General features: G+C 39.7%; 4 protein-coding genes across 5 annotated transcripts; 3 read left to right on the top strand and 1 right to left on the bottom strand.

The window, feature by feature from the left end:
- Positions 1 to 375: 375 nt before the first annotated feature.
- Positions 376 to 29,610, top strand: LOC127424012 (interleukin-17 receptor E-like). The gene is made up of 17 exons (XM_051668772.1): positions 376 to 547; positions 9,241 to 9,256; positions 11,374 to 11,460; positions 11,951 to 12,042; positions 12,661 to 12,750; positions 12,835 to 12,952; positions 13,050 to 13,201; positions 14,667 to 14,735; positions 14,850 to 14,916; positions 17,810 to 17,988; positions 22,406 to 22,453; positions 22,548 to 22,593; positions 22,678 to 22,832; positions 23,045 to 23,113; positions 25,219 to 25,270; positions 25,359 to 25,466; positions 27,882 to 29,610. The coding sequence occupies exons 1-17, from the start codon at positions 443 to 445 to the stop codon at positions 28,769 to 28,771; spliced, it is 2,343 nt and encodes a 780-aa protein (XP_051524732.1). The 5' UTR covers positions 376 to 442; the 3' UTR covers positions 28,772 to 29,610.
- Positions 29,611 to 57,759: 28,149 nt separating this feature from the next.
- Positions 57,760 to 80,784, top strand: LOC127424015 (interleukin-17 receptor C-like). 2 transcript variants are annotated; one of them, XM_051668776.1, is made up of 16 exons: positions 57,760 to 57,817; positions 59,109 to 59,346; positions 62,947 to 62,974; positions 63,110 to 63,241; positions 63,967 to 64,190; positions 67,068 to 67,182; positions 67,301 to 67,333; positions 68,903 to 69,045; positions 69,144 to 69,206; positions 69,504 to 69,555; positions 69,942 to 70,177; positions 72,877 to 72,930; positions 73,023 to 73,074; positions 73,223 to 73,318; positions 77,562 to 77,600; positions 77,732 to 80,784. In XM_051668776.1, exons 2-16 carry the CDS (start codon positions 59,239 to 59,241, stop codon positions 78,433 to 78,435), a joined length of 2,079 nt encoding a protein of 692 aa, XP_051524736.1. In that variant the 5' UTR covers positions 57,760 to 57,817; positions 59,109 to 59,238; the 3' UTR covers positions 78,436 to 80,784. The 2 variants fall into 2 exon arrangements, with proteins under 2 accessions (XP_051524736.1, XP_051524737.1); XM_051668777.1 differs by lacking the exons at positions 57,760 to 57,817; positions 59,109 to 59,346; positions 62,947 to 62,974 and having other exon boundaries at positions 63,108 to 63,222.
- Positions 80,785 to 86,745: 5,961 nt separating this feature from the next.
- Positions 86,746 to 116,285, top strand: LOC127424023 (protein disulfide isomerase Creld1-like). The gene is made up of 11 exons (XM_051668794.1): positions 86,746 to 86,897; positions 91,576 to 91,698; positions 92,407 to 92,489; positions 92,627 to 92,737; positions 98,739 to 98,830; positions 99,144 to 99,323; positions 99,522 to 99,617; positions 100,074 to 100,157; positions 101,774 to 101,869; positions 108,776 to 108,916; positions 111,612 to 116,285. The coding sequence occupies exons 2-11, from the start codon at positions 91,579 to 91,581 to the stop codon at positions 111,830 to 111,832; spliced, it is 1,224 nt and encodes a 407-aa protein (XP_051524754.1). The 5' UTR covers positions 86,746 to 86,897; positions 91,576 to 91,578; the 3' UTR covers positions 111,833 to 116,285.
- A 20,905-nt stretch (positions 116,286 to 137,190) lies between these two features.
- Positions 137,191 to 140,444, bottom strand: LOC127424031 (pro-thyrotropin-releasing hormone-like). The gene is made up of 3 exons (XM_051668814.1): positions 140,308 to 140,444; positions 139,857 to 140,042; positions 137,191 to 138,160 (listed from the first exon to the last, which is right to left on the bottom strand). Exons 2-3 carry the CDS (start codon positions 140,026 to 140,028, stop codon positions 137,637 to 137,639), a joined length of 696 nt encoding a protein of 231 aa, XP_051524774.1. The 5' UTR covers positions 140,029 to 140,042; positions 140,308 to 140,444; the 3' UTR covers positions 137,191 to 137,636.
- Between the last annotated feature and the right edge of the window lie 3,735 nt (positions 140,445 to 144,179).

Here is a 144,179-nt window from a genome sequence, read left to right on the forward strand (position 1 = left end):
TGTAAAATCTATTTTCTTTTCTCTTTACATCATTATAACTCTCCTAAAATGTACCTCATACATTAACTTCCAAAGGGACTTTGTTCCCTTCTCACTTGAAGCACTCATGCTTGTTTAAGAGTGGTGTGCTGTCATAGCAACCATGTTACCTTCCATTCCGTTCAGCTGTCTCGTTTAAATGAGACTTGTTTAAAGGAGGATGCTCGGTATACTGCAGCTTTCAAAGGACGCGTCCTACCAAGCATGCAGCCTTCCAAACCAAACACAGCCATTGAGTGACACGTTCAATGAGACAAGCGCGTGCTACAAAGTCATAATTTTGACCCCAAAGGAACGCCACTCAAAGAATCCTCCCGCCCCCATTGGACAGCGTCTGTGTCGGGTTGATCGTCTTCACCGGATGATGTATCGCTCAAGTATTGTTTGATGTTATTTTGCGGCCATGCACAGATTGTCTTTTGTCGTTTATGTAGTTTTGTCTTTTGTTTTGTTGGAATTGTCGTTTTGCGTAGAGATCTACCGACGGGACATTCTCAAAGCCAGAGAGGTGAGCGTGATTTTACCTTCTTTATGAGCTTATAACAATACACCTATTACGACTTCAAAACACATTTAGATGATCAGTGTTTAATTGTCAGATCTGAGTGCTGGTTATTGAGTAATTTTGCGGTTAGTCTGCATGTGTTAACAGGTAAATCTCACACTGTGATGTTGCTTTCCATCTGCTTAAACTACATAAACATTTGAACTTTAATGGGTTTCAGTTAATGTTACTGTATTATTTACCTGTACCAATATCTGTATGACTATACAGTGCTGTGAAAAAGTCTTTTTCTTCGTGATTTCTTCTATTTTTGTGTATTTTTAATACTAAATTGTTTTAGATCTTCAAGCGAGATATAACATAAATCAAAGGCAACCTGAGTAAACACAAAATACAGTTTTCAAATATATATATATTTATTATTGAAGCAAAATAGTTTTGCAACACCTATATCACCCATGTTAAAAACGAACTGCCCCCTTAAACTTAATAGCTGGTTGTGCCACCATTAGCAGCAACAATCAGTCTTTCACAATGCTGTGGTGGAATTTTGGCCCACTCTTCTTTGTAGAACTGCTTTAGTTCAGCCACATTGGAGGGTTTTCGAGCATGAACCGCCCATTTAAGGTCCTGCCACAACATCTCAATTGGGTTCAAGTCAGGATTTTGACTAGGCCACTCCAAAACTTTAATTTTGCTTCTTTTGAGCCATTCAGAGGTGGACTTACTCCTATGCTTTGGATCATTGTCATGCTGCATAATCTAGTTGCATTTGAGCTTCAACTCACGGACTGATGACCGGACGCTCTCCTTTAGGATTTTCTGGTAGAGAGCAGAATTAATGTTTCCCTCAATTATTGCAAGTTGCCCTGAAACAGCAAAACATCTCCACACCATCACACTACCACCTCCATGCCTGACCATAAGTATGATGTTCTTTTTGTGGAATTCTGTGTTTGATTTACACCAGATGTAACAGGACCTCTGACTTCCAAACAGTTCCACTTTCGACTCATCAGTCCACAGAACATTCTCACAAAAGCTTTGAGGATCTTCAAGGTGTGTTTTGGCAAAATTCAGATGAGCCTTAATGTTCTTCTGGGTTAGCAGTGGTTTTCGCCTTGCCACTCTTCCATGGGTGGCATTTTTGTCTAATGTCTTTCTGATAGTGGAGTCATGAACAGTGACCTTTATTGATGTGAGAGAGGCCTGTGGTTCTTTGGATGTTGTCCTTGGCTTTTTTGTGACTTCCTGGACGAGTCATCGCTGTGCTCTTGGAGGAATTTCAGGTCGGCCACTTTTGGGAAGGTTCACTACTGTGCCAAGTTTTCTCCATTTGGAGATAATGGCTCTCACTGTGGTTCTTTGCAGTCCCAGAGCCGTTGAAATAGCTTTGTACCCCTTCCCAGACTGATATAGTTCAATCACCTTTTTCCTCATCCATCAACAACTTTGGGGGCATGTTGAAGCGGGTTTTGCCCAGGGCACCATACAAGCTAGAACCGCCACTGGGTCTGGGTGTGTCTAGTCCAGCTGAACCCCATTATGAATGCAGTTTCATAGATTTGGGGATTTAGTAACTAAGGGGGCACATACTTTTTCCACAGACCCAGTTGGTATTGGATAATTTTTTTGCTTCAACAAATAACATTATCATTTAAAAGCTGTATTTTGTGTTTATTCAAATTGCCTTTGTTTTATGTTAGATTTAGTTTGAATTTTTGAAACAAGTTAGCATGAAAAACACAAAACACAGAAGAAATCAGGATGGGGACAAATTCATTATGTCTATATACTGTATATACTGCTACCTATATCTAAATAAATACCTTTAGGCCTATATCACATACTGGATCTATACTTCTACTTACGTATGTATATACTGGATCAAACCTATATATCTACACACCTGCATATGTTATACAGATTTTTAAATGAGCTTCAGTAGGTCCAGTACAAGAAGCTTAAATATGTTAGTCTTAGGTCTAAAACACTAAACTTATTGTCTGAACTATATGAATATCACTTACAATTTTATTTCAAAACTGTGTTACTAGTCACTCAAATAAACATGCATTCAGAAAGAACAGAGTAACTCAGAGAGGAAAATGAAGAGGAGGTTTTGGTCTTCTTCAAATTTCCCCTCCCCTACTTTCTTTTGACTTTGTAGAGAACAGATCTATGAAGTGGATCTAGAAAGTTTTCACTCCTTTCACAAATTTCCTGTTGTTGCTATTTTATTTGCACAGTGTAACCAATAACATCTCAGTTACAGAAAGTGCTTCCATTTTTAAAACAAAAGTAAAAAAAAAAACAAAAAACATCCAGTGCCTTGCTGCATGCGTCCACAATACTCTGATTAGTAGTTCATCAAACTACTGTTGCAGTCATGATAACTATATCAATATTTCAGGTCCAGCTTGCTAAAGGTGCACAGTTTATATATATATATATATATATATATATATATATAAAATGGATTATCCATGAATCTCTCATTTTAGGAGAACATACACTGATGGCCAAAAGTTTGGAATAATGTACAGATTTTGCTCTTATGGAAAGAAATTGGTACTTTTATTCATCAAAGTGGCATTCAACTGATCACAATGTATAGTCAGGACATTACAAACATGAAAAATTACTAGTACAATTTGAAAAAAAGAACTCAAAGAGTTCTCATCAAAAAATCCTCCACGTGCAGCAATGACAGTGTAACACTTCTCAGTGGAAGGAGGAGGTGAAAAGCAAGATTTCCTGGTTCAGGTAGGCGTTTAATTATGCACCCTGTCGCTTACAGTTCCACACACTCAACAGTTTCACAAGCAAATAGTTACTTAAAGAGTCCCACTTCATTACGTCATCAGCATAACCATATATAACACCGTGGCCTTCCTTGCACCAATCTCTCTCCCCGACTGCTGGCGGTGTGGCTCTTTTAAGCCGCTCTCTCGTGCTCACTGAAATTAGAGACAGGTGTTAGATGTAATTTTGCTCAGGTGTAAGCGTCCTTACCGCTTTCTCTCTCTCCGGAGAGATGCTTGAACACGCCCCCCATCTGGCCCGCCTACCACTCCCCCCCCATTCCTGGAGAGGAAATCGGCGACAGCCATCTGCGCCCCCAGTCTGTGGACCACCTTGAACTTAAACGGTTGAAGAGCCAGATACCAATGGGTGATCCGCGCGTTGGTATCTTTCATGCAGTGGAGCAACTGGAGCGGGGCAGGATTGGAACAGAGGGTGAAGGTCCGCCCCAACAGGTAGTATCGGAGAGTGAGGACCGCCCACTTGATGGCGAGACACTCCTTTTCCACGGTGCTGTACTTAGTTTCCCTCAACGAGAGCTTACGGCTAATGTACAGCACCGGGCGCTCCTCCCCCTCACCACCTACGAGAGTACGGCCCCCAGCCCTCTGTCTGAAGCATCTGTCTGTAAAACAAAAGGGAGAGAGAAATCAGGTGAATGTAAAAGCGGCCCCCTGCAAAGTGCGACTTTAACTTGCGTGAATGCCCGCTGACACTGCTCCATCCACTGGACCGGGTCTGAAGCTCCCTTTTTAGTGAGATCTGTCAGCGGGCTGGTGATGTCCGAATAATAGGCACAAACCTTCTATAATAGCCAGCCAGCCCCAGGAACTGTCTCAACCCCTTTATGGTCTTGGGCCTCGGGCAGGTCGCAATCGCTGCTGTCTTGTCAATTTGGGGACAAACCTGCCCATGGCCCAAGTGGAACCCCAGATACCGTACTTCCACCCGCCCAATCGCGCACTTCTTGGGGTTTGCTGTAAGTCCCGCTCGGCGCAGCGATCTCAGAACCGCCCTCAGATGTTGCATGTGCCGCTGCCAATCATTGCTGTAAAAGATGATGTCATCTAAATAGGCAGTAGCATAAGCTGAATGCGGTCTGAGGATTCGGTCCATGAGACGCTGAAATGTAGCCGGGTTTCCAAACAAACCAAACGGAAGTGTCACAAACTGGTGTAATCCAAACAGTATGGAGAAGGCGGTTTTTTCATGGGAAATTGGTGTCAAGGGGATCTGCCAATAACTCTTTGTCAAATCCAATGTCGAATAAAATCGAGCAGTGCCCAACCGATTGAGCAACTCATCAATGTGAGGCATTGGATACGCATCAAATTTAGACACCGCCTTGACTTTCCTATAATCCATACAGAACCGTACAGACCCGTCGCTCTTAGGCACTAGAACAACTGGGCTGGACCAATCGCTGTGGGATTCTTCTGTTACCCCCATATCGAGCATTGCATCCAATTCTTCCCAAACTATTTTCTTCTTGTGTTCGGGTAATCGGTAGGGGCGGCTACGTACCACGACCCCTGGCTCGGTCTCGATGTGGTGGTGAATGAGGTTCGTACGACCTGGTAGAGGGGAGAACACATCCGCAAAATCCTGTTGCAACCTGGCAACCTCCGTGAGTTGACTTGGTGAGAGGTGGTCTCCGCAAGTGACCGGGATGAACTGTTTGTACTCGCCTCCGGTCCGAGCTCTGCCTTCTCTGGAAATACCATAGCCAACGTCACAGGGACCACCTCCCTCCACAATTTCAGGAGGTTGAGGTGGTATATTTGACGTGTGCCCCCTCTATCGGTTCGTTTAACTTCATAATCGAGATCTCCCACTCGTCGTGTGACCTCAAAGGGTCCTTGCCACTTGGCGAGTAATTTAGAGCTCGATGTGGGAAGTAATACAAGCACTTTATCTCCCGGTGCAAATTCCCTTAGCTGAGTTCCCCTGTCATACAGTCGGCGCTGTCGTTCTTGAGCTTGGAGCAAATTCTCCTGTGCTAGTTGTCCCAAAGTGTGGAGTTTTGCTCTAAGATCAAGAACGTATTGAATTTCATTCTTACTATTTGAATGTCCCTCCTCCCAGGCCTCTCGCAATACATCAGGCATAATTTTGCTCAGGTGTAAGCGCCCTTACCGCTTTCTCTCTCTCCGGAGAGAAGCTTGACCACACCCCCGCTGCCACAGACAGCTTTGCAGATCCTTGGCATTCTAGCTGTCAGTTTGTCCAGATACTCAGGTGACATTTCACCCCACGCTTCCTTAAGCACTTACCATAGATGTGGCTGTCTTGTCAGGCACTTCTCACGCACCTTACAGTCTAGCTGATCCCACAAAAGCTCAATGGGGTTAAGATCCATAACACTCTTTTCCAATTATCTTTTGTCCAATGTCTGTGTTTCTTTGCCCACTCTAACCTTTTCTTTTTGTTTTTCTGTTTCAAAAGTGGCTTTTTCTTTGCTATTCTTCCCATAAGGCCTGCACCCCTGAGTCTTCTCTTTACTGTTGTACATGAAACTGGTGTTGAGCGGGTAGAATTCAATGAAGCTGTCAGCTGAGGACACGTGAGGCGTCTATTTCTCAAACTAGAGACTCTGATGTACTTATCCTCTTGTTTAGTTGTACAACTGGCCTTCCACATCTCATTCTGTCCTTGTTAGAGCCAGTTGTCCTTTGTCTTTGAAGACTGTAGTGTTTCACCTTTGTATGAAATCTTCAGTTTTTTGGCAATTTCAAGCATTGTATAGCCTTCATTCCTCAAAACAATGATTGACTGATGAGTTTCTAGAGTTTCTTTTTTGCCATTTTTGACCTAATATTGACCTTAAGACATGCCAGTATATTGCATACTGTGACAACTCAAAAACAAAGACAATGTTAAGCTTCATTTAACGAACCAAATATCTTTCAACTGTGTTTGATATAATGGCAAGTGATTTTCTAGTACCAAATGATCAATTTAGCATGATTACTCAAGGATAAGGTGTTGGAGTGATGGCTGCTGTCTAGATTTGATAAAAAAAAATAAAATAGTGATGGTGCTGTTTTTGACATCAGTAATGTCCTGACTATACATTGTGATCAGTTGAATGCCACTTTGGTGAATTGAAGTACCAATTTCCTTCTGAAACAGCAAAATCTGTACATTATTCCAAACTTTTGGCTGCCATTGTATATAAAGAGAGATTCCAGGATTGCAACATCCACATTTTTTACATCTTTATAATATAAGTGTTTTCTGAAACTGCAGCTTTAGGTTTTAATTCTGTGGTCAATGTTAATTCATATGTTGAGTACACTTGTATGTTCGTTTGAGCATGGTTACACAAGTATGACTTCCGTATTCATTCCTGTAGGGGAAATAATTCTCTGACCTGAGGGAATATTCTTTGCTTTCTGCTTTATCTGGAAAAACACACAATTGTTGCATCCCTTGCCAAAGTCTCTGCAGCTCTTTCAAGATTGAATTTGAGCTCAACTGCTTCATAAACAGACATATGGCCTGGGCTGTTGTACCATCAAAATGAATCATGTGATATGTGATGCTTCAGTGCACTCAATTAGAAAAGTTTTTAAATGGAATATATTCACTTTATAGTTTAGCTCTGGTATTAATAAGCATCACTCCAAATCACTCATGTCATCCATGTGTTACTGCTAAAATTATTCATAAATATACAGTATTACAAATGCATTTCACATAAAACAATTATTTGAATACACCTCTTCTATGATGAACATGTTTTCAGTTACTGAGTTCAAAGTCATCATGATATTTTTTCTGGGGCTTAGGCTAAAGTAAAAAATGTCATGTGGGGTAACCATCCAGAGACAGTAAATAATAATAATACATTTCTTGAAAAAAGAAATGTTGCACAGGTATTACAGAATAATCTTTTATTATTATTTCTTTAAAACAAAATTTTTTGTCATGTGGTGCATTTAACATGCATGCAGCCATTATGTTGTCATGTGACAAAATACAGAGAGGAGCCCTTTAGACTGTTTGTAAAGTTTTTTTCTTTTTTATATCATTAAATATCAATATTTTATTTATGTATTTTTTTTTTATATTTCATATCATTAAATATAAATTACTAAATATTTTTAATATGTATAATATTAAATCACTTTTTGATTATTTAATATTTAATATTTATATATTTAAATATTTAATTATTGGTGTAACCCTGAGATGATTTCTTGATATTCTTGACTAAAAAATTCATGATATTTAAAAACAATAAAGGCTTGAAAACATTTAGGAAATTAATGATTTAGGTGGGTAAACTCTCATGTATTCAAGGTGCATGGAAAGTACTTTAATACCTTTAACTTTTATTTATTTATGAAACCAACATGGACCCCAGCCAGGGTTGTGCAAAATTCAGAATTTCAGAATTAACTCCCTTTCAATTCATAGTTAGTAGACATGTAATAAGCAGGATCATGTACAGCCTGTTATCACAAAAGAAATCCCTTCGGTGTGATACAAGAGTCTTTTGCTTCGTGTCGGGGTCCTGATCACCCCAACCGGCTGACTGTACATTATCCCTTACATAACCTTAAAAGCAGTCATATGAATTTTAAATCAAATTTGAATTCTGGTAATAAATTAATTTGATTTGTGCGCTTCACATGATCTGTGTCATTGTATGTTGATGTTAGAACTTTTTGAAGTTTTATGCATGTAGATGTATGTACTTTTCCCAATATTTCTATAGGACGTTTATTTTTTTAAGGTTGCACGTAACTGGTAAAGTATAAAACTCTTGTTTATTAGAGGTTGATTGACAGGTGAGAAGACAGTCCTTCACTGTTGTGTGTGTGTGTGAGTGTGTGTGTGAGTGTGTGTCACATGACAAATGCAATGTGGTCACATGTATTTGACATGCATGTGCAAATGCAATGTGGTCACATGTATTTGACATGCATGTGGTTTGAGAGATCAGATCACAAAACATTTTGAACCATGTTTACACCTGTATTTTTTATTTTTTTTTTGGATTATCCAAGATGGCTGTTAAAGGTGTAAACTGAGTCCTAAGTCCACTGTCAGAGAATATGATATTTAAAGTGTGAATTTAAGTAAAAGTGAGCTGACAAAAGTGGCCCAATTTATCAGAATTCACCCTATTTGTATTTATGTGCATGTATTATGTTTACTGTCTTTTGGCTTAAGGAAAGACTGAAAATCAGTCAGTCTAAAAATAAAATGGTAAACGGTGAACAGTTTGAATCTAGAAATTTAGCTATAATGGGACCAGTGAAAAGTAAAATCAGTTTTGTTTGTATTGCCCCTGTCACAATGCAGATTTTTATATATGGCAGCCAGCTACAGTATAATATCTCAGTAATATGTCACAGTAATATGCATGATTGTATGAAAATCCACCTTCTGAGATTTTATCTGTCCGCTTCCTTGTGGAGCAAGATCTGTTTCACCTCAAAAGTGTCTAAAAACTATTTATTTTAACATATAGAGCCTTATCGCCATGCTCATATATACAATATGTATGGTGTAACACCATACATTATATTGCTTATTTCATGAACAACATTATATTTAAGCAGAGTTCAATCTTTTCTTATGCACAGAGTCTATTCATTAATAGACCTGTGAAAACCACATGCTTTATATTTTTTAAACTCAAATATCAGCTGCTTTATTTTAATTTTTTACTTAAATTAAAAGGAGAAACATGCCTTCCATATGAAACAGTCACTGCAGTATATGAACATTTTCATGTTCAGGTCTGAATTATAGATGCACTGATTGTAATTACATTCTATAAGTAATCAAATAAATAAATTACAATCTTGTAAAGGAATGCTCAAGTATCAGATCTATTTTAACATCTCTCTTTTTCTTTTTCTTTGTTGTATCTTAAGGAACGCTGTGGTGCTGGTAAGTAATTATACAATACACTAGTTCATCAAAATGTAATAGGGTTATTCCATGTCAAACAAATTTCTGAAACTTCTGCTCAATTTTTTGATTTGTTAATACTTTGTCTGAAGTTAAACATACTTGATCGAGATTTTGACGTTATTGTTTTAACGTGAATAAACAAAGCTACATTTCAAGCTTCACATTATTTGTACATCAGATCTTTGTTGTGTTGGACAAGAAAAACTAGCTTCATACCATGTGACCCACATTTGGTTTTCAACCATTGAAAATGGGTGAAAAAACAATTTATTTTTGGGATGGAACCACATTGAGAGCCCCATATCTCTGGGATTTAACCATATGTGGCTTTAAAAATGAAGATTCAGAAAAGAAAGTTTATTCTGAACCAGAATCTAAAATTATATTAAGATATCTTTAATACTTCTGGAGTTATAGGCACTCCAACTTTAGAAAAACTCTTAGTTAAACTTTTAGACTCCCGTCATTGGCAAATAGTGGAACAAGAGGTGCTGAAGTCAACTGATATTAGTAATATATCTACCTGTCTCTGTGTAAAAAATACAATAATCACACACACATTTCTAAGGTTATTTTCTAACATGTAGTTTTGCTCCATCGTGGCGAAAATGGTCATTTTGACCCTCCGCTACAAAATAATGGATTACTCACTAAATATTGATCCATGGCATTTCATATTTTGACTTTCATCATCAACATAATCATTTATGTATTTCTTTCACTAGAAAGAATGTATCGAAAACAACATTTTGCGCCAGGGACCTGTTTAATAGCTCTGTGTCTGAAATGACTTTCCGCTGATGTCACCAAAAGAGCCAAATAGCTCCATAGTTTTTGGCTATAACATTTTGGTAAATGTTCTGGTGTGAAATAGGGCTGTTCGATAGGGCAATGTCATCGGATATCGACGCTATATGACAAATATCCTGATCATAATCAACACTCATTGGCAGACAATGTTCAACAATATCAGGAAATGACAAAACCATGGAACTGGGAAGTCGCCATAAATATTAAATAGTAGCTGAATAAAATTAGCACCTGCTGCGAGTTGCTACCCACCAAATGCGGGTTGTCTATTTCATGCGCAGCGGCGTGTAATTTTGCTCATCTATCTGCCACTGTGGCGGGCAACCTGCAAGACGTCTCGGAGTGACACATGACAAGAAATGCTGTTAGACACAAAGACACGTGCTTGAAGAAACACACTTTATTATATTTTCAAGAACAGATGACGATGTCTGTGTCTGATTTTGATGTTTGTTCAGAGGTGTGAAGAGTTCTCACTCTTTCTTCTCTATTTCAGTCATATGAAAACAGTTGCAAGTATACTGTCATCTGTGAGAATGCTACAAATAAAAAAAAGACATTCTGAGGAGGTGCTCGGGGTTAAGTTCGCTTTATTTCCACAGACCAGTTTAAGTTTAACATGCACTGTTAACACAACTCTGCAGGTTCACAAATCGTAAAATAATACAAAAACTAAATTTATAAATAATAAAAAATAAAATAAAAATGATCGTGAACATATTTCGGTTACACTTTTAAAATGTCCTTGTTACAGTGTAATTACACAAGTAATTACTGATTATTACTAATTAACAAATGTACTTACTATAGGTTTAGGGTTAGGTTAAGGGTTTGGTTTAGGGTTAGTTGCTTTTAATTACATATAATTGACTGTTATTACTATAGTAAGTACATGTAATATGTGTAACAAGGACACATTAAAATAAAGTGTTATCCATATTTCTCAAATATCGCCCATCCCTAGTATGAAACGCTCACTTTTCACCAGTCAATTCCTGATGAATTTAACCAAGTCCTGTTCTCCATTTTTTATCTTAATGAATATCCTGTTTCACATTATTACATTACAGAAGTCAAATGGGTTGTAAACGTTTTCATATTAACTTTAAATTTGGATTTCTCTTTCATCGCTATTTCATATAATTCCATAAATTTCATTTACACTGAAATTCAGCAGAGCAGACTACAATTCAATCAAACATATGCTCATCGCAGATCATTTTCATTGTCTGAAATCTTTTCTTTTTCTTCATTTGTATGTTTCTTGTATGTTGTCATGAAAGTGGACCGCCTGCCTCAGCTGAAACTCTACACAGCTCTACATGGACAGGATGTGTGCGTCCGTGTGCGGCTTTATGTGGAACCTCTGCGTATGTACAAGATCATAATGAACCATATCACAATCATGACTTAAGTTCAAGGAATAGTTCCCAAAAATGAATGTTCTCTCATGCTTTACAGAACCTGTATGACTTTCTTTCTTCCGTGGGGCACATAAAGACACATTTTGAACAAAGTCCTGCTCAGAGTTTCCATTCAATTACTTTAAACGGGGAGCTGAGTGCCAAAAAGCACCATAAAAGTAGTCTGTGTGACTCTTGTGCTATAAGTCTTCTGAAGCCACGTGATAGCTTTGGGTGAGAAACAGACCAAAATGTACATTGGCTGTATAATCAAGAACGACTCTGACAGGATAATTGAGTGAGTCAAAATCCAACAAAATTTTGTGATGTAGAACAACTGTTTCATTGAAAAGATCTGACTCTTGTGTTACACGGAAGCAAACAAGTCATATGGGTGAGTAAATGATGACAAAATTGTCATTTTTGGGCAATAAATCATTTGGTTTTGTGTTTGTAGTGGCAAATGAAGCTTTGAAGATAGACTTCAGTGACTCAGAAACGGGTGCCTCCCACACACTCTTCATCTGGAACAGAAACAGCACTCTCTTGGTAGTCTGCTGACCTTTGGAAGTTTAATATGTGTTGTGATAGAGAGAGAGAACTACAGTGAATATCAAAATGAATATACAGTGGCCTCAAATGTGTTTGGATGCTTCAGTCATACTTCAAAATGTGTGAATGTCATTGCATTAGATAACCTGCAAACAAATGATGCTAAAGTTTATTTCAGAACTAACTAACCCAATTTTGCAATGACTTTTAAGCAACTAGCATCAAGGCAGTAAGGATTTTTCAGTAAGGAAAGACAGAATTGTTCAATAAAGAGTTCAATGCATTAATATTAATAATCAAAATAAACAATTTCTGTAGGCTGTTAACAGTTGCCAAGACTCATAGCTTGTCACATTAATGGAGAATGTACAATCACAGTTGTGTGTTTATTGATATCTGACAGCAGCTTTGAATGCTGCTCATCTGATCAGAATTCAGCTCAGGACTACCTGATTTTGGCTATAACATTTTGGTAAATGTTCTGGTATGAAATAGGGCTGTTCGATAGGGCAGTGTCATCGGATATCGACACTATTTGACAAATATCCTGATATTATATGGGTATTATCCAAATACCCATCACTATAATAATGATGATATTTTCTTCCTCTCCAGTGGAACAGCACTAACGGGGAGCAGTTGTTTCAGCCTCATAAAGCTAAAGTTCAGACACGCAAGACGACCACGACACCCCATCGGACGTATGTGAGTTGAACGCTTGTGTACCGCTGCATGTGTTCAGCTGTACTGCACGTGCCGTCTTCTCATTGTCACACTGTCTCCCTCTAGTGGATCCTGCGGTATGACTGTTTCCCGGCTCAGTCTGGCTCTGAGGTCAGCATGTCTGTTTACAGCCACAGTGATATGCTGATCAGTGCATCTTATATCGTTGAGCACGTCAAAACAGGTGTCTGTTTCTTTCACTCGCTCCACAAATGTCCAGAGTTTGCATTAAATGACTAAAGTTGCTGATTCATGCGTGTTTTGACTATGTCTTGAACCAGACTATGAAGACTCAATGCCTGAAGCCAGTGTCACCGTGGATAACCGTGCTAAACAATTCATTGTTAAGTTGCAAACAGATCAAATTGTGAGGATCAGCCTGTGTTACAAGCATTCATATGCAGAGTGTAATGAATTAACCTATTTTGGTCAGGTGGGTGAATATGTGCAAGTGTGTGTTTTTTGTGTGTAAGTGTGTGTTTATACCTAAATATTCAAGAATGCAGTGAATTTGTCTGTACTGTCTGCTGTGTGTACGAACACGTACAGGTCATATTTCACCCCAAAATCAGGAGAAAGAAATATAAAATGTTTTAGTAGTTACTTGTGCAGTCAATTGATAAAATTGTTTTTTTTTAAAGCTAATTAATTACATGAAGTGCTGTTTAATTAATCATGTATAGTGATATTTGTTGAGGAAGGCCCCCAAATAAACAAATATAATACATTATAATTCAAATCTACATATAATAGAATAGTTCAGATTAAAATATATTTCATTGTGTCAGACGAGTACAGCATTGATTAGACAGTACAAAAAGTGGCTTCAGAAGTCAATATGTTTTTTGTTTTGTTCTCATATCATTGAACATAAACCTACAGTCGACAGCAATACATTTTACAATTGAGTTTGCAAATCTGATGTTCTTACAGGATGTGTTCCTATGCTATTTTTATTGTCATCTATGTATATAAGAGTCAGATGGATGCTTTTGCAGCATCTCACTGGTTTTCAGCATATGACCGTATAGTGAGACAAATGATGTATTAATTTGTAAAGTATTTATACATCATGTTCATATTTGTTGTACTACCTTTATGTTGGTTTAGATAATAGCTGTGTCCCAAACGACACACTATGCAATTACAAAATATACTATGCACTAAGTCTTGTAGTGAATGAATTTTCAAAGCGTAGTATCGTCTCAAATGGATCACTTAACATTTTTTTTTTTATTACACTGAAGCGTTTGCTGTTTAACAGCTGTATGTAAGTGACGTTTCAAGCACATGTGATATGTTGCTGCTAGCTTTAGCGTGCTAGCCTACCTCAGTTCAACACTTATGGGGTGATGGTAAAGCATTCAACTCACATTTGTAAGGTGCTGTCTTCACTGAAGCTTTGCTACATTCTTCATTATTTACAATTGTTTTGTCAGACCAGCAGTGCTGCCAAGTAACTCTGCCCCTTCTGCTACGTACGGCAAACCGTGTTCACAGAATGCATTTAGTGCCCAACATTCCACACTCTGGTTGAAGAAGTGTATTAGCCGGGTACTTAAAGTACACTTCTTTTTGCTGCATTTTCAGTGTTAACATACTACTTGCACTACAAAATCGTGAGTAAAATCGTGCAGAAGTGTGCGGTTGGGATGCACCTAATGTCTGTAAAAATGACTGTATTACTGTCATTAGAATCACAGTTGAAAGATGAGTTACAATAACGTAAAATGTCCGGATGCATTGTAATTCATTTTTTTTCTTTGATTTTGTGGTAAAATATTTTTAATGACATTTACCTATGTACAGTTTCACTCTAGATGCACAGGGTTTGCATAGATAAATATATGATTTATCAAATGATCATGCTGAATGTGAAGTCAGTGTTTGTGTTTCAGATTGACCCAAAAGTGAATCCGACAGTTAATCTGAGCTTCTCTTACCTGGTGCCATGTCTCTGTGTACAGGTGTGCACCTCATCCAAACTCTTTATCAAGTACATCCATAACTACATAATCTGAATGCACTATGAGCTCGTCATAAACTAGTAATGCATAACACAGATTATTGTGTGTTCACAGATGTGGTATACAGGAATTGACACAAGAAGAAACATAAAGTGTCCCTTAAAAGAGAGCGTACTGCCACGTGAGTTATTCATATTTTATGTATATAAATGGTTTTATTTCCAGATATTCCAGAGTCGTTGCTGCTTTTGTTTCTATCACGACCTGCAGCTGAATTGTGACAGTAGTGGGGTTTCCCTCTTACATAAAACTCTGGGATTCCCCCAATGTACAAGCGCATATATGCGGACGTGAGGGACAGTCGATATTTTACATTGGTGTATAAATGGGTGTAGTTTATAGTAGCTGTGATTTTCCCACTGTACTCCCAGAAATGTTGAATTCTTTCCGCCGTGTTGACATGTTGTTGGGCTCCATCCTATGACGTTTGTTATCCGGTCTGTTCCACGCACGTGCATTTTTCAAACACCATGACCATTTTCACATTCAATTTTGAAACAAAACTATAGGTTAAAAAAGAAACTTGGCGGTATCATTATTTTATTTGTACACAAAGATATGTAGTTCTATTACAAAAATGGGGGACATTTAACTGAAATTTACAGATGGAGCCACATGGAAATAAACTTATTTGATCGAGATTTTGACATTATTGTTTTAATGTGAATAAACAAAGTTACATTTCAAGCTTCACATTATTTGTGCATCAGACCTTTGTTTTTGTTTGATACGAAAAACTAGCTCCATACCATGTGACCCACATTTGGTTTTCAACCATTGAAAATTGATCAAATTTAACCATTTTTTTTGGATGGAACCACACTGAGAGCCCCATATCTCTGGGATTTAACCATATAGAGTCTTAAAAATGAAGATATGAAGAGAAATGTTTTGAACAAGAATCTTAAAGGACATTAAGATATCTTTAATACTTCTGGAGTTATAGGCACTCCAGCTTCGGAAAAACAACACAAAAAAAGTGTTTTTTCCCCACTTTTAGAATCCCATCATTGGCATATTGTAACGTATGCTGGAACTGCTGACAATGATGGCAATGACGAAGACGTGAAGATGAAGAACCCAAGTGCAGTTTATTTACAACCGTGAACCAAAAAACCCTAACTAGAAATGTTAAACATAAAACATAAACATGAACTTGACTAAATTAGACTAGACTTGACTTGACTTGACTTGACTATGGCTTGACTTGACTACAGCGTACCAAACACATTCATCACATTCAATACTAGACAACTACACAATGGAAAACATGAGGCTGAAATACATGGACATGGGGGAACATAAACCAATGAACAAACAGAACTGATAACAAGATAATTAAACAATAAACCAATGAAAACATGACACATGAACATGGAGGGAAAACGGGAATCACATGACAAGGGAAACAAGAACTAAACATTTCAAAATAAAAGACATGAATCAACAAAATACACCTGACACATATACAGTAATACAACAAGAGGTGTTGAAGTCAACTGATTTTTGTAACAGATGTACCCATCTCTGTGTACAAAATAAAAAAAATCACACTGACACCTTTCTAAGGTTATTTCTTTTTTATCTGTTGTTTTGCTTAAAGGTGCAGTATGTAACAAATTTTTTTTTTTTGCCAATGTGTGAACGGCTTGTAATGCAACTTAAAAAATGAGCCCTTCCCAGACTTCCTAGGTTGCCTATTAAAGCCTGTAGACTAATTTTCATGTGAAGGTAGCAGGTCGCTTTTGCCGGGAAAATCCAAAGGACATGACGTTTATGTGCGCTCCCGAGAGCCTTGCCTCAGTGCTTCTCTTCCGCTATTCAACAGCGACAACAAACTGCAACACTAGGTAACGTTATCTTAGAGATGGAATCCAGCAAACGTCCGGCTCCCAGCACAACACCGACTCCTACACAAACTCAGAGTAAGCCAAAAAAAAAAAAAAAACATTTATCTATCTATCAGGAACGTGATTGTGGTCGAGCGAAAACTAGAGTGAACATCAGCAGGGCATTTGATTCCTGGAGGGACCTTTGTTTGGTTTTGGGGATTATAACCGACCCTGAATTGGCGTTCTTCTTATTGGACAGGTAAGCTTACATAACTGCAAAGCATGTGAAATATAGTGCCATAAGGATTGATCTGTGTCATTTTTGCCTGCTAACGCTGACGAATTGCAAGCTACCTTTCTTTGTAACTTTCAAATAATTCCAATGATCTTCTCTTTATACTAAAAGTCAGGTGTACAGGATAAATTTAAGTGAATACGCTGGTTTCTTGATCGTAGTACAGCATATGACATAAAAAACATACAATAGTGCAACATAAATGTCTGGTATAGTTCGGTAGTATGTACTGTAGCTGTATGTGTGTATCAGTATGCTATGTTAGCTGATAAGTAGTTTTAGTTTAGTCTCAAAGTTTGCAGTAAATCAATCATAACTGTGTAAATTTAATTATGCTATCTCATCTGTCAGCATGATGCCGGTGAATCACATTCAGTCTCTTTGTATGTTACGTCATTGTTTTGGCCGATGCTCGCTCGCTCAAGTCCCTATGGAGTGTGTGCATGAGCGCAAGCATGAGCAACAGGTAGCTGGCTGCAGTTCACTTAACGGCCACAGGTGTCATTAATAACAAGGGTTTCTGAATCTTGCATACTGCATCTTTAAAATCACAGGTGAAAAATGGTCACTTTGAACCTCCACTGCAAAATAATGCATTGCTCAGTGAATATAAATTAAAAATTTTGGCTTTTTTGTCAGTATTTATGAGTATTTTTCACCAGAAAAAAAATAAATAAATAATAATAATTAAAAATAAAAATTGTTATCCTGGGACCTCTGGTTGAGTTGACAGAGTGACCCAACTTTGCAAATGATGGTTCCTCTTTAAGCCACTGTCCCAGTGTGGAACCCCTGAAGTGCCTTTGTCGGTGTTGGTGTAGCCCTATTGTGTATTTATTTGAATTGTGTGCTTGATCTGCACTGTAATTTCTGTCCTGCTCTTGCAGAGGGAGGTGATATCTTGTCTTCGAGTTCAGCTAGAGTTCTCGGCTCTGTTCTGCATTGGGAGCCTGTCTGCCCCTCTGACCAATCAAATCCCTCTGTCTCTCTGTGCTGGCTTATTCATGGGCGGAGCTTTTACTGTGTCCCTGCCCCCAACTCCACCCTGTACAGCACACAGCACCTGGTAGGTGATCATAAGAGCAGTGATGAACAGAGACGACATATTGGCAATGTGAGGATGAAATGGTAGCTCACCACACACACTGCACACTGTGCAGAATATACTGTCTACTGCCTACTGTTTTTAAAAAATTGTATGTGAAACAGTACGCAACATTGTTAATATGACAAGAAAAAAATAATACTGTAAAGATATTAGCAATGCACTAACACTTTTTATTTATTTATTTATTTGTTTGTTTAATTTTATTCAAAAACAAATCTAAAAGAATTGAAATAATCCAGTATGCATTTCCCCGCTGAACAGCTGGACAATGAACTTTACTAACGGGCTAATTACCTCACTCAAACACATCTTATATACAGCTCTGAAAAAATTTAGAGACCACTGCAAAATTACCAGTTTCTCTGGATTTACTATTTATAGGTATATGTTTGAGTAAAATTTACATTTTTGTTTTATTCTATAAAGTACTGACAACATTCCTCCCAAATTTCAAATAAAAATATTGTCATTTAGAGCATTTATTTGCAGAAAATGACAAAACTGGTCAAAATAACAAAAAAGATGCTGTGTTATCAGACCTCAAATAATGCCAAGAAAATAAGTTAATATTCATTTTTTAACACAATATTAATGTTTTAACTTAGGAAGAGTTCAGAAATCAATATTTGGTGGAATAACCCTAATTTTCAATCACAGCTTTCATACATCTCTACCAGTCTTTCATATTGCTGTTGGGTGACTTTATGCCACTCCTGGTGCAAAAATTCAAGCAGCTCGGCTTTGTTTGATGGCTTGTGGCCATCCATCTTCCTCTTGATCACATTCCAGAGGTTTTCAATGGGGTTCAGGTCTAGAGATTGGGCTGGCTATGACAGGGTCTTGATCCGGTGGTCCTCCATCCACACCTTGATTGACCTGTCTGTGGGGCATGGAGCATTGTTCTGCTGGGAAAAACCAATACTCAGAGTTGAGGAACATTGTCAGAACAGAAGGAAGCAAGATTTCTTCTAGGATAACCTTGTATGTGGCTTGATTCATGCATCCTTCACAAAGACACATCTGCCCAGCCTTGCTGAAGCACTTGTGAAGCACATCACTGATCCTTCACCAAATTTCACAGTGGGTGCAAGACACTGTGGCTTGAAGGCATCTCCAGGTCTAGTCTAACCATTAGACGACCAGGTGGAGGATCAGTGACGATCTGGGGGTGTTTCCAGAAGACTGGAATCGGGCAGATTAATCTTTGTGAAGGATGCATGAATCAAGCCACTTATAATGGGGTGAAGACTACCCTCTCTCACCTTTCTGTTCACTTCAATCCATCTTTAACTCACAAATAACAAACTCTCTCTTGTCAATACGCAGCTTTATTAATAATTTTCTTCACGATAAGAAATGCACAGAGACACATATAATATGATTCAATAAGTCACGAGTCATCATGTTATAATCTAGCTGCATTAAGCGTGTGCGCTCGAGGGATGAGCGTCCCGTGACAGAGTGTGCATCACCCAGTGCAGTTTCAGTCTCTCCCCCTCAGATCGGGACATTCACACAACTCATAGAGGAGGCACTGACAGCACAGAGAAATGACCGTTTCGGAGTTTGTAGTTATTTACATGATCTGCTTCCGTATTATTTTATCTTTAATAAAGCTATAACACATTAAATATAACTGCATTAAAGATGTAACGCCAGGGTGTTTCCTTTAAAGAGCTCCAGCTCCACTTATTCCACGACGAGAGTGCTTCTGTATTTACTTATTTTGTATTTTTATATAATTCCCTCATACTTTGTGACATCACCTGAAACTGTTTGGAAAGTTTAGAGTGCATCTGGACTGTGATCTGTGTAATTCTTCCTCTCCTCAGTCAGGTGAGAGCTGCAGTGTTACGCTCACGCATCGTCATTAGAGTTTAATGTGATCTCATGTTACGTTAAATGACATCAAATGACTATTCGACGTCCTATAATATGTCACTACATTTCTCTGTCCGAGATCAAATCTACAATGAATAAATGTGCCATTTTACAGTGTCAGTCAGTCCTTATCTAGAACATCCAAACCTCCAGACAGTTCAGGAGGACTCGTTCTGTTTATGACTAACATGGTGACTATGCCACTGTTCAAAAATCAGGTGGGTTGCCTATGTAGGCAGTATTTTAAGGCATCATAGGCACACTCAGTTAAAAACATAAGATGCCAGATGTCAGTTATGAATATACTTGCCATTCAATACCAAAAAAAACTTAAAGTATTGTGTTACATAAAGCGTGTTTTTCGTTTAATTTAGTTCAAGTTCGCCTGATCATTGTCTTCACTGTCTGTTCAGATGACAGTTGTAATATGTCACATACAGCTCTGGAAAAAATTAAGAGACCACTGCAAAATTATCAGTTTCTAAAGATTTACTATTTATAGGTATGTACTAGGGATGTGCGGAACAACTAATTTCACTGACGTTTAAATGAAACTGGGAGTCGACTACGAAACCAACCTTCAGAAAACAGTCAAAAATTGTGTTTATGCGACCCATTTCAAATACTTATTCAATTCCAAATCTGACGCTAAATTCCGTGGAAAAGGGGCATTTATCTGCGATGTTCTCGCCTGCATTATGATCATTGTACATCAAATATAGAACATGACACTCATTCACTGAATCAACGTTAGAGAATACGGGCATATTTTTTGAAAACAATTGAATGAATAGTGCAGGACCAATAGAGCAACCCTAATAGCCTGTTCTGAACGGAATTCACCAAGTAAAGTTACTTAACATATTAAAACAGTCAGGACATTGTTGAAAATAATTAACAGGTAAGCCAAATCTATGAGAAAAAAAAATGCGCTGAAAAGTTGCGCATATTTCATGATGTGCAGTCGTGCATTAGCCATTGATCTAATATGACAGCTGTTCTGTAAAGAGTGTCAAATAACAGTTACGATGAAAAAAATAAATATAAAATCTATAGGATAGAACAAATAGGCCTGTGATGTAGCTACAATAAACCTAATGTATTCTAAACATGATGTGCACACAGATGAAAACCCGTTAAGCAGTCGGGACCTCGTTGAAAATAAACAGTCATTTTCTAGGCTACTTACTCAAAAGCATACATTTTTTGATGAGCAAAATTGACACGTCAACATGGTCAGGTGAAAGACGGGACTTGACTCACCTGAGGCGATTATCCTGCGCTTGAAAAAATAATTTACAAGCACGCACAGATTTAAAGAAAACTCAAATGTGAAAACATCCATACAACTTGTAACCCAACCTTTACGGAAATCTGAGTCCCGCACCACCACCGAAGTGATTTCTATAGCTACTTTGCTGAGTTTTCTTGCAAGATGATATTTATAATTTTTTTTTGTTGATTTTGGAATGCCCAATTCCCAATGCGCTTTTAAGTCCTTATGGTGGCGTAGTGACCCGCCTCAATCCGGGTGGAGGAGGATGAATCCCAGTTGCTTGTTGAGTGCATTTTCACGGAGACATAGCGCATGTGGAGGCTTCACACCATCCACCGTGGCATCCGCGCTCAACTCACCACGCGCCCCACCGAGAACGAACCACATTATAGCGATCACGAGGAGGTTACTCCATGTGACTCTAACCTCCCTAGCAACCAGGCCAATTTGGTTGCTCAGGAGACCTGGCTGGAGTCACTCAGCACACCCTGGGATTCGAACTAGCGAACTCCAGGGGTGGTAGCCAGCGTCTTTTACCACTGAGCTACCCAGGCCCCGATATTTGTGTTATTAATTCTATTTAAAATGTGTAACATTAATATGACAGTAATTTGTGCAACCTCTATAAAAATATAAATATAAAAGCCATTCAAACATATTAAACATTTTCATATTCATCTTTAACACGTCTGATACATGTTTAAATAATTATAAGTAATTTATACTATTTCAATATTTGATGAAAGTTTGGTCTGTTACAGTTTGACACGTTTTTTGTCATTTTGCACGTTATCATCAACTAAAATGTTATTTTGTCTGCCAAAATTATATGCCATTTCATTTCAAATTGACAAATTAATGAATATGACATGATGAAATATTGACTAAATTTAAAGGACATTTTTTGTCAACAGTATGAATAAAATAAAATAAACTGTGCAAATGAACACTAGAATGCAATATGCAACAATCAGCGTTTCAAACAGTAGCATGTGAAATTGATGTCACATGATCTCACTACATTACAGGTTTGATTTCAGTTATCTTCTAAAAAATAACCCTTACAAAAAAAGTACTATTTTAGTAATGGTAGCAGACATAAATGTGCATACTGCGCATAGTATACACACTTAATACTGCAGAAATAGTTTGAGTAGTATGACAGTATGCTATTCCAAAGATAGCCATTGAAAGCATTTTCCTCTGCTTTTTCACCAGAAATATAATGTGTCTGCCGTCGATAAACACCCTCATATGTGTGTAAAGGTAATACACACCCGAACACACATCAATAGACCATGAAAATTGTCTTCTGCCGTTTGCAGCTGCATTTAACGTGTATTTGTTTGTTTCATTGCAGTTTTCTCTAAATGGCAGTCATCAAGTCTTCTGCCCCTTTGTGTCAGGTAAGAGTATATACAGACAGCATTGTCACTGAGCAACGTACTGCTGTCCTGCTCTCTGCCTGTTATTTGATGTGCTTTTCTCAGAGGGGAAGTCTGAATGGAGTGTGACCGTTGTTCCTGGATCTCTGCACCTGCATGTGCGACTCACATCTACCACAGCAGCTTCTTTTGCTGCTCAGCTGTGTGTCAGAGACGGAGCACAGTGTGCGTCTGATGGACCTGTCATCTCACGCCATGTGGTTAGTAACGGAGCTTCTGTCCCGAGTCTTTTCATTGAAGCATGTCATAAGGTGCTTCATCCTAAAACACTGTGTCCATGTGCAAACATATGTGCAGGACACCTGTTGTTTACTGCTTTCCCTTCATTATTCAGTCTGTATCATATCAAGTTTTGTTTTGTTAAGATATTCAATCTCAGGCACAACTTATATGTTTATACCACTCTCCTCAGGACGGGGGCACCACAGAGTCTGAGTTTAGTGTGCCGTTTCCCTTCCTCTCATCAGAACTGTGTGTACAGGTAACAAGACAGATGCATATGTTACCTGTTTCATGTCTTTCTATGTCTAACTGTTAATCACTATCTGTAATATGTTCAGAATAGCATTCTAGCTTCCTGTTCTAACCATTTCTTACTGTTTTTAGTATATGGATGTTTCTTAAACTTTGGGTACTTTCAGCACTGTGGACTTCTAGAAAGTGAAGTTAAATCATGTTTCACACTCGCACTAGTTGATTTAAATTGTCTACTAACAATGTCCAACAGTGTGTGTTTCTGTATCACAGGAGATTTATGTCATTCATTTCCAGCTCATCTCAAATTCTGTATTGTGTTTAATAGAATTCTGTGCTGGAAATGATGCTGATGGAAATGACATTTTTAACACTTTTCAAATAAAACGATCGACTTCTTTGTCTTGCTGAGACTAATTTAATAGCTAACATTTGATGTATCCTAAATACACACAATTTAATCATATTTTCACACTCAATTTGGTAAAATGAAAACTTGACTAGAAATGACAGCAAATAAAAAGTGATATTTCCCTTGATTTTTCTTTGCTTTATTCAAACATAACTTGTCTCATATTCTGAATTCTGTATCCCACAATGCAACACTCTTGACTTGACCTTCTATTTCCAGTGTGATGAATGAACTGGAATTAACATCAACTGTGATTTTTAACAACCACAATCTCTTTCTCATTATTTAGTCCGATTGCCAAGATTTAAAGGAATAGTTCACCCAAAAATGAGAAATCATTTACTCGCCCTCATGCCATCCCAGATATGTATGACTTTCTTTCTTCTGCAGAACACAAATGAAAATTTTGAGAAGAATATTTCAGCTCTGTAGGTCCATTCAATGCAAGTGAATGGTGACCAGAACATTGTAGCTCCAAAAGCACATAAAATCAGCATAAAAGTAATCCAGTGGATAAATCAATGTCTTCAGAAGTGATATGATAAGTGTGGGTGAGAAACAGATAATAATGTACGTATTTTTTACTATAAATCTCCACTTTCATTTTTTGGCGTTTTGCATTCTTCATGCATATCGCCACCTACTGGTTGGAGCTGGTCAAATGTGGTGAGTGATAGTAAAAAAAGGACTTAAATATTCATTTCATTCATTCATTTCTCACCCATCATATCACTTCAAAAGATGTTGATTTAATCACTGGAGTCTTATGGATTACTTTTATGCTGCCTTTATGTCCGTTTTGGAGCTATAAAGTTCTGGTCACCATTAACTTGCATTGTATGGACCTACAGAGCTGAAATATTCTTCTAAAAATCTTCATTTGTGTTCAGCAGAAGAAAGAAAATTACACATCTGTGATGGCAGGAGGGTGAGTAAATGATGAGAGAATTTTCATTTTTGGGTGAACTATCCCTAACTAAAAAAAAAAATTTTAAAAAAAATGTACCTTGGTATTACCATCTTTTTTAAGAATTTGCCTTGGAGTAACAGGTGGCCTTAACTACTAAGTACTAACATTAAATACATACAAGACTATGTATTTACTGTGTAATCACATTTGTTGTTACTGAGGTTGAGGTACGGGTAGGGTAAGGATTAGGATTAGGGGTTAGAGTTAGGTTTTGGGGTAAGGGTTGGGTTGGGGGTAAAGTTAACAGTGTAACTACAAATGTAATTAAATGCAAGTACTTTAAATGTAATTACAATGCAACAACATGTATGTACATAATAAATACATTGTATTAAATGGTTAAGTACATATTAGTTAAGGCTACCTAATATAAAGTTGGTCCGAGTAACATACTTTGGTACATGAATATGGTATTCATTCAGTATGTATCGTAGTATATATCAAAATATCATGGTATTATCATCCGTTACCATCACTGTACAATAGTACATGGTATATAATATTTTTGTAAGGGTTATTTCTGAGACTATAATAGAAATGATCATGAAATGTAGTGAGGTCATGTGACACTGTAGCATTGAAATGCTTATCATTGCACAATGCAAACTGTTACACATCCTATTTTTGTAATAGTAGGCAGTAGACTGCACAGTAAGCAGCACACTAGTTTTCCATTCTCAATACAGCCCATGAATGTGTCCGTCAGCTGATGTTGACTATCTGTCTGTAGGTGTGGTGCTTGGATCCATTTCTCCTTGGCAGACGAATCATTTGTCCTGAGTGTAAGTGGAAAGCTGCATAATCATTAGAGTATGCTGATAGATTAACATAAATACACACACACTCACTGTGAACTCCTAACTTTCACAGACACTCACAGGAGATGGGGGCTCATCATTGGTGCTGCATTTACCCTCATGGTTACAGTGACAGTGCTGGTCTGCATCACATGCTACTTTCTCAAAAGAAGCACATCAGGTCAGTGCAGAAACATCTCTTTTTGGAATTTTGGCCTGAAGCACACTCTACACAAGCATGCATTCCCATCCCAGTGTACATGCTTAACAGACACAGGGGGGTGATAATTACCTTCAAATATTTTGAACTTGCTCAGCAAAACAAATACCCAAATTAAATAGATTAATTGAAGTAAATGCCCAATTGTGGCTGGGATTTATTTAATCAATCAACATCAAATACAAAAGACTTTTGTGACTTTTTTAAAAGGTGCATTTAAAAGTGACTTATTAATGTGTTTTTTTATTGTTTCATTTGCATTTTAAACAAGAATTAAATACATGATTTATTAATGCACTATTTTATTGTTAAATATAATGACATTTTTAAACATGAATTAAATATTCGTATTTAAATGTGTCTATGTATTTGCCCATTTATAAATTGGTTTATCCACATTTTTATTTTCAAATTAACAGATTGATCATTTATTTCTTAATTCTTTTTTAATCGGCACTCCTGGGCTTCCATATTAGATGGTCACTGTACTAAAGAAACAACCTGATCTCATGAGAAGCCATAATAATACTACAAGAAGGCAAAATCATAAGAAATTGTTGGCTCATATAAAAACTTGCCTCTTTTGCTCCCATAGAGAAAATTAAATTAACCTACGAACAATGTTATGATTTTTCCCAAGTGTAACCCCAAACCCAAATCTTAACCTGACCAGGATTTTAATAGAAAAGTAACGTGTGTACCACAAAAAATGAAAACATCAGGGTTTGGAATTAGATGAGGGAAGTGTATTACAGGTTATTGACATATACATCATTCATTTGTATTGCGTTAATAAACATGAAATCAGTAATAATAATACAAATGAAATAAAGAGCTTGATTGGAGGCAAGCTCAAATTTGATGCCTGTACTGTATCGATTTGAAATTGTTTGTTGATTGGTTGGTCTCTATGCGAATAAAAACTTGACCTTTTCATATGAGCCAAGTCAAACGATATCTTACGACTTCGCCGTTTGTGCAAATTATTATGTGTTATCCTGAGACTGTGTTAAAAAGAAATGATTAAAATACTGTCAAATATTATCTCACAATATCTTTTTGTTTAAACACTGGCCCTTAACACTTACTTAGTTTACTAATTATAAACCATGACTTGCACTATACATACGTAATATTGGCATTATATTCATGATGTTAGTCAGAGGGGAACTGGCCCCCACAGTGAGTCTGGTTTCTCAAAATGTTATTTTTCTCCATTAATCAACATCTGATGGAGTTTTGTGTTCCCTGCCACAGTCACCTTCAGCTTGCTCGTTGGGGTTCTAAATATAAATATAATTATTTTCTATTATTTATTTTAAGGCACAATTTACAATCATCTTTTTTTTTCTTTTTCTTTTTTTAACAGCATTATTATGACTCGAAGACATTACTATGTTACAGGATTTTGTGCTGAATCATAATTTACTGTAAAGCTGCAAATAAAAATGACTTGACTAAAAAAAAAAATGTAATTTACAATGTATGTTTTTTTGTATATTATTTTCACAATTAGAGTAATATTAAATGTATAAACCAGAATTTGTTTTAAATTAAATTTAAATTCGTTTTTTTTTTTTTTTTTTTTTAGAAGAAATGTTTATTTTCAAAGCACCAAAAAGAGAAAATATTGCCTTATAACCTCCAGTGAGCAAGTTAAAGGTGGCAGCTAAAGGTTCTAGAATGTTTTTCTATATGCCAGTTTGTTTTACTTTCTTTCTGTTAAAAACTATGGCTGTCAAAAGAATAAAATAATAGTGATTAATCTCATGATTCCCGACCAGTCTTTAAAAAGCAGAAATAAACTGTAATAATAGCAAAATCTGTAATTTGAAACTTATTTTTACATAATTTATACTTGTTTACTTATACATTTTCTGCTTACTCCCTAGAACCCCCTTGTGGTCCTATGGTGATTCCCACAAATGTTATATATATATATATATATATATATATATATATATATAAGAAACACAAAAATAATCCAACCTGGTTTTATAGAATCACGTTACTATTCCTACATACTATCAAAATAATTTTACATGGCTCGTTGTACGTATCGTGGCAGTTTCCTGGTGAAATGAACACTGGAGGTGCTACAACAACAATGACTTTTATTCACAAATCACGAGTAAATTGTTAGATTATCAGTTTATAAACACTTTTCGCCCTGTTTCTCACACAGTGATATCTAAACACTTTTACTATAGTGCATGACTCATTTTAACGTTTGCATTACATATTCAACAACATTTACAAGCTTGTTTGAGTGTGATCAAATTGTGTGGAAGCTCAACTGATAGAGCCGATAGTGTGTTGCACTTGTGATGTAAAGCCCTGGGATCTAGAAAATTGAATGTCTTTGTTTTTCTACAGTGTGGCGTTCTGCTGAAAGGAGACCCTTGCTGCTCGTGTGCTCGTCTGACAATACAGCCCACGTTACTGCCGTGTGTTCTTTGGCATCTGGCCTGCAGGGGGAGCTGTTCATGGACGTGAGGCTGGCGCAGTGGGCGCAGTGTCGCTCTCAGTCCTCTCTGGCTCAGCTGGGACCCGTGCCGTGGCTGTTCGGTCAGTGTCACGCCGTGCAGAAGGCAGGCGGTGTCGTCCTGATCGCCTGGAGCCCTGACGCCCATCAGGCCTATCTGAGATGGCAGAAGAGCAATTCAGTAGCGAAGAGAAAAGGTGCGTCTGGGATGTATGGGTGTGCCGAAGATTGTTGTAAAGACAAGGAGAAGATGTGCAATGATGAAGAATGGATGGAGCAATGGCAGCAGTCCTCTTCGATCACCGCTCCTGTGTTTAACTCCGCCCTCGCCTGTCTGTGGGCGAGTATACACAGCGACAGCAAAGGCCAGGGATTCGGATTGGTTTGTTTCCAGGGTATTGACGGCAGCAGTGACATCCCGAAACATCTCAGATGTGTGCGAAGATACTGTCTCCCAACAGATCTGCCCTCTTTAATAGACAACCTGGGCAGCTCGATGGATGGAATGGGAAAAACCGAAGGAAGTCGCCGATGCTGGTCACGACTTGTGTCGAAAGCGCTGTCGTTCTTTGCATCACACCAGCTGGCGCCGAGACTAAAGGCAGGACTGCCCGTGTCAGACAGGTGCAGCTCCAAGATCATTCCGAAGTTCTCGCGGAAATTAAAGAGCGGCACAAAATGGAAGATGTTGAAACGTAAGAAACGGCAAAGTAAAGTCACGTCATCGTGTTTGTCTAGAAAGAAATCAAGTGAGGCGGAACTACTAGGAGCACAAGTATGAGATGAACCTGCTCTGGAGTTTCTGACTGGGACGTAATGATGATGTAAACACAAAGCTGATTTTGACTGATGATTGCACTTCACTTGTGTTGTTGTCTTTTTATTGTTTCTTTACTCAAGACAAGACCTACGCTCAAGTGCACAATCATCCACAACGTCATTCAAGTGTGTCCAACAGGAGGCAGCAAACTATCAAACTACCCGCTCATTAAATATTAATAAACTGAAGGCAATGGTAATATGAATAATATATGTAAACATTTCTAATTGTGTGTTTTTGTATAAGAAACTGCATCAGTGGACTTGTATGGTTGTTTGATATATTTTAAGTCCACAAAATTCTCTGAAAATGTCTCACAGCAAACCAGGTTTGGGTTTAAAGGAAAAGTTCACCCAAAAATCACCTCAGGTCATTTGAAACCTGTATGACTTTCTCTCTTCCGTGAAACACAAAAGGAGATATTTTGAAGAATGTTTGGACCAATGTTTTCCATACATTTGTGAACAGTGATTTTAACTGCCAAGCTAAAAAAAAGAACAAAACACAAAAAAAAAAAAAAAAAATGCAAACATTTTTTATACGTTTCACGAAGGATTGCATCAGTGGACTTGTATTCGTACCTATAACAGCTATACTGTACCACACAGTTTACTGAAAATGAAATTGAAGTTTAGTTACAGGAGTAGTTTGGGTTGATCAGGTCAATTAGTAAAGCTGGACAGTTAAGTAAGGAGTAAGTACGAGATAATGACAGAAGGGGCTGATTTTGTATTAATGACCAGCATTATTCAGTGTATTACGATTATTTGCCAAATGAATAAATCCACTATTTTCCTGCATGTGGGAGTGTTCAATGATTCATAACGGAAGCCTGTTTCCGTTTGCTGGTCTCCAGTGTTTTCGATTCGCATCGCCGTATGTTCTCAGCAGAAAATGTGATGTTTAGCGTAAAAAATGTATTTAAAAAAATTATGTGGCTCCAAAGTGCCGATACTATAGAGTCACGATGACCATTTTGCGAGACCCCTGTTGCGAGAGGACTCGTGTAATCTGAGAAGGCCTCTGTAACATATTGGGTGTTCTTATAATCATTACAATTGATTATTAAATTCTGGCTACGCCACTGGTTTTCATCCAAATGTTTCGCATTTTTAAGACACATTTCTAAAGATTTGACTAAAGAAAATGCAAAGCGTTGCACGTTTCCATCCACTACGTCATGCGCATTTTAGATCTTTATCACAGACTGTGATGATATGTTTCCACCTTATTTATCAGCGTTAATCTTGCAATTTTTTATATTATACATTTTTTAATTATTGAGTGTAAATTTATAACATTATGCTTTGCGTAACATTACCCTTGAATTAGTTAAAAAAATTAATTGCCACAGCTGTGAGGGGGTTTCTATTTCAGCTGCTGAGAGTGACAGTACATTTGGCATCTTCTTCCAACTGACTCTCTTAATCCACCACTATCTATTTATTAACTCTTCTGGAAAGTCAACAGTGGATTTTTTATTATTTTTTTGGTCTTGGAGCAAATGGGTAAGTGAAAATAATATTTGCTGTGATCTCCCATTCACCGCTGTCGAAGTTTACCCTGCAAACGTTTACTTCTACGTTTCAAAACACGGAGTGTGAAAAAGGTCAATTTTAAGGGAGCCCGCCATGTCACGAAGGAGCAGCTGAATGACCTGCTTGCTTCGGGGAGTGTTGCATTTGTGGTACTGGAGCAGTTGTACATCGTTTTATTAAAGACCTTGCTACCTGGAGACGCCGCAGAAATGAGTGTAGTAGCTCATATAATGAGGGCTGAAATGGCTGCTATGCCAATTTGTCTCCACGCTCAAAACTGTTCCGGCATATTGTGAGGACCAGCTGTGGGTTAAACACCTCCAAAGAAGCTATCGCACACCCATGCATGCACAAATGGTCAAAACACATCATGGTTTTGCGAATCAGCAAGGGACACTTCACCCAAAAATGAAAATTATCTCATTCACTTACGCTGATGCCATCCCAGATGTGTCTTTCTTTAGCAGAACACAAATGAAGATTTTTAGAAGAAGATAGAGCTCTGTCAGGTCCTTATAATGCAAGTAAACATCTGCCAGCACTTTGACGGTCCACTTTGTTTTCATCGCCCCAAAGGTTTGTTTCAGTCGGCGGTTGCGGGCCCCAGTGCGGCTGCATTGACTGTGGTTACACTGCTGCTGTCAGGGCTTATTTTGTGATATTGAGCAGCTGGAACATTTGTCAGTTAATCAGAAGCAAGAATTCAATAAAGCTGAGGTATAAATACATTAAATATTCAAACTCCAATTTACCCAATAATTTTATTTTTAGTTTGTAGTTTTATAACATCACAAAAACTGTATTATTCCCCTCTGTACATTTGTTTTCTTGCAGACATCTTTGTCAAACAAATAAAAATGCTATATGTAAAACATGTTTTCATTGGTGCATAATAGTTCTTTTTTTCTTTTCAGTTAGCTCTTTTTTTTTTTTTTTTACAGAATCAGGAACCATCTAAAACCAATATGACTGACAGTAAAAATGTATGCAAATTTCTCTGTCACTGGAGGAAAATGTTATGTGTTCCCTAACAGAAATCAGTCAATAATTAGCATGAAACAAGAAACCGTGCTGCACTAATGTTTTGGCATTCAGGCTCCCAGAGATTTGAAGCGGTTCACAGGATATATTGGTGTGTATATTCATCTTGTTGTCAGAAAGCTATTTTGCTCCTACAGCGACTGTAGGTTGCAATCAAAATAGTTTTGCCATGTTACATGTTATTGAACAGGTTTTCTCAACAGTCTGCCTTTCTTTAATGCATTACGTGTGTTCGCAAAACGTTATGGCACCTGCCCTTTAGTGCGATCACACTGATAACACAAGGCTGGAGGTTATGCAAAATATCCAAAAACTCTCATTTCATCAAATGCATTCAGCCACTCATGCAGGCACGCACAACAAATGGCCAGACTTTAAACAAATACACATTTTATTTGAACAGAGTTCTTATGTTCAGAAGATCTTCAGTATTTGGTTACATCTATGCTTCAGTGGCTGTCACAGACTCTTCTACTGTTACAATAATCACCTGCTGTAAAACCTTTTAATCTTATCTTGTTTTTCCCATGGTGGATTTACTGTATCTAAACTGTATGTCTTAATGTATCTTTATACAATAGTTAGTTCAGGTCCTCAAATGTATTTGGCCAAGAGTGTGTTGATCAACGCTTTGAAAAATGACTACAGTCATGGTAACTATTAACCTTCTGTTACTGATATCGGTGTGTAGGGCCACGAAAACCCTTCCCCACAAATTGTCAGAGCCCACACCTGCGACGGCCAACGAGCCGACGCCCACGCCTGCCACGGCCAACGAGCCGATGTCTCAGTCTCAGCCCATGTTCACGACCACAGAGGTCGTCTCCGAGTCTCTGCCCATGTACACGACCATGGAGGTTGTTACCAGGTCTCTGTCCATGTACATGACCACAGAGGTTGTTTCCAAGTCTCAGCTTATGTTCACGACCACAGGAGGTCGTTTCCGAGTCTTTGCCCATGTACACGACCACGGGGGTTGTTTCCAGGTCTCTGTCCATGTTCACGACCACAGAGGACGTACCCGAGTCCCTGCCTACGCCCACGACTACAGAGGTCGTACCCGAGTTTGTGTCTACGCCCACGACCACAGAGGTTGTTCCCGAGTCTCTGTCTATGCCCACGACCACAGAGGTCAATCCCGAGTCTCTGTCTATGCCCACGACCACAGAGGTCGTTCCTGAGTCTCAGTCCATTCCCACAAACACAGAGGTCATTTCCATGTCTCAGCCCATGTTCACGACCACAGAGGTCGTTTCCGAGTCTCTGCCCATATACACGAACATGGAGGTTGTTTCCAAGTCATCCTGGACTCTCAGCTTCGAGCCTGCTACGGCTCTGCCTTCTACGGCTTCAACCCCTCGAGCCTCCCATGGCTCCGCCTGCCACGGCTTCGCCCTTCGAGCCTCCTACGGCTCTGCCTACCAAGGTTCCACCCTCAGAGTCTCCCACGGCTCCAGTCTCTACCCTGTGGTTGCCACCCAGGCCTCCTGACCCTGTTTCAGCCCTGTGGCTGCCAACCAGGCCTCCTGATCCAGTCCCTACCCTGAGGTGGTCTTCTGACCATCTGATATACTCTGGTCTCCTGGGTCTTCTGGCCATCCACCTGATCTGCTCTGGTCTTCTGGGTCTCCTAGTCGTCTGCTTGATATACTCTGGTCTCCTGGGTCTTCTGGCCATCCACCTAATCTGCTCTGGTCTCCTTGGTCTCCTGGCCGTCCGCCTGATCTGCTCTGGTCTCCTGGCCGTCCACCTGATATATTTTGGTCTCCTTGGTCTTCTGGCCATCCACCTGATCTGCTCTGGTCTTCTGAGTCTCCTGGCCATCCACCTGATCTGATTTGGTCTCAAATCAAATCAAATCACTTTTATTGTCACACAGCCATATACACAAGTGCAATGGTGTGTGAAATTCTTGGGTGCAGTTCCGATCAACATAGTAGTCGTGACAGTGATGAGACATATACCAATTTACAATAACATCAAATTAACACAACACAATTTAAAGTCTATTTAAATATACACATAATTACACATAACACAATATACAAATAATAACATACACTGTACAGTATACAATACACATGATATAGATACACATTATTCAATAAAAAAATTAATTAAAAAATTAAAGAAAAAAGTATATATAGAATATATAGAATGTACAGTAGGTTGTATTGCACTGTATTGACATTCAGGCTGTCGGTTGATAATAAGTTGTTAAGAGAGAATATAATATAATAATAATATAATTTATGACAGTCCGGTGTGAGATATAAGAGTAAGAGTAATAAAGTGCAGTGCTAATGTATTTGATCGTGGGAGATTAAGAGTTCAAAAGTCTGATTGCTTGGGGGAAGAAGCTATCATGGAGTCGGCTGGTGCGGGTCCTGATGCTGTGATACCGCCTGCCTGATGGTAGCAGTGAGAACAACCCATGGCTCGGGTGGCTGGAGTCTCTGATGATCCTCCGAGCTTTTTTCACACACTGCCTGGTTTTATATGTCCTGGAGGGAGGGAAGCTCACCTCCGATGATGTGTCTGGCAGTTCGCACCACCCTTTGCAGTGCTTTGCGGTTGTGGGCAGTGCTATTGCCGTACCAGGCGGAAATGCAGCCAGTCAGGATGCTCTGTACAGTGCAAGTGTAGAACCGTGTGAGGATGTGGTGGTTCATTCCAAACTTCTTCAGCCGTCTCAGGAAGAAGAGGCACTGATGAGCCTTCTTCACAACGACTTCAGTGTGGATGGACCATGTGAGTTCCTTAGTGATGTGGACACCCAGGAACTTGAAGCTGCTGACTCTCTCCACTGGTGCTCCATTGATGGTGATGGGACTGTGTTCTCTGTCTTTTCTTCTGAAGTCCACCACAAGCTCCTTTGTCTTACTGACGTTGAGGGAGAAGTTGTGCTCCTGACACCAGTGTGTCAGAGTGTGCACCTCCTCTCTGTAGGCTGTTTCATCATTGTCAGTGATCAGACCTACCACTGTCGTGTCATCAGCAAACTTAATGATGGCATTGGAGCTATGTGTTGCCACACAGTCATGTGTGTACAAGGAATACAAGAGTGGGCTGAGAACACAGCCCTGTGGGGCTCCAGTGTTGAGGGTCAGTGATGAGGAGATGCTGCTGCCTATTCTAACCACCTGGCGTCTGCTTGACAGGAAGTCCAGGATCCAGCTGCACAGTGAGCTGTTTAAGCCCAGAGCCCAGAGTTTCTCATCTAGCTTGGAGGGCACTATGGTGTTGAATGCTGAGCTGTAGTCTACAAACAACATTCTCACATAAGTGTTCTTTTTTCCAGGTGGGAGAGAGCAGTGTGTATTGTAGATGCAATGGCATCATCAGTGGAGCGGTTGTTGCGGTAAGCAAACTGCAATGGGTCTAGAGAGAGAGGCAGCACAGAGCAGATGTAATCTCTGATTAGTCTCTCAAAGCATTTGCTGATGATGGGGGTCAGAGCAATAGGACGCCAGTCATTTAAGCAAGTGATTTTTGATTGCTTTGGAACAGGCACAATGGTGGATGTTTTAAAGCATGTGGGGACTACAGACAAAGAGAGGGAAAGGTTGAAAATGTCAGTGAAAACACCAGCCAGCTGGTTCACGCACGCTCTGATGACGTGGCCCGGAATGCCGTCTGGGCCCGCGGCTTTACGGATATTCACCCGTCGGAAGGATCGGGTTACATCCGCTACAGAGACGGAGAGTGAACTAACCTCTGTAGCTTTGGCCGCGAGAGCTATCTTCGCGAGGGCGGTGTTATTTCCCTCAAAACGAGCATAAAAATTATTTAGCTCATCCGGGAGAGAGGCAGCGGTGTTCATGGCGGAGTTTTTATTCCTTTTAAAGTCTGTGATGATGTTAATTCCCTGCCACATGCTTCTAGGGTTGGTGGTGTTAAACTGTCCTTCAATCTTGTTCCTGTACTGGTGTTTTGCTGTTCTGATAGTTTTTCGGAGGGCATAACTGGCTTGTTTATGCTCCTCCGTCTTCCCGGATTTAAAAGTGGCGGTCTGCACATTAAGTGCCGTGTGAACATCGCTATTTATCCATGGCTTCTGGTTCGGATAGATCCGTGTTGAACATCTCCCAGTCCATGTGATCAAAACAGTCTTGTAGCATAGAGTCTGATTTGTCCGACCAGCACTGGATCGTTCTGAGGGTGGGTGTTCCTGTTTCAGTTTCTGCCTGTAAGCAGGCAGAAGCAGAATGGAAGAGTGGTCCGATTTGCCAAATGGTGGGCGGGGGAGGGATTTGTAGCCATCCCGGAAGGGAGAGTAGCAATGGTCCAAAACCCGGTCCCCTCGTGTGTTGAAACTAATGTGCTGGTGGTATTTTGGTGCGACTGATTTGAAACTGGCTTTATTAAAGTCCCCGGTCACAATGAACACGGCCTCAAGGTGCGCGGTTTCCTGCTTGCTTATAATCCCATACAGTTCCTTGAGTGCCCGGTCTGTGTCGGCTTGTGGCGGGATGTACACAGCAGTGATAATGACCGCTGTGAATTCCCTCGGTAGCCAGAATGGACGACACAGAAGCATGAGAAATTCCAGATCAGGAGAGCAGAAAGACTTGATAGAATGTACGTTCCTCTGATCACACCAGGATTTGTTGATCATAAAACATACACCACCACCTCTGCTTTTACCTGAGAGGTCTTTCGCTCTGTCCACTCGGTGCACGGAGAACCCCGCGGGTTCAATGGCTGAGTCTGGAATCTCTGCAGACATCCGAGTTTCCGTAAGGCAGATAATGCAGCAGTCCCTCATCTCTTGTTGGAAAGAGATGGTCTCAAGGTCATCTGCCTGATCTGCCCTGGTCCCCTTGGTCTCTTGGCCATCCGCCTGATCTGCTCTGGTCTCCCTGGTCTCATGTCCATCCGCCTGATCTGCTCTGGTCTACTTGGCCTCTCAGCCATCCGCCTGATCTGCTCTGGTCTCCCTTGCCTCTCGGCCATCCACCCGATCTGCTTTGGTCTCCCTGGTCTTCCGGCCCTCCACCTGATCTGCTTTGGTCTCTTTGGTCTCCAGCTTCATCTTGGCCCTGCCTCCCTTACCAGCCTTCCGTGGGCGTCAGGAGCTGCCCATTAGAGGGGGGCTATGTTACGATTCACTGTTGTCTGCCCTGTGTTTTGCCTCTGTCATCTGTTCCACCCGGACTACACTTCCCATAATCCCCTGCTCTGATCACTTCCAGCTGTTCCCAATTGTTCTCACCTGTGTTCCATTCACTCATTAGTCTTTGTGTATTTAATGCCCCGTTGTTTGCTCACTCCTTGTCAGTTGTTATGTGTTTTGACCTCCCGTGTATTTCCTCCTGTGAGTTTTCCCACCGTGGATGTTTTCTTTGTTCCTGTGTTTTACCTGTTATCCTGTACTTTGTTTATTTTATTAAAGTATGTTTCGCTGCACCTAGATCCAGCCTCCCGTGACCTCCTTCCGCATGTTACACCTTCTTTAGTAAAGCCATGGCTAATTTTCTTAGAGGAATAGTTCACCCAAAAATGAAAATTCTCTCATTATTTACTCACCCGCATGCCATCCCAGATGTGTATGACTTTCTTTCTTCTGCTGAACACAAATGAAGATTTTTAGAAGAATATTTCAGCTCTGTAGGTCCATACAATTCAAGTGAATGGTGACCAAAAAAAAAAAAGACCCACACTTATTATATCACTTCTGAAGACATGGATTAAACCACTGGAGTCTTATGGATTACTTTTATGCTGATTTATGTGATTTTTTGTAGCTACAAAGGTCTGATCACCATTCATTTGCATTGTATGGACCTACAGAGCTGAAATATTCTTCTAAAAATCTTCATTTGTGTTCAGCAGAAGAAAGAAAGTCATACACATCTAGGATGACATGAGGGTGAATAAATGATGAGAGAATTTTCATTTTGGGTGAACTATCCCTTTAAATGTCCAAATTTGAGTATTTGAAAGATTTTCAGTGAATAACAAATTTGGCTCTGTTCTTAATAAAAAGCTATTTTATGACTTAAGACTTGGAAATGATAAATATGGACCACTTTTATGATACTTTAAAGGAATATTCAGGGCTCAATTAACAGAATTTGTGGCATAATGTTAATTGCCAAAAAAAAAAAAAAAAAAATCACGTTCACGTTGATGAACATAACGCAGCAGACATTGGAATAAACTGTGCATGAAATAAATGGCCAAGACAAAATTATTGTTTGTGTGGGAATATCTGAATAGACAATGACAGCTAAGACAAGATTGGACGAGGACTATTCCTTTCCTTTCAAAGATATGGAAGATGATGTGCTTTGAGAAATGGGATCATCAGACTGTGTGGATAACAAATTACCTGGACATGAGAACTACGAAAAGCTGAACTTGAAAACTTCTGACTTTACAGAACACAAAATGTATGAAACTGAGAATGAAATTGATCCTGAGAATCACTTCTACAATAACAACAACAGCAACTATGAGTATTATACAGATGAACAATTCAAAACTAATGTAATAATGGATGGTACATTGTCAATAATACACTTCAATAGACGACTTTATAGCAATTTTACAAAAATTAAGGACAATTTACTATGTTTAATGTAATTACTATATCAGAGACTTGGTTCAGTAAAGAGAGGGGAGCTGATGTGGAACTTGAGGGCTATAAGCTATTTACAATCAATAGATCAAACAAAAGGGGAGTAGGAGTTGCCCTGTTTCGGAATAATGAAATTAACTGCAAAAAAGTAGAAAGATTGTCAACAACAATAGAAAATATCATGGGACTCCAGGATCCTGTCTTGACATATTCAATGATAAAATGGTTGATATGCATGATAACATGAATAACAAAAGATGGTCTTTGTATATGGGGATTTTAACTTAGATTTGTTAAACCCAAATGAACACAAAAAGAATAGAGACTTTACGGACATGATGTATAGCCTGTTTCCTAAAACCAACCAGAATAACAAGTGACAGTGATACATTAATAGATAAAATTTTTATCAATGAAATTGGGAGTAGAGTAGTAAGTGGACTGCTTCTTACGGACATAAGAGACCACCTTCCTGTTTTTGCAACCTTACAGAACTTTTTTATAACAAAAACTTTTTATGATAGAAATTCTGATACTTATAAACTGATACGACACAGAACACCAGAAGCCATAGGGGCTCTTAAGGAGGACTTAAGGAAGCAAAGCTGGAATGTGGTTTATTTCAATAATGATCCAAACAAAGCTTATGATGAATTCCTGTCTACATTTACGACCTTATATGACTATCACTGTCCTATACAAACCCAAAGGAAACACAAATATGAAGACAAGCCCTTGATCACTAGGTGATTAGAAAATGCCTGTAAAAAGAAAAATCTATTATATAAGCAATCCTTAAAATATAGAACAAAAGAAACAGAACATAAATCTAAAAAATCTAAAAATATACTTATAAGTATAATAAGATTCAATAAGAAGGATCGTTACAACAAACTACTGGAACTACATAGAAGTAATACACAAGGTATATGGAAAATGCTTAAAAGCATAATTAATATGGGTACAGGAAAATTACATTATACAAATTATTTAATTAAAGACAATCAACCTAACATAACCAAATCAAAAGAGATTACTAATGAATTTAATGATTACTTGGTGAATGTTGGCTATGATTTAGTAAATTATATTGTGGACCCAATAATGAAGGAGGGTGTAGATGTCGATATTATTGATATTGTGGCAGCGGGGGCGTGGTCAAGCATCTCTCCGGAGAGAGAGAAAGCGGTAAGGGCGCTTACACCTGAGTTAAATTATGTCTAACACCTGTCTCTACTTTCAGTGAGCACGGGGAGAGCGGCATAAATAGAGCCACACCGCAAGTGGAAGGGAGAGAGAGCCTGGGCACCACAGACCCGAACAAGAAGCAAAGAGTTTTCTTAGTACAAATGATGAGAGTTTATTTTGTGAAGCGGTGTGTGATTATAGATGAACTATTATTAGTTATATTATAGTGTATATAGTGAAACCACTGGCCCATATCTGTAACCAGTCACTCCAAACAGGCATATTTCCAAATAAAATGAAAATAGCAAAGGCCATTCCCATATTTGGAAATCGAAAAATCAATAATCAGGTACAAATTATGACAGAAAATGTTTAACTAGAAAGAGTTTATGAAAATAAATTTTTGGGGGTTGTTACTGACCACAAGCTATGCTGGAAACCACATATAAATCATGTAAAGATAAAAAATGTCAAAATCCATTGCAATATTGCACGAAACAAAAGACAATGTAAATCCAAATTCATGACATATATTGTAAGGTTTCTTAATAGTTCCATACATTACCTACTGTGTGGAGGTTTGGGGACACACATACAATCACAAATCCAATCTTTATATTACAGAAAAGAGCAATAAGAATGATAGAGCTGACTATTATGAACCAACAAACAATTTATTTATAAACTCACATGCTCTCAATTTTAGAGATTTGATGGAGTTCAAAACTGCACAAATAGTGCATAAAGTAAAAAATAAGATGCTTCCAGACTGTGTCCAGAGGTTGTTTCAAATTAGAGTGAGTCAGAATGAACTAAGAGTAATTTGCATGTTTACAAATACAAAGATTAGAACAAATAAAAAACAAAGATGTAAACTCAGCAAAAAAAGAAACATCCTCTCACTTTCAACTGCTTTTATTTTCAGCAAACTTAACATGTAAATATTTGTATGAACATAAAAAGATTCAACAACTAAGACATAAACTGAAGTTTCAATGTGACTAACAGAAATGGAATAATGTGTCCCTGAACAAAGGGGGGGTCAAAATCAAAAGTAACAGTCAGTATCTGGTGTGGCCACTAGCTGCATTAAGTACTGCAGTGCATCTCCTTCTCATGGACTGCACCAGATTAGCCAGTTCTTGCTGTGAGATGTTACCCCACTCTTCCACCAAGGCACTTGCAAGTTCCGGACATTTCTGGGGGGAATGGCCCAAGCCCTCACCCTCCAATCCAACAGGTCCCAGACATGCTCAATGGGATTGAGATCCGGGCTCTTCGCTGGCCATGGTAGAACACTGACATTCCTGTCTTGCAGGAAATAACGCACAGAACGAGCAGTATGGCTGGTGGCATTGTCATGCTGGAGAGTCATGTCAGGATGAGCCTGCAGGAAGAGTACCACATGAGGGAGGAGGATGTCTTCCCTGTAACACACAGCATTATTACATGCAATGACAAAACAAGCGCAGTCCGATGATGCTGTGACACACCGCCCCAGACCATGACGAACCCTCCACCTCCAAATCGATCCCGCTCCAGAGTACAGGTCTCAGTGTAACGCTCGTTCCTTCGACGATAAACGCGAGTCCGACCATCACCCCTGGTGAGACAAAACCGCGACTCGTCAGTGAAGAGCACTTTTTGCCAGTCCTGTCTGGTCCAGCGAAGGTGGGTTTGTGCCCATAGGTGATGTTGTTGCCAGTGATGTCTGGTAAGGACCTGCCTTACAACAGGCCTACAAGCCCTCAGTCCAGCCTCTTTCAGCATATTGTGGACAGTCTGAGCACTGATGGAGGGATTGTGCATTCCTGGTGTAACTCGGGCAGTTGTTGTTGCCATTCTGTACCTGTCCCGCAGGTGTAATATTCAGATGTACCGATCCTGTGCAGGTGTTGTTACACGTGGTCTGCCACTGCGAGGACGATCAGCTGTCCTTCCTGTCTCCGTGTAGCACTGTCTTAGGCGTCTCACAGTACGGACATTGCAATTTATTGCCCTGACCACATCTGCAGTCCTCATGCCTCCATGCAGCATGCCTAATGCACGTTCACACAGATGAGCAGGGACTCTGGGCATCTTTCTTTTGGTGTTTTTCAGAGTCAGTAGAAAGGTCTCTTTAGTGTCCTAAGTTTTTATAACTGTGACCTTAATTGCAACCGTCTGTAAGCTGTTAGTGTCTTAACGACCGTTCCACAGGTGCATGTTCATTAATTGTTTATGGTTCATTGAACAAGCATTGAAAACATTGTTTAAACCCTTTACAAAATAAATACAGTGTCCTGAAAAAGGGACGTTTCTTTTTTTGCTGAATTTATATCAGTTAAAGTAGTTAATTTGTGGAATAGTTTTGAAAAAGAAATGAAAATGTGTAAAACACAACACAGATTTAAATTTGTTTTAAAAAATAAGATGATTAACAAATATAAAACCGAGGTATGAACACTAGTATGTATATGAATTTTTGTTTCGGGACTTTTGGATATTTAAAAATACATATTTTCAGTGTATAAATCTAAAGGGATCTGCACAAAATAATAAATGTAAAAAGGGTAGGTGTAATAAGCTAAGCCTTCAGCCTACACCTTTTTGGTCAGTTGTATAAACTTATGATTATTTATGTATTTATTAATTTACAAGTCTATTTGAGTTGTATGACCAAAATAAACTGGACTATACTATACTTTACTTTCCTTTAAATGTGCACTCAGTAATTTTTTCCACATTGAAAACGTTTTACTCCAACAGAAAAGAACTGTTGTTTTGAAACATATGTATAAATCATGAGCACTCACATTAAAATGAAGACTCCAGTCATATCAGTAACCTTATACAAGCTGTTTTATTCTACATGGAGAGGGTCTCCTCATGGGGGCGGCCATATTGAGATCACATGACCAGCCGTATACTACTCGCTCAATCTCAGTAAACGTCCTGTTTTGGACACTTTCACTCTTGGATTAAATTAATCATGTCTGATTGTGAATAGTGAATTTCTACAATGGCATCTGAAACTGAAAACAATTGATTTTAATTGATGCTGCATCCACACAACTAGGTGTCACTGTAAGTCCAAGACGACATATTGCATCTTTACAAGTGATTGGGACTAATTTTTGTTGGATTTAAAGGCAGAAATGTGAAGCTTATCATTTAAAAAAAAAAAAAAACGTTAACTCCTCTGTTAAAACTCATGTATTATTTGAGCTGTAAAATTGCTTAAATCGCCGTTTACTGGGTTTACAACATTACGTCATCATGGCAACTAAGTTGTAAAATTGGATTTTATCACAGTAAAATCATGTTTACACACATATTGTTTATGTCTTGTGTCTATACTTTTGAAACAGTGAGTATTTTAACGTTTACAGATTGACTTCATTGACTTCCATTGTAAGTGTCTCACTGGAACACAGATTGTGCTTTTTCAAAGTTTATTTTTGTGGTAATCAACATTATGCCACAAATGCTGTTGATTGAGCTTAACTTGTATTGAGCCTGGTACATTACTTTAATGGCTTTTTTTTTTTTTGTTCTTTCTGGAGCTGCACTGCCACTAGTCACAATATTATTTCATTGTGTGGAAAAGAGCGCCTTTGACATTCAACTAAACGCCTCCTTATGTGTTCCATGGAAGAAAGAAAGTCATACAGGTTTGGAACAATAACTGTGAGTAAATAATGACAGAATTTTCATTTCTGGATCATCTGTATATTAGTGTTTGGGGTGGCAGGTTTGATGTCATGCCTTGGTGTTTTGCACAATACAGCTACTGGAAAGACAAATTTATATTCTTAAGAACATTTGAGCTCAAATGTGCAAGTAACATGTATGCCTCAGAGTTTGTTGATGAATTTGCATAAGATTCATAATGATTTTGCATGATAAACACAAATGAGTATTCAAAGCACAGGACACAGAACTGAGGATGCCCTTCTGTACACATGATTAACAGTCTGATGTTCCTTCACACATTAATGCATGGCTCCTGACTCCCATTTGCGATGTCTGCTGACTCTCAACCTTCATTAAAATAATAGTTCTTTTTAGGACATGTCTCAGGAAGCAGTTATCAAACTCCTTATTAAGAAACACAAGCTTTATCATTGTAAATATACTGTAGATTAATTACAGACCCATATCAAATGTCATCAAATATAAAAAGCTAATATAAGTCTTTTTTTGTTTTTTCAGAGGAAATTGGTATTTCTGAATAATTTTAGTAAGGATTTAGGCCCCATCATAGTTTTTAGACTGCACATATCAGAGTTAAAAAAGACTTGATTTATCATTTTGATTTTGTCCGTTGCATCTCTCTTCTGGTAGTATTAGATCTTAGTGCTGTCACAGTCTGTCTCCCTCATGTTTCCTAGCACTCTATTTGTATTTGTATTCCTATGTCAGTTCTTGTTTGTTTGTTGTTGTTTTGAGTTACCGTTTGTTGTTTGACTGTCATCATTTTTATTAAAGCCTGCACATAGATCCTACGTCTCCTGTCTCATCTCAGCAACCATATGTTACAGAAGAACTGACCCAACATGGATCTAGCGGCTGTCCGTATCCTGCTTCTCAAGCAAGGTGACTGTCCAGTTGAGGATCACACCCTCTTCCATGGCCCCTTGTATAAATCTGCTTCCATGGCCCCTTGCTCCAAGCCTTCCACGGCTCCTTGTGTAACGGGTTTGTAATATACACAATATGAATAATTCGTTTCACTAAATTCCCTCTGATATTTTGGTGCTTATTTTCCTTTTTGTTTATGTATACTTGTTATTTTGGCAAAGAACTGTTTTGGGGACTTTTATTTTGTTTTGTTTTTTGTCCCATTGCTGGAGGACGCCATTTTAGATCTGCGCACTTCTCTCGCCAGTTCGGTTCATGCACGCTGGGAAGAGGTAAGTGATTTTCCGGGCTCTTCATTTAAAAAGTTGTTAAAGTTCGCTTAAAGTATTAAAATAAGTTTGTTATTTCAACAAGTGTTGTAAAAGGGGTTATACTATGCTTGAATATTAGTTTTATGTTTGAATGGCATAAATATGTGTAATTATATCGAGTTCAGTGGGCCGTGCGACATGAGTTGGTGCGTCTTGAATAAATGCAGACCAGCTAATGAGTTTTATATCGTGCAGGAGGTTTAAACAATGTGTTTTACTACCCGGAAGATGTCCTGAACTTTTGATGTTTTACACAGGTATTTCCCTTTAATCCTTTTCATTCATGTTGACTGTTGTTGATACTTATAGATATATTGATATATATTTATATACGAATATATAGTATATAGTATATAAACATTTATATATATATACTATCTATGAGTTCGCTTTATGCACGCTGGGGAGAGGAGGTTTAAACGATGTGTTTTACCATCCGGAAGATGTAATGAACTTTTGATGTTTTACACAGTAAACCCTATGCATGCTGAGGAAAGAGTGAAATGGACCAATAAACCTCCTTTGGTTAATCAGGAGTGGCAGTTGTCCGACCTCTTCTTCATACACATATACACAACGCAGAACAGGTAACAGCGGTTTAAGAGTAGACCGGTTACACTTGCTCCAAGCCTTCCACGGCTCCTTGCTCCAAGCCTTCTTTGGCCAACGAGCCAGCGCCCACACCTGCCACAGCCAACGAGCCAGTGCCCACACCTGCCACGGCCAACGAGCCAATGCCTACGCCTGCCACGGCCTACAAGCCAGTGCCCACGCCTGCTACGGCCTACGAGCCAGCGCCCATGCCTACCGCGGCCTACGAGCCAGTGCCCATGCCTGCCACGGCCAACGAGCCAGCGCCCATGGCCAACGAGCCAGCGCCCATGCCTGTCATGGCCAACGAGCCAGCGCCCATGCCTGTCATGGCCAACGAGCCAGCGCTCATGCCTGTAGCCTCAACTGTCCCAGAGCAAATGCCTGTGGCCTCGCCCGCTCCCGTAACTACACTCCCAGCTGTCTGGAAATGGAGGAGAAGGAAAAGGACACCTTCTCCCCAGTCTCTGCCCATGCTCACGACCATGGAGGTCATTCCCCAGTCTCTGCCTGCGCTCACAACCATAGAGGTCGTTCCCCAGTCTCTGCCCGTGCTCTCGACCATGGAAGTCATTCCCCAGTCTCTGCCTGTGCTCACGACCACAGAGGTCGTTCCCCAGTTGCTGCCAGTGCTCACAACCACGGAGGTTTCCCCAGTCTCTGCCCATGCTCATGACCATGGAGGTTGTTCCCCAGTCAAGCCTCCCACGGCTCTGCCTTCCACGGCTCCACCCCTCGAGCCTCCCATGGCTCCGCCTGCCTTCGTCGAGCCTCTCCTGGCTCCACCCTCAGAGTCTTCCACGGCTCCTCCCTCAGAGTCTTCCACGGTTCCTCCCTCAGAGTCTTCCATGGCTCCTCTCACTCCCCCAGAGCCTCCTCTTCCAACAATTCTGTTTGCTCCCCCAGAGACTCCTCTTCCAGCTGTTCCGCCCACTTCCCCAGAGACTCCTCTTCCAGTGGTTCCGCCCGCTCCCCCAGAGACTCCTCTTCCAGTGGTTCCGCCCGCTCCTCCAGAGACTCCTCCTCCAGCGGTTCCGCCCGCTCCTCCAGAGACTCCTCCTCAACAGTTCTGCCCGCTCCTCCAGAGACTTCTCCTCCAGTGGTTTTAGCCGTCCTCCCAGTGACTCCTCTTACAGCGGCTCGGCCCGCCCCTCCTCCAGCGGCTCTGCCGCCTGATCCAGTCCCTGCCCTGTGGGTGCCTCCCAGGCCTCCTGATCCAGTCCCCACCCTGTGGCCACCAACCAGGCCTCCTGACCCTGTCCCCGCTCTGTGGCCGCCTCCCAGGCCTCCTGACCCAGTCCCCACCACCCAGACCTCCTGACCCAGTCTCTACCCTGAGGCAGCCCCCCCCCAGACCTCTGGACTTAACCCTTACCCTGGGGTCTCCTCCCTGGCTATCTGGTCATCTTCTGGGTCCCCTTCCTCACCAGTATCTTCCTGCCCTCCTCAGCCATCTTTGGGGTGCCAGGAGTCACCCCTTAAGGGGGGGGGGGGGGGGTTATGTCACAGTCTGTCTCCCTCATGTTTCCTAGGACTGTTATTTTGAAGTGTTTTCCCAGACTACATTTCCCATCACTGCCATCCGTTCCTGATTGCTCTCACCTGTTTTCCATTCCCTCATTAGCTTTTGTTTGTATAAATACCCTTTAGTTTTTGTATTCCTTCATCAGTTCTTGTTTGTTTGTTGTTGTTTTGAGTTGTTTGTTGTTTGACTGTCATCATTTTTATTAAAGCCTGCACATAGATCCTATGTCTCCTGTCTCATCTCAGCAACCATTCGTTATAAGTGCTGCCTATGACAACATAGACCATAGGGTTGCTGTGGTACCAACATTTTTTTTCTTTGGTACAATACCAGCCCTGGTACTTTGGTATTGATACTGATGAAATTACATAAAAACGACTTTATTAACTGAACTGCCTAAAGCCTTGCAGTTACAAAAGTGTAGTTAATAGTTTTTTAAATGTCAAACTTAAGAATAACTTTAGCACTTTTGTAATTCTTATGTAACACTTCTAAACAGATAACGCATAAATGCACTTCAAATGTAGACTGGTTAAATTACTGAAATTAACCATGATTTTACTAAGTGCCCATAGTTTAACCATGATATTTGTAGTAAAACCACAATATCCATGAAATGAATAATGGTTACTACAATATTACTGTAGTAAAACCATGTCGATCTCTAAACTCCCTATGTTAAGGCCCTGTGAATTTATCCCCCCTAAACTCCACTGATGGGGTGGAGGGGAGGGTGCAGGTGGCGAAGGTTTGAAGCGCATGCCAAGGCGGAGTTACAGCAAACAGGAAAGGATCTGCTCATATCTTGATCAGCTCAGATTCCAATCAGGTTAATCGCAAAAGAGCTTTCAGAGGGGTCTCCGGTTCCATCCGGGGGGTCTGAGACCCCCCCGAGACCCCCCATAATTCACACCATGCATAAAACTGTAATCAAAGGAATACATAATAATACATTTTTAACAAATAATTGCTGTTATTTTGGGTTAAATAAAGTGCTGCACAACAGAGCTTCAGAATGAAAATAATAAACAATTACATTTAATGTGTAATTATTGTTATTAGTAGTATTAATACTACTATTTTGAATATAATTTTTTTTATATAGAAGTAATATATTTCTTTCATATTATCTTCAATTTCACAAAAACACTTAAATAGAGCTTTTAATTTGGCAGAAAACATTTATTTTGGCAGGCATTTGAACAATTTGAATTTGATTAATTAAAAAAAAAAAAAGCAAACAACAGAATCAGTTTATTAACACAAGGCAGTAATAAAACAGGCAGAGAAACAGGGAATGTCTGGCGCTGACTGCAATGGGGTGAAGAGCAATGAGGAAGCGAAGCTTGACAGGCGGCGAAAGGGAGTGATGGAAGCCGTGCACTTGACCAGAGGTGAGGGGTAGCGAGGAGGGGCTGGAACCCCTGGCAATGAGTGGATGGATGAACAATCGGCAGAGAGAAGCGAAGAATAATCCACAGACTGGTGAAGATCAGACCAACCGACAGACTAGCACTGGAGGAAACACACAGCGCAGAGACAGACAGACAGACCAAGGCTAGACAGAGTGAGTTACTCAGACACAACACAATAATCTGGCAATGAAACTGACACACTGAGGGGTTTAAATAGAGCAGGGAAAATGAGTAACATCTGTCGCTAATCAGCCGCCCAGCCGAAGGTGCCAGGGTAGTCATAGCAACGCTGATCCGGCTGATCAGTGACAGCTGGCCACACACAAGGGGTGAAAGATGGAAACAAACACACAGGCAAAACTGGTGGCTCACCAACCGTAACAGTGCACTCCCTCCTATTGGGTCGCGAGCGGCGGGATGCAACTCAGAGTGGAAAACTGGTTTAATTTTCAATACATGAAACACTGGGTGAACACGCTTAAGGTAAACGGATAGTTTGAGCTGGACTGCCACCGAGCTAAGCACCTTGGTGATGGCAAAGGCCCCAGTTTATGTGATGGGAGTCAGAGTGGAATGTCCTTCATAGACAGCCAGACCTTCTTCCCATAAATGTAATCTATTTCTTTCGTATTATTTTCACTTTCACAAAAACACTCAAATAGAGCTTTTAATTTGGCTGAATTGATGAATAATAACATACTGTGGTAAGGTACCAAAATTAGCAACAAAAGTATGTCATACTGCTTTAAAATTTTTTTGGTGTTGCAGTATTTTATTTGTACAAGTATGCCACGCAACCTAAATAGACCATGACATTCTCTGGATAGACTCAAAGATAATGTTACCATTTGTTGACAGGCATTAGCCTGGTTAAGATCCTACTTATCTAATCGCTATCACATCAATTGTGCAAACGAGGAACTATCAGATCAAACACAAGTTAAGTATGGAGTGCCACAAAGCTCTGTATTAGGTCCTCTGCTGTTCTCCTTGTATAGAAAAGGTCATGGGTCATGCATCCTTTTGTTTTCAAAAGTGGTGGGGACAATCGAGGAGGGTGTGTGTGTTGGGGGTCCGATGTCACAAAGTGGTGAAACTCATGGGTGTTTCAGGACAAACTCAGGATTTGACATTATTTATGATGATTTATTGATCACCGTCATTGTTACAGCATCTGCTCTATGAAGGTCCATTTGCCCCGCAGCTACTGTTAGATTTTAACTTTTCACAAAGGAATCACATACTGTAAACTCTGACTGTAAGGCCAAATGTGATCACCACCACCGCAGCACATAGGGCTATTGTTTGCAAAAGGATATGTAACTTGTTAAACCATAACTGTTATTAGCTTTAAATATTCAATATAATGACACTGAAGTGAAATATTATTATTAAGTGTATGTGGACCAATAATTTTAGCAGTAAAGATGCATATTGCATGTCTGATGGTAGTTTTTATTTTTAAATGCCAAATTTGTCAGGCTTTTGAAGTGAGATAAAGGTGTTAGGATGTGTAATTACACACCTGTTACTAAAGTCCCGTTATGGCAAGTTTGTTACCTCAACGGCCATCTTTGGAACACTCTCAGGCAGCTATTTTCTATTTAAACAAGTGGCATCTAAGTGCAGCTCCTATCTACTTGAATGGGGAAAGACCGAAATCTCCAAAACAGCTGGTCAAGATTACGATCAAAGAACATATTCCAAATCAACAGTAAAATCAATGGTTTTCAACAATGTTTTCATAAATTGTGCTTCCTTAACCACATTTAGCATTTTCTCAAGGTAAATGTCTGTAGCTCAAAGATGATTGGCTCTTTTACCTGTAAGGCGGAACTTCCTTTTCTGCACCCACCAAATTGTGTGTTTCAGGTTCTCCTGTGTATTTTAATACAAGTGATCTGTTTCGGAATAAATAGTCTCCGGTGCTGTCCGACATAATCATACAGGCATATTGAACAAAGATAACACTTGTTTGTCAACAGTTCAGACAGAACCTACACATATTTCTTCACTGTAAAGCATATATCCATTTTTAATAACTTTTATTGGGTACTAAATATTACATTTTCACTCACCTGTGATTGAGTTATGTTGTGGCGATGAAGATTTTAAGTACCGAGATCCTTTTACTGCATGATGTGTCTCATGAGCGCACACTCTTAAGGAAATTTACCTTTTTTGGCTGCTGTGGGTCTGGAGCTGTCGTGGATCATGGTGTCACCATCGCTTTAGTTGAGCTGTGATAATTATAATTACATTGGATTTAACAACATCAACTCTGACTTTGCTCAAATTTTTCCACGGACTGTTTTCACAACATTCTCCATTTTAAAGCATGGCTACAGACCATTAACGTGTCTGTTGGATGTCTGTTCGAAGTTAAAAGGTGTTGCAAAACTGAGAACATGTAGACTTGAATTTGAGAACTTGTTCAATAAATATGTAGACACCCAAGTCAATACACATTATGCGAGGAAAGTTCGGTTTTGAGTAGTTCCGTGTAATGTGTGTCCAAAGATGAGATCCAATCAGTCCGTTTTCATTTCATAATGTCTAATTTAATACCCTTTCTGTTCAGTTGTTGTTCAAAAAGTAAAAAGAAAAAATTATTCTAATCACACATTGTAAGGATGAGGTAAAAACATCTGCACAACTTCTCTCGTTAATATGCGCTGCTCATTTAACCGTAAACTCTTGCTTGTGGAGCTGCCAGTTCTCTAAAAGAGACCAATTTACCAATTTACCAAATACCAATTTAGTGCCTGTTTTTCATATCAGTGTCAATACTTGTAAATTGTCCAAATTATGCATATAAAAAACATGTAACAATGTAATAAGTGTAATAAATGTGTAAATATTAAAGGGGCGATCATACATTATGGAATATTTGAATTACAAAAAACACTGTAAATACTGAAGAATTTAACAAATCGGCTCTTGCAGAATATACAGTATGCAGGGGTTTGGTAAAAATCTGTGCAAAGCCTTGCCCCATAAACTTTTTTTGTACATAGTATATTTGATATAGTAGCACTTTTTACATGTGGAATTCTATTTTTATTATTAGGTTCCAACCTTGTGAAAAGTTTGTTAAAAATGTGTATGAAATTTCAAATAGTTAATAGATTGTGAAATTTTTACATTTTTAAAAATATAAAATGTGATTAAAATGATGGAAAGCAAAATTTTAATAAAATATACGCTCATATACTATAGCGCGATAAGTCATTTATATGAATTCTAAAAATATTTGAAGAAGCACCATCCTGGTTTGCTATATATCCTTTTTATTGCATTATGCTTACATGTCATCAAACGTCAGTAGAGGGTTGTTCTTAATGACTTTAAAGACTGGATGTACAGTAATTTCCTTCTACTAAATTCAAACAAAATGTCCTGGTTACTTGCATAACCTCCATTCCCTGATGGAGGGAATGAAATGTTGTGTCGATGTAGTGACACTAGGGATCACTCTTGGGAGCCCGAGACACCTCTGGTCTTTGATAAAAGGCCAATGAAAATTGGCGAGTGTTATTTGCATTTTACCATTTTTATACAGGTATAATAGGAGCTGGTATGCAACCACTCATTCAGGTTTTGTGCTGAGGAGCCGAGACAAGGTCCCGGCCATTTCAGTGGGTAGTTCAGTGTTGTGGCAGGAGGGACACAACATCTCGTTCCCTCCATCAGGGAACGGAGGTTACGCATGTAACCAGGACGTTCCCTATCTGTCACTCACTCGACGTTGTGTCGATGTAGTGACACAACGGTTCCCTATACGAAACGCCGCAACTAGCTGAACTGTTACGTGAACTGGCGGTGTGTGACGGGCAGACCACTGTGTGCCTCGTAGCCAGCACACCAGGCCAACACGTAACCTCCCCTAACACTGTTATGAGCGTCAAACGGCCCTTTGGAGACAAGTCGACTGCCAAAAGATAGAGACAGGCTAGCCCAGTTGTGGCCTCTTATCCTCTTTTTTTTCCTCTCCCCAAAAAAAGGAATTAACCGACTGGGGCCACCAGGTCTAGTCGGGGGGGTGTCACTCCCAAGGGGAAGACACCGCGGAGACCACACCCCACCCGGGGGGGGGGGGGGTATTTTGAGTGGAAATACGTCACATGGTCTTGCCGAGCTTTGTCGGAAGTATGTCATGTGAAGAAGTCCCATGGTAGGTCCTACCCTACGGGGGAGGAGTTTCTACGAGCACGGTGACTGGGGCAGAGGGAGCTCTGCCCAAGGAAGACGCAGTTTACCAACAGGAAAACGAATTAGCGGAAGATATATGTCGCATGCGGCTGCGTGCCCGTTGCATACAGCACCCCAGCCCATTTTGGAGGCGTCTGTCATAACCACAACGTGCCTGGAGACCTGCTTTAGGGGAACGCCTGCCCATATAAATATGTGGTCGGTCCAAAGGCTGAAGAGGCGGTGACAGATCGGCATGATGGCCACGCGATGTGTCCCGTGATGCTATGACCATCTTGGGACTCGAGTCTGAAGCCAGTGCTGAAGCGGTCTCATATGCATCAACCCGAGCGGAGTGGCCACCGCTGAGGATGCCATATGCCCCAAGAGCCTCTGAAACAGTTTCAGTGGAACCGCTGTCTTCTGTCTGAATGCCTTCAAACAGGTCAGCACCAACTATGCGTGCTCGTTCGTGAGCCGCGGCGTCAACGAGACTGAGTCCAACTCCAAGCCGAGAAAAGAGATGCTCTGAACCGGGAGGAGCTTGCTCTTTTCCCAGTTGACCTGAAGCCCTAGTCAGCTGAGGTGTGAGAGCACCAGGCCTTCGTAAAAACGTGAGGGGACAAGGACAGGCCGAAAGGGAAGACCTTGTGATGATACACCCGACCCTCGAATGAAAACCACAGGAAGGGTCTGTGTCGAGGTAAAATCGAGACGTGGGAGTACGCGTCCTTCAGGTCTACCGCCGTGAACCAATCTTGATGCCGGACGCTCACTAGAATGCGCTTTTGCATCAGTATCTTGAACAGGAGTCTGTGTAAAGCCCAGTTCAGTACTCGCAGGTCCAATATTGGCCCAACCCACCGCCTTTCTTCGGTACAATGAAGTAGGGGCTGTAAAACTCCCTCTTCATCTTGGCCAGAGGAACAGGCTCTATCGCATCCTTCCATAGGAGGGTAGCGATCTCCGTGCGCAAGGTAGCGGCGTTTTAGCCCTTCACAGAGGTGAAGTGGATGCCGCTGAACCTGGGCGGATGCCTGGCAAACTGAATTCCGTAGCCGAGTTGGACGGCCTGGACCAGCCATCGCGACGGGTTGTAAAGCGCAAGCGATGTGTCCAAGCTCCAGGCGAGGGGGACCAAGGGGACAATCTTGTCGGACGTACCGCCGGGTGGGGCCTCGCGGTGGGGCGGAGCCTGAGGTGCCACGCCATGTCGTGGCCGTGCTGAGTTCAGGGACATTGAAGCACTTACCTGGCTCCTTGTAACCACCCCCGGAACAGCCTGGGACGGGGGAGGAAGAGGCCTGTCCTCATGACCCGTGGAGACTGTCACATCGGGGCAGACGAGCGTGCTGGGGAATGGGAGGTCTGTGGGGGGATACCCGGCAGAGGTGGTCCCATTGGGGTCCCCAAATCACCCCCAGTGCTAGCCGCGCTGGCCTCATACCCGTGGGTAGAAGGACTGAGGCGGGGAGCCTCTGGGGTGGCTTGCTTTCTTACGAAAGCCAGCCGTGACCACATCGTTGCCATGGAAATATTCTCCCAATGAGTACATGACCCATCCACGAACGCTGTCTCCGTGTGGGCAGCGCCCAGATACGAAAGACAGTGATCGTGGCCGTCAGAAGGCGAGAGATAACGACTGCAACCAGGAATAACACACAAACGGAAAGGCATCTTTAAAAAGACATGTCTTTAAAAAGACGTTTCATGTGTGCCGTTCTTTTAGAGAAATATACTCTTTTAGAGAAATATACTCTTTTATTTCTGCCGAAGCGCCCAGGGGCGTTCTCTGCAGTGCACCAGTGCAGAGTGGGGAGAAGCCGCTGAAATGCGCTGTCAGATCCAGCAGAGGTGAATGAACAGCCGTGGGAATTCAGCTCAGTGAGCATAGACCGTTCGGCTCCGAAGAGAAAATCTGAATGAGTGGTTGCATACCAGCTCCTTTTATACCGTATGTATGGGGGAGTGGTATGCAAATACCACTCGCCAATTTTCATTTGCCTTTTATCAAAGACCAGAGGTGTCTCGGGCTCCCAAGAGTGACCCCTAGTGTCACTACATCGACACAACATCGAGTGAGTGACAAAGGGAAAAGAGGTTTTATTTTTTCGACTAAAAACCTCTGTTTTTTGAATATCCGTGAATATCCGCAAAGCCATCAGAGCATGCGCGAACCAGCTGGCTGGTGTTTTTACGGACATTTTCAACCTTTCCCTCTCTTTGTCTGTAGTCCCCACATGCTTTAAAACATCCACCATTGTGCCTGTTCCAAAACAATCAAAAATAACTTGCTTAAATGACTGGCGTCCTGTTGCTCTGACCCACATCATCAGCAAATGCTTTGAGAGACTAATCAGAGATTACATCTGCTCTGTGCTGCCTCTCTCTCTTGACCCGCTGCAGTTTGCTTACCGCAACAACCGCTCCACTGATGATGCCATTGCATCTACAATACACACTGCTCTCTCCCACCTGGAAAAAAAGAACACTTATGTGAGAATGCTGTTTGTAGACTACAGCTCAGCATTCAACACCATAGTGCCCTCCAAGCTAGATGAGAAACTCTGGGCTCTGGGCTTAAACAGCTCGCTGTGCAGCTGGATCCTGGACTTCCTGTCAAGCAGACGCCAGGTGGTTAGAATAGGCAGCAACATCTCCTCCTCACTGACCCTCAACACTGGAGCCCCACAGGGCTGTGTTCTCAGCCCACTCCTGTATTCCCTGTACACACATGACTGTGTGGCAACACATAGCTCCAATGCCATCATTAAGTTTGCTGATGACACGACGGTGGTAGGTCTGATCACTGACAATGATGAAACAGCCTACAGAGAGGAGGTGCACACTCTGACACACTGGTGTCAGGAGCACAACCTCTCCCTCAACGTCAGTAAGACAAAGGAGCTTGTGGTGGACTTCAGAAGAAAAGACAGAGAACACAGTCCCATCACCATCAATGGAGCACCAGTGGAGAGAGTCAGCAGCTTCAAGTTCCTGGGTGTCCATATCACTGAGGAACTCACATGGTCCATCCACACTGAAGTCGATGTGAAGAAGGCTCATCAGCGCCTCTTCTTCCTGAGACGGCTGAAGAAGTTTGGAATGAACCGCCACATCCTCACACGGTTCTACACCTGCACTGTAGAGAGCATCCTGACTGGCTGCATCTCCGCCTGGTACGGCAATAGCACTGCCCACAACCGCAAAGCACTGCAAATGGTGGTGCGAACTGCCAGACACATCATCGGAGGTGAGCTTCCCTCCCTCCAGGAAATATATACAAGGCGGTGTGTGAAAAAAGCTCGGAGGATCATCAGAGACTCCAGCCACCCGAGCCATGGGCTGTTCTCACTGCTACCATCAGGCAGGTGGTATCGCAGCATCAGGACCCGCACCAGCCGACTCCATGATAGCTTCTTCCCCCAAGCAATCAGACTTTTGAACTCTTGATCTCCCACGATCAAATACATCAGCACTGCACTTTTTTACCCTTACTCTTATATCTCACACCGGACTGTCATAAATTATATTATTATTATATTATATTCTCTCTTAACAACTATCAACTGACAGCCTGAATGTCAATACAGTACAATACTGTACATTCTATATATACTATATTGTCAGGTGTATTTTGTTGATTCATGTCTTTTATTTGAAAAGTTTAATTCCTGTCCCCTTGTCATGTGATTTCTGTTTTCCCTCCATGTTCATGTGTCATGTTTTCATTGGTTTATTGTTTAATTAGCGTGTTATGAGTTCTGTTTGTTCATTGGTTTATGTTCTCCCATGTCTTGTATTTAAGCCCTCATGTTTTCATTGTCTAGTGGTCAAGTATTGAATGTGAGTGTAGATGTTTATGTCAGGCCACGTTTGTGTCAAGCCAAGTTTATATCAAGTCAGGTTTATGTCAAGTTTATGTTTTGTTTTGTAGTCAGAGTTATTGGTTCTCACTTTGTAAATAAACTGCACTTGGGTTCTTCATCTTCACGTCTTCGTCATTGTCAGCAGCCAACATCGTTATATAAATATATACTTTTTTATATATTTTTATTTTTTATTTTTATTGAATAATGTGTATCTATATAGTGTGTATTGTATACTGTACAGTGTATATTATTATTTGTATATTGTTGCGTGTAATTATGTGTATAACAGATGTTTAAATTGTGCTGTGTTAATTTGATGTTTTTGTAAATTGGTATATGTCTCATCACTGTCACGACTGCTATGTTGATCGGAACTGCACCCAAGAATTTCACACACCATTGCACTTGTGTATATGGCTGTGTGACAAAGTGATTTGATTTGATTTTTTGATTTGCTAGAATATAATGTGTGAAAATCACATTTCTATTGTTTCTAGAACAGCATTTTACCACCTTAGAACTATTGCTATGATGACATATTCTTTCTGTAATGATGCTGGCAAGTCAGGAGTTTTTGAACCTCTGCACTTTGTAGAAAAGTGCAGAGTTTAATTAGAGAATAATCCACAACAAAACAACAATGCAATAAACAAAAATAAGGAACAAGAACACCACATTACACAAACAAAGTTTGACATAGGAGCATAGCAAACACTGGGAAATATATACACAAACTCACTAATAAGGCTGGGAATGACTGAAGCTGGGACAACCGAGGTTGAAACCACCACGGTTGGGACCACAAGTGCTGTGACCACATAGCAACTGGCCACACACAAGGAAAAAAAATAAAATGGAAACAAACACGGTGACTCACCAACCGTGACAAATATATACACAAACTCACTAATAAGGGAATGACACACAGCTGGAAGGAGTCAATGAGGGTGGGAACGGGGAAGGAAGAAAGAACAAGGACTAACTAACAAACTTCAAACTAAAAGACACACACAAGACTAGCGGCCTCTGCTGGCCACTAGAGAACTTCCTATACCCATGACACATTTTTGATGACATGACATGTTTCTGATGCCAAATCATATGTTCATGACCTAAAGGCTGGATTATTGTAGTGCTCTGGTTGGATGTCCTGCAGTCTCATAAAAAATTATGTGAATTGTGAAAAGTGTTTACAAATAAAATTACTTGACTCATAATTTATTCACCCTCATGTCGCATGATATTGCGAGCCATTGTGAACAAGCTTCTCTCATAGTGTTCATGACCACACAATGGACGAAGTGCCACTAGTGTTTCCAAACGGAACTGCAAAAATAATGTTTTCATAGAATCATGTTAATATACCAAAATCTTTGTAAAATGATTTTTACATGGCTCGTTGTACGTATTGTGGCAGTTTCCTGATGAAACAAACACTAGAGGCACTACAACAATAATTTTTTTATTCACTTTCACACAAATCACAAGTAAATCGTCAGATTATCAGTTTATAAACACTTCTTTTTCATCCTGTTCCTCACACAGTGTTATCTTATGACATCTAAAACTTTTACTATAGCACATGATTCATTTTAACGTTTGCATTACATAATCAACTACATTTACAAGCTTATTCAAGCGTGATCAAATTGTTCGGTAGCTCACCTCTTTTCATTTCCAAACCATTGACTGGTAGTGTATTTAATGTGTATTTAGTCATTGATAGGAGCTCCTTTTAAACTCCATATTATTAATATTATACTTCATTGTAACACATTGATGAGAGACTATAACCAGTCACACTTTACATTACAGTTTTCACGAGAAATAATGAGTTACAATAATTAACTAAATATTAATTTTGTGGCACTGCTTGTAATTACTTGTGGTTCTTGTTACTGCTATAGTAAAGAATACATTTAACTTGTTATATATTTAATATGAAAGTGAAAAGTGTAACTTTATACAGTGTTGACTCTGCTGTGGTGGTTTTGGGAGGAGAGTATTTGATATTCCAAATAGATTGCATGTAAAACAGCTGTTGTTCTGTTACATGAACTCCACACCTCATCACACTCTCTCCTGAGCAACACGACAGAGATATTTACATGCTTCTGAGATATCCACTGGTAAGCTATTTGACTTTTTATAACTCTCAAATCAGACAAATGATAAACCGCAACATTTTATTATGGACAGTTTGAAGCTCTTGCATGATACATTTAGTGTTTCGTCCATCTATATGATCTTTAATGTTAAAATGACTAAGAATAATAGTAAATCTTTAAAACTATGAAATAACAACTGGAAAAAATCTTATTTTAGAGCTTCTCTGCACTCTGATCATTCTCTCAAGCAGCTTCATGAGGTGCATCCACAGTATGGCAAGCCGAATTCACATTTAATCATGAGCAGGATATGGATTATGGATAGCAACAATTCAATGGAATTACTACTATTGAAAGTGCTAATTTTATATAATCAGTAATTGCAGTTGTACTAGCAAAATGTTAATTCTTGATATAAAAAATGACATCATTACTCACAGAAATAAAAAAATTGATATAAAAATGGAATTTAAAATTTCAAAAAAACTTAATTCTTGATATTTGAAATTGCATTTTCACCAGTAGAAATGTACTATGATCTGTCATTCACTCCTGTTCAAAACACTAAGTTCTTACTATTCCAATCTCACATATCAGCAAAGCACTTCTTATTTGTATAAGGATATTTTTATATCAATAATTACATTGTTACAAGTACAAATATTCATTATTGATACCAACAATTGAATTACATCTAGTGAGAATGCCATTTAAGAAATTAATTATAGATATCTGTAACTGTGTATTGAATAGGAGTTAAAGAGAGATCATTGTGAAATTGTACTCGTGAAAATGCAATTAAAGATATCAAAAATTACGGTTTTACTAGTACTTGAAATTATTTTATTAATATAAAGAATTTACTTTTTTATTTTTGCAAAATTGAATTGCTCATATCTTTCATATCCTACACATGATTACAAATCAATTCGTCTTGCCATATCCTGAGAAGCTTTTTGAATGGTATTGAATGTTTTCATGTACCTTGACACTTGTTGACTGCTCTTCCCGTACTATCCACTCCACATTTGCCAATTAAATAAAATAAAAATAAAAAGATTATGTAGGCATAATTGCTATTATTAAATCAACATTATTAAAATGTTAGTTTAATAAAAAATAAAAATAAATTAAAAAAAGAAACAGTTTATATTTGTCTGCAAAACTAATCCCAAGCATTTAAACATAAGCCTGTTGATCAAAAGGTGTTAAAGATCAAGAGAAACATTCAATCAGATGTGTCTATTCTTTTGACTTTCTCTTTCTTTCTTTCTCTCTCTCTCTCTCTCTCTCTCTCGCTCTCTCTCTCTAGGAGTCTCGTTGAGTGGAACTTCACTGGAATTATGTATTTGTTGGCAGATTCCAGTGAAGTGACGACTCACATGTGTTCTTGAGGAGTTTCACTGGAGAATCCACACGTAGGGATCAGTTGTGTGTGTGTCATGAGTCTGTGCACACTGCTGCTGTTGTTCTCTCTGCTGCTGTTCATCTGCACACATACACTGGAGAGAAATCAACCCAATAAGGAGCACACACTCACCTGTGGACAGGTAAGACCTGCATCAAAACACCACAAAGCGGAGAAAGCCTTTTTTTTTAACTTTTAAAACAACCCGGTAACACAGGCCTCATGTGTGGGTGGGATATGTCCTATGTCCCCACCAATTTTAGTATAAGGCCACTTTTGTCAGGTATGAGTCTAACATAGAAGAAACGTCTCCAGTTCTTGAGCAGGAGTTTCTATTTCGTGTGTATGTGTTATGGGGCGGTCACTGCTCTCCATTCACTGCCATTCAAACGCATCCGAATGCGGGAGGCTGGAAACACAACCTCTTGTGAAGAAATATCATATGACGCTGCATACCAAAGTTCAAGCATGGTGAACTCTGAACTGTGAATTCATATGATGAGAGGACGCATTATCAATAGCAGATCGAAACGTCATACTCTGACCTCTTGACGCAATACAAAGAATATATATTTTAAAGCTATGTGTTTTATTGCTGCAGGAAAATGAGTAGACAATATATTTTTATATATAATATTATTTGTTATATGTGATGTATTATTTGCTTATACACCAGAAGCCCTGTCGAGTAACATCATATCCTGGTTTATTGCCGCCCGAAAAAATGTGCATGCTCAAAGCCTAGTGTGACTGCCCCTTTAAGATGAATGGTGATCCTGCACTGACATTTGTTATTTTTAGTGTCACAATGACTGTTGTTGCGGCTGTTCAGTGACGTTTAAGGAATATTCCGGGTTCAAAACAAGTTACGCTCAATCGATAGCATTTGTGGCATAATGTTAATAACAGCAAAAAAAAAAAAATTCTTCCCTCCCTTTTTTTTCTCTCCCCTTTTCTCCCCAATTTGGAATGCCCAATTCCCAATGCGCTCTAGGTCCTCATGGTGGCGTAATGACTCGCCTCAATCTGGGTGGCGGAGGACGAATCCCAGTTGCCTCCGCGTCTGAGACTGTCAATCCATGCATTTTATCACGTGCCGTGTTGAGTGTGTTACCACGGAGACCCAGCGCGTGTGGAGGCTTCACGCTATTCTCCGCAGCATCCACGCGCAACTCGCCACGTGCCCCACCGAGAGCGAGAACCACATTATAGCGACCACGAGGAGGTTAACCCAACGTGAATATACCCTCCCTAGCAACCGGGCCAATTTGGTTGCTTAGGAAGCCTGACTGGAGTGACTCAGCATGCCCTGGATTCGAACTTGCGACTCCAGGGGTGGTAGTCAGCGTCTTTACTTGCTGAGCTACCCAGGCCCTCATCCAGTGTTTTCTTTAAAAAAGCACAAATCTGTGTTCCAGTGAGACACTTACAATGGAAGTCAATGGGGTCAATTTTTGGAGGGTTTAAAGTGCAGAAATGTGAAGCTTATAATTTTATAAAAGCACTTATATTAATTCTTCTGTTAAAACATGTATTATTCAAGCTGTAAAGTTGTTTCAATTGTAATTTTTATAGTAATTTTTGGATTTACGGCATTATGTTGCCATGACAACAAAGTTGTAAAATTCGCTATAACTTCACACAGATGTGGTTAGTAAGTGATTTTATCACAGTAAAATCATGTTTACACACATATTGTTTATGTCTTGTGTCTATACTTTTGAAACAGTGAGTATTTTAATGTTTACAGATTGACCCCATTGACTTCCATTGTAAGTGTCTCACTGGAACACAGATTTGTGCTTTTTTTGAAGAAAAGGAGGGACGAGTCAAAAAAATTTTTGTGGTTACTAATGCTGTTGATTGAGCTTAACTTGTATTGAACCCGGAATATTCCTTTAAGTGACAGTGGCGATGTTGTCTCGTACACAGAGATGTGCACTCTCGCATTTCTGCTGCTCCTTTCAGTGAAACTGCAAAATGGAAACCACTGACATTTAAATGTAATCTTGATTTATTTAACTAAAACGTTAGATTTGGGTGGAATAGAACATGAAACCTCTTACAGTATATTAGAGGCTAACATATATTACCACTAGACCAATCAGTCATGCAAATGTGTGTTTAGCTGATTTTTTAATTTATTTATCTATCTGTCTGTCTGTCTGCCTATTTACTTTTCTACTTTGTGATTTAGCGACGCACACAGTTTTAACTCTTTTACCCAATTTTTTAGCAAGTCAGTGTTAAGCTTAGTTTAATGTTTAATAACAGTTAGTATAGTTCAGTAGATTGACAGTCTCGTTCCAGCTCAGGCATGTTTCTACATGGAAAAGAAAGTTACAAGGAATTTGGTTGTTTGTTGAGGTGTAGTACAGCATGCATGTGTCAGTTACAGAGTGGGTGGGTGTATGTTTTGATGGCTATCTTAGTGTAAGCTTTAACAAGTCAAACATTTGATTGTGTGCTTCACAGAGTTATGTGCATGTTTCTATTTGTATGTATCCACGCACGCATGCATGTCATGTTTATAGACTGAAGGCACTCTGTGTTCTCATGCAAAAGCCACAGGGACATGGTTTTGATCTTTCAACAATCTATGCACATCATCACATAAATACCAATTGATTTGCATCCAGAAAACAGAAAATAAAAACATTATAGCCAACATTTTCCTTCTCACTGCTTTGAGTGAAAACATATTCATGCCAAAGCAGATTTCACTGTAATGTAATCCACAGTTAAACTGTGTTGAACTTTCTGCTGATGTTATGAAACAGGATATTCAATGAGAATTCATCCATAGGAATTGATTGGATTGTGAGAAGGGATCTCTGTAGAGCACAATAGTATTTTTTCCTCTCCACAGAGTTTTCAAAAAATTCTTCAATAAAGAGGTGTAAGATATGAACCAAACCTTGCCAATGCTTCCAGAATCGCCAAACAAACTTTGATTTGAGGTGAAATGAAGTATATCCATGTATATATCATCCAACAAATGATTGCAAATGGTGTTATCAAATCAAAAATCAAAGATATGATATAAAACTATCGACTTATAATCTTTGATTATAGAACTTTCATTTTGTAGGTACGTAAACTATAGGTCAACTATGTTGATCATTTAAAATATTTAATTGCGATTACTCTCAAACAACCACTGTTAGTAACTTCCACTTTTAAGGCACACAATGGTTTTAAAATCCACGTTTGACTCGGTATGACTGTGTGCAATTTATGTTGAAGACAAAAACGTCTCTTCAAGTAATGTTAACCATAGATCTATTTGACTTATTAATCAGAAACTATTTTCTAAAAACCCTTTGGAAATTCCCAAGGGAATCTGGCGAGTCAGCCTTCTGGTTTGGCCATATAATTGATGTCATGACTGAACAGCTCTATCATGTGACAGATGATTGTAGGGTGCTGAAAATAAGAGGGACTGGTGACATCAGTCAAAAAGGAAAGTTGTTTCAGAGGCTGAGCAAGTTGATACATTTTGATGAAAGATCACAAAGACAATTTATGATTCTTTGGAATAATGCGTACTGATGAAGTGTGTACAATAAGACCAGGATCACGTGTGTTAAGAAAATAGGGTCTTGGTTTTGCAGTGGTCTAATATGGTCTATTTTGTTTCTAAGCATACTCATACTAACCCAACACTTATTTGCTACTGTATGCACTACTGTACTGCTGTGTGCAATGTAATTCATGTTTGTGTGTTTCTGTCTCTCCATAGGGTATAATTCATTGTGAAGTTAAGCCAGGTAAGAAATGTATGAATGTGTAAGTCACTGTTTGACAGATAAAAAAATGTAATCACGTGTGCTTCTGATTAATTGAACACCCTCTTTTACCACAGCAGCAATGACTTCATTTGTTTAATTGTCTCTTTGTGTAAGGCGGCCCTACATGCATTGGACATGACGATCATGTATATGTGAGCAGTCTGAACGCATATATTGTGCCGTGCAGAACACAGAAGAAGACCTTAAGTCTGTGCCTGAAAATCCTGGTAAACATCACAGTTAGAGGTACCTCATCACAGTGGCTTTGTGCGACGGACAATTTTTCTCAGTAAATCCAGAAACAGACATTATTCATGTACACAAACAAGGATGTGAACGCTTGGCCAATTCATTGCAAGTGTGAGGTCGGGTTGCATATACTTAACACTCTGTGTGTTCTTACGTTACTTTGGCAGTTACGAACATCAGTACTTAAGGGGGCATTACAGTTTTCTTCAAATGTCTGTACCGGTAAACTGGATGTGTTATTATTCAGGTAGCTAGCTATAAACATGTCCACGGTTTAAGTAATTTCCCCTATGGATACCCATTTCTGCCAAAAAATAAATAAATAATAAAATAAATAAATAAAAAATAATGAGATAAAAAAGACTTAGTATATCATTGTATTTATTTATTTATTTTTCATAATTGCATTACTATCTCATAATTATTACTTTATCTCATTATGACATACTATCCCATAATTTTGACTCATAATTATGATGTATCTAAAAATTATGACTTTTATCTCATAATGATGGCTTTAAGTATGACTTTTATTTAAAAATGATGACTTTGAATTTAATAATTATGACTTTTTATCTCATAAATATGATTTGTAGCGCCCCTTGTGGATGAATTGAAAATGCAATGTGTACTTGCGTTGTATTATGACATAGCACATTTTACAATATTTGTCCAGGCTGACCAACATGATTACTTAATGTGGTGTATTGATACTGTGTTAGATGCTGGCCAACCTGTGGATGTTGAACTGCCAGATGATGCCAGCGGTGAAGAAGATGCAGAGGAACCGCATGGAAATGCTCATCATGAATATCAAGATCATGTGACTGCTGTTTCCACTGCTGCCAGTGTCATCATGTGTTACAAAAGCCCTTCATACTCTGATTCAAATGTTCTGCACTTCACTTTCTCCTCTTCAGCCTTTGAAGATAGCACCACACTGAAGGTAAGACATGTTGTATTTTTAAAGGGATAGATCATCCAAAAATACAAATCTATCTGTCCGTCCGTCCATCCGTCCTTTTACAAATTGTCTGTCTTAAGGCCCCCGCACACTTCCTACGAAATCGGAGATTGAACGTGTGATTTCATTCTAAACATAATCTGTCAAAAACAAAGGTATTTTTGAGTTTCAGTGGTTTGGAACAGCTTGCTTGCGCTAACTTTCCAGAAAACTTCTTACCGCTGTTAAACAGCTTCTTACTGTTATTGGTCCACGTCATCGATAGGTGTGACCTGGAGCTCCACCTACTGTGAAGCCAGCAGCTGATTCCGGTTCAGTCAGTTAAGATCAGTCAACATGAACACAAAGGCTTGTAGAGTTATTAACGAGTGAGTGCAAATTTACCAACATCTGTATGATTGTTCGCATAGGTTGGTCGTTCCAAAAACATGTCGTGATTTTTTTAAATTTTTTTTAATTAGTCTACAAAAGGAATCAAATCTACTCAAATACTCTTAAGTGCCCTTTCACTCTGTTGTTTGATATGCTGCTTCACTCATGTGGCGTCTGCAGCCGAAAGTCATTCACCCATCTGCCCAAAAATATGCCTTTAATCATCATTCTTTTGTCTGTATTCTACCCATTAACACTCTTTTATACACCCATTTTTGCAGTAGTATCAGTGTCATCATAAACGACAATAACAGAGTGTAATCGGCACATAATATGGCCACATTTATCGTGTTAGTTCATTAGTGCCATGAATGCAAAATGTAAACATTACAAATTACACATTATCTACTGCATATATATTACTTTAATTCATCATTAAGTGGCTAAAACAGCTTCTTTAACTGATCGTGTGAATTTTACTCATAGAATGATGCATGAAGTCATTGACAACACATTTTAATGTTATATTATTTTTTCATGTAGTCTTGAGCATCCTCATGTTTAAATGCTCCTCTAAAAGTCTCCCTCAGCGGTGTGGCCGGTGTCTAAATGTTCTCAAACAGTATGTCATTGCTCATCTGCTTCTTTTTGGCTCTGAGCGAAGAATGAAGAAGCACTTCGCAGAGAATTTGCCAGGCCTTTACTATAATAAATAGGGGAATTGCTAGACTTCAGTGACATTCAGGGCTTAGCCCACAGGGCATATTAAAATGTATAAATAAGAAGAATCCTTCCCCCCATGACTTAACAATGACCAGCCTACCTGTCAAATAACAGTTAGGGCCTATATTAAGTGCACAACACTTACACTTGTTCAGAGCTTTATATGAGCAAACGTCAGGCAACAAAATAAATTGATCAAACACGTTTTTTAATTTAAATTGCCAATCAAAGCGAAAGTTACAACTTGTCGGCTAATTTGTTTATTGTGCACAAACTAACGCTAACAATTAAATCATAGTAATTTAAAAATTTACATTTGCATTTGTCATTTATCATAATATTTTGAGAATAAAGTAAAAATTACGGGAAGAAATTTGAAGCAGTATGAGATTAAAGTCGTAATATTTTGAAAATAATTTGAAAAGGAAAATGATGTGGTGGACAACAGCAAAGTGGAGTATCTGGGTCTTTACATACAACATCACTAACAAGGGAGATAACTTGGCTATGCAACCGAGCTGAATTTGTGGGAATTTTTGTGAGCTCCCTGTTCATAAATGAGGTGTGCATTGGTACAGGAGTTTTCAACATGTGGACGCCTGTCAAGGGAGTTGTGAGATATAGGCTCGCTCTCAAGTGAAGCGAAAAATAATTGGAATGGCTGTGAATTATATAAGTACATATCAATATATTGTGTGTGGTAACATCCCCCCAGTTACAGTACTGTTTAGAGAGGAAACCCCAATAACAACACCAAGCTGGACTGCTCGAATCTGTCTGGTTCTTTCTCTTGAATACATTAAATTTCCTACATAACCACTACAGAGTCTTAAATTCATATCTTAAATTATGATTTAACAACATCCTGCACATCCATCTCTTGCATTAATGAAGCTGCTGGCTCGGCGTCCATTCTATCGTTGTGATAAGACTTTATTCTAATAATTTTGACTTTATTCTCATACTAAACTTAATATCATAATGCTATGATTTCATTCTCAAACTATTACGACTTTAATCTCATAATGCTTCAACTTAATTCTTGTAACTGTTACTTTATTCGCAAAATATTACAACTCTATTATCAATTTTTTTTTCTTTTGTTTAACGTGGCAATAAAACGCCATCGTGGGATCACCGAGTAAAGTTAAAAATAACTTTATTTTTTAAAAATGCATCTCGAAACACCTGCGTTGGGTGTCATGATTCCAGGTTGTGCTTGATAAATGGTATGTTTTTGTCCCTTTTGCACTGGTGTGCAGACTTAAGTACAATAATAAGACAAGTTCAATATCATTTGATTTTAAATCATTTAAAAATCAAGGCACCCCAAAGAGGCTATTTAAATGCAGCAGTTTAACTCCACGCACATGACATGGAAACGTGAACCAGCACGGGCAGATTAGCATATACAGCCAGTGACAGTTTGATCATTTTTGTATTACTTTAATGTGAGATTTATAATTTTAAGACTTATGTATTGTGCTATTTAGGCTTATAGCTCACCGTTCTGCTATTTTCAGTAGCGTTTCAGGAAAGTCCATTGCAATATACATTCTTTATTCCTGCTTAGGTGGTAGGTGCTTTATTCCACTGTTATAACCTCAAGCTTTTCAAACATTTTCAGTCCAGGCTTTGTCAAGCCAACATCAAAATTTGTCTCAATAAACTTTACCAATCAAGTACAGTTTTGCATCTCTTATATTTTAATTAGCCATCAAAACACATATTTCATCAGCTGAGATTAATGTGTATATGTTGTAGGTGTGGATGTCTTTATTGGTGGAGATCAGGGAGGCAGATCTCGGCAGTCCAGTCGTAGTCTATTCTTCATACACAAACTCTACTAAACAAGTCATTATTCCTGCAAAAGAGGAAGGTAAACATGCTTTAAAACTCATACGCATCCTTCAGTTTTGTTATTATTGGTAGTTGTGACAAAATTTTATTGATATCAAGGATGGACGGTTCTGTACTAACACGTTTTCCTCTTTTAGTGTGTTCCAGTTTAGATGTCGTCTTCTGTAATGGTAAGTTAACATTTAAATTTACCCCTCAGCTGAAACTCAGATATCTCAAATGGTGTGGCCAAAAATGACCAAATATGTGGAATAGAGTGTGACGTTTGAGAGCTGCGCCCACATTAAAGCTCCACAAACTCCTTGTCCTTCTGACTTGACCAAAAATCAGCCATTTTTCCCACAACAACAAATTCAGCTAGCATATGGAGGTAACATTAGGTAATATTTGTCCTGCTTCACCAAGGCAGTCAGTCTGCGTACTTGCTTACATCATTGTCATAGCAACAGATTGTGATCAAGTCAGATTATACCTGGTTTTTTTGGAGGTTGTAAGAAAATCATGCCAGACTTCTCAAACAAATGCGATTAAACATGTTATGTGAAAACACAACCCACAAATAGCTACGTGGGTAGAACAGTGATCCACTGGAAGCTGGTGTTTGTTGAGGTTTGTTGGGGCAGTGTAAACTCGCCTTAAATAGGATGTAACTGATGGGGGGTTGGGAATCGAGAAGGCATGAAAAGTACCGTCATTATTTATCATTTAAAGACTTAGATTAATTCGATCTAGACATAGATTTACATACGACAAACATATCACCAAAAAAGTGTGTTTTGTTTAAAAAGTCTTTAGTTTATGATAGTTGATGTTTGGTTAACTGTGTTGGTGGCACCAAAAAAACTGGGTTGTGTGAGACAAACTGGTCAGATTGTGAAAATTATCCATTGAGAGTCAAACTGTTGACCTCCCTGACAGTCATTATATAATTTGCACACTGGATTAAAGCATTTGCAAAATATGGTTTATTTGTACTTTTGTCAGTCACATTTATTTTTCATATTTTCATAGATCTGTTTTACAATTGATTCAACTGCATGCCTGCCCATCAGTTGAGTGCAGCAATGCCCACAAACTTTTGCAGCTGTTTTGGTTCCGGAAGTTTTCTTCCCATTAATTGTTTTTTCTCATGTGGATTTAAAAAAATCCTTCATAAAAAAACTTGCACCACGAACCAAACTAACCAGCTCTGAGGTGAATCACAACATTACAAACTTTGATTTGAAGCACAAAAGTATTTGAAAATCAGACAAAAAGACAAAGAAACAATGACTGTGTATTTAATGTCTTTAATAAGGGAATGAATTACAATTCCATGAAGAATTGTGAATGACATAATCAAATTAAAAAAGTAAAAAAATACCAAACTATTGTTTTGAAGTTGTTATATATATAAAACAATTGATTTTGCCTCGATTGCGTCATTCACAGTGCTTCAAAGGAGTGGACGGAGCTCTATTGGCGCACTTTGTTGGTTGTGATTCTCTGATTGTTGGATCTTTCTCTTCAGGATCATGGGTAGTGTAGTTCTTCACCAGGAATTCCACTATAAAACATGATTTTTAAACAATGAAGTAGAAATAACGCTGACTGATGGCTTCAACAGATTAAGTGGGCCTGTCTTTAAAGGTTTATAAGTTATCTATGCAAAAAATGAATGGGGTTTTTACTGACGGAACCAGACTGTTGCACTTCTTGGGCCGTTCTGAGCTCATCTCATTGGCTACTTTGTTTTGCAGTTGGTCCCAAACTGCGCAGGACAACTGAACATGTGACAGGAGTGGTGAAATTGTATGTGGCTGATGAAGATAAAGAGAGATTCCGAGAATTCCAGGCATGCCAGAAGCTGGAACGGGAAGGAGGGTGTGTGAAGGTGGAATGGGTAAGTCAACAAAACAACTTCACATTTAGTCAGTTCACCTAGCCTACATGAGCACTGTGACAATTAACTTCTATTTCTGTCTCTTTCACAATCTAAAGAATGATGCTAGGAATGAGTTTGAGATTTCACTCAGCTCTGTCGCCCCTTGTCTGTGCTTTGAGGTAGGGTCAAACTTTATTTCACTCACAGTTTTTTTATTCACACTAAAGGCATGCATACAAACATATAGAACAGTAAACAGTCACATTGTGTGTTTTTCAATACACTTGCCTACTGAAGTAATGTTCGAATACACAATATATGTTCATTAATGTAACTGACTTAAAACTGTCTGCCAAGAATGCAACTATAAATATATTAAAGTGGGAAGCAAGTTAAGGTTATCCTAATAGCAGTTTGTCTGTCTTAACTGATTGTTTATAGACACACACTCATTTTTGCATTTGATCTTTTTGTAGATTTGGGGAGACTTTCCTCGACAAGAGTTTTGTCCATTTTTGAATGAAACAGGTATGGTAATCCCTCCCTGCTGTGTAAAGCTTACAAAAACATGTCACATTTCACATTTAATAATAATAATAATAATAATAATTTATTATTATTATATATTACAAAAATACAAGCTTCCCATTTCTGCTATTAAACCCTCCAGTACACTTGTCCCATAGACTACCATTGTAAATGAATAACTGTGCAAATATGATTTCAGTTGTATTTACTGCTGTATAACTGAGGGACGAGTCAAAATTTTGTTTTTAATTTATTTATTTAATTTTTGTAATCAACAGCACAAATGCTGTCCGCTGACATAAAGTTGTAAATATCAATATGATCAATGCAACCATTGTTGACTTAATCTGCCCTGTATGTTGTGTTATGGTGTCTTTCTCTGTCAGCTATCTCAAGCTCCAATGTGTCATTGTCTGTGGCCGAGACAGCAGCTCATAATAAAGCAACGGGTAAGGACACGACAGCTCTGATCTGGAATGTCAGCGCCCCCTGCAGGCTGCACACTGAACTGTGGCTGTGCAGGAAAGACTTGGCACCCAGCGGCAGCTGCCATCAAATCAACAACACACTTCATGTACACCACCAGAATGACCGATGGTCAAACACTGAACGCAGATTCTGGGTGAGAAGTTGTTTTAGTAAGGATTATTTTTCAGGAGCCAATTTATTTGGTCATTCCATTGAAAATAAAACAGACATCTCTCACCAAGGATCTACTATGGAAAGATACTATATATATATATATATATATATATATATATATATAAACTCAGCAAAAAAGAAACATCCCTTTTTCAGGACACTGTATTTTAAAGATAATTTTGTAAAAATTCAAATAACTTTACAGATCTTTTATTGTAAAGGGTTTAAACAGTGTTTTCCATGCTTGTTCAATGAACCATAATGAACATGCACCTGTGGAACGGTCGTTAAGACACTAACAGCTTGTAGACAGTTGGCAATTAAGGTCACAGTTATAAAAACGTAGGACATTAAAGAGACCTTTCTACTGACTCTGAAAAACACCAAAAGAAAGATGCCCAGAGTCCCTGCTCATCTGTGTGAACGTGCCTTAGGCATGCTGCATGGAGGCATGAGGACTGCAGATGTGGTCAGGGCAATAAATTGCAATGACCGTACTGTGAGACGCCTAAGACAGCACTACAGGGAGACAGGAAGGACAACTGATCATCCTCGCAGTGGTAGACCACGTGTAACAACACCTGCACAGGATTGGTACATCCGAATATCACACCTGCGGGACAGGTACAGGATGGCAACAATAACTACCCGAGTTACACCAGGAACGCACAATCCCTCCATCAGTGCTCAGACTGTCCACAATAGGCTGAGAGAGGCTGGAATGAGGGCTTGTAGGCCTGTTGTAAGGCAGGTCCTTACCAGACATCACCAGCAACAACATCACCTATGGGCACAAACCCACCTTCGCTGGACCAGACAGGACTGGCAAAAAGTGCTCTTCACTGACGAGTCACGGTTTTGTCTCACCAGGGGTGATGGTCGGACTCGCGTTTATCGTCTAAGGAATGAGCGTTACACCGAGGCCTGTACTCTGGAGCGGGATCAATTTGGAGGTGGAGGGTTCGTCATGGTCTGGGGCGGTGTGTCACAGCATCATCGGACTGAGCTTGTTGTCATTGCAGGCAGTCTCAACACTGTGTGTTACAGGGAAGACATCCTCCTCCCTCATGTGGTACTCTTCCTGCAGGCTCATCCTGACATGACTCTCCAGCATGACAATGCCACCAGCCATACTGCTCGTTCTGTGCGTTATTTCCTGCAAGACAGGAATGTCAGTATTCTGCCATGGCCAGCGAAGATTCTGGATCTCAATCCCATTGAGCATGTCTGGGACCTGTTGGATTGGAGGGTGAGGGCTTGGGCCATTCCCCCAGAAATGTCCGGAACTTGCAAGTGCCTTGGTGGAAGAGTGGGGTAACATCTCACAGCAAGAACTGGCAAATCTGGTGCAGTCCATGAGGAGGAGATGCACTGCAGTACTTAATGCAGCTGGTGGCCACACCAGATACTGACTGATACTTTTGATTTTGACCCCCCCTTTGTTCAGGGACACATTATTCCATTTCTGTTAGTCACATTGAAACTTGTTCAGTTTATGTCTTAGTTGTTGAATCTTTTTATGTTCATACAAATATTTACATGTTAAGTTTGCTGAAAATAAAAGCAGTTGAAAGTGAGAGGACGTTTCTTTTTTGCTGAGTTTATATATATGATGAAATAATAAAATGCATCAGGAAATGTTGCAATCAATACAGAAAACTTTCAAAAAGAAATACATTTCATGTATTGAAATGTGAGCTGCGGTAAATAAATAAGTTGCAAAATGAATCTATTTATTCATTTATTTATTTGTCAAAAATGAAATATTTTAAATAAAAATAAAAATGGTTATTAGATTCTTGAAATGTAATTTTCACTTTAAAGTTGCAAAAGTGAAATGATTCACAAGCTATTTCTCAGAGGCCAAGATATATTTGATTTTTAAACTTTCTGAAGAAAATGTGAGTGGCTCTTGAACATGCAAAACTCTCCACAACGATGCTAAAGTGAGGTGGGTGGTTGTCAAGGTGTTGCTTTGTGGTCACTAAGGTGTTTTGTATAGAAGCCTGTTTCCAACACATGAAAGAAATGTGCTTAATTCTTATGAGATGATTATGAGATACTAAGTCATATTTATTAGATAAAAAGTCAAAATGATGAGATAGTAAGTCATAAGTATTAAATTAAAAGTCATTAATGAAGATAAAATGTCAAAATTGAGATAAAATAGTAAAACTTATGAGATGGTAAATCATAATTGTGAGATCAAAGGTAACAATTATGATATACTCATATTGACCTTTTATCTAATAATTTTGATTTTTAATCTCATAAATATGAATTAGTATCTCAAAATTATGACTTACCGGAGCATTTTTTTTCCAGTGTGGTAGAGATTGGCTTCCATAGTTTTAAATGTTTTTAGCACATTGATATGAAGTTGCTAGGGTGTTTTTGTCAGTTGCTAGGTGGCTAGGTTTTATCATCTGCCAGGTGAAAATTCTGATTCCTCAGAAAAATAATCTCACAACTCTCCGTAACAAGCCACACAATTTGATGTATCATTGATATCTTTAGCACAAATGTACGAAGAAATACATTCCAAAGTTTGAGTGATAGGTTTGTTAATATTCTCAAATCCTAGATATGACCCATAGTGATAGAGATGCTTGCGTTGACAAGTAACAAAAAAGCAGTATGCATTTTTTAAATGCTAGTATTTTATTTCATCTGTTGCAGCAATTACAAGGGGAGTTTTTGGAAGTGGAGCGTCACCCTTCATTGTGTGTGCAGGTAGTTAACAAGTGTTTTACCATGTTTGCAGTTCTTTTCTAAAATCCGACTGTGTGTTTTGGTAACTGGACAGTGTTGTGTCTCTTCTCCAGGTTAAAGTAAAGGAAATGGATGGTTATCTGGGTCCAGTATGTCCTTTTGAAGGCAAGAAAGTTTCTGATCACTTTTGATGGCATCAGCATTTAAACAATGTTTAATGTGCGGTAATAATTTAGTAATAGAACATAATGCAGGCATTGAGTATTGTAATCCTCTCTTTGTTCTTTATATTGTGTTCTGTTTCTCTGTGTAGTGAAGAGGACACACTGGAGTTTTCCGCTGCTGGTGTGTGTGATGCTCATGTGTCTGTCTGTGTTAGGAGCCTATGCAGTGCAGGGTACACTCAAAAGTGAGTATAACACACACACACACACGAACACAGGGGAATCTCACAAAACCTGTCCAGAACATTTACAAGTCATACTTCACCCAAAAAAGAGAAAGAAATCAGGAAATTATATTTTCAAGAGAGAAAATGAAGTTTATTTTTAGGACAATTAAGATTTTTGCATTGTGCTACTATATAATGATAATTAAAGGGAAAGTTCAAATGTAATTGAATAAATCAATTTTGTCTTCATTTATAAGCCTCATAATGTTCGTTCTAAACCTGTATGACTTTTTAACAGACTGAAATTTATGTTGATTTTTACTGAAATTCTTTTTTTGTTTTTCACAAAAGGAGATGTTAGGCAGGAAGAGTCACCATTTGCTTTCGTTGTATGAAAAAGATGAATGAAAATAAATAAATGGTCATATGGGTTTGGAACAACTTGAGACATTTTATTTAATAAAATCACTACATTTTTAGGTGAACTATTCTTTTAAACACATTTCCCACCAAATTCTTTACTTCTTCACAAAATACTAGGGCTATCTTTAATTTAGTGCAATTAATTATATAAAAAATAACATGTTAAAAATGAATGCAATTATTTTTATGCATATCATATCTTACGCATACAGTTGTGCTCAAAAGTTTGCATACCCTTGGAGAATTGGTAATATATGTACCATTTTTAAAGAAAACATGAGTGAGCAGGCAAAACACATTTCTTTTATTTCTTATGGGATTCACATTCAAATGTAAGTCATAAAACATGGCAACAAAGAAAAAAATGAAATGACCCCTGTTCAGAAGTCTGCATACCCTTAATTCTTAATACTGTGTATTGCCCCCTTTAGCATCAATGACATTGTGCAGTCTTTTGTAATAGTTGTCTATGAGGCCCCAAATTCTTGCAGGTGGTATAGCTGCCCATTCGTCTTGGCAAAATGCCTCCAGGTCATGCAAAGTCTTTGGTCATCTTGCATGAACCGCACGTTTGAGATCTCCCCAGAGTGGCTCGATGATATTAAGGTCAGGAGACTGTGATGGCCACTCCAGAACCTTCACGTTTTTCTGCTGTAACCACTGGAGGGTCAACTTGGCCTTGTGCTTAGAGTCATTGTCATGCTGGAAAGTCCAAGAGCGTCCCATGCGCAGCTTTCGTGCGGAAGAATGCAAATTGTCTGCCAGTATTTTCTGATAACATGCTGCATTCATCTTGCCATCAATTTTCAGAAGATTCCCCGTGCCTTTAGAGCTCACACACCCCCCAAAACATCAGTGAGCCACCACCATGCTTCACAGTGGGGATAGTATTCTTTTCACTATAGGCCTTGCTGACCCCTCTTCAAACATAGCGCTTATAGTTGTGACCATAAAGCTCTATTTTGGTCTCGTCACTCCAAATTACAGTGTGCCAGAAGCAGTGAGGCATGTCAAGGTGTTGCTGGGTATATTGTAACCGGGCTTTTTTGTGGCATTGGCGCAGTAAAGGCTTTTTGTTCAAGTATCGTCGTATTGTGCTCCTTGAAACAACCACACCGTGTTTTTCCAGAGCAGCCTGTATTTCTCCTGAGGTTACCTGTGGGTTTTTCTTTGTATCCCGAACAATTCTTCTGGAAGCTGTGGCTGAAATCTTTCTTGGTCTACCTGACCTTGGCTTGGTATCAAGAGATCCCTGAATTTTCCACTTCTTAATAAGTGATTGAACAGTACTGACTGGCATTTTCAAAGCTTTGGATATCTTTTTATATCCTTTTCCATCTTTATAAAGTTCCATTACCTTGTTACACATGTCTTTTGACAGTTCTTTTCTGCTCCACATGGCTCAGTATCTAGCCTGCTCAGTGCACCCACATGAGAGCTAACAAACTCATTGACTATTTATACACAGGCACTAATTGCAATTTAAAAAGCCACAGGTGTGGGAAATTAACCTTTAATTGCCATTTAAACCTGTGTGTGTCACCTTGTGTGTCTTTAACAAGGCCAAACATTCAAGGGTATGTAAACTTTTGATCAGGGCCGTTTGGGTGATTTCTGTTATCATTATGATTTAAAAAGGAGCCAAACAACTATGTGATGATAAATGGCTTCATATGATAACTATCCTTAAATAAAAGACAGTTTTTTTTTTTTTTTTTTTGCATGATCAGTCATATTTTCAAAATCAATGCCAAAATTTCACAGTTTCTGCCAGGGTATGCAAACTTTTGAGCACAACTGTATATACATAGACCGACATTTTAAAAGTGAGCAGATGAAACATAAGAACACATCATGTAAGAAAATCAGATTTACGAACTCAATTGCAAAATGTATTGCTGTCGGCTGTAGGTTTATGTTCAATGATATGAGAACAAAACAAACAACATATTGACTTCTGAAGCCATGTTTTGTACTGTCTAATCAATGCTGTACTCGTCTGACAAAATAAGTAAGAATAACATACAGTCAGCTGGTTGTTATCGCAAAATAAACCCGACAGGATGATCAGGAACCTGACGTGAAGCGGATACTCCTATACCACCCTGAAGGGATTTATTTTGTGATAACAACCGACTGACTGTAAATTCTTCTGTTTATTACACGGTTACTAACCAAATAAATAAATACATGGACATAAAATTTGGATTTGTGTTGAAATTGTGTAATTATGTGAGAAGAAATAAATCACTGAACAATTCATCGGTTTGTGTCAGAGTTCTGTTGGTGTTTATTTAGTTATTAATGTCTGTCTGACTCCTCATTATCCAGCTTGTTACAAGCCAAATAAATAAATAAATGCACATGAAACATTGAAATGCACATGAAATTATTATATTAGCTTACTTGTAGAGATCACACATTGATCAGAGAAGCAGGAACAATGACTCGCAGAACCTGGATAAGCGGTCTGATAGCCACCTATCAGACCGCTTATGTGCGGTTGTTACTCAGAAATATCAGCCCACTAGATGGCGCCATTGACCAATCAGAATTCATTATTCCAGAGAGATGTGTAATAATGTAATATATTTAATCTTAATATCTCATTGCTTACATTTATTATTTACTGTATATTTATTATTATTTCAATCATTATGAATTATTTCAAATGAATTATCTTTTCCAGCTAATATTGATTTATGAAATTAATTGTGATAAATTCAATTAATTAATCTGTATGTCATGTAATTTGATTAAAAAATGTAACCCTCCTATTAAGAGAGAGGTAGATAATAATTTTTAAATACCACATAGTTTTTAGTATGGGAACCAAACTTTGGTAGACTTTGTCAAGAATATCAAACTACACATAATTCATATTTGTTTTCTTTCAGATAATTTTTTATTTATTTATTTTTAAGAGATATAACGCTTTTTTTTACATCTTTTCCGTTCGCGGGTCAATTTTGACCCGGGCATCAACTGTGGCTATACACATAATTGTTTGTAGATTTGTTTGTACATCTATGCATTAGATTTTTTTCTTATAAACACCACTTACATTTAGAGTCTTTCCCATACTCTCTCACACATTTTTTTTTGTCTCACTGGGACTGCTCCTTGTTTAAAAACATGCACACACACACACACATTTCTGTACAAAACAGACATGACAGATGTAACAAAAATATCAAATGAACTAGATCAAAGGTACTACTGTCTAAAGGTGTGGTGAGAGCAAAAGTTAATGCACACATTAAACTAAATAGGGCTTGATAGACAAATTGTTCACATTTTATTCTGCTGATGCCTAATCAGAGTGTGTGTGTGTGATCTGATGCCAAACCAGTTTGCAGCATACTCATCAACATTCAGCACTACATGAAAGTAAATAGAATAGATTTGTCTTAAAAACAATGTATAGACATATTAATGTTGTAGAATTTGAATTTTTTTTAACCACCAAGTTTTTTTTTTTTTAGCAGTTATGAGTTATAGGAAATTAATTCAAATTTCTAAATTGTATTATTTAAAAAAAAATATGTATTTTTTTTATATTTGGCAGTTAACATGCTAGAAATATTTTTACATGCGTGAACAGTTAAGAAATTATTCGTGACTTACAATATGGTGAAAACCATCAGGTTATGAATGATTTTTAAGCTTTAATTCCACCAGGTCAAATTGAACCGCAAATGCAAAAGTTGTATGCAGATTCTGAGCTCAATAGGAGGGTTAATCAATTGACTGCCCTAAAAAAACAACCAAAAAACCCCTATACTAATAATTCAATTAAATGTAAAATAATAACAAATGAATTGTTTCTTTGTTACAGATTGGGTATTCAGATGGCTTAAGGTGGACGATTTAAACAGTGAGTTTTTTTCTTTTTCCCACAATCTGTCATTTTTTCCTCACCATATACTGTATACCATATACTTTTTCTCTGCACACTTTCTGCAGTTGGTGCAGTTATTTAGCAAAAATGTCTCTGTGCTCTGTCAGATGGGGTGGGTGGTGTTGAGGTGCTTTTGGTGTATCTGCCGGATGCAGACGACAGCGTCACGGAGCAGGTGTGTCGTCTGAGCTCCAGTCTGTCCACTCTCGGCTTCACTGTGTCTCTGGACCTGTGGGGCTGCTCAGAGCTCAACGCGATGGGTCCTGTTCCCTGGCTGCACTCCCGACTTGAGCACGTACAGCGGTGTGGAGGCAAGGCAGTGCTGGTTCTGACACCAGCTGCCTGCGAACGGGCCGAGGAATGGAGCTGCCAAGGTGCAGGAAAGAACCTGAAAGAAGACAAGATGAAGAAAGTCTCACGACCCATAACCAGCTCAGATGTTTTCAGCGCATTGTTGAGTTGCATTCTCACTGACTATCTACTGGGGCGTGCTGGCGAGAGGTTTGTGCTGGCCGAGTTTGAAGCACAACCACCCGGGTCCCGTGGAGTGGAGGCAGTCCTCCCAGAATTTTTCCGGGGGCTTTCGTTGTTCAGTTTACCCTCTGAGAGTCTGGGCTTCCTGATGGAGCTCACACATAGAGCTCATAAAGGACAGAGCGCAGCTGGACGGTGGATTCGAGCCAGGGCATTGAAGGCAGCATCACAGGCGTTATCAGGGGCACTCTTTGACCTCATAGGACACACATGTGAAGGGCATGTAAAGTCTGGGACAGAAGATGCCAGCGAAAGTGTCCCACTACAACCGAACTAGTTGACCGCACCAGTCAGCCCTGCTCTTTACACCAAAACGAGCACTATAGGCTGGGTCTAAATCAGCCTCATGTAGACAAAACTACACATTTTAAAAACTGACTCGTCAGTGGGTTCCCTGAACAATTCAATGATTTTTAAGGAAGCCATATAGAATTAGACTGGTTTTGGGCTCACCTGACCCTAATCGGATGCGTTACTTAGGAGGCATTTACATCAGACCAGTGTTTCCCAACTTCTGGGTCGCAGGTCTGTTCAGATAGTGTGTTGGACAGCAGGGAAAGGAAAATGCCTGGGTTGTTCCTCCATTGAAATATTTTTTGATGGCAACCCAAGTGAAATGTCAGGCAGCTGAGGGAAATTTTATGATATTCACAATTCATACTAAATATGCTTCTCATCTGAAATGTGCATTTGTCAGGTGCAATTGGTCTGGTTGAGCCATCACAGGACCACTTGAGCCAGTGATCTGCTCTTCTCCGACCTACTGTGCCTCTGGAACGCTGTCGAGTTTAAAGCTGTACTGCAGCACTTTGGGCACTCTAGTGACATCTGTGATTGAAACCTAAAATTTCAAATAATTAGCATTGGCACTGATGAAGGAACACCACCAGCAACTTAACCCAGCAAAGACTGAGCTCCTTGTCTTTCCAGCCAACCCTGCTGTTGAACACAACATCGTGTAGCTGGGTTCAACTACAATAACACCTTCCAAAATGGTCAGAATTCTAGGGGTAACCATCGATACCAAACTAAATTTCACAGACCACATCTCAGAGACAGTATGATTAAGTAGTTTTATGTACCCTTCCTCTCTGAACATGTCACACAACTTCTTGTCCAGTCACTTGTCATAACTAGACTGGACTATTGTAATTGCAGGCCTCCCTGCATTCGCAATTAGATTCCTGCAAATGATCCAGAATGCAGCAGCACGTCTGGTCTTTAATGAACCAAAGAGAGAGCATGTTACACCACTCCTTGTCTCTCTTCACTGGCTGCCGGTTGATGCAGGTATTAAGTTCAAGGCTCTGATGCTAAAATCATTTCTGCAGAGCTACGTGCCCACTAGAAGCCTGCACTCGGCTAATGAACCGCGCCTTGTTGTACCAACACAGAGGCACTAAAACACTTTCAGGACTTTCAGTTTCACTGTACCACGTTGGTGGAATGACATTCCCAACTCCATCCGTGAAGCTGACTAACAGTCTGCCTTCAAAAAACGGCTAAAAACACATCTTTTCCATGAGCACCATTCACTCATAAAAAAATAAATAAAAAAAAAAAAATAAATATATATATATATATATATATATATATATATATATATATATATATATATATATATATATACTCGAATCTGTCTTGGATTCTACTATTCTGATGCTAGTGAAACTTTGTACTACAGCACTTTTCGTACCACTGTCTCCTTAAGATTATTCACTTAATGTATTCCTCTTTTGTAAGTCACTTTGGATAAAAGCGTCTGCAAAATGAATAAATGTAAATGAAATGAATAAATGTAAATGAAATGAATAAATGGCACTGCTGTTCTGTGCAGATGGATCTCATAGTTTGAGGTTACCTGAACCAGCATAGCTGGAGTCATAACATGTTTTTTAACTTTGATCTTGTGCTATTCATTTAAACATTCACAACTGAGATATTACTTGCTTTGAGGAAGATAAACAACACTCTTATTTATATATTTCTTTGATTATTCAAGTGTTACATACACTACACTTTCATGTTCGTATTGTAATAACATATCAGTTTGAGAGATGAAACTCATGAAAAGGCTGATATGAGTTTGATTGAAGGCCTTTAATTATTTTTATATTATATTGTACAGCCTCAGTTGATAATGCAAGTGAACGTAATACTACAATAGCATGTCTATGCACTGCACACAATAAAACTCTAAAACACAAAACAAGGATTCATTAATGATGGGGATGAAATATACTTTATAAACATGAAAATAATATTCAGAAATATGCAAAAAAATAATTACAATAATAAACAGTTTCCTTTATCGTTTCTTTGAAAGTTAAGTTACAATAGAGAGATGTTTAGGCCTACATGCTAAACAAAATAATATTTTCATTACTGTGCTATGAAATCGGAATAACTTGAGAGGGCATTGCTGCAGTTTCAAGGTTCCCTTAGTGTGTATGTGGTGCTGTTTTCTCATTTCTTATACCCCAGTTGCAGAAATGCACAAGCTGTTGTATCACTTTTCATTGCCCTTTTAGCAGATAGCTGTGGTTGCCAGAATAATTATGTAAAAAATACAGTAAAAATGTAAACAACTTTACAACTGTACAAAACTGTTTTACAGTATATTTTATGGCGCAGGTCATTTATACTATTAAATGATAAACTTCATATATTAACCTTCTGAAAATCTTCTTTTCACTTTATAAGGTATTGTTAATCACTGTAGTAATTACAGAAGAGCACCGGTGCTCGGTGTCACTCACACAAACACTAAACACCATCAGGGTAACACATATGAAATTAAAATAATATAGTAAACACGTAGAGATGGCACTCGGTGTCACTCACACAAACACTAAACATCATCAGGGTAACACGTGTGAAATTAAAATAATACAGTAAACACGTAGAGACGGCACTCGGTGTCACTCACACAAACACTAAACATCATCAGGGTAACACGTGTGAAATTAAAATAATACAGTAAACACGTAGAGATGGCACTCGGTGTCACTCACACAAACACTAAACATCATCAGGGTAACACGTGTGAAATTAAAATAATACAGTAAACACGTAGAGATGCACTCGGTGTCACTCACACAAACACTAAACACCATCAGGGTAACACGTGTGAAATTAAAATAATGCAGTAAACACTTAGACACAACACGTATGAAACACGTGTGACACATGTGAAATTAAAATAATACAATAAACATGTAGAGACGGTACACGGTGTCACTCACACAAACACTAAACACCATCAGGGTAACACGTGTGAAATTAAAATAATGCAGTAAACATGTAGAGACGGCGCTCGATGTCACTCACACAAACACTAAACACCATCAGGGTAACACGTGTGAAATTAAAATAATGCAGTAAACATTAAACTACATCAAATATAACACAGAACACCCCATGTACATAACGGATATTAAAAATAAGAAGAAATACATAACTGTTCCCATTAAATATAATGAAATATGATGGGTCATGCAGAGAATTGTGGAAATGCATGATTACTGTTTTTTACCGTAATTTTAACAATAATGTACTGTAAAAAGTGCATGTACTCTCTTGATAAACATAATATAAATTTTAACCTTTAATTATACTGGAAAATCATAATTTTTACATCTGAAACATAAAAATGTTACACATTTTTTTCTGTAAAACTACATGTATTGTCTTTTAAAATATATATATTTTTTAAATCTTATATTTTACAATAACTATTTGTTAACCAATTTACGTTTTTTTACTGTAGCATTTTTACAGTCTTTTACCATTAAAATTACAGATATTTTTTTACAGTGTGAACTGACAGTGAACAGTGAACAGTGGACAGCTTTCAGTGCAGCTTTAATAAATTCATGAAGTTTATTTTCATAGGTTATTGAAGGAATATTCTGGGTTCAATACAAGTTCACCTCAGTGGACCATTTGTGGCTTAATATTAATAGCACAAAAAAAATAAAAAAAAAATTAATTTCAGTAAGTGTTTTACTGTTTTGGTGTTTCAGTAAGGCACGTACAGTAGAAGTGAATGGAAGGTACTGCAGGAAAATCACATTATGCATGTTGTCATTAGCGCATATCACTGATTTATAATGCATTTGTAAATGACTTATTAGTCATTAATGAACCTCTTTATAAGCCCTAAACAAAGGGAACTCTAATATAAAAAGTGATGAGCAAAGATTACTTGCATATTATTTACAGGCATACATCAAACAACAAAGCAGAATATAGGCTAGTCAGTTCAAGTCATTTTTATTTGTATAGCGCTTTTCAAAACACACATCGATTCAAAGCAGCGAAAATCATGCTTTAACAGAAAATGAAACTGTAATATCCATAAAGTCTTAGAGTCATCATTGTGTAGTTTGATAAAATACGATTGTGAATTGTAAAAAAAAGTAATGAAATAATAATTGTATTTAGAACCCAGTGAGCAAGCTGAAGGTGACTGTGGCAAGGAACACAAAACTCCATCAGATGCTGGTTAATGGAGAAAAATAACATTTTGAGAAACCAGACTCACTGTGGGGGCCAGTTAAACAGCATGAATATAATGCCAATATTAGTTATTTATGTGCAGTGCAAGTCATGGTTTAAAATGATAGGCTACAGTTCTGTGCGTGGATATCTTGTTTGCTTGCTACTAAGTGCCTCAAACAAAACTCAAAGATTTGATTTGCATCATACAGTTAGTGAATGGACAGGGGGTGGTGGGTTGTGACCTCATACTGTGGCCTGAGGCTGACAGTAGGTCTATGTGAACTTGAACTGATGCTGATATGTAAATATTATATGTAAATTATGCCTGATCTCAAACTCAAAATGAAGTGTGCAGGAGTGGCCAGAGCTTGATAAGGAAACCACATTGAAAATGGACCAACAAAACCTCCCTCCATAAATAAAACCTGAAGGCAGACCATTTTGCTGAAACACACACAATGGAAAAACTTCAAACATAAGTGAAGGTCGGGAAAGGGAGTGAAGGCATAACTGATTCCATGTCATGAACAGTAAATTGGATCATTTCACTCAAATATTCAACACCATGGGAAGTTTTAACTTTCACATTGTTACGAAAAGACCATGACATTTCACACACATGCTTCAATCGAAAAATAAAATTACAATTTCACTGACTTGAATTTTCACTGAAAAACAGTGATTGGGGATACTGATAAACAGGTAGATCTGTTAAGAAAACTTTTTGTATGATGGTTTCAAACACCTAGTTCAAAACCCTCTTAAATTGTAATATTTTTTGTATACCTTCCAAAATAAAATATTAATGTCATCCTATATTTGCGATAACTGTTGGGTAAACATGTGAACACATTAAAACCACTGCCACACATTCAGGCAAGTGTCAACTAAATAACAAAGGTAGATTTGAACTAAAATTAAAATATGTTAACTCAATCTGTTTTCTCAGGACATGTTTTTTATATATATATATAAATACGATGTTGTCACATGTTTTAAATGTTATAAATATGTACATGTATTAATTACTCTACTTGTTGGCCAAAACAATAGTTTGATATTTTTGTATGTTACCTTTTACATTTTTTGTCGGTTCATGAATTGTTTTGTGTTTCATACCTGTTTCACAGTTTAAATGTCTCTAAAAAGCCTAAAATCTGGAATATTCTGGGTTCAATACAAGTTAAACTGAATCAACAGGCATAATGTGGCATAATGTTGATTACCACAAAAATTAATTTTGACTCGTCCCTCGTTTTCTTTAAAAAAAGCACAAATCTGTGTTCCAGTGAGACACTTACAATGGAAGTCAATGGGGTCAATTTTTGGAGGTTTAAATGCAGAAATGTGAAGCTTATAATTTTATAAAAGTATTTACATTAATTCTTCTGTTAAAACTCATGTATTATTTGAGCTGTAAAGTTGTTTAAATCAATTTTTAAAGTCATTTTAGAGTTTTAGGAAACAAAGTTGTAAAATTGACTATACCTTCACACAGATGCGGTTAGTAAGTGATTTAATCACAACAAAATCATGTTTACACACATATTGTTTATGTCTTGTGTCTATACTTTTGAAACAGTGAGTATTTTAATGTTTACAGATTGACCCCATTGACTTCCATTGTAAGTGTCTCACTGGAACACAGATTTGTGCTTTTTTTTAAAGAAAAGGAGGGACGAGTCAAATACATTTTTGTGGTAATCAATATTCTACCACAAATGCTGTTGATTGAGTTTAACTTGTATTGAACCAGGAATATTCCTTTAATACTGTAATATGTTCGAATTTGAACTTACCCCAGATAGTGACAACATGCCCCGCTATTAGGTCTCAGTAAGTTTAAAGAATGCTCTTACCACTACGGCAGACCTGTGGCAAACTACACAAACTGTTGTACTAAAAGCAAAATTGCTTACCTCGAGTGGCCACCTGTTTGTGCAGCTCGCCCCCAACCACGATGCGGCAGCCTGCTCTCCGCTCCTGTTCCAATCCCATTTCTGACACCATTATGTCATGGCAGATTACCCAAAACAGCATTCAAAGCACAGTCGAGTCAAAGATTTCTCAGAGGCGCAAAGTTCTGATTCCAAAAATAGACTTTTATTACAAAGTAACAAAGCCTATGTGGTCCATGGAGCATCTAAACTTACACTTCAGAATCATGCATTTTTATACATTTTCTGTTCTCCTTATCTCTTTGGGTGATGGCCGCTTCATCCAATAAAATCATCTTATGTCCCCCTAGTTTCGTCATCACCATCTCGCTTCTAGCTGGTCATCTGACCCCACTTGCTTCATTGGTGACAAAAGCATGACTATTTCATTTTATATTCATAAAACACACTGTAATCACTTCATATGGTTACATAGTTTATATTGACTAACAATCATTACTTTCTGCATTAATTTGATTAGTATATTAAATGATTTCCCTTACTACAGTCGTTGATTATACACATTCCTGTAAGATGGGAAATGTGTACACACTCACATACATGTGATTCATCTAATTTCTAGCACTAATTAACGCACATATATCATCTGCCTCTTTCGGACACCAGACAGTGCCTGACTCTGCTCTTATTAAAATATTAAATCATCCTTTTAGTATCAACACACACATGTCCTTCTAGGTCATTCACAGAGAGGGTCATACAGAAAGATACAGAGAGAGGCTGTAATTCTCCACAGAGAAGTTAAGTTGTAGTTTTCCATTGATTTGCACTTTGATTATTAAACTGAGTAAATGATAATGAAATCAATAAACGAATGATTAAATATCTAACATATTGAATAACATTCATAATGCAGTTATTCACAGTACATTGATTACACATTGTCATTTTTAGATCATTGCATAGTGCATACATATTAATTCAATTATCAAAAAATGGATTAACTGAATGATTAAATAAAAATATTCCATAAAGGCAGAAATGTGAAGCTTATAATTTTATTAAAGCACTTACATTAATTCTTCTGTTAAAACTTGTGTTTGAGCTGTAAAGTTGCTTAAATCCCCATTTTTATGGTAATTTTAGGGTTTTAGAGTTTACAGCGTTATGTTGTCATGGCAACACGGTTGTAGAATTGGCTATAACTTCACACAGATGCTGTTAGTATGTGATTTTATCACACTTAAATCATGTTTATACACATATTGTTTATGTCTTGTGTCTATACTTTTGAAACAGTGAGTATTTTAATGTTTACAGATTGGCCCCATTGACTTCCATTGTAAGTGTCTCACTGGAACACAGATTGTAGCTTTTTTTTTTTTTTTTTTTAAAGAAAAGGAGGAATGAGTCTTAATACATTTTTGTGGTAATCAACATTATGACACAAATGCTGTTGATTGAGTTTAACTTGTATTGAACCTGTAATACTGTAGAATGTTTGAATTTGAAAACTTAAACCAGATAGTGACAACATGCCCCGCTATTAGGTCTCAGTAAGTTTAATGTATTTTAATATTAAGGTCACAGATTTGCTTACATTAGGTTAGTGACACAGAAATAGCAGAATAACGTTTTCTTTAGTTTAGGTCATAACATTTTGTTATTTGACATTTTTCAAAATCCTACATGTTCTGTTTAAAAGTAAATAAACAAAGTAAATAGCAAATAAAAATAGATGACACAATAAAGGAATTTATAGAGAAATATAGCCTATATATAGATGTGTGTGTGTGTGTGCATATATATATATATATATATATATAAAATACAAAACTTGTAGCCTAATATCCTACATTCATTGATCAATTTAGCTCTGTAAAAACCTCATTAGAACAAATGAAAAATGTGTTTATCTTTTGATAATTATGCTAGCAAGACACATTTCTATCAAGAAGTATTCAAATGTAAGTATTATTTAAAAACAAATCTTTGTAAATGAACATTTTCGCCACAAGGATAAACAAATGACAATATCTTGTTTGTATTCTGCTATGGGCTGGGTTATGACGATACGTAATCCGCAGCTGTCACTCTGATACACGGCGGCGCGTGATTGGTGTATCAGAATCCTTGTTTAATAACGATTGGCTGTCTACCCGCGGAGGCGGGACGCACATAGAATGAACGAGAAGAGCCAACACATCTGAAGACGCCGGCGGAATAATGCAATAATGTATAAATGCAGCGATAGAACTACTCTTGTGTAGACGATACGAAGACGCGTTTCCATCGCAAGGATTTGGAAGCTGTTTGCCGCCATTAACAACATTTGAAAGTGAGTATACAGAAGAACAAGCACAGAAATCACATCAGACGCTAATATTCATACGAAAGTAGTGTTTCATTCGAGTAATGTTGTGTAGATTTCTCTGGAGAGCAGCAGTGAGCAACTATCTTCATTTATGCTCTTCAGCAGTAACGTCACATGAATAATTGTGTGCTCTAGAGTGAAATGCATTATTATCCAGCAGATACTGTACATGTTTGATTTGAGCTAGCCTACAGTACAGGCATCAGCATCAGCATCACTGGACAGAAACATCATGCACACATCCATGAAACAGGAAGAGGAACTCACACAATCAAAGAAAGGTCATCATATCTTGAGCTTCACTACCATGAGTCAGGCAATTTTAGGATGAAACATCTAATATATTTATTATACAGCCATATCATCATACAGTGGGGTAGAAAATCTGGGAAAGTGAAAATATTTCTCTTTTGCATTTTTTCTAATTTAATACAGTGTTTTTTTCATTTCAAAATTACATAATCATCTTAACGATTAGAGTAAAAAGGTTCATGTTTTCAAGCATGATTTGAGAATAATCCACAGAGCATCTCCAGTGCTTCAATGGAAACAAACTTGCTTACATTTGATAAGTGACCTAGAAATAGTGCAGAATCTTTAAATATTTCTTCCTCATTTTACATCATTCTTTGTTTTACATTTTAGATTAAATAAATAATTGAGATTACAGTTACAATGGGCACAACTGACTAATTGTAAAAAGTGTCAACAGTAGGTCATGTTGCTACAAATTAAGTTAAAATTAGATTTTCTATTTAATGTGTTTTTTTTTTTGTGTTTTTGTTTTTCAACGGTTCAACGTTGTAACCAGCAGGGTTGGGAGGATTACTTTTGAAATGTATTCCACTACAGATTACAGAATACATGCTGTAAAATGTAATTTGTAACGTATTTCGTTAGATTACTCGAGGTCAGTAACATATTCTAAATACTTTCACTTGTTTTGACTATAAAAACTCTGCCAGTACAGTAAGACAAAATACACATGTTAAAAATACATTCTCTGAAAAACCGAATTATCTAATGCAGTGTTGTTAAACAAGTGATCTTGTTTACAGGATTTTTAGATATTTTTACAGGAATGCAATACAAAAATTATGATCAAGAATATGATTTTTACCCTAATATCAAAGGTCTTACTAGAAAAAAAAAGAAATTATGAGCCAACGTGAATTTTCTTAATTAAAAAAAAAATAAGATCATGTCTGGTAACATGTGCATGTAAAATGGCTAGAAATAGCATTTTAGCTTAGCGTAAAGCTGACAATTTACACAAGGTTTATTTCTATTTCTTCTGCTCCAAATTCACTTCAAACTTACTTTTCTGCTCGTATGAATGTGACACATCATAAGAAAGTGTTTCACCGCTGTTCAAATGCACTTTGGATCACATCATTTATATGTATAAATGTTTTCCATCTGAAAGGACTAAATATTAAATGAAACAAATGACAATAAAATGCAAAGTAATCTCTTCAGTAGTCAAAATACTTTTTGAATGTAACTGTATTCTAATTACCATTGATTTAAACTGTAACTGTAGTGGAATACAGTTACTTATATTTTAAATATGTAATCCCGTTACATGTATTCCGTTACTCCCCAACCCTGTAGTGACAGACAAGTCCGTTGCTGTCTCCTGTGTATTATTGATTCAAAATTTGAATAACAGCTTTGTTTTTCATGCTTTAAGAAAATCAGTGTGAAGTTTGTCATTTAGGCGACTCGTCTTGATGCTATAACCTCATTCAGAATTCTTGGCTTGTTTTAAATGTGTAGCCTACATAAAAAATATGGCACACAGTCGATGCACCCAAAATGTGCATTTTATTGTAAATTGTATTAATCAAAATTAATCACAATTACAATATCAGTGGATGTTGTTGTTGTTGTTGTTGTCATAATCATGCAGCCCTTCTTTGTTTATTTCCAAGTTTAAATGAAAAAAAATCTCTGATTTTCAATGTGGTCTTACCCCACTGTATTTCACATAATGTCAAATGTTATATAGGGTTTCCACTGGAAATGGCAGGGAATTATTATTTACAGGCCTTGCAAGCAGATAATGCTGCCAAAGAAGCATTATTCACAGAAATTAAAAAGTGCTCTATACCTTCCACAGATCTGAAACCTATCAGGCTTTCATATGTCAGAAGGCAAGTGGCAATCAGAATGTTTAGCATATGAATGATGTGAAATCAACCCTGTTGTTGGGAAAATACATTTTCCCATTTTAATTATTGATGGACCCATGTCTACACTTGATGCCGGATAGGCTATTCAAAACTCACACACAAAGATGCCAAAGTTCACTTTCTGTCAAACATATTTTACTGGACTGTGTATTTCTAGTCCACTGAGAAATTTGTTTTATTCTGCTGACACCCTTAAGTTTTAAAGTTTTTATTAAAAATGGATATAGTTCAGAGCAGATATAGCAAATCTGAAATAAATGTAACATTATTCTTGTAAAAGGTGTGTTTACAGACTTTTTAGAGACATAAATTCAATCCAACCATTGATCCTAATTGTACTTAATTTTTTTTTTTCAAAGAAACAAGAAATGTGCTTGCAAATTTAATTCATTTATTCTTTTAAAATTCTACTTTAATTATACATTGTCAGATGTTACACCAGTGCTTGATTAAAGTTCCACAGTTCTGAAATAAAACATTAAATAAACAGTAGCAATTCCAGAGACCGTTTAGACTGTTTTGTCATCTAATGTTGTACTTCAGGTTTGTGATACCACAACAGCTCTTATTCCATTTTGAGTTGGACATTCATAGCTTGAGCATTATTCTAAGTTTATTACTATACTGGAAGTAGGGCTGCAACTAATGATTATTTTGATAATCGATTAATCTAACCATTATTATCTAACCAACGATTATTCGACAATTCGGGCGATTATTGCAACGATTAATCATTAGCTCTCAACCGATTATTCAGCTTGTGCCATGACTTAAAAGGTTGTATTAAACGTGCAGTAAAGAAATTCACTGCAAAAAATCCTATTGTTATCAAGTGTTTTTGTCTTGTTTTCCATTTACAATTGTCTAAAAATCCTTAAAGCAAGATACATTCTCTTAAAGCAAGGCTAAATATCTTATATGTTGCTTCTCAAGTAAATGTATCTTAAATATAAGTGTATTTTGTATAGAAGTGTATTTTTTCACTTGGTCATACTTCTGCGAGTGCAGTTAAGACAAAATATACTTATATTCAAGATCTATTCTCTAAAATCAAGTCTAAATATCTTATATGCTGCTTCTCAAGTAAATGTATCTTGTTTTAAGGATTGTTAGATATTTTAAAATATTTGTATTTTTAATATTATATTTAACAATTTTTTCTTCTGCAGTATAGCTGCTAAAGTAAATGTACGTTGTTTTAAAGGAGTTTTAGATATTTATATTAGAAAACAAACAAAAACAAATCAAAAACGTATTTTGTTGCAGTGTATAATGGGGTGAAGACTACCCTCTCTCACCTTTCTGTTCACTTCAATCCATCTTTAACTCACAAAAAAACAAACTCTCTCTTATTAATAAAGCTGCGTATTGACAATTTTCTTCACAATAAGAAATGCTCAGTGACACACATATTATGATTTAATAGTCGCGAGTCATCATGTTATAATATAGCTGCATTAAGCGTGTGCGCTTGAGGGATGAGCGTCCCGTGACAGAGTGTGCATCAGCCGGGTGCAGTTTCAATCTCTCCCCCTTAGATCGGGACATTCACACAACTCATAGAAGAGGCACTGATCGCACAGTGAAATGACCGTTTCGGAGTTTGTAGTTATTTACATGATCTGCTTCTGTATTATTTTATCTTTAATAAAGCTATAACACATTAAATATAACCGCATTAAAGATGTAACGCCAGGGTGTTTCCTTTAAAGAGCTCCAGCTCCACTTATTCCACGACGAGAGTGCTTCTGTATTTACTTATTTTGTATTTTTATATAATTCCCTCATACTTTGTGATTTACATCACCTGAAACTGTTTGGAAAGTTTAGAGTGCATCTGGACTGTGAGCTGTGTAATTCTTCCTCTCTTCAATCAGGCGTGAACTGCAGTGCTGCTCTCACGTATCATCAACTATTGGACAACGCAAATTTTTGTTGACAATTTTTTGTCAACATTGTCGATTACGTCAACGAATCGTTTCAGCCCTAACTGGAAGTTGCATATGTCTTGTGCTGTAGATTCGAAACAACCACCTCATAAAAGAGTATTTTAGTTTCGGAGTTCCATTCACATCGGCGGAAAATTGCGCACAGGGGACATGCACGTTCAGTTAACAGAACTGAAAGTCATGAAGATCATATGGTTCCTGTATTTTTTAAGAATGTAACCAGTTCACGGCAGGCAAATGTGCAAAGGAAAATCAATTTGCGATGTTCCAGCAGTGTTTTTAATAGTCGACTCCCTGGTGCAGAACGAGTACTCTTACTCGTGCACATTCCTAAGAGTACCATGAAGGATTTCGGAGCATCACACATTTGTAACTCGTATAGATAGTTCTTGTCCCTTGAGCTTTTTTCATTAGAAGTCTGTGTAAAGCTGGGCAGTGTTCTGTCTGAATCGATTGTGTTATGGAGACTGTCTCACTGTTGTTTGGTCTGCTGTGCAGGTCATGATGTGGTGGTCTTGGCCCCTCGTGTCCGTCCTGGTGCTGTGCTGTCTGTTGTCGGTGGGGACCGTGAGGACCGCCCCCTGTCAGACCTGCCACAAACTCACAGACAGCTTCATCAAGGTGTGTGCCTGCTGAGTGAAGTCTTTGCATTTCTTTTTTGCAGCAACCACAGAATTTTATTAAGCTGTAGATATTTCAGAAATGTTAGAATTGGCAGAATCTTTATAATCACCTGTGTGTTTTTGGCATCATTTTCCAAACATAGATTGAAGGTCTCAAATGTTAGTTTAAAGGAATAGTTCACCAAAAAAAAAAAAAAAAAGTTCTGTCATCATTTACTCACCCTCATGTTGCTCCAAATCTGTATGACTTTTTCTTAATAAGGAGGATTTCTAAATATCCTGACCGCTCTTTTCCATATAACTTCAAGCTCCTAAATGCCAAAAAAAGTATTAATAAAAATAAAAGCCATACAGTATGATTGCTTTGTGTGTACCATTTTTGTAGTCTCTTTAAGCAGAGGAGAAGATTTTCAGTGAATAAAGACTTTGATATGGTTCTGTTTAGCACACAAACTATGTAGTACACAAGTCATTTGGACTACTTGTCTGGTACTTGTAAGGTGCTTTTGTCTTTTTGGGGCATGGCAGACCTAGTCCTTATTCTCTTTCATTCATTGGAAAAGAGTGACCAGGATATTCTTTTGAAAATCATATTTTGTGTTCCTCAGAAGAAAGAAAGCCATACGGGTTTGGAACAACAAAACGGTGAGTAATGGATGACAGAATGTTTCATGACCTGTATAAAGAGTACTGGTTGTTGTTTCAGGGCTTGGAGCAGACAGCCAATAAGAATTTTGGGGGTGGGAATACGGCTTGGGAAGAGGAGAAATTGGCAAAATATGCTCGCAGGTAAACACGTCTTTCAGCTGCATTCATTCCTCTTGGATATCTGTCCAACCTTTTGAACATGAGGTGTCTGTGTGCTCTCACATGGTCATTCTCGTGTGTGTGTGTGTGTGTGTGTGTGTGTGTGTGTGTGCGTGCAGTGAGACGCGTCTGTTAGAGATCATAGAGGCAGTGTGTGATAAGTCTGACTTTGAATGCAACAGACTGCTGGAGCAGATAGAAGATCAGGTGGAGACATGGTGGTTTCACAGGTGAGTTTAAGATTTATTTTTTAACGGATAAATTCAACTGTTGTCTGTCATTTTGACATGTATAAAACAAGAAAAAAAAACTTCATTTTATTCATCTTCTATCTCTACACAACTGTGTTGCATCGTTAAGATAGCCTATGCTAATGTAAAATAATATCTTTCTTCCAGTTAAAACAGCATTATATTCTGGCCACTTATTTGAATTTTTATCAGGTATTATACCACGGGTCTGTTGAATGCTTGATTCTGATTGGTTGACAGATGTCCTAAGGTGTGCAGTTATTTTTTAAGTAAACACACAGCTATGAAGTAGTTCCAGGTCTTGACTGCATAACATTCCATATCACTTTGCCAAATTATTTCAGTTATTTCAAAGAGCGCTCAGGCTACCACAACAAAATCAATTAAAACAAAAACATTGGTTAAGTACATTGGATAAGAATGACAAACAATGGATATAATATCATAAATTTATTTCCATTTTGATTGAAAAGCACTCTTGCATCTCTCTCTCTCTCTTTCACTCTCGTCTCACCCACACTGACATATGATAAACATACACGTGCACACACACACACACACACACACATACGCACACACTGTCACATATGCATACGCGCACACACACTGACACTTACATATGCTTGCACGCACGCATGCAAACACACACACACAAACATATGCTATGCGCACACACACACACACACACAGAGAGACTCCAGTGGCAACCAACAAACAGAGCCTTGATGTAAAAAGCATCCCTGTTACTTGATCAATACAACAGTTTCTGTATTATCAGAAATAACTTTTAATATCTGTGAAAAGCACAGTACCCCTCTCTCTCGCTCTCACACATGGACACACACACATACTGCATGCACACATGACCTCACAAGCTGGGACACGTGACAATGGACCCCGTGTAGCAACTTTATACAAGAATTTCTGCTGAGAAGTATACTTACACTTACATCTTGGCATTTTAAAGCAATAACTGCTGACAAGAGCCGCAACAAACACAGGTAATGATTCCACATGCGACATTTCTGTTGTTTCTCTCTCGCATGTGCATGCGCACACACACACACAATACCTTGTTGCTTCAGTAAGTGCCTCCGTTGCTAGTTCTGAAGTGACGTTCAACGAATGTTTGGGCTGTATCAGAGCAAGATGCTGAATCAGTGGTGGAAGCAAGTAGTTCCACTCACAAGTGATTGGTTCCTGGGCTCGCGGCGCCACTCAAAGCCACGCCCTGCCCCCGTTCCTTTCTTCCCGGAAGTGCATGAAATGCTGACAAGGTCGCGGAGGCACTTTTTTACTGCCCGGTCCCGATCTTTTCAGCTTCCCTGCCCTCACTACCCTCGATGGTGGGGTGGCCAAGGGCTATTCGGCAATCCCCCGGTGGATAAAGGTGCTCACGGTGGACCTATGCCCGCAGAGCCCCCGTCCAAGGCCTGTAGGTTTACGTTGTCTCTGACGCCCAAGGCCTACGGTGCCGCTGGACAAGCCGCCTCCACCCTGCACGCCATGGCTCTCCTGCAAGTCCGCCAAGGCGCTAAAGGGACTACATGAGGGTAGTTCCGCCCTGGGATTGATGCTGGAACTGCGCTCGGCGACCGACCTCGCTCTCCGAGCGATGGAGGTCACGGCGCGGTCTCTCGGGCAGACGATGGCCACACTAATGGTCCAGGAGCGCCACCTTTGGCTCAACCTGGTCGAGATGGGCGAGGCCGACAAGACACGATGCCTTGCTGCCCCCATTTCCCAGGCGGGCCTATTCAGCGACACAGTCGAGGACTTTGCCCAGCTGTTTTCGATGGTGGAGCAGTAGAGGGATGCTAGCCGGCATATCCTGCCCCGGCGAGGCTCAAGATCCCGCACCCCGTCTACTCATCGCCAAGGGCGTCCCCCTGCGGTGACTGCACTGGCTCCGTCGCAGCCCGCCCCTTCGGCCCGGCCCCAGCGTGGAGCCCACCGCAAGAAGCAGACGCCACCTGTCTCGCGGCCGCCCAGAACCCGTGAAAGGCTTCAAAGCGCCCTTGAGACGGGCGACCCAGGGACAACAAAACCCGCTGCTCTGGAGCTGGTAAGCAGATCTCTCCATCTTTTTGTTACCTTTTGCATTTAATTGTGCTGCATGCCCAAGTGGCTGCAGTACTCAAGAGCTCAGCAAGAGCGGTTTCCTTGTTCCCTGGGTCACGTATCCGGTGTGCACAGCCGTCATCACGACCACCGTCCACCACTCTATTTGGCAGGTTTGGCGCTCCAGCTGCAGTCTCCTGCCCCTGAGCGCCCAGCTGTGGCACAAATCCGTCCCCAATGTGACAGTCTCCACGGGTCACGAGGACAGACCTCTTCCTCCCCCGTCCCAGGCTGTTCCGGGGGTGGTCACAAGGAGCCAGGTAAGTGCTTTGATGTCCTTAGACTCAGCACGGCCACGACGTGGTGTGGCACCCCTGCCGCGAGGCCCCACATGCCAGTACGTCCGATGATGTTGTCCCTTTGGTCCCCCTTGCACGGAACTTGGACGCATGGCTTGCGCTTTCCAATCCGCCGCGAGGGCCTGCGGTGGTAGACACGATCACTCAGGCTAGGGCCCCCTCTACGAGGCGCCTATATGCCTTTAAGTGGCGTCTGTTCGCTAAGTGGTGTTCTTCCCATCGGGAAGACCCCCAGAGATGTGCAGTCGGATCAGTGCTTTCCTTCCTGCAGGAGAGGTTGGAAGGGAGGCTGCCCCCTTCCACCTTGAAGGTGTACGTTGCTGCCATAGCAGGACATGATGACGCAGTCGATGGTAAGTCCTTAGGGAAGCACGACCTGATCATCAGGTTCCTAAGAGGTGCCAGGAGGCTGAATCCCTCCAGACTGCGCCTCGTTCCCTAATCGGACCTCTCTGTAGTTCTTCAGGGTCTACAGAGAGCCCCCTTTGAGCCTTTGCAGTCAGCCAAGCTTAAGGCACTCTCCTTGAAGACTGCCCTCCTGACTGCGCTCACTTCCATCAAGAGGGTAGGTGACCTGCAAGCGTTCTCTGTCAGCGAAACGTGCGGGGAGTTCGGTCCAGGTTACTCTCACGTGATCCTGAGACCCTGACCGGGCTATGTGCCCAAGGTTCCCACCACCCCTTTTAGGGACCAGGTGGTGAACCTGCAAGCGCTGCCCCAGGAGGAGGCAGACCCATCCCTGTTGTCGCTGTGTCCGATGCACGCTTTGTGCATCTATTTGGATCGCATGCAGAGCTTTAGAATCTCTGAGCAGCTCTTTGTCTGCTTTGGTGCACAGCGGAAAGGAAGCGCTGTCTCCAAGCAGAGGATCGCCCAGTGGCTCATTGACGCCATAACTGTGGCATATGTCGCCTAGGACATGCCTCCCCCGGTAGGGCTACAAGCCCATTCTACCAGGGGTGTAGCGGCTCCCTGGGCCCTGGCCAGGGGTGCCTCTCTAACAGACATTTGCAGAGCAGCAGGCTGGGCAACACCCAACACCTGTGCAAGGTTCTGCAACCTCCGGGTGGAACCGGTTTCGTCCCAGGTAGTGGCACGCAACACAAGTGGATAAGCCCGGCATCGCTTGCACATAGCGCTTTCCACCTCCCTTGGAGCTGAAGATGTGCGCCATTAATTCCCAGTAGTGTTCACAAACTTTGTTCCCTGGTTGACTTCCTCCGAGCCCTGTGGCAGTCGAGTTTTCGGAGAGACTCGCTGCCGGTCCAGTACACGCGCTAACAAAGAGCAATGTTCTGGGGTAGGTGCTCCGCATGTGGCGGTTCCCTGTAAGGCTAACCCCATGCGATTATATATCTTCCGCTAATTCGTTTCCCTGTTGGCAAACTGCGTCTTCCTTGGGCAGAGCCCCTCTGCCCCAGTCTCCATGTTTGTAGTAACTCCTCCCCCATTGAGCAGGATCTACCTTGAAGACTCCCCACATGGTTGGAAAGACCATGTGACGTATTTTTCCACTTAAATATCCCCCCTCTCTTTGAGTGAGGTGTGGTCTCTGCGGTTTTCCCCTTGGAATAGACCTGGCGGCCCAGTCGGATAATCCCCCTTCTTTTTTAAGGAGTGGAAAAAAAAGAAGGGGAAAAGGCCACGACTGGGTTAAGCCTGTCTCTATCTTTTGGGTAGTCGACTTGTCCCCAAAAGGGCCGTTCGACACTCATAAATATGTTGGGGGAGGTTACGTGTTGACCTGGTGTGCTGGCTATGAGGCACACTGTAGTCTGCCCACCACACACCGCCAGTTCACGTAACACAGTTCAGCCAATTGTGGTGTTTGTATAGGGACCCCTAGTGTCACTACATCGACACAATGTCGAGTGAGTGACAGATAGGGAACGTCATGGTTACTTGTGTAACCTCTGTTCCCTGATGGAGGAAACGAGACGTTGTGTCCCTCCTGCCACAACGCTGAACTACCTGCTGAAATGGCCGGACCTTATATCGGCTCCTCAGCATAAAACCTGAATGAGTGGTTGCATACCAGCTCCTTTTATACCCGTATGTCCGGGGGAGTGGCATGCAAATACCACTCGCCAATTTTCATTGGCCTATTATCAAAGACCAGAGGTGTCTTGGGCTCCCAAGAGTGACCCCTAGTGTCACTACATCGACACAACGTCTCGTTCCCTCCATCAGGGAACGGAGGTTATACAAGTAACCATGATGGTAACTGCAATACTCTGCCATATGCAAATGCCACCCCCGGGCAGGAGCATCAAAATATCATTCGTACATTGAGCCCACAATCTTAACGCAACGTGAAAAGTTGCACGTTAAGTGATTTCCTCCAATAGAAAACGTTGCAAAGGAAGTGCAAATTTGCACATTGCATTGAAATTGTGGGCTCATCTGCTTGCCTGTATTTAGTATGCGTTATCAATAATTGGCATACTAAATTTAGTCTTCAAATATCACTGTTTTAATACATTATGCCACGTTAAGCGTTTTAGAATGTCCCAAAAGCACGAATCCAGTTTTGTGCAAGAGTGAAGGAAATCTGCGTGCGAGTGAAGAGATTCACACTCGTGCAACCGGTACATGGTTGCTCTCGCGTGATATGCATGTGCTCTCCGCTCCCTCCGTTGATATGCTTTGGCACCCCTCAGTTTGAGAGCCGTGGGGATAAAGCAATCAAATGAAAATTGAACTTTATCAGGTTCACTGAAACAAACCCAGTACAATCCATCAACACTAATGCCGCGCTGCACACTCCGTGAGTAGACCCAACAATATGCATAAAGTTAAAGCACCGTTAAAGCATGAATAATGTGTCATACGTGGTAAATGGTAAAGTGGTCATGAATTGTCATTTTTAATTACTAAAAATGCTAATATTGGCTATATGATGACATCAAAATATTCACACACAATTGGAATGGCATACTCACACAAATACTAAAACTACTCAGTATCCCCTGGAGTCACAAGTTCGAATCCAGGGCGTGCTGAGTGACTCCAGCCATGTCTTCTAAGCAACCAAATTGGTCCGGTTGCTAGGGAGGGTAGAGTCACATGGGGTAACCTCCTTGTGGTCACGATTAGTGGTTCTCACTCTCAGTGGGGCGTGTGGAAAGTTGTGCATGGATTGCGGAGAGTAGCATGAGCCTCCACATGCTGTGAGTCTCTGCGATGTCATGCACAACAAGCCATGTGATAAAATGTGCAGATTGACGGTCTCAAAAGTGGAGGCAACTGAGACTTGTCCTCCGCCACCTGGATTGAGGCGAGTAACCGCGCCACCACGAGGACCTACTAAGTAGTGGGAATTGGGTATGCCAAATTGGGGAGAAAACTGCTCAGTATCAGCCGATACACTGAGTCCAGTAGTTAAGGTCTGCTGAAGCTCATTCACACGAGAACGTGCGTTGTGCAGCACTAACAACACATGAATCCATGCCACTGTGATCCTGCCATGGTGCATTGTGGAAACTGTTAAATTACTTCATATGTTATGTGTGTGATTTGTGTAATGAAGCATGTAAGCTGTTCTGTGTACTGATTTCCAGACAACAGGAAGCTCCAGATCTGTTTGAATGGCTGTGTATTGAGGAGCTCCGACTGTGCTGCCCACCTGGACGCTACGGACCGGAATGTGCAGGTGAACACACACTCCGAACTAGGGTTGTACGCACCGTACGCACCGTATAACAACCTTATATAGTTTATAGAGTATACCCAAAATAACAATTCTGTCATTATTATTTATTCACCTTCATGGCGTTCCAAACTCGTATGTTGTTGCTCTTTTCATGGAAGAACACAAAAGGAGATTTTTTGAAGAATCTTCATGCAGCTCTTTTCCATCAAGCTTCAAAAATGTCACCCCGAACTACAGTTTTTATTATGTACCATGTGATTTTATCATGTGAGAAGAGAGCAGAGAGGCACGAGAGATGTGTGTGTGTGTACAGAGTGTCCGTCAGGTCCTGGAGGAGTGTGTGGTGGTCTGGGCCGCTGTGAGGGTGAGGGTACACGTCTGGGAGACGGAGAGTGTGTTTGTGACCCAGGATACTCCGGTCCCCTGTGTCAGCACTGTGCCGATGGATACTACAGAGAAAAGAGCTCTAATCACACGCAGCCTTCCTGCTCAGGTAACCAATCACACGCTGTCTATTAATGACCAGTGACACTTTAATATGTTCTCCCATGCCAACAGTGCTTATTTAATCTCTCCCAACAATTATTCAGATGCGAGAACATTCCATCTGACGAGTCCTGTTGATTACTACAGAATTCATTTGGAAAATGCCTTCATATGTAAATATATAATTTTCTCTCTCTTCATGTAGCATGCTATCACTCCTGTAAAAAGTGTGCAGGTCCACAAGACGACAGATGTTTGGACTGTAAACCTGGGTGGATCCTTCACAACAAAAAGTGTGTAGGTGAGTGACACCATTACATGTTTAAAATATCAGCAGCTGACTTGTCAAATTCTCTAATTTTCCTGTACTTCTCTCACCTGCTATGGTACATGATGTGTGTTGTCAAATCACAGCCTGAATGACGGAAACATTGTTTCATTCAGAGTGTTGACTGAAACACATCTTTACAAATCCAGTTTGAATTGAGATAAAACGTAGTTGTTAAAATGACAAAAACATAATTGAATAGACAGTAAATTCAAATGAAATGATTTTTTTTTTTTTTGTCCTTTTCAAGCAGTAAAACTCACTATACGCTTTTACTGTATGAAAAACTTTTTTTTCTATGGTAGAAAAAGTGTCATATGGGTTTGAAATGAGAGATTTTTCATATATGGATGAACCTTTTACTTTATGATTGTTTACCTTGACATTTTCAAGCTCTTCTTCACCGTGTTGAAATGCTCTTTATCGTAGATGTGGATGAGTGTGGTACTGAGTTGGCTCGCTGTCCATCAAACACATACTGCTTCAACACAGATGGCTCGTATGAATGCAGAGGTCAGTCTCACACTAAAACACATTGATGCTTTGTGTGTGTGATTGTGTGTTTTTGCACTAATACAGTTGAAGTCAGAAGTTTACATACACCTTAGCCAAATACATTTAAACTCATTTTTTCACAATTCCTGACATTTAATCGTAGAAAACTTTCCCTGTCTTAGGTCAGTTAGGATCACTTCTTTATTTTAAGAATGTGAAATGTCAGAATAATAATAGAGAGAATGATTTCAGTTTTTATTTCTTTCATCACACTCCCAGTGGATCAGAAGTTTACATACACTTTATTAGTATTTGGTAGCATTGCCTTTAAATTGTGTAACATGGGTCAAACGTTTTGGGTAGCCTTCCACAAGCTTCTCACAATAAGTTGCTGGAATTTTGGCCCATTCTTCCAGACAGAACTGGTGTAATGGAGTCAGGTTTGTAGGCCTCCTTGCTCACACTTTTTCAGTTCTGCCCACAAATTTTCTATCGGTTTGAGGTTAGGCCTTTGTGATGGCCACTCCAATACCTTGACTTTGATGTCCTTAAGCCATTTTGCCACAACTTTGGAGGTATGCTTGGGGTCATTGTCCATTTTGAAGACCCATTTGCGACTGAGCTTTAACTTCCTGGCAGATGTCTTGAAATGTTGTTTCAATATATCTACATAATTTTCCTTCCTCATGATGCCATCTATTTTGTGAAGTGCAACAGTCCCTCCTGCAGCAAAGCACCCCACAACATGATGCTGCCACCCCCATGCTTCACAGTTGGGATGGTGTTCTTCGGCTTGCAAGCCTCACCCTTTTTCCTCCAAACATAATGATGGTCATTATGGCCAAACAGTTCGATTTTGTTTCATCAAACCAGATGACATTTCTACAAAAAGTAAGATCTTTGTCCCCATGTGCACTTGCAAACTGTAGTCTGGATTTTTTATGGCGGTTTTGGAGCAGTGGCTTCTTCCTTGCTGAGCAGCCTTTCAGGTTATGTCGATATAGGACTCATTTTACTGTGGATATAGATACTTGTCTACACGTTTCCTCCAGCATCTTCACAAGGTCCTTTGTTGTTGTTCTGGGATTGATTTGCACTTTTCGCACCAAACTATGTTCATTTCTAGGAGATAGAATGCGTCTCCTGAGCGATATGATGGCTGCGTGGTCCCCTGGTGTTTATAATTGCGTACTGTTGTTTGTACAGATGAACGTGGTCCCTTCAGGTGTTTGGAAATTGCTCCCAAGGATGAACCAGACTTGTGGAGGTCCACAATTTTTTTTTCTGAGGTCTTGGCTGATTTTCCCATGATGTCAAGCAAAGAGGTAATTGTCTAAAGGCTTGACATCATTTTCTGGAATTTTCCAAGCTGCTTAAAGACACAGTTAACTTAGTGTATGTAAACTTCTGACCCACTGGAATTGTGTTATAGTCAATTTAAAGTGAAACAATCTGTCTGTAAACAATTGTTGGAAAAATTACTTGTGTCATGCACCAAGTAGATGTCCTAAACGACTTGCCAGAACTATAGTTTGCAAATATTAAATCTGTGGAGTGGTTAAAAAAATAGTTTTAATGACTTCAACCTAAGTGTATGTAAACTTCTGACTTCAACTATAGCTGGTTGTGTGCAGGTTGTGATCAGGCGTGTGTGGGCTGTATGGGCAGTGGACCTGCTCGCTGTAAGAAATGCGCTCGAGGGTTCAGACTCACTGGTGCAAAGTGTTTAGGTGAGTGATGTTGGTTTTCATACACTTCAACCTCTACGATCATGTTGGAGAAAGAATCGTCATTGGCTAGTACATTTTTGTTTTTACTCGCCAGACTTTTGACGACATGTAAGCATAATGTAACTAAAGAATATATTAATAAACTGAGAGAGGGGGCCTCTTCATGTATATTCATGCAATATAGAATATTGTAATGTTTTAAAAATATATTTTGCTTTACGATTTTAATCACATTTAAGCTTTTTAAAAATGTACAATAAATTGTATTCTATCAATTTATATGATGTCATGATATCACATTTTTAATAATGATACAAGCTGTTGTCACTGTTTGAAATTTCGTACACATTTTTAACAAAACAATTCACTAGGTAGGAACCTAATAATGAAAATTAGGGGTCACAATTGTGAAATTTGTCTGACAATTAATTGGCAAACAAATAATTGCGATTATGATGATTAATTGCCTGCTTTAGGCGTTTCACGAATATGACGATTAATTACTATACAAACTCACTATGTGTGCTTCATGTACACAACAAATTCATTTATACAAATTTAGCTTGGTTCATATAATAAAATAAGGGTATATGATTTCCTTTTCAGGCTTCAAAAACGTATGAATGACCGTCAAATATAAAGGTATCAAATTTAAAATAATATTTTAATTATCAAAATATGTCTAAATAACTAAAATATATCTCTCTTATTTGTCCGATTTACTTTTGATCCATTGGACTTTTTTAATGTTTTGTTTTGTTTTGCTTCTTTTGTAACCCAGCCAACCTGTATAGCTATTATATTATATTATGTAATAGTAAAATATTTCTGCCTTAAATTCTTCACTTTCACACATTATTTTAAGGCTCTCTGATTATCTCACAAGCCCTTATTTCTCGTGAAGGAAGACTTTGAGATTCTGTTTCTTGCATTTTATCATCTCCACAGAAATAGAGCAGGGCATCTCCTCTGTCTCACTGCATGTTATTAACATTACGTGAATAAACCCACAACGACCATGGACATTTGCCATTACATGGCCTGTTAAGTGAAACTGGTGCACTTTGCATTCACAAAATTAATACGTTTATACTTTGTTTATATTTTCACGGGAGTTTGGCTGTAGACTGATGTGTAGTGCTCTGTGCACATCAAAGCGCTTGAGAAGTGGTTCATCTTCACACACTCTCAAGAGAGCTGCTCTTGTGACATCCACGGTGCGGTTCCCTGAGATGCTCGGAGTTCAGCTGAATGAGACACAAGTGCTTTTTCCTGCACGCTCATGAGACCGCATGCAGGGAATGGTGAGGCTGAATCCAGCTTCTTCATCAACTGCTTTTTATTCAGTAAAAGGGCCTCGGTGCTTCAACACTACACAACTCTATCACTGGCGAGTGAAATGTTAATATTTACTTGCCAGTGGCTAATAAAAGATGTTTTTTGGTCGCATTGTGTGAAATTTACTTGCATATGCAAGTGATATACTCACAATGTAGAAGGCTGCACTTCATGAGCTTGTCTGTATTAGTATGATGTTTGGTAGGGCTGGATGATATAGAGCTAAAAAAACAACACTTTTTTTTTTTTTTTTTCCCTTTTGATTATATTTTATGTATCTAGATACAAGTATGTATTTTTACATTACACATTTACATTATAACAGTAATATATCCACTGATATATAATATAGAACTGGATTGCTCATGAAGTCTTATCAGTGAAGCCACTGCGCCGTCATATTGCTATGCCCAAACATTCCAGTGTGCCTACTGATTTCAGTAAATAAACATTAATCATTTAATCACTGATTTTATATCTGAAATCTGCATGTCCATCTCTACAACGCAGGCGTCCTACACATGTAATTATTTATTTATTTAAAGTTGGGAATTTTTCCTGTTTCTTGAAAGCCCAAGCGAGTTATGTGTATCTATATCAAACAGTATCCACGTCTAACAAACTTCATCAGCGAACAGATCAGCTTAATGTAAACAAGTTCACTGAAACTGAGGTAAGATACAAACAGACATTTTCAGACTTATTTATTGTGAACATTGAAGTGTTTGTTCAGAGTTACTGGTTTTATGTTTTCATCAAAAAGTGCCTTTTTCTCGCGGTCACTTGAATAAGAGTGTGCTCTATCACACGCACAGCGGACACGCAGAGAGGGAGACACGCACAGCAAAGGTGGTTAAAATTAAAGGTTTAAATGCCAAACAAACACGTATTTATGACACGTATCCATGTATGACTACAGAGAGCACTTCAATATGAAAACAAGCTAATCCCGGGCATTTAAGGCGATTTAGAAATCCAGGTCTGACTTTTTTAAAGTCCCGTTCGGGGGTAAGGACGTATTGTCACCCTAAACAAGCAGATATTACAGCTTTTCCTACTTACATTCTAACTTGTGGACAGTTTTACTGCTTCCTTTGGTGATCGTTGTGCTGCACTGATAGGCTGAACACTGGGGCAGGTGAATGCTCTGACATCGTGATCCACGTATATCTTCTCCCTCTTAACGAATATTATCCAGAACAAGCAAATTAAACATTAAACATGATTGTCACTAGAAAGCGAAATGTCACGAACCGTCGTATCTGCAGGTCGGAGATGGTGAAACGGGGGCGTTTACGCCTGTCAGTCATTGATGCTCTATGACAGTTTAGGCATACCAAGATGGCTGCTCAAACACTTCCGGTGACTTCACCTCCTACTGGCAGTTTACCGTTGCGTCAACGATCCAGTTCTCTCTCTCTCTCTCTCTCTCTCTCTCTCTCTCTCTCTCTCTCTCGCTCTCTCTCTCTCTCTCTCTCTCTCTCGCTCTCTCTCTCTCTCTCTCTCTCTCTCTCTCTCTCTCTCTCTCTCTATATATATATATATATATATATATATATATATATATATATATGTATGTATATGTATGTATATATGTGTGTGTGTGTGTGTGTGTGTGTGTGTATATATATATATATATATATATATATATATATATATATATATATATATATATATACAGGTGCATCTCAATAAATTAGAATGTCGTGGAAAAGTTAATTTATTTCAGTAATTCAACTCAAATTGTGAAACTTGTGTATTAAATAAATTCAATGCATACAGACTGAAGTAGTTTAAGTCTTTGGTTCTTTTAATTGTGATGATTTTGGCTCACATTTAACAAAAACCCACCAATTCACTATCTCAACAAATTAGAATATGGTGACATGCCAATCAGCTAATCAACTCAAAACAACTGCAAAGGTTTCCTGAGCCTTCAAAATGGTCTCTCAGTTTGGTTCACTAGGCTACACAATCATGGGGAAGACTGCTGATCTGACAGTTGTCCAGAAGACAATCATTGACACCCTTCACAAGGAGGGTAAGCCACAAACATTCATTGCCAAAGAAGCTGGCCGTTCACAGAGTGCTGTATCCAAGCATGTTAACAGAAAGTTGAGTGGAAGGAAAAAGTGTGGAAGAAAAAGATGCACAACCAACCGAGAGAACCGCAGCCTTATGAGGATTGTCAAGCAAAATCGATTCAAGAATTTGGGTGAACTTCACAAGGAATGGACTGAGGCTGGGGTCAAGGCATCAAGAGCCACCACACACAGACGTGTCAAGGAATTTGGCTACAGTTGTCGTATTCCTCTTGTTAAGCCACTCCTGAATCACAGAAAACGTCAGAGGCGTATTACCTGGGCTAAGGAGAAGAAGAACTGGACTGTTGCCCAGTGTTCCAAAGTCCTCTTTTCAGATGAGAGCAAGTTTTGTATTTCATTTGGAAACCAAGGTCCTAGAGTCTGGAGGAAGGGTGGAGAAGCTCATAGCCCAAGTTGCTTGAAGTCCAGTGTTAAGTTTCCACAGTCTGTGATGATTTGGGGTGCAATGTCATCTACTGGTGTTGGTCCATTGTGTTTTTTGAAAACCAAAGTCACTGCACCCGTTTACCAAGAAATTTTGGAGCACTCATGCTTCCTTCTGCTGACCAGCTTTTTAAAGATGCTGATTTCATTTTCCAGCAGGATTTGGCACCTGCCCACACTGCCAAAAGCACCAAAAGTTGGTTAAATGACCATGATGTTGGTGTGCTTGACTGGCCAGCAAACTCACCAGACCTGAACCCCATAGAGAATCTATGGGGTATTGTCAAGAGGAAAATGAGAAACAAGAGACCAAAAAATGCAGATGAGCTGAAGGCCACTGTCAAAGAAACCTGGGCTTCCATACCACCTCAGCAGTGCCACAAACTGATCACCTCCACGCCACGCCGAATTGAGGCAGTAATTAAAGCAAAAGGAGCCCCTACCAAGTATTGAGTACATATACAGTAAATGAACATACTTTCCAGAAGGCCAACAATTCGCTAAAAATGTTTTTTTTTTTATTGGTCTTATGATGTATTCTAATTTGTTGAGATAGTGAATTGGTGGGTTTTTGTTAAATGTGAGCCAAAATCATCACAATTAAAAGAACCAAAGACTTAAACTACTTCAGTCTGTATGCATTGAATTTATTTAATACACAAGTTTCACAATTTGAGTTGAATTACTGAAATAAATGAACTTTTCCACGACATTCTAATTTATTGAGATGCACCTGTATACACACACACCGATCAGCCACAACATTAAAACCACCTGCCTAATATTATGTAGGTCCCCCTCGTGCCGCCAGAACAGCACCTACCCACATCTCAGAATAACATTCTAAGATGATATTCTTCTCACCACAGTTGTACAGAGCGGTTATCTGAGTTACCGTAGACTTTGTCAGTTCAAACCAGTCTGGCCATTCTCTGTTGACCTCTCTCATCAACAAGGCATTGCTAGACAAGGCACAACAAGAACTGCCGCTCACTGGATGTTTTTTGTTTTTTGTAACTGCTGATCTCATGGCATTTTCACACACAACAGTCTCTTGAATTTACTCAGAATGGTGCCAAAAACAAAAAAGAGCATCAGTTCTGTGGATGGAAATGCCTTGTTGATGAGAGAGGTCAACAGAGAATGTCCAGACTGGTTTGAACTCTACGGTAACTCAGATAACCGCTCTGTACAATTGTGGTGAGAAGAATATCATCTCTGAATGCTATTCTGAGATGCGGGTTGGCGCTGTTTTGGCGGCATGAGGGGGACCTACACAATATCAGGCAGGTGGTTTTAATGTTGTGGCTGATCGTTTGTATGTGTATATATAGACAGTATATACACTGCCGTTCAAAAGCTTAGGGTCACTTACTCATTCTTTATTTATTTTTATATTTTCACATTTTAGAATAATAGTAAAGTCATCAAAACTATGGAATAAAATAAAATGGAACTATGGGAATTATGTTGTGACTAAACAAAATCCAAAATAAATCAAAACTGTTATATTTTAGCATCTTCAAAGTAGTCACCCTTTGTCTAGAATTTAAAAGAGACATGTACTCTTGACATTTTCTCAACCAGCTTCTTGAGGTATCACCCTGGGATGCGTTTTAAACAGTATTGAAGGAGTTCCCATCTATATGCTGGGCACTTAGTGGCTGCTTTTCTTAATTATTCGGTCCAAGTCATCAATTTCAAAAACTTTTTTTTTTTTTAAATAAATTAATATGTTGGCACAATTATATTTTTGTCTACAAAACTAATTTCAAACATTTAAGCATACGCCTTCAGATCAAGAGGTTTTAAGATCATGAGAAACATTACAGGCAAGTGAATATAACCAATATAACAAGACATGGCGATGTTTTCTAGGGATGGGCCTATGGATGGGAGTCATTTTGTAGTTGAGTATGAGTAATCAATTACTAAATTAAAATTTAAGTTAAAAATGTAAAGAATGACACTATTTCTATTTAGTTTTATTTCAAAATAGGCTAACTTCAACAAACTATGCAAATGTTTTGCTGTTATTTTTTTATTTTATTTTTTTTTTTATGCATATTGTTCATCATTAGATTTCTTTATTCTAAAAAAATAAATAAAAAAAAGCACTCACCCGGAGCTTACATAGAAACCAGTATTGATGGCATGAGGTTAATAAGGTAATAAAATCACATTTTTATAATTTCTCATGTTCTTATTCAGAAAACAAGTGGTGAAAGTTTGCTTTTTATTAAATGCACTCAGTGGGTGTTCAGAAATATAACAAACATACATACTGGTATGATATGTTTTGGAGTTTCTCGTACCGCTTCACATTTTCTTTCTGAAATAAAAGCAGATTGTCATCTGCTGGTTTGCATGACTCTAACAGAACTGAATACCAGTACAGTATAATTCAATAGAACCAAAATATTAAAATTATTGCCACACTTGACTTCAGACTTGTGCCAAAGATGGCATCATAATTCCTTCTCTCAAACAACACCTTGATGATGCACATCCACAGTCCCCCAGAATGGACTCGATTGTTACTGCGTGATTTGGTAAGAGATTCAGAGGGAAAATACAATGTAATTCAGCGCTGCTCACAGCAGGCAAATGTGCAAATGAAAAACAATCTGCGATATTCGAGTAGTGTTTTTAATACTCGACCAGCTGGTGCAGAACGAGTACTCAATTACTCGTGCATGTCCCTAATATTTACCTACATCATTTAAAACATGAAAAATGCCATGCAAGGACTTCTGTGAACATTTTTGAGTGATAATGAAAATGATTTGTTGAATCATAGTTTTAATTTGATGTACTGAAACAAACATTTTGGACTGATTCGTGGAATCGAATCAAACTTGGCAACTCTAATGCCATTTTTGCTACTGACGTTTAAAAAAGACATACTGTTAAAACATCAGTGTTAATGCTCTTATAGTCAAAGATTACAAAACTAGTATATTAGTACTACTAGGATAGTAGTATATTCACTATCGTGATTAATTTTATATTGCCACCACAATCTTGTTGTGTTTGTCAGACATTGACGAGTGTTCTGAGCGAGCAATCGCCTGTCCAGGACTCAATGAAGCATGTATAAACGAGGAGGGATCATTCCGCTGTGAGTGTGCCGAGGGATTCATTCGACGAGACAGCATCTGTGTGGAGAATCTACCGCCCGGTGAGAACCACACACACACACGCTAGATCCAGATTCACACATTTGAACTACACAATAACAGTGATGAGGATATATTTTCCAGTGTGGAGTAAAGCCTGCTTTATAGTATGGAAGAAGCCGAAATTTTGTTCTCCTGGTCAAACTAAAGCACACTTGATGAATGATCCAGGCGTTCCAGCCATGGAAGTAATGGCAATAATGCAGGTCTTTCTTTTTGTGGATCGCTGCATGGCTTCTTTGCCTTATTACAGTTGTCACAGAACCCCTTCCACTTTTGGCAATGCTGTCTTTGTGGAGTTTGTGCATCAAATCATATAAAAAAAGTATACTTCTGTACAATCTCTGAGAGATGGGCTTCAGAGTTATCCATTTTAATGACAGTAACCTAGGTAACAACTCCTCAGCTGGCCTATGCGATTGTAAATAAAACATCATGTCCAAACCACACCCACGATTGGTTTTAACCAGTCATCAACACTCTTCGACCAGCTGAGTTCTCCTAGGTCAAGAATTATGTGTGCGAACAGGAGAAATCTCACCAAATGAACACAGGACAATGAGCAGGACAAAAACTTCATTGCATTTTGTCATATTTTGTAGGTGAAGCCCATTCGCCCAGTAAGTATAAATTAGCCTTAATGCAGCAAAGTCACAGTAGATTGCCAGTGAACTTTTGTCGCATCACTGGACATGGCCACATCACTATGGATGTAATTCTCCTGGATGAATTCGGAATTCCTGTTAAAAAAATAAAAGGGAGAGGGGGGGTGTTAATATTTCATCTGGGGTTTATATCCTATGTCTGGTGCATTTTCGATAAGCACTTTTCACCAAAGCAAATGTCATTCGACCTTCCCTCGGATGGCACCACTGCTGCTTCTGCGTCATGCACATACTTTGAGAACATATGAGATGAAGGCTACTGATTTCCACTGTCAGCCTTCTAATTGATGACATGGCACAGTGTGTTCTCTGTTTCTCTGTTTAATATGATTTTTATCATATTTTAATCACCGAGACATTTGGAGTTTTGCAAAAGAGAATTTTGTGCCGTATTCATATCCATTGAGCAGTGCTGATATTTGGCATGGATGGTAGCTCTGTTTCATTACGCTTTTTGAGCAAAGAAAATGCACTTCCAAAAAACAGTTAGGATGACGGGGAAGGCTCATTAATATTCACGAGGAAAGCACTAACTGATTGGTCAGTGACACGTTCACCTGCCATCCTACATTTCTGAAATAAGCACATGGGCCACATGAAATGGGCCTCGAGTTTGACACCTGTGTTCTAAAGGGCAAACACTAAATAAATGTTCATAACTTCAATAAAAAAATAAGTTGGGTTTATTTTTATGGAATCATTTTGTAGAACAACCTTTGCTACAGATTAAAAAATAGATATGGAACAATCGAGATTTTCAGATTTAGACACTGCTGAGAAAACTCACCTAATAGTAGTTATCAAAACTCTCTTGTGCGCAGTCTATGTATGTGCACTCTTGCTCTGCTGACCCACGTGGGACACAAATATGGAATCGAACACATTCAGTCAAGACATCCAATGAGGACGATCTGACACATTCATGGTGTGAAGGATCGTGTTTCAGTGAATCGATCCCAGAGAAATCTTTGCTATAGAGAGAGACGCTGTTAGCGATAGCCATCATGGCTGTATGACACTCTTTGAGGAATATTTCAGGACATACACATCATATTAGTTTGAGTGTGGGCTTGTTTGATTCAGAACCGCCTGCTGTAAGTTGTGTTATGCAATTGTTTATATAATATTTATTTTTTATGATGTAATAAACCAAAATGTGACAATAATTCTGTTTTGTCTGTTTATTATACATGTGGATTTCACACACTAATACTCACCTGTTAGGTGAAACTGAGTGAAACAAATTTGCATGTTGTATTCTACTAATCAAGACCTTTCCAAAGATATATAACACATGGTTTTGTGACCTTTTTTGATCTTTTTACTGGTTCTAAATATGATTGTTGCGATTGCAAATTTGCATATAATGAAAATGTAACAGTTCTAATTTATCTGCAAATTTAAAAGCAGTATTTTAGAATTGGTCAGATCAGCTAGCTATATTCACTGTAAAGATACCAGGCCGCTCCGGGTTTAAGAGGTGAAAAATCGCTATTGTTAGGGGCAATTCCAGTGTTACTGACATGGTATTTGCAGTGAAAATGTGAAATTTAACTTCACACATTGCCAGTAAAATGAACCATTTGAATGAATAATCATAAAACCCTGCAGATATAGTCCATTCCAGACATTAGTAAATGTTCGGTTTAGACAAGTTTTTTTCCCTGTTTAGATTGGGAAATTAACTTGGGTTACAGACGTGATAAAAAGAGTCCACCCAAAAATTATAATACTCTCCTCATTTACTCCCCATCATGCTGTCTCAGACTTGTATGACTTTATTTCTTCTGTGGAGCACAAACAACGATATTCTGATGGAGATCTAATGTGAATATATCAACACAATGCAAGTCAAGGGGGTCCAACACTCAAGCTGCTAAAAGGAAATAAAAGGCAGCAAAAAAGTAATCCATACGACTCGAGTGGTTTTAATCCATGTCTTCTGAAGAAATCCGATATTCATTGACATCCATTTACTTGCATTGTATTATTGCATGTAAAGTATAACCTTGTCTCTCTTGTTTTGTCGCAGCTGGTCCAGAGAAGGGTTTGTTTGATGACATGACTGATGACGAGGTGCTGGTTCTGCAGCAGATGTTCTTCGGTGTCGTCATCTGTGCACTCGCTACGCTAGCTGCCAAAGGAGACATGGTCTTCACCGCTATCTTTATTGGCGGAGTGGCCGCAATGGCCGGATACTGGCTCTCAGAGAAGGGCGACCGCGTTCTCGATGGCATACTTAAAGGGCGCTGACCAATCAGATGCTCAGGAGCTCAAACAAGAGGATTACGCCACTGAAATGTGATGCTATCATGCAGCTGGAAGAAAGGGGGGACACTGTGTTTAATAGCCATGGCAATTGCTATGCATGTCAAGCAGGGACGTTTAGGACTACAAAACTCTGGTTTATAGTCAACAGTGGATGATAATGTTGCTGGTTTGTACAAAGATCATTTATATCACTGTGTTTCAACAGTTGAATTACAGCTGTATTTATGAGAGTCTGCAAGGGGACTTGATACGGTTAGTCACTGGTTACATACTTGGTGTAACCCGAAGAGACATGCAACAGATTCAGGTAGAAGTACTGTATATATTGCCATGGATTCTTCTCGCTTCAAATGAAATTTACATTAGTGGTTCTCAACCGGTCAGATGTAACATTGCACATCGATTATCAGAATCGTCTATCGTAGAAAAGCAAGTAACATGACATGGTTTCATGCTCTCGACAGCCAAAAATTCACCACACAAAACACATTCTAGTCAGCACAAACCCATATTTAATTTAGTCTGGTTTGTATTTTCTTTCATCTTGTGTAGTTTAAGGTGTTTTGAGGAAGAGAGCATGTCCTGCAACCTTTCCATGTTGGCATCTGCATAATTTGGCTCAATGGGTCATTCTGTGTCAGCTCAACTAGCAGTCTCCAGATCAAAAGTTTCTTTTTGTTTTTTATTGATGAAAGATAAACATAAATGATGACTAAAGCCAAAATATGAATGCCATGGATCAGTATTTACTGAGTACTACGGAGCAAAACTACAGGTCAAAAAGTAACCTTAGAAAGGTGTTGGCATGATTATTTTATTGGTACACAGAGATAGGTGAGTCTGTCACTAAATTCAGTTGACTTCAGCACCTCCTGTTGCATTATATGCCAATGATGGGAGTCCAAAAATGGAAAAGAAACAAAAGTTGTAGTGCCTAGAACTCCACAAATATTAAAGATATCTTAATAGCTTTTTATATTCTGGTTCTAAACAAACTTTCCTTTCTGTATCTTCATTTCAAGGCCCTATATGGTTAAATTCCAGAGATATGGGGCTCTCAATGTGGATGCATTCACAAATTGTTACATTTTACCCATTTTTAATTGTGGAAAACCAAATGTGGGCCACATGGAATGAAGCTAGTTTTCTTGTCCAACAAAACTATTATTTTGGCTTTCATCATCATTAATGTGTCCTTAGAAAATGTATCAACAAAATCAAAAATTGCTGATTAATTTGCACTAAAAATACCGTAGAGTTTAATTGGACACTGCCTTTAGACAACAAAAGATATGGAAAGTGTTTTGTCTCTTTTATGAGTTCATTAGCTTTTTTTGTTTTTATTTTGCCATCTTATCTATGCAAAATTATGTTTTGTTTCATTTTATTATTAACATTTAGCATTGTTTCCCCTACTGTGTGGGACCTTGTCAAGTTTTGCATTGCAACCCACCAGTTGAGAACCACTGATTTACACTGCTTTTACACAGATACTATATTTATTTCTAAACTGCATACATATTGTAATTCCCAATGCATTAAACTTTATAGAGATGTGTGCTTGACATTGATGTCGACAGCGAGGGAAGCTATATTACACACTTGAAACACTCCAAAAGGGAGTCAGATTGTTAGTCAGAAAACGTCCAGACCTCTTTGTCCATTTAGAAGCGTTGTCAAATGCATGAACTATGACCCTATCAGAGACCATGTCTAGTGTGTTTGACATTTAGATTGAAATGACACTGCGTGGTAAACTCTGTGTGTGTGCGTGCATGGCAATTGGGGTAATTTTAACAGGGTTCCCACTCTTTTTGACCAGTGGATTTTTATGACTATTCAATGCATTAAGGGTAGTTTTACTTTTTTGGGCCCTATTTTAAGAGCACTAAGTGCAGCACTATGCAATCCATCATAAGTGCAATATTAGCGGACATGGCCATGAAGTTTTAGTACTTTTGTGCAAGCATGAGCTAATTCTAGGCGCAAGTGGGTTTTTGTGTGCACAAAGCGGTAATGGGCTGGGTCAAGTACAATTTAATTCAGAGGTTGTTCTCCAGTTATTCCACTGTCTGCGTCCTATTATATAGTTCATGTTAATCACCAGTGATATAAACAAAGACAGCACATTCATAAGAAGTTGGTTGTGTAAATGGACTGTATGCAATGAATTAGAAGAATAGAAAATTACATTCATTTGTGCATTAACTACGTCCTTGATTGTCAGACATATTTCTATGACAGTGACACGCTACTTCAATAAGCATGGAAAATGAAGTTCAGGATTTATATATTGGCTCCATTAAATTATAGAGAATGTAAGTGTTATAAATCATACTGATGAAGTGACACAAATCATGGCTCTTATTAACAGTGATTGAATTGGCACGCATTTCACTTTGATCAGTCGATTTTGCTTTAAATATTATATTCATTTATTGAAACATGAAAAACTTAAACCAAATATATTTCTAAATTCAAATTACATTTCAAACTAAATGAAAATATAAATAAAATAATGAAGTGGTCAAAAACAAATCGTATATAACCACCTCCTCAAATTCAAACATTTTACACTGTCCAACTTCTTCCACCACTTTTGCAGTGACTTAAAAATCACTCTACGACAACAGGTTTAAAATGACTAATACAAATTAGATCATAAATACAACTGTAAATATAAATGTAAGAAAACAATTGAATAATAAACCATGATCTATAGATAGTTAACACAAATCTCATAAATTTTTATATATAGTTCATATAACTATTATATATATATATATATATATATATATATATATATATATATATATAATTATTCATATAAGACAGCTACAGCTCTGATCGTCAGGGACATAATTTGATGTTTACTATATTTTCAGAGTTTAGATATGAACTTTATTATCTAATCTCCAAACTGCAAATGCAGAACTGAATTAAGACTTTGCTCTGAGATTAGGTGTGCTTCTAAAATGTCAGCGCAATGACTGCACTTTGTGCCACTTCATTTACATACAGTACACCCATAGATAATGCAAACACTCCCACCCACGCCCACTCGCACTTTGCGCTGGCACAAAACTTGTCCTTAGAATTAGCACATATGATCGTTGCGCTGCGCCTGGTGCGGTCACGAAAATTGAGCCCTCTATGTTTGTTACACAGATTCAGCACATGTGGCCTTCTTGATTTTTTTGGTTTCAAATGTTTCTAGTTCCATCACAGACTGGTCAAATGTATTAATATTCTTCTCTCTCAACACTGGAGTAATGCAGCTGCATGCTTTATCTTCTGGATTAGATGAAAATACTAAAATTACTCATTGCAGCATTTATTTATCTTGTGTTTTGTTTTTCATATTTATTTTCCTCTATTTGTGTGTGTGAATATGCCACATAAAATTAAGGACATACTTTATACTATTTATATAACATTTGAAACAATGGGCATGATGAGTTCTGCCAGCCTTAATGTGAACTATGTTTTAATTCTCAATGCCTCTTATCACCTCTTGTTGGGGTGGACAATACAATGATTTCATTAAAAACCCATATAAGTGACCATGTTTTATGTATTAAGTTTTGCTGGTGTAAGACACGGGTCCTCACAAAAATCATTTGAAGCTTCCTAAAAAAACTTTTCCTTTCAAACTATATATAAAAGCAGAAAAAGAAACGTCCCTTTTTCAGAACACTGTATTTTAAAGATAATTTTGTAAAAATTAAAATAACTTTACAGATCTTTTATTGTAAAGGGTTTAAACAATGTTTTCAATGTTACACCGAGACCTGTACTCTGGAGCGGGATCGATTTGGAGGTGGAGGGTTCGTCATGGTCTGGGGCGGTGTGTCACAGCACTATCGAATTGAGCTTGTTGTCATTGCATGCAATAATGCTGTGTGTTACAGGGAAGACATCCTCCTCCCTCATGTGGTACTCTTCCTGCAGGCTCATCCTGACATGACCCTCCAGCATGACAATGCCACCAGCCATACTGCTCGTTCTGTGCGTTATTTCCTGCAAGACAGGAATGTCAGTGTTCTACCATGGCCAGCGAAGATTCTGGATCTCAATCCCATTGAGCATGTCTAGGACCTGTTGGATCGGAGGGTGAGGGCTAGGGCCATTCCCCCTAGAAATGTCCGGGAACTTGCAAGTGCCTTGGTGGAAGAGTGGGGTAACATCTCACAGCAAGAACTGGCAAATCTGGTGCAGTCCATGAGGAGGAGATGCACTGCAGTACTTAATGCAGCTGGTGGCCACACCAGATACTGACTGATACTTTTGATTTTGACGCCCCCCCCCCCCCCCTTTTGTTCAGGGACACATTATTCCATTTCTGTTAGTCACATTGAAACTTGTTCAGTTTATGTCTTAGTTGTTGAATCTTTTTATGTTCATACAAATATTTACATGTTAAGTTTGCTGAAAATAAAAGCAGTTGAAAGTGAGAGGACGCTTCTTTTTTTGAGAAGTTTATATATATATATATATATAGTTTAACTAAAGGGGATTTATATATATATATATATATATATATATATATATATATATATATAGTTTAACTAAAGGGGATTTATATATATATATATATATATATATATATATATATATATATATATATATATATATATATATAGTTTAACTAAAGGGGATTTATATATATATATATATATATATATATATATATATATATATATATAAATAAAGCTTTTTGAAGCAACAAGGCTTTTAACACATATGTATTGAAAATGGGTTCTTTACTCAGCTTCTGTACACAGTTCAATTAACTGCCATCTGGTGGTAAAAAAAAAAAAGAAGAAAAAAAAGTAGTGCCCCTAGAATAAATGTAGGCTATTATAAATGCTTGTGTTGTATGTTTATAAATAACAAAAGTAAAGGCTCAATCATCAAAGGCTTCATTTTCAAGTATAAGTTACTATATATGTTAACAAAATAAAAACAAATGTATATGAGAGTAAATTAATAACTGATTATTTACGTGTAGATTTGGGCAGTAACATTTTATTAACGGGAGTGAAAGGTGCTCATTAGACTGTATGGGGTTCAAACTTGCACTGGGATCATTTGTGCTTCTTTTGAACCAGATCCAGGAGCAGTCATGTGGTTTTCAGCTGAACAAAGCTTCAGATGTAACAGATCACATGTTTGTTTTGTTTTTTTACAAAACAAATCAAGCTCTGATTCGGTGCTTGGATGTGAAATGTTTTGTTTATTTGATAAGCATTGAAGCTTCAGTGTCAAATGTCACATCGCCATTATTTAGCAAAATGAACTTACTAAAGTAAAAAGTGTACTTGAATTCAAAATTAAAGTATTTGTTTTCCTCTAATTCCTTGAGTCAAATGCATCTCTCCAGTTTCATCTCTATCTATAATTTTTTTTGTATATTTTCCCCAAAAATCCCACTTTTTCGAACTTCTAGACCACTGCTCTGATTGCCATGAAATGTGGCATACATTGTCTACAGACCCTCCTGACAAAAATGTATCAAAAGAAGTTTGATGAGTTACAAGCCAATAAAGTATTTGGGTGTGGCCTATTTTCGCTTATACAATATCTTCTAAACGCATAGTCCAAATGTCATTAAACTTAGTAAACTTTGACACAAAGACACTTTGAGCGTGTAAATATAATTTATTCACAAGCAATATTCTCAGTATGATCATTCAGTCACTTGTTTCCCAGCAAGATGCAATCATATACTGACATTTATGTTGTTGTTCATGGCAATTACCTTTAACAAATACTTAAACAGGTAGTTAAAAGGATAATTCACAATTTTTTTTTTAATTCTGTCAAGACTACCCGACTTCATGTCATTCCAAGCACACGAGAGAAATTCAAACGGACCACAAAAGGAGATTTTAGAAAGAATGTTAGTCCTAGTCAGCATTCACCTTCATTCATCTTTCCATACAATGAAAGTAAATGGTGACTGAGACTTACATTCTGCCTAACATCTCCTTTTGTGGTCCATGGATGAAAGAATGCCATTTTGTCACAAGGGTTTTCAAAACATTTGGTGAGTAAGTTCCCTATCTGTCACTCACTCGACGTTGGTGTCGATGTAATGACACTAGGGGTCACTCTTGGGAGCCAGAGACACCTCTGGTCTTTGATAAAAGGCCAATGAAAATTGGCGAGTGCTATTTGCATGCCACTCCCCCAGACATACGGGTATAAAAGGAGTTGGTATGCAACCACTCATTCAGATTTTCTCTTCGGAGCCGAACGGTCATCCTCATTGAGCTGAATAGCACTGTTCATTCACCTCTACTGGATCTGACGGCGCATTTCAGCGGCTTCTCCCTCCTCTGCACTGGTGCACTGCAGAGAACGCCCCTGGGTGCTTCTGCAGAAAAACTAGAGAGTATATTTTCTGAAAGAGCATTTTTCCCCTCTGAAAGAGTATATTTCTCTAAAAGAGCGCACACACGGAACATCTTTTTAATGAAGCGTCTTTCTAAAGATGCCTTTCCGATCGTGTGTTATTCCTGGTTGCGGTCGTTTTCTCTCAACTTCGGATGGTCATGATCGCTGTCTGTCTGGGCGCGACCCACACGGAGGCAGCGTTTATGAATGGTTCATGTTTTCACTGCGAGAATATGATCATGGCAACATTGCGGTCGCGGCTTGCTTTCGTAAGAAAGCGGCTCCCTGCCTCACTCCTTCTACCTACGGGTATGAGGTCAGCGCAGCTAGCACTGGGGGCGATTTGGGGACCTCAATGGGATCGTCTCTGCCGGGTATCCCCCCGCAGACCTCCCATTCCCCAGCATGCTCGTCTGCCCCAGTCGGGCTTCCGGATGAGTTCGCCAGCTCGTCGCACGGCGAGTCTGGCTTCTTGTTCGGGGCCCGCGAAGATGATGAGCTCTCGAGCGCAGCATCGGAGAGCGGGCTTGTCCAGTCGGATGCAGAAGCCTCAGCTGGGCTTCCCCCTTCGGGGACGGTCGCCCAGTCACGGGCCGATGCCGAAATGATGGACATGCTTTCCCGGGCGGCTGCGAGCGTCGGGCTAGAGTGGAACCCTCCACTCTCCCCTGAATCCTCGCGGCTTGATGATTGGTTTCTGGGCTCGCGTTGTCCCCTTGGTCCCCCTCGCGCGGAATTTGGACGCATGGCTTGCGCTTTCCAATCCGTCGTGGTGGCTGGTCCGGACCGTCCGACTCGGCTACGCAATTCACCAGGCGCCCGCCCAGGTTCAGCGGTATTCACTTCACCTTGGTCAAGGGCGAAAATGCTGTCACCCTGCATGCGGAGATCGCCACCCTCCTGCGGAAGGACGCGATAAAGCAGCCGCGCCCCGCTCCAGTGCCATTCTTCCCGGAAGTGCACGAGGAGCTGACGAAGTCGTGGGAGGCACCTTTCACTGCCCGGCCCCAACTCCGCAGTTCCCCCGCTCTCACTACCCTCGATGGGGCTATACAGTGATTCCCCCGGTGGATAAGGCGCTCGCGGTGCACTTATGCCCGCAGAGCGCCGCCACCTGGCGTGGACGCCCTAAGCTCCCGTCCAAGCCCTGTAGGCTCACCTCCTCCCTGACGGCTAAAGCCTACAGGCAAGCCGCCTCTGCCCTGCACGCCATGGCTCTCCTGCAGGTCCACCAAGCCAAGGCGCGGAAAGAACTGCACGAGGGTAGTTCCACCCCAGATTTGATGCAGGAACTGCGCTCGGCGACCGACCTCGCCCTCCGGGCGACGAAGGTCACGGCGCGGTCTCTCGGGCAGACGATGGCCACACTAGTAGTCCAGGAGCACCACCTGTGGCTCAACCTGGTCGAGGTGGGCGAGGACGACAAGACACGGTTCCTTGCTGCCCCCATTTCCCAGGCGGGCCTATTCGGCGACACAGTTGAGGACTTTGCCCAGCAGTTCTCGATGGTAAAGCAGCAGACGGAAGCAATCCGGCACATCCTGCCCCAGCATGGCTCAAGATCCCGCACCCCGTCTGCTCGTCACCAAGGGCGTCCCCCTGCGGTGACTGCACAGGCTCTGCCGCAGCCTGCCCCTTTGGCCCGGCCCCAGCATGCAGCCCACCGCAGGAAGCTGACGCCACCCGTCTCACAGCCGGCACTGAAGAACCCACGGAGGTCCTCGAAGTGCCCCTGAGACGGGCAACCCAGGGACGAGGGAACCCACTCACGTGGAGCTGGTAGGAAGACCACTCCATCCCCCGGTGGAGGGCCAGGTGGAAAATCTTTTGTTGCCTTTTAGTTTGATTTCGCCGCACGCCCAAGTGGCTGCGGTACCCAACAGTTCAGCAAAAGAGCGACTTCCTTCCTCCCTGGGTCACATGCCCAGTGTGTACGGTCGTCACCACGACTACCGTCCATGGGCTTTTTCTTGCAGGATTAGCGCTCCAGTGGTGCCCTTTCCGCCCCTGAGCGTCCCAGCTGTGGCACACAGCCGCCCCCGATGTGACAGCCTCCACGGGTTACGGGGACAGGCCTCTTCCTCCCCCGTCTCAGGTTGTTCTGGGGGTGGTCACAAGGAGCCAGGTAAGTGCTTTGATGTCCCTAGAATCAGCACGGCCACGACGTGCTGTGACACCTCGCACTCCGCCCCGCCGCGAGGCCCCACCTGCCGGTATGTCCGACGACGTTGTCCCCTTGGTCCCCCTCGCGCGGAATTTGGACGCATGGCTTGCGCTTTCCAATCCGTCGTGGTGGCTGGTCCGGACCGTCCGACTCGGCTACGCAATTCACCAGGCGCCCGCCCAGGTTCAGCGGTATTCACTTCACCTTGGTCAAGGGCGAAAATGCTGTCACCCTGCATGCGGAGATCGCCACCCTCCTGCGGAAGGACGCGATAAAACCTGTCCCTCCAGCCGAGATGAAGAAAGGGTTTTACAGCCAAAAGTTACTGCAAAGTACCGAAAAAAGGCGGTGGGTTGCGGCCAATCTTGGACCTGCGAGTACTGAACCGGGCTTTACACAGACTCCCATTCAAGATGCTGACGCAAAGACGCATTCTAGTGAGCATCCGGCATCAAGATTGGTTCACAGCGGTAGACCTGAAGGATGCGTACTTTCACGTCTCGATCCTTCCTCGACACAGACCCTTCCTACGGTTCGCGTGCGAGGGTCAGGCGTATCAGTACAAAGTCCTCCCTTTCGGCCTGTCCCTGTCTCCTCGCATCTTTACGAAGATCGCAGAGGCTGCCCTTGCCCTGTTAAGGGAGGTGGGCATTCGCATTCTCAACTATCTCGATGACTGGCTAATCTTAGCTCACTCTCAAGACGTGTTATGCGCACACAGGGACCTGGTGCTCTCACACCTCAGCCGACTAGGGCTTCGGGTCAACTGGGAAAAGAGCAAGCTCCTCCCAGTTCAGAGCATCTCTTTTCTCGGTTTGGAGTTGGACTCATTATCCTTGACGGCGCGCCTTACGAACGAGCATGCCCAGTCAGTGCTGGCCTGTTTGAAGGCGTTCAAGCAGGGAACAGCGGTTCGACTGAAACTTTTTCAGAGGCTCCTGGGGCATATGGCATCCTCGGCGGTGGCCACCCCGCTTGGGTTGATGCATATGAGGCCGCTTCAGCACTGACTCCAGACTCGAGTCCCGAGATGGGCATGGCACCACGGGACACACCGCGTGGCCATTACGTCGGTCTGTCACTGTCTTTTCAGCCCTTGGACCGACCTCTCATTTCTACGAGCAGGTGTTCCCCTAGAACTGGTCTCCAGGCGCGTCGTGGTCACGACAGACACCTCCAAAATGGGCTGGGGCGCTGTTTGCAATGGGCACGCAGCCGCCGGCCTCTGGACAGGTCCACGACTGCATTGGCACATCAACTGCCTCGAGTTACTGGCAATTCTGCTCGCCCTGTGGAGGTTCCGGCCGTTGATCCAGGGCAAGCACGTGTTAGTTCGAACGGACAGCACGGCAGCAGTAGCATATGTCAACCACCAAGGTGGTCTGCGCTCTCGCTGTATGTCACAACTCGCCTGCCGTCTCCTCCTCAGGAGTCAGCAGCACCTCAAGTTGCTGCAAGCCACTCACATCCCAGTCAACCTCAACACTACAGCGGACGCGCTATCACGGCAGGTTTCCCTCAGGGGAGAGTGGAGACTCCATCCTCAGGTGGTCCAGCTGATTTGGAGTCGATTCGGATGGGCACAGGTGGACCTGTTCGCCTCCCAAGAATCCTCCCACTGCCCACTCTGGAACGCCCTCACCGAGGCTCCCCTCGGCATAGACGTGCTGGCACACAGCTGGCCCCCCAGACTACACAAATATGCATTTCTCCCAGTGAGCCTGCTTGCACAGACTCTGTGCAAGGTCAGGGAGGACGAGGAGCAGGTCGTCCTGGTAGCACCCTACTGGCCCACCCAGACGTGGTTCTCGGACCTCACACTCCTCGCGACAGCTCCCCCCGGCAAATTCCCCTGAGGATGGACCTCCTTTCTCAGGGACGGGGAACCCTCTGGCACCCGCGCCCAGACCTCTGGAATCTCCATGTCTGGTCCCTGGACGGGACGCGGAAGACCTAAGTGGTCTACCACCCGCGGTGGTAGACACGATCACTCAGGCTAGGGTCCCCCTCACGAGGCGCCTGTATGCCTTTAAGTGGCATCTACTCGCTAAGTGGTGTTCTTCTCGACACGAAGACCCCCAGAGATGCGCAGTTGGATCAGTGCTTTCCTTCCTGCAGGAGAGGCTGGAAGGGAGGCTGTCCCCTTCCACCTTGAAGGTGTACATTGCTGCCATAGCAGCACACCACGACGCAGTTGACGGTAAGTCCTTAGGGAAGCACGAACTGATCATCAGGTTCCTAAGAGGTGCCAGGAGGCTGAATCCCTCCAGACCGTGCCTCGTTCCCTCATGGGACCTCTCTGTAGTTCTTCAGGGTCTACAGAGAGCCCCCTTTGAGCCTTTGCAGTCAGCTGAGCTTAAGGCATTCTCCTTGAAGACTGCCCTCCTGACTGCGCTCACTTCCATCAAGAGGGTAGGTGACCTGCAAGCGTCTAGTCTCTGAGCAGCTCTTTGTCTGCTTTGGTGCACAGCGGAAAGGAAGCGCTGTCTCCAAGCAGAGGATCACCCACTGGCTCGTTGACACCATAACTATGGCATATCTCGCCCAAAACATGCCGCCCCCGGTAGGGCTACGAGCCCATTCTACCCGTGGTGTAGCGGCTTCTTGGGCCTTGGCCAGAGGTGCCTCTCTAACAGACATTTGCAGAGCAGCGGACTGGGCAACACCCAACACCTTTGCAAGGTTCTACAACCTCCGGGTGGAACCGGTTTCGTCCCAGGTAGTGGCACGCAACACAAGCGGATAAGCCCGGGATAGCCGGCCGGGTGTATTGCTTGCACATAGCACCTTCCACCTCCTTTTGAGCTGAAGACGTGCGCCGTTAATTCCCAGTAGTGTTCACAAAATTTGTTCCCTGGTTGACCCAGTACAGTACACATGCTAACTAAGAGCCCGGTTCTGGGGTAGGTGCTCCGCATATGCCGGTTCCCTGTAAGGCTAACCCCATGCGATCTATATCTTCCGCTAATTCGTTTCCCTGTTGGCAAACTGCGTCTTCCTCGGGCAGAGCCCCTCTGCCCCAGTCTCCATGTTTGTAGTAACTCCTCCCCCATTGGGCAGGATCTTCCTTGAGGGCTCTCCACATGATTGGAAAGACCATGTGACGTATTCTTCCACTTAAATATCCCCCCCTCTCTTGGGGCGAGGTGTGGTCTCCGCGGTGTCCTCCCCTTGGGAGGGACACCCCCCGACTAGACCTGGTGGCCCAGTCGGATAATCCCCCTTCTTTTTTAGGGAGTGGAAAAAGAGAAGGGGAAAAGAGCCACGACTGGGTTAAGCCTGTCTCTATCTTTGGGTAGTCGACTTGTCCCCAAAAAGGGCCGTTCAACACTCATAACTGTGTTGGGGGAGATTACGTGTCGACCTGGTGTGCTGGCTATGAGGCACACAGCAAGTCTGCCCACCACACACCGCCAGTGTACCAGGTGTAACCTCCATTCCCTGATGGAGGGAACGAGACGTTGGTCCCTCCTGCCACAAAGCTGAACTACCCGCTGAAATGGCCGGACCTTATATCGGCTCCTCAGCGTAAAACCTGAATGAGTGGTTGCATGCAAATACCACTCACCAATTTTCATTGGCCTTTTATCAAAGACCAGAGGTGTCTCGGGCTCCCAAGAGTGACCCCTAGTGTCACTACATCGACACCAACGTCTCGTTCCCTCCATCAGAGAACGGAGGTTACACCAGTAACTATGATGTTATGACTATTTTAATTTTTGAGTCAACTATCCCAGTGCCAGATTAACCATATGGGCAATTGGGCACGTGCCCAGGGGCATCACATTCAGGGGGGCACAATGCAATTGCATAAAAAAAAGTAAATTTTTATTTGAGTGGTTATTAAAAAAAAAGTCAGTATCATTAATCAGATGTAAATTATTGTCCAGAGCTCTGGACTACTACCGAAACAGCGTTTAAGGAGTCTTAATCCAGCTCTGCATTAGCATGAGCATCACTTTGTTTCTAAATGTGGAGGGGACTATTTTTATTTTATTAATTTTTTTGCGTGGGTACGTCACGAAGTGGCGAAACTCGTGAATGATAATTATTAATGAGTTTATGTGCAGATAATGTTTAATAATCTTTACTGTTTTGATAAATAGTCATTCTTGATGACCAATTAAAGCCCTCAAATAAATATTTCTCATAATTATTTTGGTCTCTTATTATAACACTGTCAGTACTGGGATTTTGTTAGTCAGTGAATAAAGACTTGACCCAATCCCACTAATACAATAACAGTCTTCTTTCTTCTTCATAAATAAAACAACATCTCAATTAATTCTTTCACCACTGTCTCTCACTCTACTTGCTTCTCTGAGCAATTTGCTACTTTGTATTACAACACTTCTTATTACTGCCTCCTTAGGACAAATCGTTTCTGTTGTATTCCTCATTTGTAAGTCACTTTAGTTAAAAGAGTCTCATATTTGAATAAATGAAAATGTTAATACAGTATACAGATCAATAAGCTTTACCTAGAATGACTGATTGGTCTCATAGTAAAGTTTTCACCTCTAGTACAAGGAGTTTCAGGTTCTTAATCACCCTAATGTAACTTTTTAATTTAATAAATGAAGATCAGTGGTTGTACATCATGAGCTCGGACACATCTGTTTCCATTTTTCTTGAGAGACAATCGCCGCCCACTGTCACAATACAACGAGCACTTATTGTAACAAATTCCAGTACTGGAACGCCACTTACTATAGCACACACAAATAAAATGGAAACTCCTGCTCAAGAACTGGAGATGTTTCCTCTGCCAATTTTGTCCCCACCACTTTTTGAAATAACTTTTTTCAGGTAAGTGTTTAATGCAAAGACCAAAAAACTTACTGTGAATGATTCATCAGTGCATGTTAATCCAATCTTTCATCAAAATGTAATAACATGCTAAAATAGAAATAAAATAGAAATTTTAACCCATTCGCACATGTGCGATAATTTTCATTTCTAGCGCTTGGAAAATCCACAGCTGATGCCTATTAACAGCATTGCAATAAAGAACATGCTAAATGAGTCGTCTACTTTGCTGTCGCAAAGTCTTGGAAAGCTTAAACTTTAGCGCATAGCCATGGAAGCGTTTTCAGGGTCGAGATAATGTTCCCTCTGCCTAGTTACTTCTAATCATGCAGCCATGCTCAAGAGCCGCAAAACACAGCTCCCTTTCAAATCGATCATTTCAATGCTGCTTCACTTTAAGCTGACGCTATTGGTTATCCCCGCAGGCATAGCCAGTCTCTGAAACTCTTTAAAACCTTGCCAGTATTCATTGGCAGATAGTGCTTTGTGCTCTGCCTCCCTCGCGTGTCAATAGCCGTGTATATATGGCAGCACACAGTGCTATCTCCTCAGAATTGTCTCCTTCAGGGTAGCAATATGTCTCTCTCATACTCTGAACATAAACAGGATTTTCTGCACTGGATTCACGGTCTTTGCCGGTTCAGCACAAACCTTGTGATTGCCTGGGCAGAGCCCACGCTGCCACATGTTCAGCGAGATTATTGTGTTTTTTGTGGGCACATAAAAACTTGAAACGCTTTGCTCTGTGCTCACTTTCACAGTGAAAGCCGAAGCCGGTCCTCTCTCCTCCCACCATAGAGGCGCATGACGACAGGATATAGATCACGGAGAATTTGAGGATGTTTTCTCACTGGCTTGCATCTTGCATTTCTCTTCTCCATGTAAAGCTGCTTCACCTGCCCAGTATGGCTGTGATGATCTTCACGCGGCATGCATGATGCGATCCCGTTCGGCGGAGTTATGATTTGAGGGGTGCCATGTTACTAACATTATCCCTACCAGGCACCCACTGTACGTTGAAATTGATCATGTTTATTGCAATTAAGTGATACTCAAACACTTTGCTCTCTGCTTGCTTCTGAGGAAGCTGACACCATTCCCGTCTCCTCCCTATATCTAACAAGGGCGGGATACCAAGCGTGGACAATTTGAAGGTGCAGCTAGAGCCTGCATCTCTCCTCTTCTCCATTTTTACAGCCTCACCTGTTCCATGGCGATTGACGGCTCCCTCCAGCATGCTGCATTCGTTCATGGTGGTGTTTATTGTGTACTTTGTCAATGGGCTTCATTGGGGGACATTTATGCACTCAGATGAGATATTTACTGTTATTTTCCCCCGTGGGCAGGAAAACAGGACAAAGCAGTCTCTAAGACTGCGATGCTTGAAGTTTTTCTTGTTTAAGCCTTGTTCACCATGTTGGCGTGCCTCAGTGTTTCGCCACCACTGCCATTCTTTCCAGAGCTGAACAAACAGCTTATTATAACATGATGTTCTCCCTATTCAGTAAGAGTTCAGGTCTCTGGCACTGTTGCCTTGCAGTGCTTATTAAACACACTTCTCGTTTCCCCCTTTGTTGTGAGCCAGGAACAGAGTGTAATTTCCTCTGTAATTCAAGACGGTTCACCCTGTTTGTACTATGGTTGGCTACATGCCAGGAGACTGCCTATGTCGCAACACAGAGATTTTAGGTGCCTCAACGTCACCTAGCTTTCCCCACCGCTGCGAGCTGGGAAGGAGTATGTTTCTTGACACAGGTCATTGGATACCTGTTTTTACTGTTGTTGATGCCATTCCAGAAGACAGCTATGCCGCAACACAGAAATTTTGGGTGCCTCAATATCTCCTAATAGCCATCTCACTTTCCCCACTTTTGTGAGCTGGAAATGAGGTTCTACTATGTGCTCAGGCACAACTACGTCGTACAGTTCACAAGGTGGCCGCCTTGCTTCAAAAGTGTTATTTCCTCCACCGTAACGGTGTGGGAAGCACTGATTCTCCGTTCATAGATTTTTTGTTTCCTCGTTCATAGATTTTTTTTGTTTCCTCGTGTAGATGCAATAGAGGTGATCTGGATGGACATATCCCACAGGGGATTTTACAGCTGCTATTTTCTAGTCGCAAAAAGGAAGGCGCACTACATCCCATTTTGGATCTGAGGCACTTCAACCGGGCACTTAAGAAGTTTCCATTCAAAATGATTACTCAGAAGCAGATTCTGTCTCATGTACGCCCTATGGACTGGTTTGTGTCAATCGACCTGAAAGATGCTTTCTTTCATGTGCACATAGCCCCTCATCACAGGCTATTCTTGAGATTAGCCTTCGAGGGACTGCTTACCAGTTTGAAGTCCTGCCCTTCAGCTTATCCCTGGCTCCTTGCACATTCATGAAATGTGTCGATGTGATGCTCGATCCACAGAGGCTGAGTGGCATTTGCGTTATGAATTGCCTTGATGTCTGGTTGCTTTTAGCACAGCTGGAACAGGCTTGCAAGCACAGAGACCTGTTTCTTGCACATTTAGAGCATTTGGGACTCAAAGTCAACTGGTCAAAAAAGTGTGTGCGATCCCCAAGACACTAGATTTAATTCCTGGGCATGAATCTCGACTTAGTCTCAATGCTGGTGAGCCTGATGGAAGAATGCGTTCATTCCATTCACCTGTGATTGAACATTTTCAAGCTGGGAAAAACATTTCCGATAAGCTTTTTCAACAGGCAGTGGGCCTCATGGCCTCTGCAACAGTGATCACTCCGCAGGGACTACCACGGATGAGACCACTTCAGTGATGGCTCAGATTGAAGGTGCCTTCATTCATGGCGATACTGTAGCTTACTTCTTGTGGTATCACACCGCTGTCTAGCCGCATTAACCATTTGGAAAATGCCCACATTCATTCAGATGGGTGTGGCACTCGGTCAAGTGTCCAGATGCAGAGTGGTCATGATGGATGCATCGAACAAGGGCTATGGAGCCCTGTGTGATGGATGCCCTGCCTTTGGCACCTGGACAGGTACTCAAACGACCTGGCACATAAATTGCCTGCAACTACTTGCTGTATTTCTAGCATTAATGGCTTTCTGACCAGCCATCCAGGGGTTTCATGTTCTGATCAGAACAGACAACATGGCAGCTGTGGCTTACAAAAATCACCAAGGGGGAGTTCAGTCACGGTCATAGATGAACTTGGTGCAGAAGCTTCTCTGGTGTGAGAACCATCTCCTATCGATACATGCGACACACATTCCAGGTTATCTGAACCGTGGCGCAGATTTGCTCTCATGACAGGGCGTTATAAAAGGAGAATGGAGACTTCGTCCTCAGATAGTTCTGATGATATGGGATCAATTTGGGGGAGCCAAAATTGATCTATTTGCATCACTGGAGACAACACATTGTCACTTGTGGTACTCCCTAACCCACTTGGCCTGGATGCACAAGCCCACAAATGGCTAGTGGGATACAAATATGCATTCCCTCCCATCCACTTAGTATTGAGCAAAATTCGGGAGGATGAGGAAACAGCACCGGAATGGCCCAACCACCCATGGTTCCCAGAGTTAATAGAGCTCTTGGATGCCCCCCCCCCCCCCAGAGGATGGAGGATTTCACCGAGCAGGGATCTGCTCACACAGGCAAGGGGCACGATTTGGTATCCACATTGTGGAATTGTGGAAACTTCATGTGTGTCCGACTGATGTGCACAGGCTCTCCCAAATGGTGCTCGACACCATATTACAAGCCAGAGCCCCTTCAACAAGATGTTTATACATGTTGAAATGGTGAATGTTCGCTGATTAATGTTCCTCTCGAGGCAAGGACCCTGTACAATGCACTGTACAGCCTATACTTCACTTTCTGCAAGAACACTGGATACTAGGATACCAGCAACTGATTATCGGCATCTGGTGTCCACTAAAGGTAACGCGTCTACTTCATTCATCCAACCAAACCACAATAGTCTAATAATCTAGAACAAAATTAAGAGACTTTTGGTGATAACCAAGTGTATATTTAATAACTACAATACTAATTTCTAGACAGCTAGACAGCTGATGCTCTTGGGAGCATTTGTAATATGCAAAAAAGAAACAACTTTCTCTAAAAACTCATCAGTCAATCATTGTTTTGAGGAATGAAGGCTATACAATGCTTGAAATTGTCACTTTTGAATGAAATCTTCAGTTTTTTGGCAAAGAACGACTGGCTCTAACAAGGACAGAATGAGATGTGGAAGGCCAGTTGTACAACTAAACAAGAGGATAAGTACATCAGAGTCTCTAGTTTGAGAAATAGACACCTCACATGTCCTCAGCTGACAGCTTCATTGAATTCTACCCGCTCAACACCAGTTTCATGTACAACAGTAAAGAGGAGACTCAGGGTGCAGGCCTTATGGGAAGAATTGCAAAGAAAAAGCCACTTTTGAAACAGAAAAACAAAAAGAAAAGGTTAGAGTAGGCAAAGAAACACAGACACTGGACAACAGATAATTGGAAAAGAGTGTTATGGATCTTAACCCCATTGAGCTTTTGTGGGATCAGCTAGACTGTAAGGTGCGTGAGAAGTGCCTGACAAGACAGCCACATCTATGGCAAGTGCTACAGGAAGCGTGGGGTAAAATGTCACTGAGTATCTGGACAAACTGACAGCTAGAATGTCAAGGATCTGCAAAGCTGTCATTGCTGCATGTGGAAGATTTTTTGATGAGAACTCTTTGAAGTAGTTTAATTTACTATAAAAAGAACAAAATTAAGAGAATTTTGGTGATAACCAAGTGTATATTTAATAACTACAATACAAATTTCTCGCTAGAAATGGAATCAAAAGTTGGAAATAATGGAAAAATTCTTACATTTATACAAATATTGGCTATCAACCGCCCTTTCAGCTGCACAGAATTGTGGGATTCCATAGGCAGCGAAGGACACATCTATGCTGCCTTGAGAAATCAATCAGATGAAGGTATCTCAGTAGACAGGATGTGACACAAACAATTGGATTCAGACATGCCTTGATCTCTTCCTACATATGTAATCAGCCTCCGGAGGCAGCATTTTCCTGGTTTTGGACACAGCCCTCATTTTGCACCGCCATGCACACACCAATCTGTGTGACTCGGGTGAACAGTGTGTCCAGCGCCACATGAAAAATATGTGCATTATGTGCAAGTATATGCATTATAATGTCAATTTTGTAAGCATAAAATCTAGGAACAGTGCGTTCAATCCCTTGAATGTTGCAGAGACAGACTGTAGCATTGCTCTTTACATTAAATTATTTTGTAAAGTTTGTGTGGAAAACTTAATGAGTAAAGTCAAGAAATATTCTTTAAGGATTTTTACGTGTTTTAAGGCATATATACAATAATTTGTCAGGAGCTTTTTATTGTGTTTTACTAGACTGAAGTTTGAAACTTTTATTATAAAAAATAAATAAATACACAAGTTAATGAAAATTTAGTCAATTGGCTTTATGACATGAGCAGAACACACTTTTTGTAACGATTGTAACATCTTCATTAAAAACCATTCTTGCATAAACTGGCCCATTCAGTTTAATGGGGCAATTTACATGAGTGTATTTACACTAATGTTTTGCTAATGTTTCATGAATAAGTTGTGTCAGTCACTGCACTGCATGTTGTATCAATGTTATGAATTAAAATTCAGGCATGTATTTCCATTTTGCTAAATTGTTTGCCTTTACCAGAAGAAAGTCTCCGTTAAACTTCACTGAGCGAGCGGGCACACATGCATCCGTACTGATCAAACCGAGCGGAACACAGAAAGGGAGCCAATTATTTTGATTAAACTGCCATTGGATAAAGGTCAAATTTAGGTTTAAATACAACCGTAATTGAAATCCAACAAATAATGCAAGAAATGGTATTTTAGTCCCTAATATTTATAGAATTAAGACATTATGCCATTCTATTCCTTGTCAGTTAACTGTTGACTGATTGTGCTTTAGTTTTTCTTTATTATCATTTATATTGGAGTGGTTGAAATTGTCCAGCTGCTTCCAAACTGTATTTACCGCATGCTACATGCAATTTCTATTGCATCATTTATATTTTAAACCTTTTTTGTGCACAAAATATTTTGTATAGCATTCAATCATTTATGTTTTTTAAATAACTATATTTTACTAAAATGTGGCTCTTTTTTTTTTTTTTTTTTTTTACCTCATTTTAAAATTAAATATCATTAATTTTTCTGAAAGCTATAGTATGACTTGAGAAGATTTGGAATATAGCGTGTAAGCAATATGGACTGCTAATATGATTCTTTTAGGGTGTTTTTTGTCCTTTTTGGAGCTTGACAACTGTAGTCACTATGAACTGTTGGGGAAGAGCTTCTTGAAGATTCTTAAAAACTTCTCCCTTTATGCCCCACAGGGGGGAAAAACAGCATAAGGATCTGCTTTATCATAAGTTTAAATAATGACTAATAAGTTCATTTTTAAACAATTAATTTAAGTGCATTTGGCATAGCAGCTTATAAAGATCCGAGATGATGATGAGTCTGCATACAGAAGGGAGGTTAAACAGCTGGCTGTCTGGTGCAGTCAAAACAACCTGAAGCTGAACACGCTCAAAACAGTGGAGATGATTGTAGACTTTAGGAGGAACACCCCAACATTGATTGACCCCCCTCGCCATTCTAAACAGCACTGTGGCAGCAGTGGAGTCATTCAGGTTCCTGGGCACTACCATCTCACAGGACCTGATGTGGGAGACCCTCATTGACTCCATTGTGAAAAAGGCCCAGCAGAGGCTGTACTTGAGGAAGTTCAACCTGCCACAGGTGCTGCTGATACAGTTCTACTCAGCAGTCACTGAGTCTGTCCTCTGCACTTCAATAACTGTCTGGTTTGGTTCAGCTACGAAATCGGATATCAGAAGACTACAAAGGACAGTTCCGACTGATGAGAGGATTATTAGTTGCCCCCTGCCCTCCCTTCAAGAACTATAAACTTCCAGATTGAGGAAAAAGTTGGGAAATATCACTCTGGACCCCACTCACCCTGCCCACTACCTTTTTGAACTGTTGCCTTCTGGCAGACGCTTCAGAGCTCTGAGCACAAGAACCGTCAGGCATAGGAAATTTTTTTCTCATGAACATTTAAAACTGCCCCATTGAGGGTATATATATATATATATATATATAGTCTTATTGTGTATTCTAAATATACTCTATTTTCTATTCAAATCTTTTTTTTTTATTCAATTTTTTATAATTTTTTAGCTGTTTTGTATTGTTGTGCACTGGAAATTCCGCATATGTGTAAACATACTTGGCAATAAAGCTGATTCTGATTCTGATTCAATATGACATTATGGACAAAATACATGAAGAAAAAAGAGGTAAATGGGGGGCCTGGGTAGCTCAGTGAGAATTGAGAATTGACTACCACCCCTGGAGTCACGAGTTCGAATCCAGGGCGTGCTGAGTGACTCCAGCCACGTCCCTAAGCAACCAAATTGGCCCGGTTGCTAGGGAGGGTAGAGTCACATGGGGAAACCTCCTCGTGGTCGCGATTAGTGGTTCTCGTTCTCAATGGGGCACGTAGTAAGTTGTGCGTGGATCGCGGAGAGTAGCATGAGCCTCCACATGCTGGGAGTCTCCGTGGTGTCATGCACAACGAGCCACGTGATAAGATGCGCGGATTGACTGTCTCAGAAGCAGAGGCAACTGAGACTTGTCCTCCGCCACCCAGATTGAAGTGAGTAACCGTGCCACCACGAGGACCTGCTAAATAGTGGAAATTGGGCATTCCAAATTGGGAGTAAAGGGGATTAAAAAACAAAAAAACAATGAATGATTTTTGATATATTGCCGTCAGCTGAGACATGTCCTTAGCACTTTCTGAAATAGCTTTCATCAGGTATGTGTATAATCCAGATAAAACATTTCCAGTTCTTAGGTAGGAGTTTCTATTTCATCTAATCAGTGTATGTTTTGAATGGCGATCTGGGGCTGGAATGTGTTATTTTGAATTTTATTATAAATGTTTGTTGTGGCTGTTATCAGTGTTGTTTAGTGTCAGCAGTTCCCTGTCTGTCACTCACTTGATGTTGTGTCGATGTAGTGACAATAGGGGTTCGATCTTGAGAGCCCCAATCACCTTTGCTTAAAATAGAAAAGGCCAGTGAAAATTGGCGAGTGGAATTTGCATGCCACTCTCCACCCCGGACATGCGGGTATAAAAGGAGATAGCGTGCACTACTCATTCATATTTTTTCTTCGGAGCCGAACGCATGTGTGTTCGTCCCTATCACCAACGCTTACGCTGCTGGATTTACGGCGCATGTCAGCGGTCACCCTCGCACAATCGAGTGTTGTGCTTCCCCTGGGCACTTCGGCGGCCGAGTCTACAGGTGCTAAAAGAGTATATTCCAAAGAGTATATTTTCTACTAAAAGAGCTCTTTTGGCATCTTTTTAAAGATGGCCTTTCTCCTTTGTGCTACTGGACGTGGCTGTTATCTCTCCCCTCCAGATAGCCATGAAATCTCTCTCGAGTGCATGGGGCACCAGCACGAAGAGGCAGCTTTCATGGAGAGTCATGTTCTCATTGCGAGAACATGCCCATGACAATGTTGTGGTCGCGGCTCACTTCCTTCTTTGTGAAACAAGGAGCCACCGCAGCTGCTTCTCATCCCGGTCCGTCCTGGACTGAAACTTAGGCTGTACAGGTCCCGAGGTGGGTATGGCGCCACGGCACCCAGCGTGTGACTATCACACCACAGTGCCATCAGACTTTCAGCCCTTGGTTGGACGTGGCATTTCTACGGGCGGGTGTTCCCTTAGAACAGGTCTCAAGGCTCGTCGTGGTCATGACAGATGCCTCAAATTCGGGCTGGGGTGCCGTGTGCAATGAGCAAGCATTATCGGGGCTCTGGACAGGGCCCTGACTCCAACGGCACATCAACTGCTTAGAGTTGATGGCAGTATTGCTGGCCCTGCGGAGGCTTCGGCCGTTGATTCAGGGGAAGCATGTGTTGTTCCGGACTGACAACACAGCGACCGTGGCGTACACAAACTTCCAAGACAGTGTATGATCATGTTGCATGTCGCAACTCACCCGCTGCCTCCTCCTTTGGAGTCAGCAGACGTTGAAATCTCTGTGAGCCACCTTCCGGGCGTCCTTGCAGCGGACGTGCTCTCATGGCAGGTAACGCTCCACAGGGAGTATAAACTCCACCCCCACGAAGTCCAGCTGATTTGGGAGAGTGCTTTATCCGCACCACTGTCAATCCCACAATCCAACTTGAGAGCGGAGCACTCAATTTCCATAGGAACAAATTGAAATCACTCTCTCACCTTTGCTCGCCATGCGCCAGTAGAAATGTACAGTAACACGCTAGGGAAAGCTCAGACAGAGCATTTGACTTTTGGGAGTGCGAAAAATCAGTTTGGAAGGCGTGTACCACACAGGGTAGAGGTAACGGATAGAGATGGCTTTTTAAAATATATCTTAATGATAATGTACTCATAAACATTGAAACTCTTCTCCAGGCTCTCTTTCCACAATTACTGTCTTTTTAGATTGCCGTTGTTCTCTTATGTAGGTTGATATTGTCAAAGATACAGACTTTACCAGATCTAAATATTCTTCCTCAATATTCAGAAACAGTAATCCTATGTTATAAGTTTTTATTTTTAAAGTAAAGTTAATCAAAACCAATGAAAATGTTACATGAGATAAATATGCAAAAAATATTTGGCTCCTGTTGAGTTTTCATCTGGATAATCTGGCCACTGTAAGAAAGTAGTTGAAGAAAGTAGTTGAAGTAGTTGAAAAACATATATTGTGAACAAAAGCAGTCTAAGAGTATCATTTATTTACACCCCCCAAAAAATTAGTTTAATATTAACAAGGAGAGTTCCTGCACTTTTGTACTTCTGTAGTGATCACAAAATGAGTGTTGTAATAGAGATAAATAAGTATGCTCATTTAATGCATTGAACTTTTCATAATGACAGATTAAAGCAGTGTGGAGGGTATGCAAATTTGCCCCTTTGTACTAAACATGTTGGGAATTGCTACTTTTTAGTAGGTCACATAGGATAATTGTGACACTTTTTGCCATACATCTGGTTTAGTTTATCTGTATTAACCCAACTTGGAAGAATGCTAACTTTGATCTAAAACAGGTAACAATGGTGTCAGTAGGCAGACATTCATTTGTATTTGGAGTTCTGAATTTCTACTTAATCTGATATTGTATAATCTGAATATTTACAGCTATTTCCACCTCTACAATTAAAAAAAAAAAAGAAAAAAAAACACATTTATAAAATGTCACAACAATTTTTTATATTATTAAATGTCTAGATGTCTAGATTTCAAATGAACAAAAGTAAGATTACTAAAGTAACAGTTCTAGCTCCATTGTAATGAATATGTTTAAGATTAAACATATGAATCTAATGACTAAGTTATATGCTTGTCATGTTGTGATGATAAGATGATCTAATGCTGTGAAAGCTGTAGCAAAAGGGACTGGAACACATCCACCCACGTCAGGAACAGCAGGTGGATGGAAGTAAGACGCCTGGGTGGTCTGTTTGAATTTCAGTGTCTATAATGACTGGACACCCCATGGACTCCTGCTGCCTTGAAGTCAAAGCTATGATCAGTGAGCTTATGATGTCTGTACATCCCAGCTTACACTTTGCTAGCTCACAGATGGAAGATAGTGTCATCTTTTAATATGCAGTTGTACAGACTAGAGCTTGTCACATGGGGACACTAACTAACATCTTAAGCAGTTTTTTTCCAGTCACATTTGACTTGCTCACTGGTGCTTGTAAGACATCAAGTCATTGTCTTCTGTAAGGCTGCATTGAAATAATGTGTGTTGTGAAAAGTGATATACAAATAAAAATCACTTGACCATTTCTGTTGGCCAAAAATCAATTTCCTATTTTGCTGTTTTCTGAATTGTGCTGTTTTATATTTGTTTCACTGTTCCTAAATTCAGTGAAATTCACTGAAAAGTCATGAAAGTCATGAAATAATCTATAATGCATTTAGATACAGATGTGTTGTGGAAGATGGCTCTTTTTACTTTAGTCATATTTCAAAAACGGTATTGTTCTCAAATCAGTGTCAATAAACCCATGTTCCCACAGTTGTAAATGTGACAATGTGCCCCGCAATATGGGTCAACGTATGTTTATTATTTTTTTCCCCTGGGCAATAACGGTAGAATTGTTGGAAGCTACTTAGTCAAGACTTTGTGTCAGTACAGAAATTCACTTTTAACAATCAATGTGCTTTGAGATATAGTCACTGAAGTGAATTTTGTCATCTCCCCTATTCATTTATTCACTTTAATGAAAGTTTTGTGTGTCGATGGTGTGTGTAATTAAGACTTAACAGAACCTTTGAATGGACTGGACAAAAACTGACCTCGTTATTGCTGAGATTTTGCAAGAATTAGAAAGTGAGTAAAGTTTAAGAGCTACTCTTACACTTTTTTACTCTCTTTTCCACTCTTTTTGATTGTTTGATGCGCAAATCCAAAAGCACACATAAGCATCCAAAGCATTTTATTGTACAACATTTGTCATTTAAATATGCTATATATCAATAGAACAAATTAAATAATGAAAATGTACAGATTGGCAACTTCTTAAACTCATAAGAATACTGTAGAAAAATATTTCGTCAACCTGTTTCATGTTGGGGGGGTAATATTCATTGGAGATTTACATTATTTGAACAATTCCATGATTCATGATGAATCCCATCTTGGAAAACTGCGAATTGTTTTTCTGGTCACTTGCATTGTATTAAATGAGTCCACAAAAGGACCGAATATAAGTGGAACACTAATTCGGCCAATTAAGGGATATATATATATATATATATATATATATATATATATATATATATATATATATATATATATATATATATATATATATATTTTTTTTTTTTTTTTAAATAAAGCTGTAGTTGTGTAGGGAATAAAACCCGGGACTCATAACGGAAATGTGCATCATTATAACGTGCTCGTTCGTTGCGCAATTACGCATAGAAACACCTTCGCAATTCACGTAGAAATATGAACCTAATGGATCTATCTGGGCCAGCTAAGGAATATTTTGTTTGAACAGCAAAATTGTGTTGGGAATAGGGAATAAGTGAAATGTGCAACATATCTGAACGCGTGCGTTCGGTGGACTCCTGCGCCGCAGCAATTCAACGACACACTCAGATTGTGAGACTGTTTTGATAATACTCTCTTGCTTTGACGAAATGTATAAGACACCTGAAAGCGACCAATAAAACACACGCTGTATGGAGACAGATGCGTGTCCCATCTATAGTATGATGCTGCGGAAAAACAATGAACGTGATTTATCCGTTTAGACGCCTCATTTCAGTACACTTATTTCAGTTATTCCCGTTCCGTGATATCGTCCTCCAACTCAAACCGTTTCCCGGGATGTTGTCTCTTCTCCTCCGTGCGACTTTTGGTGCCGTTGTCCAGAAGCTGAAGTAGGATGCTGGTTTGATCGCAACCATCCATATCCCAGTCCTCACACAGTCTCTTCCCGGGATGCTGACGTTTTTCCAGGTCCAACAGGTCTCCCGGTGTCCGCTCGCTCTCGTAGAGTTCGCGCCTGCCGGGATGCTGTCGTTTCTGGAGCAGCATCGGGTACCGTTTCCCCGGGTGCTGCCGTTTGGATAGGACGCTCTGGGCGGTCGGGTTTTCCATCATCTGCTCCAGAGACAGGCGTTTTCCGGGATGCTGTCGTCTAATTCTCATGCTCTCTTCCTCCTCGCGTTTCCCGGGATGCTGTCTCTTCTGGAGGGACGCGTCGTCTTCATAGTCCGCGTCCTCGCGTTTCCCGGGATGTTGTCGCTTGCCCGGGTGTTGTCTCTTCTCCATCCACTCCGGCTGGGACAGCAACTGTTCTCCTGCAGGTCGAAACAAAACATCATTTATGGCTGTTGTCTTTGAACATTAGTAAGTCATGAAGAATCTTGATGTGATGCCAAAATAAATAAATACAATAAAACAAATAAATAAATAACATGGAGAAACAGCTATTTCAGCAGAAAAATATCGTACACAGTCAAAATATTTTGCCAGGGAACGTATACTGGCTACTTTATTTGTTAATCTCTAAATTAACTTGTTTAATCAAGGCAAAAACTATTTAATATGACTGAATCATGTTAAAAAAAAAAAAAAAAAAAAAGCTCTTAAGGTGGGCTACCAATTGTTCCACCCCGACAGTTTATTTGGAAAATATTATTATAAAAGTTAATTATAAAATTATAATTAGAATAATAAATTATTTATAATTAAACGTAATCAATTCAAATAAAATTAAATAAGAGGTTATAATAAAATAGCAATATCGCCTAGTAGGCTGTTTGTCTATTTATTTGATTGTAATAAACTGTAGAGACCGATATTCAGGTTGACTGATATTTTGACCGATATTCACAATTTTCTACTCAATTGGTTATTGCTTCTTTAATATTAATGAAACCATTTAGTGGTTTTCTAAAAATAGTGTATAAATGTTGATAATAATATTAATTGTATCACAATCATCATCATTATTTTTTTTTAAATGTTCATAATGTTTTTTATTGTAGTACAATGACTAGTTTTATTGTGTCAGTTAGCATTAAATAGTTATTAAAAATCGGTTCTGCCTATAGGCGTTTGGTTATCTGACACTTTCTAATAAAAGTTATATCAGAAACAGAAATATTGGTTATTGCATTTTTAACATTAATGGAACCATTTGGTGGTTATACTAATAATATTTATTATTATTATTATTATTATTATTATTATTGTTTCTCATTTAAAAAAATATTCAAAATGCATATGTTTTTATTGTAGTCAAGTTTTATTGTGTTAAATAGCATAAAATAGTAATTAAAAATTGGTTCCGCATAGGCTATTGGTTATCGGACACTTTATAATAAAAAATAAATAAAAAATCTATATTGATAACATAATTATCGGTTATTGATTCTTTATTATTAATGCAACCATTTGTAGGTAATAATATTTATTGCATAATCATCAACATTATTATTTATAAATATTCTTAATTCATGTTTCTATCATAGTCTAATTAGTTTTATTGTGTCAAATAGCACAAGATAGTAATTAAAAATCGGTACCGCATAGGCCATTGATTATTGGACACATCAAAAACATAAATATCGGTTATCAGTTTTTTAATACTAATGGAATCATTTTTGTGACTCTAAAAAATAGCTATTAAATGTAAATATGACCTAAATTATAATAATAATATGAATGGCATTATCATTATTCTTTTTGACAATATTTGTAATGTATGTTTAATTGTGATCTAATGATTAGTTTTATTGTCTTAAAAAGCATTAATAAAATAGCAATTAAAATGGGTTCTTCATAGGCTATTGGTTATTGGACACGTTGATAAAAAATTATCTTTGTCAAAAACATAAATAGCCTATCGGTCGATGTCTAATAAATTGTTCTATACGCAACTTACAAAAGTGTGTTAAAAACATTAAATAGGAGTGTTTTCTGATCCTCTGACTTCTAGCTTATGTAAAAGTGTATTCTAACTAGTTTGTGAATGTGAATGTGAGCAGACACCGTTGTCATTGTTTTCATTGTCCTGCATGTGTGTGAGAATGGAGCGGATGAGCAGACTCTCCGCGCGCTGGAAGAGCTCATCCAGAGACAGGTCACCCTCAGCTGGCACACTCTGACACCGCATCAGGGGTGACAGACAGGCCAAGAGGATCATCACACACACCGCCTTCATGGCAAACCTCTGTCCTGTTACCAAAACAAACATTTATCAAGTCATAAATTACAAAAACAAACGCAAAGAATAACATTTGCCAAGGGCGTAGATTTATCTCCCCCCATCGCCCCTGATATTTGCACACTTGGAAAAGGGCATTTGCCCAAATACACAAAGAAAGCACATCAAAATCATCAATATATTAACATTTTTCCAACCACAATAAGGACGATATGATATAAAGTAAATACCAAATACAGAGACAGTATTATTAAGTTGTTCACATTCTTGTCTTACCTGCAGTGGGTGTTTTATTCACTTGCAGCCTGTTGCAGAAAATCTGTTGATAATGGAATGTGATGATATATCAGCAGCGCGAGAGAAGTGCAGCTGTGCTCGATCCGTTCACTGCGAATGACCCGTTCAGGTCCGAGGTTAGTCGTGTGAAGCCTGAAAGTCGCATGAACTTTTTATAGAGGCCCTCCACCCCCGTCACGGCGAGCCTCTAACGTCATGTCAGAAGACTTCATCAGTTTGATGTCACGCCTGCAGTGCGCATTTCACCCTGAGGGGGGCAGTATGCTGCTGCTACACCTGCTGCAGGTGCGGGGATTGAGTTCATTCATAAAACTGACAACAACAGACAAACCATATAAGGACTACAGATGTATGCAAACATGCAGCGCGGTTAGAACATGGGACAGCAATGGTGTATACTACTGTTTATTTTATCGTTGGAAATGGTATACTCTTTTGCATACGATTTATTGAAAAAATCGATATATTCCAACCTCATGGTACTGATTACCATATTCATATGTATTTACATGTTACAAGGTACTTCAAAGTCTACCATGTCCAAAAGTATGCACAGAATACCCAGGCGATAGACCACAATTGCTACAATGTGCAATATAATACAGAGCACGCTGTGTGGGATACTGTATCCAACTACTACAATGACTGGACGTCAATATTTCAGCTCTGTAGGTGCATACAATTCAAGTGAATTGTGATCAGACATTTGTAGCTTCAAAAATCACACAAGTCAGCATTAAAGTAATCCATACGACTCAGTGGTTTTATCCATGTCTTCAGAAGCGATGTGATAGGTGTGGATGAGAAACATCAATATTTAAGTCCTTTTTTACTCTAAATCTCCACTTTCACATTTACATCTGAAAGTCAAATGTGGTGCCTGTTTAATTTCAATTTCACATCTGAAAGTGACTTAAATATTGATGTTTCTCACCCACACCTATTATATTGCTTCTGAAGACTCATATAGATTACTTTTATGCTGCCTTTATATGATTTTTGGAGCTACAAAAGTCAGGTCACCATTTACTTGCATTGTATGGACCTACAGAGCTGAGATATTTTTCTAAAAAATCTTCATTTGTGTTCTGCAGAAGAAAGAAAGTCATACACATCTGGGGTGACATGAGGGCGAGTAAATGATGAGAGAATTTTCATTTTTGGGTGAACTATACCTTTAAGGCATTTACAATGGATGTGCATGGGGCCAATTTTGGAGGTTGAACAATATTCAGCACAGTATTCAGCGAAGTAATCTTATTGCATTTTTTATAAAAGTAAGTAGAAATCTTTAGTGTATTGTTTGTCTGAGTAACTTACCCAACACTGATATGGTTCACATGATATTTGTAATTACAGTAGGCAGTTTACAGCTTATACAGTTGATTTAGTAAGCGGTATGCTAGTTCTCAATTCCAAACATAGCAGATGTGGTAATACCATGGTACTTTTGTTGAGTACGTTAGTGACAAAACTAAACAACTGGATGTTTACTTGTTTGTATGCTAAATCCCACTTTGCGATTTTACGTAACGTTCTGGAGTGTTGCGCCATTCTTTCTTTTGAAGACAGCCTGAAATAGCCCTTCATTTTCATTCGGAATCACTATAAGGCATAATAATGGGCCCAGAAGTAACAGATGAGCACAATCTTATTCTTAAAGCAAACATCATTCTGTAGGACTTCCTCCAAGCCCCACTGAATTCATTATGCACAGCTCACATCATCTGAAAATCTCCACAAACTCTTGCACAGTCGCCCAGCTGATGGCAGAATGGCAGCGAGGGAATCACCATGTAATGGAATAAATTAGGCCTCTTTATGCGCTGTCACGTCCAATACTTCAACTGTCAATACCAATCATTTCATATGTACAGGGGGGAAAAATGAAGAGGGAATAAATAAATAAATAAATAAAAAAAACAGCAGTAAAATTCATTGGTTTATATTTTAGGAGGACTTTACAGTGCATTTGATAACATGAGACTGTGATCTACATCCCTCAGTGAATTAACTAAACTAAACCATAAAGCATATTTATTATTATAATCAGAAAGCCTATCTGTCCATCCGTTCGTCTGTTTGAAATATGATAGACTTGTAGTGTTGATGAACTTTCCTTTTCTAGTTCAACATGCTACCAGTTCACTCTGGCTTTCTACACCCACTCTTGAAATCTGCTCCTTTTTGTTCTGTGAAATACAGTCATCCTTTTGTGTTCATAAAGGGCCAGTGCACGCACACACAGAATCACTTATAACAGTGAAAATTAGCAGACATGGAAATTGGACATGAAAGGTCATTCTGTCAGCCACTGTCAGGCTATAATTATTGCACGAATGTGAACAAACACACAAACACGGTAAGAACTCCACATTAAAATACAGTCAGCTTATTTATTTCTGCAGAACTCAAGGGGGAAACAAGACATACCAGAGGGAGGAAAAAACTCCTGTTCAGACATAATGACCAGTGTATGTTGTATCTCTCTATTTTTCTAACAGTTTGCTGTGGGAGTGTGTATTCCTGTGTGTGCATGTAAATATCCTTTGGCAGCAAAACATATTGGTCTAACAAACAGAAACATGATAATAAATGTAACACATCTTTTTGCTCCAAAATACACCACTGTAATGGAGGGAAAGGTACTGATGCTGAATTTTCTCTGATAATGGTTTGGATTTGGGTAAATAATTTTTTTTATAATGAGATTTGTAAAACAATACTTAACAGGGTTGATCTAATCTGTGTTTCATATTCAAATGCTTGTCGAAGAATTCACAGATATTTAATCATCACAACTAAGGGGAAGGTTTGTGTTTGGAGCAGGCGAGTGTAAATCCGTTCCCTGTGAGCTGACAGTGATGATGAGTTATGTACATGCATGAGTAAACTCTGCTGTAGTATTAGAAGATTGACTGGATCAACCTCAAGCTCTTTATGTTTATTAAGGTGTCAACAGAAGGGGAAACACCCGTCTGTTTTCTGAGAAGTTTCTGTTGTTCTTAGGAAAAATACTTAGTCAAAGAAGGAGAAAAAATAAATATAAAATTATAATTAGGAAAGTCCATCAATACAAACCTTGCAGGACACACACACACACACACACACACACACACAAACAGACAGACAGACAGACAGAGATTTGCTTTGAACTAATATGCTTGACAAAATATTATGCTTATTGGAGCCAGTCCAATCTACATGAATCTACTCTCACCATCATGATATCCCAGCTCTGTAGTTCCATACAATGCAAGTGATTAGCCTCTTTTCCACCATCGGGTTGAACTGTTCTTTTTGCGAAACCATTCTATTCTGTGCCGATCCGGGCCAACCAGCACGGTTACAGATTTTTTCCCACTATGGTGCTGAAAACAGACTTCGAATGTACACAAGAAATACGTCAGTCATTACCTTGGTAACACAAGAGTTTAAGGACTGAGTGAGAAGTGTATTTACTTTCCCCAAATAGTGCGTGTGGCAGCGGGGACGTGGTCAAGCATCTCTCTGGAGAAAGAGAAAGCGGTAAGGGCGCTTACACCTGAGCTAAATGATGTCTAACACCTGTCTCTAATTTCAGTGAGCACGGGGAGAGCGGCATAAATAGAGACACACCACAGTTAGAAGGGAGAGAGAGCCTGGGCACTACAGACCCGAATGAAACAAAGAGTGTTATTATTACAAATGATGAGAGTTTGTTTTGTGTAGCGGTGTGTGATTGGAGATTAACTTAGAGCATAACGCAAAGATTGTGAGATTGTAATTGTGCTACAGACTGAGAAAATAAATCCTTACCTGAACAAGGAAAGCTGCTTCTCGCCTCCTCCTTACACTGGTGCCAAAAACCC

The sequence above is a fragment of the Myxocyprinus asiaticus genome, chromosome 33, assembly GCF_019703515.2.
Source record: "Myxocyprinus asiaticus isolate MX2 ecotype Aquarium Trade chromosome 33, UBuf_Myxa_2, whole genome shotgun sequence".
Lineage (NCBI taxonomy): Eukaryota > Metazoa > Chordata > Actinopteri > Cypriniformes > Catostomidae > Myxocyprinus > Myxocyprinus asiaticus.

Excerpts from the sequence above, each read along its gene's own strand:
- LOC127424015 (XM_051668776.1), top strand. The coding sequence starts at position 59,239 with ATGAGTCTGTGCACACTGCTGCTGTTGTTCTCTCTGCTGCTGTTCATC. Across the intron at positions 67,183-67,300 it reads TATTCCTGCAAAAGAGGAAG|TGTGTTCCAGTTTAGATGTC; the intron begins GTAAACATGCTT and ends TTCCTCTTTTAG. Across the intron at positions 73,075-73,222 it reads TCCAGTATGTCCTTTTGAAG|TGAAGAGGACACACTGGAGT; the intron begins GCAAGAAAGTTT and ends TTCTCTGTGTAG.
- LOC127424012 (XM_051668772.1), top strand. The coding sequence starts at position 443 with ATGCACAGATTGTCTTTTGTCGTTTATGTAGTTTTGTCTTTTGTTTTG. Across the intron at positions 11,461-11,950 it reads GCTTTATGTGGAACCTCTGC|TGGCAAATGAAGCTTTGAAG; the intron begins GTATGTACAAGA and ends TTGTGTTTGTAG. Across the intron at positions 12,751-12,834 it reads CGACACCCCATCGGACGTAT|TGGATCCTGCGGTATGACTG; the intron begins GTGAGTTGAACG and ends GTCTCCCTCTAG.
- LOC127424031 (XM_051668814.1), bottom strand. The coding sequence starts at position 140,028 with ATGAAGGCGGTGTGTGTGATGATCCTCTTGGCCTGTCTGTCACCCCTG. Across the intron at positions 138,161-139,856 it reads CAATGAAAACAATGACAACG|GAGAACAGTTGCTGTCCCAG; the intron begins GTGTCTGCTCAC and ends TTCGACCTGCAG.
- LOC127424023 (XM_051668794.1), top strand. The coding sequence starts at position 91,579 with ATGATGTGGTGGTCTTGGCCCCTCGTGTCCGTCCTGGTGCTGTGCTGT. Across the intron at positions 99,324-99,521 it reads CACGCAGCCTTCCTGCTCAG|CATGCTATCACTCCTGTAAA; the intron begins GTAACCAATCAC and ends CTCTTCATGTAG. Across the intron at positions 108,917-111,611 it reads TGTGGAGAATCTACCGCCCG|CTGGTCCAGAGAAGGGTTTG; the intron begins GTGAGAACCACA and ends GTTTTGTCGCAG.